Here is a 115,677-nt window from a genome sequence, read left to right as displayed (position 1 = left end):
GCATGTGTTTAGCCGTATCTAGCAGTATATGTTATTAACTGTCGTTCTTTCACATTCACCTTTATGCAAAGGCAAAGCTAGAAAGACGTTTATATAATGTTTCAAAAACCTCAAAATTGCAAATATAATGACATGAGGTAAGAGAGAATTCCAAATCTTCGGTGAGGAAGCACGATATGGACAATAATGCTTTAAGTTAGCAATTTTATGGTTTTCCAAAATGGTAACACGATATATTGCATGCCTCATTTCGTGAATTTTGATGGGTTTCGTTTAGAGAAATAAGCTCGATTATGTCTTGTACAATCAAAGCACCGAGCTAGAATCCAAAACTACAGTATCAAATATTTCCCCGAAAGCTGACGCGTGCGGTATTGAAGAACTTAGCATGCATATACTCCGGATGTGTGACATAATGTATTCACTTTGGCTTCGGCTTAGTGTGCAACGTTTGTGTATACTGACGTGTTGGACGAATCTAACCGTAATACAGTAGTTACCGACTTTGCGTTCCGCGTTATAGTCATTGTCGATTTGCAATCCCCGGTTCCCCTCACAATTGTGTAAGGTCGGTAAGACTGACTCCATCGTTTTCCCTTTCGGGAAACCAACAAGATTAGAGAAGACGGTGTACCCATCGTATTATGTTACTACGTGCAGGTATATGCACAACTATGGTTGTAGTTCCACAAATAACTTACTTAGGCCCTATAATACACTATAGTTAGATTGTAAGATTGGTCATGGCGAAGGAGCGACGAACCCGGTGAGCGTCCGCCTTAAATGACCGAAGGGGAGATCTCTGAAGTGGCACAATCTTGCTTGGCAGAACCAAGGGTGAACCCCCTTCAATTAATTAATTGACTGCTTTTTGAACGGCTAAGACATTAGCAGATGGTAACATAATACTACTATTATGTAAATCTCCTCACTTTTCCGATCAGTGTGTCTCAGAGGTGAAATTGAAAACCAAGGAAGTTGCAGCGACACTGTACCATGTCTCTGTGTTAATGGAGGTATCTGCGGCAGCATCACGACACCCATATGCCAATGTCCACCGTGCTTTAGAGGAATCTATTGCGAACATAGTAAGTTTGCATTCTGCATGAATGTACTACGTCATTCTTTAAAGAATAACACGAGAAAGAAATGTGTTCGTGGTTACCATGAATGCGTCCAAAGAGGAAACGAAAACCGGAGGAATTGGGAGTAGAAAAGGAGGTCTTACAATTACTGTCCCTAACCAAGGAGTTCGTTGGTTCTTGTTTGTTCTAATCCAATTGTTATCATTACAATAATAAAACAATAGAAGAATGTTGAAATGTCTTTTCATTTTCATCCGATATTTTTATTTTTTCGTAAACAACTCCAGACGCTCTCACTGAAGATCCGTTCGCCATTGCTGAAAGTAAGGACATCAAATGTGGCGACTTACCGAACGGAAACAGAAGGTGTAAAGGTTACCTATTCTGTCTCGGTGGTAACTATGGTTGCAGCTGCGGCTGTGGATGGCAAGGAACTAATTGTGATACCCGTAGGTTAACAATTGACTGCTTTTATTCTTTTGGGGTGGAGGGGGACTTTAAGCTGTTACAGTACTAATCAAATTCCGTTACACTTTGGACTACTTTTCTCAGTTGACTATCGTGTTTGAGATCCACCTTTCCTTAAATATAGACTTAATTTTTGTTAGTTTAACAAAACGCCTTGAATGATTCGATTATGATTCAAACCAATTTTCATCCGATAAAAGTTTTGAATGAACAAAAGCTCATGCGAACATTGATTCAATTTTTATCTTTTTATTATTTGAAAAGAAAGCTAAACATTCTGTAAAATATCAACAACAAGAGCTGTCACTTAATAAAGAATGTCATCACGTGAGCATTGACGTCCGCAGAAAAAGTCAATAGGGGGATGGGGGGAGGTCTGGAGCAAGCAAACTTCAGGTTTTCTAAAACTCGTAAATCGTTCAAGAAATCTAATCGTCAACCCACTCTAAATTTTTCTGAAAGAAATCTAATTTAATTGGTAAGCTATAATGTCACTACCAAAATTATTCGATGACCTAATCATTCTCTTCAAATAGTAATATATCCTCGCGCTTGAGTTTGCTATTAATATGAAACAAACTTATAATGCCAAACAAAACTATCCCACGCTACTACCCTCCCCCCTCCCATTTCTCCCAGCCCTTCCACCCCATTCTAAATTGCTAACATAACCAAACTATTCAATGATATCTCCCAAAGTTTCATTTTGGTCATGAATTACAGTTTAGTTTCTGTTTCTGTAATGAAATTTCTATTTTCTCTTCATTGATGTCTGTCGTTATGTATTGCAGCTTGTAAAGATGGATTCTTCGGTGCTGACTGCTTACAGAGATGCAACTGCTTAGATTCGTCATGTGACCGAGTGACAGGTCAGTGCAGGTCATCGGGCTGTCCTTCTGGTTACCATGGATTCAACTGTCAAGTACCAACCACGATGAGCTTTGGTGACGAATTTCTGATTTGAGTGAAGTTGGACAGTTGAGGAGAGGAGAGAATTAGCACTTACCGAATATTCGTTTCGCAAAAAAATAAAGTTTCACGTGGCTCCTTTTTTCATGAACTTTCTGCATACCATTTCTTCCCTTGTTAGGGAATCAAACACTGCCTTTTTCGTAAAGAACATGAGCTTCATTGTTATATAAAAGGGCTCTTTTACTGATTGTTATATATTATAAAAAAAAAACATTTTTTTAAACAAAATACATTCAAATGCTAGAACTTGTGGTACGCGGAACGCACGGTGGATTGATATTTTCGGGAGACTGTGTAAGTAAATTTGTGATCTACCAAGTCAATGTCCCATAGTCCCCTCAAGGATCGTATCCATCCGGGTAATTGTAGTATATTTTTAGGGCTCCAGTTCATGTTATCTCTCCCATGATTATGGTGAAGGGCGTTAAGATATTATTAACGATATATTTTAATATACACATATCAAAATTACTTCTTTATTTTACCTTCAAGGTGGTCTTAATAAACAAAACAATAATCTGTTTCTAATCTGAGTCGGAGGAGTACCAACGTTTTCATAAGTAACACCTACAATTCAATGAGGGTGCAATCCTCGTGGTATGTGGCATGTAAAGTTTTAGGTTACATGATCTTGGCTCTGGTGGGGGCGCAGTAGTCTGCACGGAGGGTCACGCCCCTCGCCTCCCCATTGCGTACCAAGGCCTGCGGACGGGACTATTTAAATTACCTTTCTACATAATTCAAGACAGCTAATCTAATGACATCTGAACTGAATGAACCGGAAATTTGAGAGACGAATCAAATTAGAGAGGATTCAGAATTTCAATACGCATATTTCATCCTTATTTCATCCGAAAGTCTGTTACTTACGCTTGGGTTAAAAATGATATCTAGATGAGCTGCGTTTCAGGAAACTTATTTTTGGCAAATTATCCTAAGAGACTGGACATCGTGGCTCTCTGAATCAGTCTCATGATTTATTTTCGCTTCCTGAGCCAACATTGATCGTTGAACTTATAACAAAGAAGCGGAGCCAGGCATCCCATGAGCAACCACATCCAAGTGACATTGTCAACATACATTTGATGGGATGGGCGGCTGATAACCCCTGGGTCGTCGCTGAATGATAACATTTTTACCGGTTTTGGCAATAAAAGGTGGTCGGGCAGGGCCGCTGTTGTTAACAATAGTTTTGCATTCTTTCTAATGAATATGACTGCTCTGATATGTAATTGAGAAAAAAAAAACATAACTTTGTTTTGCATGTTGATTCTATACGACCCACTACTAGTTTCAGTCTTAGTTTATACAAATGTATATGAACATAAACATATCTGCTGTACAAAGCTATAACAAGAAGCATCATTGGCACAGCTGTACTGTATGTATCGGCATCGCAATAAGAACACACTACAATGTGTAGAGAATGATACAGGTTTAATGTATATTTCAACTGCATGGCAAATAATAATATCATTGCTGTTTTCAAAATAAAAAGGAAGACACAAGGAAGTAATTTTGTTGAACCTCATCATACCAACATGTCAATGGAATAATTTACTTTCATTTATAATCATTGTAAAACGTTATATAATAGTAAAATTCTCTCTGTTTATACGCCATCCTTATTATTTCTGGAAATAGAAACTTTCAATTTCAGAGGGAAGAAAAGAAGAAGAATGCTGATATGCACAAATGAAGAGAAACGGTACCATTAAATATAACTGACATGCTAATTACACTAATGATATAATAATTTCAAAATGAAAGAATGGAAACTAATATGGCAATGAACGATGAAAGCGACAAGGAAGACCGCTGTCTGTTGTTTATTAATTATAGCTTGAAATTCCTTTATAGCCTGTATCGCTCAATATATATACATATATATATATATATATATATAAATATATATATATATATATAAATATACTCATGATATGTACCTATGGTCCATAGTTATATAAATATATATATATATATATATATATATATATGTTAATATATATGTTAATATATATATATATATATAATTGGAATAGTATTGAGTTGGAAAACGCAGAACGGTGAAGAAACTTCAAGCCTCCACCGGGATTTACCCCGGGCCTCCCGCGTTATATGTGGACACCCTAAACACTAGACTATGTCTAGAGGTTCGAAACCTTTTCTTCGGAATCTTTAATACATTCTTATATATTTGTAGTAACCAGCTTTACAATTAGAATATGTCGATAAAGAACAAAATGTATCACATAGAAGTAGAATATAAGATTTGTTTCAAATTCCTACCAAAGTGTAGTTTTTACGTTTTTTTTATGATTCTCGCAACGATGTGCCAAAATTTACTTTAGCATTAACATTGAAATAGTATTGCGATTTCATTATATTCATAATACGTGTTCATAAAACAATTAAACTAAATAAATGAAGGAAAATGTGTGCATTCCAAGTACCCCACTTTATCTTATCTATAATGTTATTAAACGCTAGTATATCACTTTCTTTCGGAGGGAACAAGGAAAACATTTTAAGTAATTGATTATTCATTGTTTTTCAAAGTTTTGCAACATAAATGTAAATGCATAAAACGTATATATCTACATTTTGTTTTACAAATAGATGGTTCTGTGTTGACTGGGTTGACCTTTGTTTTTATATTTATTATGCGTATGGAGAGTAAGCTTTGCATTTTACTGTTAACCTTATTCTGTTCAGCATTTCAAATAGCGAGCATCCAAGAGACCTTAATTATTTTTCAATGAAAGGAGGGCCATTTTACACATTATAATTCATAGCAAAAGAAGGGTTTGATTAAGAACGTAAATTGAAGCTGCTTTCTTACAAAAGTCAAAGAAGGCTGTTATTTATCACTTATATGTTACAAGTGAGATTGTATGCATCTAGTTGTGAGTGGTAAGTTCACACAAGTTGAATAAATGCAGACATATAACCTTGAGGTGTTAACTACACTTGTGTAGCCTACAATCATCACTGACCTCCGCTGTTTCAATTATATTGCTGTGTTATACCTATATGAACTAGTCTGACTGTTTAGCGGTGCAAGAAGTATCCGAAGAGCGCAATAGTTATGTGTAATCGTCTTCCCTGTGTGCCTCTAAAGAGAAGTAAATATGGTTCGAAGTAACATCTTTGCTTGTCCTTTCTTCCTGTCCGGTAGATATAAAACCGAGCAAATAACATTTATAAACCACAAATGTTGTCATGAATCTGTTATTTTACTTCGTGTACTAAAGATTGTATGTTTACAGAAGTTACCTTATCATTTCTTCTCTTTCTTGTAAAAAAAAAAAAAAACAATTACCGCCTAATATACCAACAAAAACTTTTTAAGCTATCCATGGGTGTGGCATCACACGATGACTTAAATTGTATGGGCATTGTCTCGCAATCAAGGAGACGTCAACACAACCATCAATTGGAATTACCGTAAGTAACAACTAACGCAACAGTTTTAAAAAAGTAGAAGATAACACAGGTTTCATGTCCCTTCATACACAAAACTAACAACTCAAGCAATGAATTTGAAAATCTTTGAGCTACATGTGTTTGGATGTTTTGTGTTTTTCCTCATTAGTTACAAAATGGCAGCTCCCAGATACTACTTCTAAAGTAACATATCTTACATTAGGAATAAACTTTCCTTAGATGTTCTCGAGAATTGTTCATAATGTCAGGACTCGAAGACTTATTTTTTCAGGGCCCCACTGCCTCATTGCTATATAACTATGTATTGACAAATGTATATCATTGTGATTTAATATAAGAAATAAACAAATGAACGGAATAGCATTCTCTATCATAGGAGTTAAAGAGGATGATTGAGTTTGTGTCTTCTTTAATAGTAAACATGAAGAGCAGATTGCAACCAATTCATATTCCAAGTAGCAATAACAACAACGTTATACTTTCAGACTTGCGTTTTAAACTTAGAAAATCAAAAATTAAGAAAAAAGAAAAGAAATAAACATGATACTTACATCTTCATAAAAAAGTGCATTTTCATCTAGCATCGAGAAAATTTTATCGAAAGATGGCCTTTTCGACGAGTCCTTTTCCCAAGAAGAGATCATTATACCGTATCTTTAAATTAATGTATGATAAACATGAACGGCATTTGAGGTGTTTTTTACTTACAATGATATTTAAACAACACAAACTTAAGCAGAATATCGCAACAGTCATAACAACATTCAGAACAGATTGTGACGTTGTAAAAAAGGATCACTGATAAAATCCGGAAATTTTTCAGAAGAGATTGAACATAGTTTTGGCGTCAATTCTCGTGAATGCGAGATGTTGAGCCCGACGTGAAATATATTACATACTTCTACCTTAGGGTAGGCTATTTGTTGCGTTGCTAGGTCTCAGCTAAATGAACAACATATTAAAAAAATAATTATAAAGAGCGAATTCCAGAAGTAAGCTTACCTTATGAGGTATCTCGCCGATGACTTTCAAAAGTTAACAAGTTGACATATTTACAATTAATCCTCAAACTAAACAGTTTGTACTCAAATTTCCAATCAAAGGTTCCTAATACATTTTACCGTTTTTGTTACCAAATTGGTACAGTGTCATACATTGTTGGTCAGGGTTACCACCTTTACCATATAGGCTTTGTTCACAATAAGACAAGTACTAGATACTTTAAGAAGAGTTTATTGTTTCACTTACACGGAACCAGGACATGAGATGGGACAATCAAGGTATTTACATTGCCTGATACATCGTTCTACTTCGTCTGATGTCATTTCTTTGTACGGAGTTGCACCTAGAGGGAAACAATATCCAATCATTACTAACGTTACTTTTACCGATCAATTTACAGTCTTGCATTTTGTTTTCAACACACAAGATGCATAGTTTAGTCTGATAAAATTCTGTCTTATAATAATAACGAGTATTTAGATTTGGTCTATATACCACACATTTGGTCATTTTTTGGGGGTAATTATATCGTAATATTCTGTAAGCCAATAGATGATAAATAGTTTTCAAAAGACGTGTCTCTTTATAAATTTAGAACAAACTGTCCCACATGCTGTTGATAATTGCATGTTACTAGTTGAGTTGCACGCTTTACTTTAAATCATCTTATATCAGATAATGACAAGGTGGGTATGATTTATTGACAAACATGTACGTTTGTACTTATGACATATACTACCCTACTCTCTTAAAGCTCAAAATAAATTAATTACTTACCAAAACTGTAAAGTTCCCAAAGCAGCACCGCAAATGACCAAACATCCGACGACATGCAGTACTGGTCTAAAAACAAAACTTCGGGGGCCATCCACGGCAAGGGAGGGTCATCCTTTGTGTAAAATTCAACGGTAGCAATATCAACTAATTTGTTAATGATAAACAACTATTTATCATTTTGTGTTTTTGTTTGCTTGGGTATGTTGTGATAAATTGTTTCATAATATTGTGAAGAATACAGAAATCCAGTTGTCCCTATTCTGTTATTTATTCAATATAAAACTTGACTTTAAAACAGGGAAATGACCTATTTAACTTGTATGCTATGAATTGATAACGTTGTTTAAATAACACATCTGTTTTTCCAGAAAGGCTATATGTGGCATTGATTTGATATAGGGTCGTGCGAACATGCAATGTCAGTGAAAGTATACTTACCTTTTTCAACAATGACTCGACTCTCACTTTTGCTAATTGTACAGGTAAAAAATCATACAGTTTGCTGACTCCTTGATCGGTTAATAACACTTTCCTTGCAGATATTCCTGGATGAACGTACTGTCAAATATAACACGAGAATTGAATTCAAGGTGTAAATTTAAAAAAAAAAGCTACCCAACATTATATGGACGATGCTTTCTTTAGAGTAGAACAAATGAGTGAAGAAATATATTCTCACAGACAAAGAAGGTTTAAATTACTAATCAATTTAATATGATGTTTATGAAATATGCTGCTGTGATATATGTCACCCCAATAATTATGTGGTACTTGATATTAAACTCTGCTTTATCCATGAACTTATCTTTTCATTAATTTAAAACCAAATAACCATTGGAAGAGGGCCGTGAAAATAAAACTTACGAACACAGAAAGCGTCACCTTTCTTTTAAAAAAGGAAATATTTTGCAAGATTTTAGATTCTTCGCAACGTGAGTTAAGAATCCCTCCTTACAGTAATTCAAAAGGGGAAGCGTCATCGTCCAGGGATTGTCCATGTATTAAAGAGACTGACATGCCGATGTATAATTCATCTTTATTTACTGAGAATAGTCCATTGTAACAAGTTCTTCTCCTTTTATTCGTTTGATTTTGATGACATATAACTTGCAACGACATATTAAGAAACCGCATGGTTTCTAAATGAAATTGATACATTGCAGATAGACAATGTCACGTGAACTTCACATTGTTTCATATTGGCCTTTATCACAATTATCACAATTTTCTTACCCCTCTTTTGTGAAGGTAGATGAGAGCACTTGACAGGTCTCTAGATATCATACAGAGCGTTATAGCATTGCTAGTTTGGAATCCATGTGGACCGCTTGCCAATTCGTCACTTGCAAACATACTAAGAAGGTAATTTCGCAGTGTACCACCTGTAACATATTCATGGTAAGTGTAAGATCGTACTGCGTAAAAGGAAGAATGAAAAATGTTGAAAGGTGTTATTGGAAAGTAATTATTGAAATGATGAAGATGCAAATTGTGTAAAGATACAAAATTGAAAGCAATACTGTATTAAAGGCTAACTTTATCAAATGTACGCATTCATCTTGGTGGTTTTAATTTGGAATTAAATTATACCTATTGTCAAGTAGCATTGTCGCCGAAGTGGATTATTAATGTAAAGCAATATTCCTACTCGTAAAACTGTTAAAATAAATGATACTAAGCAAATATTAACTTACTTTCATTAATAGATACGCCAAGGAGTTTCACCAGGTGTTCATGGGTAATAGACGTGTCAAGTTGACTTGCTAAATCCATAAAGTGATAGGCATCTTCCAGTAAGGCTTTGTCTGAAAAACAACGATTGATACGATGCGTCAGTACTTGAAGCTGCTTTGAGCGGAGTTACTACAAAACTGATGTAACCTTGAGTTCTCTAATTTTTTACAATATTATTGCATATTTAAAATCATCGAATGCAAAGCTCAAGATAGCTTCAATAATTGCTTCTTCTTCGAGAATAACATTTCAACAGTATAACATTAATAATCTTGTTAATCCTTTTTATAGTAGCCACAGCTCATAATGGGCGATAAACGTTATTTTTGAGAATTACTTTACGTTAGAAAGGCGCTTAACCATAGTCTGGAAATGTAGCAGTCAAAGATGTAGAAGATAGAATTACAAAGCAACTCTCTTTAATAAGCTGTTGAAATATCTAAAAGTATTGGAAGCTACCAGAGACACATCTGGCGATAACTTTACGATGTTCCGGGAATTCGTACTCGGCTAACCAATACTGCATCAAGTTTCCTTTTGACGGCAGTAATACCATTGTTTTAGCTTTGTTCCATTCAAATAACTGGTTTCTCCTTTGGACAAGTAAATTCTCCTCTGAAATACGAGATAATACAGAATGTACAAAAAAATCATTGTTTTATAGAAACTAGGATGATAAATGTATGCAGATGACAAAAAGGATGATTTTAAGCGTGTTTTCACATGGGAACAGTGATGAAAAGAAATACATTTACCGTGATTGCTGTGGTTTTCAAAGTCTTCGTGCTGTGGTTCCCTCATTTCTAAACTAGCTTCCGTGGATCGGATTCTCACTATTTCACTTCAGATAAATGAGACAAATAAAACTTATTCGACCATGTGTCTGTATGCTACCATATTTTGTAATGATACGTAAGATAATAGTTGGCTCAAAGTTTGCACCTCGTTTTCCTCTTAGAACAGTGAATAAAACAAAGAGAGAACATCTCAATATCAGTTGCTATTTTCATTTTACTTGATTCAATCATATTAATTAACCAAAAATAGGATATTTGTAATAGGACGACATTTTAATGTATTGCTGTTTTTTATATTTTGTTTTCTGATTTTGGTTTTGGTTTTTCTTGTTTGTTTTGCTGTAAAATATTCCGTCTTAATTTGTCAAATCCTTGTCTAATTCGATAATGAAAATATTTCTGCTTTGGTTTACTATAGTAGTCTAGACTCAGCATGAATTGAATAATCAACGTACCTCATGTTTACCAGCAGTTCTCTTTGCGTTCCTGAAGTAGTCGAAACAAGTAAAATAACTGTCACTGCCTATTGTATAGATGACCTCAATATAACTACTAATGTAATGTATGGCCAATCTATCAATAAGAGCGATATACATGTTCATATTTGCATACAGATTGGAACTGCCATAATTTAGCTTGTTTTCAATATCTGCATTCAATGAGTACATGAACTCGCGTTAAGTTGTTATAAGCTGGGGGGGGGGGGGGTTAATATTCTAGTTGCATTATAATGAATGAGATATCTTGATGTGATACTTTGTATAATAAAAAGTTTTTATAATATTATTATTCGTCTGTTGGGTACAATAATCGATCGTGAGAAGAAGAAGAAGAAGAATTCTACTTCAACACTTAATATGTAGTGTATCATTTCAGTGGCAGGCTTCGTTTTATTGAAAGTCAATTGGAACGGCACTCTGTCAGCATATACAGATAATATAACAATCTCACCTTTACATAATTGGCGCAGAACAAACATGATCATTCCGCAGATAAAAAGTGTGACTATGAGTCCACCGACAAGAATGCGATGATGTCGACCATCTATTGAAGACAAAAACAATTGATGACGTAAAATGAAAAATGCTTAACTAGTCCCAAATAAAATCAATTAAGGAACATTTTTGTGAATAGCTAAAAGTTGCCTTAATGTATTTTGTATTATATATAAGTGGCAACGAATACATTAATACCGTAAACATGAATGCATGTGTCAGCAAAAAAACACACTGCTTCTCAATAATAAAGATTAGTATAAAGAAAAAATACTTGTCAAAAAATGCAACGATGTTTCTCGTAGTTAAAATACATCCAGTAATAGCATTAAAAAATGTAAGTAATATTGAACAGTTGTAAGCCTCTTGAGTTACCAATAAATGGTGGAAACCGATACTTACGTACTTCAATTACCGACAAAGAGTATCCTCTCTTGTTGAAGATCTCCTCACTTATGAAGCAAGTTATGTTTGAAACATCGTCTTCTACCAAAAATCTAAAAGTACTGAAAATGTCATATGTGTCATTCCCTCGCTCACTTGCATTATGAGAAACTACTACGTTAGCACTTTCTTCGTTGATTTCTACCAAGTTCAATTTCCATACAAGGTTTACCCTTGGTCGACATCCGTAGGCTACGCACTGTAAGGTGATAGTTTGTTTCGAACTCGCATAAATTGGTGTCTCCACAATTTTACCATTCATCAAAATGACAACCGTTTGCATCTCTGGGGGTAAAACAAAGACTTCAGTACACAAGTTGTTCTACACTGACAAACTGATGAACGTTATAATGCAAATATTGCGCTAACTGGTCGGAATATCTGTAGATTATCCAACTGCAGTGGTGTGTGATAATATTTGATATGATATTGTAATCTAACTTGCATAGTAATTCACTTTGGAAATGCATTCGTTACGCTGTATTAATTATTTAAACTCGAAGTAATGTTGCAATTCTTTTCCTGGAAGTCCCAGTTATCTTCCTAAGTTGTTTAGTATAACGTAGGTTATCGTGCACCTGACCTCTGTTCGAAGGGTTATATTTATGTGTGTGTGGGTGTGTGTGTAAATAATATTAATGAATTAGCTATCCTTTATTGCATATTACGTTATCGGTTTTGGTACTAAGATGCAATGCACATCACCCCACTATAAGTACACCTACTCTTACACTTGAAATCGAACAAAAGTACTTTCTAAGAGGGCGAAAACATTTAACTGCGCACAGTAACATCAAAGTACCATCCCAATAAGTTGTTTCAAATCAATATTGAGTCACCTGAACTAATAACTTCATTCTCTCGATGGAAATATTTCATTTGAGTTCGTTTGAAAAATTACATTGCTTTCGTAAGTCAATATGTTGTTGCTCTTCGTTACGTTAAGTTAAACTTTATTTACAACCAACGTATCTAACTAACACAGTTGTTACGTTCTATCTAAAGCATTACTGATTTATGTAAATTTGCTTACTGTATATGGAAACGCAGTACGACTTTATCACGTTGCGATCCTCCATACATTCATAATATCCTTCATTTGTAAAAGTTACCCCCGTCAGTTGTAGAGTATAATTTTTCCATACTTCTAACCCTGGGATGTTTCGGTAGATTTTTTCGCCAACAAGTAAGGTTTTGTTGTCTTTTTTCCAAATGCTAACGTTTATTCTGCTAACTTCACATTCCAGGTAGATGTCTTCACCTTCCATTTGGTTGTAGTTTTCACAACTCGCATCGCACAAAGACAGATATCCTTCAATAAATAATGTAAAAGAAATACAATTAACTCTTTTGTCTTGAATACATGCAAATAGAAAATAGTAGAAGAGATTATCAACATAGTATCCAGAAGTTAGTACATACCGGTTATTACAAATAGTAACAAAAGCTGAAGAGTTGTTACATATTGCTGTTCCATTATTTCGAAAGGTGACTGCTTGATTTAATAGGTAGCGACTTAGCGCAGCTCAACACGTCTGTCTTCAGGTCGTCAGTTTAAATGATTGAGTCGTCTCCCTTATAACATAGTCCGTTCTTCCTGTATGAAAGCATTAAACAAGATATAAACCAATAGTTATTTAAATCTTAAATAATGGTATTCATAACGTTTTGTTTCTGTTTGCATGCCTACTTTGAATAGCCACAATAAATGTGAAAGTTGTAACATCAAAATTCTGAACAACTAACGGCAACGTAAAAGTTTTTTTTCTAACAGTGTTATAGGTTATAGAAAGCATGGATTAGCTTAAAGATGGTGCGTAACTGGAAATACATTCAACAAATAAGTGAAAGTGGAACCTGTAACCTATAGAAATATAAAACAAAGAGACGTTCTCAATAATTAATAACCCGTCTTGTCCTATGACCTTCTTAGCACACATGTCAAATTAGGACGATAATTGCATAAATAAAGTTTAATTTTCACTCTATGTAGAAGCAAATTATGTAAAAATGTGTTCAATTAACTATTTAACAACGATTTCAGAAAATAAAACGTATGCATTATACAAGAAAAAAAACATATAAAATGCTTAACAATTTCAATGTTATCTGATCCAGACATAAAAGACCCTTTTTGGGAGACTGGGCAAAAGCTTCTTATTTTTGCTTGCTTTAGTTTTCTTCCTTCTTATTTTTCTTGATTGTACTTCGTCACATTTGTGTTTAGCTGATTGTATGTAATATGTACTTACATTGCATAGACAGCAGTTGAGCCCACTACGTAAGGTAATCATGGGCACCCGAAAGGACTAGGTCGTCACTTTTGGCTGGAATTTTGTTGTAAAATTCGCTGTCAGTATTGTATATATTTTTGTTTGCATAAAGTTTCAATCAGTTCAACTACCCCGCCAACACGTAAGTCCACGGTGTAGCCAGCTAAAATAATAATGGATCTCTTTCAAAACACATATTTCGTTCACGTACATCAATAATGACTTATGATGAGGCACCAAGAGCCTTGACTTCATAAACAAATCATTGCTTTCATTTCATCAAAAAGAAAGAATTCCATATAAATAAGAAAGTGTATAAACAAAAAGTACGATAAAGTAAAGAAGTATTCAATGTTCAACAGAAATACATGGATAGCTTCATTAGTAAAAGAGTGTATGTTCGCTATTTGAAGAACACAGAAATGAATTATGCAATTATTTTGCAAAGTTAAATCTATTACTTTGAAGTCGTTAATACAGCAGATCTACATTTTAATTTCTTAAATTTGATTTACGATATGTTATCTGGCGTGGCTCGACGGGCATGATTTTAGTTGTTTGTTTGCATGGTAGGATGAGCCATGTGCCTAATTTACATACAAGCGGCATCTTCAAATTTTAATTGTGCATGCACTAGGTACTTGTATTTTCTGCAACGTATATTTTTAAGTTTCTGTTTAAACTTTAGAGAAAAAGTAAATTATTTAAAGAATTTGCATATATTTATGAGCTTTTTTTTCGAAAAATGAAATTATAGAACGTGGAAAGAAAGCGTCCATATTATAAATATAATGTAGTATGTTGTTTTCTGGCTTCATTGTTTACCAGCTGATACGGGGCACGTTGCGCGAATCCATACACTTTGCATGTGAAATAATCATACCCACGTCATCTTCCGTACAAGTAACAACGTGCAGCAACTTACTAAAAATGCACGTTTGTCGCTTTGTCCGATTAACTCCAAATCTGACATGTTTGTTTTTGGTGAGGTCAATTGCCAGTGTTTTTATATAACAAACATGTCTATCATTTTATATACAAATCAACCAATTTATTTTAACTATTTTCATTTCATAATAATAATTTTATTCTCGTCTTACATCAAACTATGGTCTCAAATCACTTCACAACAAACCACACAATTGATACAGCGAACAAATGAAGCAGAAAGCGAGAGAACCTTCGCTTAAAAGTATACAAATGACTAAAAAATTATCAAAACAACATGACAAGAGTGTTATAATGCACGAAGTTTTAATTTCTAAACGTTTCTGTAAAAGTTTCATCTTCAGAAATGATTTAAAAACAATTAATGATAATGATGTCCTAATGTCATTTGGGAGTGCTTTCCAGAGATCAGGTGCAAAGTAAGCAAAAGAAGCTGCCAAGCCCCAGCTGGATTTCCACAAACTGCCTGTTCCTCTGTAGGGTACGATTGGCAATCTACAAAGGCCGGGAAGAGACGTACGACTGACCAGAGTGCTGAGATAGTGAGAAGTGGTGCCATTTATAATATTGTATGTGATGACTAGTGACTTGAATTCAGTCCTTTGCAGACTGGTAACCAGTTTCGATCAATCAACATTTAGCCTGTTCAGTTGAGAACGACTAGCACTAGATCAAATAACCGTACGGTAGCTAAGGAGAGGGTAGATTAAAGTAAGATTACGAAGATCATTTCTAGGGAGCACGTTCTTCAGCCTTCCTAGTATACCAACGACTTTAGCAATCTGAGATGCAACATTACATATATAATCACTCCACCATAGAATATAATCAATATAGACACCGAGGAATTTTACATTATCAGTATAATGCAAAGATTTACCATCAATGGAAATGTTAATCTGAAAACTACCCAGGTTGGTTAGGTCATTGAAGACCATATAACTTGCTTTAATTGAGAGTTATTGTGAGAGTTTATTAACAGCAAACCAATCAAAATATAGCTTAATTTCACGACACACCAGCACCTCCAGGCGATGTGAGTTAGATTCACTGAAGAAGATATTTGTGTCGTCAGCAAACAAAACCAGTGAAACATTCTTTAAGTCATTTATATACATGATGAAGATAAGGGGTTCAAGAATGGAACCTTTAGAAACACCACATGTTACCTAACTTAGTTCAGAGTAAACGCCCTGAAAAAAGGTGAATTGCTCTCTGTTAGATAAATAGCTTCTAGTCCAGCTATGTGAGACCCCTCTGAAGCCATAATTTGATAGCTTAATAAGGAGAATTTCATGATCAATGGTGTCAAAAGCTTTGACAAGTCGAGAAAATTCCCAATGGGAGTTATTTTGAAATGAAACTTTGTTGAGTTTGTCCATGGTGTCTATAAAGGAGCAAGTTCTGTAGAGCGGCCGGGACGGAAGCTATACTGACAACTTGACAGCATTATTATGTTTGTGAATGAACGAGTAAACACTTTTTTACATATGTTTTTCTAAGATATTTAACAGCCAGGGTAGGACAGATATGGGACAATGTTTAATTAACTTATTCTTAAACCTTGTTTGTAGAGAGGAATTACCATAGCTACTTTCAATTTATCAGTCAAAACTTCCCTAAAAACGAAGTATTAATGTAAATGTAAGTGGCTCGGCGATGAAAAGAAGTACACAACGAACAATGGCTGCTCTAAAACCATCATAACCAGCACTTTTTTTTAGGATTTAGACGCTCACTTACCACTTTTATAAGCTCATTTACGCTGACTGGAGAAAGTATATGCGGAATCTACATTTGCTGATTTAAATAAACTTTTTGCTAGTAGTATTAGAATTTGGTATTTTGTCCGCAAGTGAAGGTACAAGATCAAGGGCGGCGGAAGCACTTTTAATCGGGGGGGGGGGGCACCGACAGCCAAGGGCACTTTGCAGAAATTCGATTGGTCTGATGCAGTCTTATATTTAGTACCCTTTATAACTCTTATTGTATTATCTTATTTGCGTATACACATCACTCCACAACGCCCCCACCTTCAAGGAAAATATGCATACTAGCACTGCAATATCCAATGTGCAAAGTGCAAATTGGGAAACAAAAAACAAGTTTTCTTTTGAGACAAAATGAGGTGAAATCATGCTAGTTGCTAATGTAGGAATCTTCCGAATTAGAGTTTTCTTGTTAATACCTTAACATTTTTTTCCATTCGAAATAGCTTTGAGTTTGACCCACCGAAATTCACTAAAAGTCAGGGGCGTAGCCAGGATTTGCAAAGTTGTATGCACGACTATGTCAGCGGAGCGCCACCATCGGTTGGCGCGGAGCGTACAAGAACATTTTTGGTTTTACAAACCCCTCAGATGGCCGAAAACGGCCCTTCCCGAGTGTTCTTTCTGGTTCCCTGGCCTCTTGCTAACTTTGGACACCTCAATTTTTATGTAAAAAAAGGGCTCATTTTTAACCTGAGGAAAAGTGGGGGCACGTGCCCCCTGTGCCCCCCGGTTCCGCCGTCCTTGGACAATTTTTTTTGGATCGCTTATAACTGTGTCCTCCTTGATGTAAGCACCAAGATAGTTAGTGTTACGTGGGGTGCTCCGGCTCAACTGGTTTGGGCTCCGTTATTAAATAGGTACAATGAACAACAGATAAAGAGAATCTCCAGACATAGATATGATTGTAGAATATAAGCTTTGGAGTGTATTGCTGGCGTGTATCAGGCTGAACTACACTCTCTGAAGTCTGGAATCTTAGTCTTTTTACATATTAAAATACTACAGTATTTACGTCATTACCACGTCCTGTGAGGGGGCGATAACCTCTCTGTAAAATACATACAAACATGATATACAAATATATATATATGGATAATGTAAGGTATAAAAAGGGTAGAAATTTGTTATATAAAATCTGACAATAAATTGTGTAAAAACTGCAAATGGAAAAACGAAAATGAAAGAAACAAATTCTAAAAATTTAAAATATATATATAAAATGTGAAAAATTTTAAATTTTAAAAGCGCTATGAACGCAAAATGGAAATTACGTTGTAATAAAGTGACAATATATAGTATAGAAAGTACAGTTAATGAAATGCATATATTGGTAGATGATCTGTATACCAGCAGATTCAACCATAACATTCCTATCAATACTGTCTACATAAGTAAAAATATTCTCAATTAAATACATGCTAGTGTTTGTAATTCTGGTTGGCATATTTATGGTTGGATCAAAACCACATGAAGATACTCTATTAAGAAAATATACAGATTTTGGTTTACAGAGATCAATATTAAAGTCACCCATTATGAAACAATACTTCACTTCCGACGAAACCTTACTTAGAGCATTATAAAGGTAATTATTAAGTAGCAACGAGATGCCATTGGAAGGGCGGTACACAACCGTATATCGTCTTTATATACAGAAATATCCTCTCAACGATCAAACATGAAATGATCACTAATAAATAAATAAACTCCTCCACCTCCTTTTTTACTTGGCCGATGAATCTCGACTAAATTATTAGCATCAATTTGATGAGGGGAGATATATTGTATTTGAACCAATTTTCAGTCAACCCTATAAGAGTGAAACCATGGTTGAGCGAAGAGAGATAATCAACGATGGTTTCAAAGTTTTTACTAAGGCTACGACTATTATGGTAAAAAAAATTAAAATTACCACTTTCCAGCTAGTTGAAATCACATATATTATTATAAATGAAGAAGAAGATCGTTCAAATTCAAGGTCATAACCTGTCAGTATCTTACTGAAATAGCTTACATCACTTTTTCCTAATTCAGATAGCAGTATTACATCAAACTAACGTGTAATAGAATCCAGGTAAGCAACAAAACTTTGGCAATTCTTAGAAAGGCTTCTTATATTAAGGTGAACAATTGAAATTTGTATTTGTATTTGTATATTTATTTGTTTCATCACAATTTACAGTGTGACGGGAAGTCTCCTATAAAGCCTGCAAGGCTTAACAAAGTAGGAGACTCCCCAAAAAGAAAAAAAGAAAGAAAAACTTAAGAATAGAAATAGAAATAGAAATTTGAAAATTGTTGCCTCTAACCATTTTCGCTTCTAACCATATAATTAGGTCTCAATGTTTCATTTACTGAAAACAGTGCTATATACATAATGTTCATGATCAACTTTATCATGGTATTCTTTAAAGAATTTACCATCACAAGAGTTTTCATTACGATCACCGTTGGAAATATCATTAAGTTGCCTATTTATATACGCTTCGAGTGGTCAGTACCATTAACAGTCACGCGTTCTAGAATTTTTCCGTCATGGGACCATGCAGATGTCACCTTTATGTGTTTCTTGCGTTCCTGGAGAAGAGCTTGGTTGGTCCTCTTCTAGCCTTCCTTGGAGACATATTTGTTTTCCTTTAGTCTGTAGTCACAGCTATAGCAATAGCTACGATAGCTGTAGCAATAACTAGAGCATCATAACCATAGCGGAAACCAAAGCCAGAAACAGCCAGTGTCAAAATCGAATGAGTGTTGTCAAGAGAGAGGGTGGGAAAGGTAAAAACAGCTTTGAATCAGCACATCATCTGTTAATAGCACTGGGTACGTCGCTCCGCCGCATTTTCTCTATTTGTCTTGTTCCGAGGTCTTCTGTATTTCAGTTTTAGATATTTCATTCAACGAAACCGTTGTTGGAAATGGTCTACCAAAAAGAAGTTCAAAACAATGAAAAGTCAGTATAAGAGTGGGAAAGATGAAAATTCTCTGTTACGAAATTATGCCATCCTAGTGCGTAGAACACTCTCATAAACAATAACTATATAAACACTTTTCCTGCTTATGTGCATATTAAAGGAAATAAAAAACTTCATTGTTAACGATTGACACGATACGGTATATAACTGTGCAACTTGACAAAGGTAAAGAATAAATGCAAAATATTCATACTGTTTTCTCTACTACAAATCTTTTCTATACTCATAAGCAGACATTTTGATTAATTGTTAACAGACTGACAGACATTGTTTTCATGTTCATTTGTTTTAATTTGACAGGTATCACACAAAACGTTAGTAATTCAACTAAAACATTAATAAACTTGAGAAATTATGATACATTTTTATGACCACACTGATAAGAGACTATCCGCCCCACAGCGTATACTTGTATGAAAAACTAACCATTTAAATGTTATAACATTATACATAAGTTATGAAGAGCACGGTCACCAAACACGTAATATTCATAGTCAACTTGGCCGTTATCTTTAGCGACGACATAGTAGACGGTTGGACATCAGATCTTTCCGTTATCGCCACTTCGGACCAGATGGCACTTGTTACACAGTTTTCTGCGTAAAATAAGAGCATGGGAAGAATTGTAGTCTAATGTTCTTCTTTTATAGTAAAATACCACAGTTCTTTTATGAAAACATTACAACAACAACAGATACTCGGCGATGGGTTAACCTAACCTGGATGATGTCAAAAAACAGCATTCTGTTTGTATATTAATAAAAGATTCATGACTGGAAATCATCATCAGAAACTAACCTTTTACAAATACATCTCTTTGGGACGGAAACGTCAAAGCAGGTTCTCCGACAGCTATACACGTTATGGGCACGTCAACATTACAAAAAGTACTGCCAACGGTATAATTGAACACAAGGGTAATATCATAGTTGTCGCCGTTTTTGTCTTCTTTTTGTATGATGTTTGTAAACTTTACACGATCCGGTGGTGTTGATGTACTCGGTTGCAAAGTAACATTTGGAAACACATTTGAAACCTTGCAGACGATTTTGCCTTCACGCCCACGTTTTTGACAGCTGGACACTGTATCACTGCAACCGACAATTCTGATATATGGTGGAGATGGCGGAACTACAAGAAACCATAAAAATGAATTGAGACCGAATAAACGTATGTTATACAATGTAATTCAAACACGTTGTAATTTTATTCTATGGAAGAATGTTGCAATATCATTCTGTAACGAAATTGTTCTATGTGTATGATTTGACACAAACCAATGGTGGTTTCTTTGGGTCTGTCAATCCAAATTTATTCACAGTACTTGATATAATGATGTAACACTGTAATCAAAACGGATGATTTGTTTTCATCATTTTAAGATTCAGAGCATTTAACTTGAGTTAATGCGTGTTATGATATGACCTTTCATGGAACCATGGTAGTTCGGTATCTATAAAGCAGACTGCATTGGGGCCCTCCCCAGAAGTTCAACTTTAAGACGTCAAGTGGTGCATATGAGGCATATTAAGACTTTAAATAAATGTATATATGTTGTGTTTAGACGTCCTTTGGAAGTTTTGTTTGAGGTTGAAAATGGGATGTATAATCCCAACAACACCATTGTTCCGCTTCTGTAAGGTACGTTATTTTGAAGGTATGTCTGTCTCTGAAAACATTGTATAAATCATATTGAAATCATATTAGGGATAAAGCATCTATTTATATTCTATGTTCCGCAAGTTGTAAGTTTTTACCAAGACAAAGACCACTCGGGTGCACCTGGTTACAACCTCTCCCACCCACCTCCCATGTTTAGATACGCCACTGACAATGTGCTGTAAAGACAATTAACCTATTTGTATAATAAACTATGGTTATCTAGTTTCTTTTCGAAAGTTTTTGTCCACCCATGCAAGCACCCCCCCCCCCCACCGCACCCCTGGCTAAGCCATTGCTCTCATGTATACCAAATACGTTACATAATTGTCTGAAACTAATAGTGGTGCTTTGAAGATAACTTCTCTATTCTCAATTCAGTCATAACGATGTTAGTATAGAATATTCCTACCTAAAAACATTGAAAAAACATCTCACCTATTACAAAGATAGAGTATGCAGTTGCAGCTTCTCTTCCATTGACGCTTGAGAAGCACATATAGATAGTTCCGTGGTCTCTCTGCGTTACATCTCGAACTTTAATATCGCCAGTGTGATCATCAAACATTAATTCGGCCTTTGAATAGCGTTGTCGATGATTTTCGATGTAATAGGAATGGGCAATTTCATTAAGCGTAGAGAATGACTTCCCTGCTTTCCAAAGAACAATTTCAGATATCACATTGTCCGTTTTGTGACAAGACAGACTGGCGCTCCCATACAATAACAATGTTACTTGTTCTATATGAACGCCTTGAAACTTACTTGTCATTTGAGTGTTATGAATTAAAATGAATGACTCAACATTTGCCGGTGACAGGGGAGGGCCAGAAGCCCGGCATGAATACATATCAAAGAGGTTGGATGACTCAGAAATCAGAAAATCCGTTCTTGTACTATACAACTGATTATTTTCAACTGATACAACTTGTGTGGTATTGAGCTCAATGCTTCCGTTTGAATCCCAAGTAAACCATCTTAAATCAACAGCTGGTCTTGATTTGTGGAAACTACATGTTAAGTTTACTCTGTTGTGTGAAGTCTTCAAACACTGGTGACGTTTTCTACAAAGACTAATAAATGGATGCTTTTGATCAGGCGTAGCTGTAATGAAAAAAAATGTTTGAATTTGATTGCAAGTAAATGTAGGAAGAAGGAATTGTTTGGTATAAAATGCGTTGAACATTGTATAACATTGATCGTTTTTGTGATTACTATCTTTATTTTCTTACCAGATGTAGCGCATCGAAAATATTTACGAATATGAAATTAATACAGCAGTTTGTACTCTGATTCAAACTAGTTGCTAACCGTATATCATGTTTTGAAATATACACGACAGACCTTGGGAGTGGATCCCGTTGCGATGGGAGATGTATCCTCAAAAATTTGTCTAGAAGGGATGGCCAATGTATTCACCCTCGCCCCCTTAACACCCTCACCCCCCCCCCCTCGATGTTATAGATATCAATGTGCCAGAAAGTACATTTTCTCCTCCATACGAAAAATGATGGTTAATTAAGAAAGTGTTCATTCGAAATGCATTTTAAATTTTGAAACAAGGTTACAAGATCAGGAAACAGGATGTATCCTTCAATATTTTACTGAGAGGATGGCCCATCTAATCATCAACTCCATGTTATTGTTAGACGCTAAACATTTTGATCGTTAGATAGCCAACAAAGCGTAAATACAGTAATGAACATGGGCTTGTCGTTACGAGTGTAGCTCGGTAGAGTTAATGCTTTCGTTGCTTCAGAAGCCCTATTCATAGAAACGATGACAACTTTCTGTTGATTTAAAGATGATTTAGTATCCGTATCGGTATTAACGTTTAATCTGCCAAAGTACTGCAAGATATTGATTTCAAACAATAAATTTGATCACTTATATTGCCATAAAAGACACATTAGTCTCTAATTTAAACATTGAGTGAAGATCGAGGATAAGGTTTGTGTTGAATTATGACTAATTTCTTCAGAGGTTGGATATTTTCATTTCCACATCTCAAATATGAAAATTATGTTTTATATATGTGAGAAAAAAAAGCAAAAATTCATCTTAAAGTTGCACAATTTTGCATTATATAATATATCGACTGTCGAAAATTTCTGGGTACACCATCCTCCCCTCAAACATTACCACAGCTTACCGCAGCTTACCGTAATCAATGAAAAGTAAGATTTTGTCTTTTGGGCTTCCTCATTAATACACTGAACATCACTTTGTGAATGCAAACCTGTCCAGATATTATATTCATAAGAGCTTACGTCGCACATTATCATTATCATTAGTATTACATGACTAATTTCTTTAATGTCAGATTTTTACCGTCAAAGTTTTTTTTTCTTGTTTATAAATCTCCCTGTCAACAAAAAACCGAACGAGCAAAACCGAACAAGCAAATTAGCTTCTGCAAAGTTTAGTCTTTTTTTTAATGTTTTCATCGTATTTATCACTTTGACTTTTTATTCGAATGTATTTTGATTTTTTAGTAATAGTAATATTAGTAATATTTATTATTATAAATAGAAACATGGTCCTCTTTAGTCGTACACATCTCTGTTCAAAAAAAATTCTTAATGAAAGATCCAATTGCGCATTTGCAGTATAGCTCATGTTATATAACTCTAGTTACTCATTTCAAGCCATTTACACACTAGTTCAGCTCACCTGTTGCATGTATGATGATCTGAGCCCTCCTAACAGATGCGGTACGGTCAATAACATCAACCTGGTATAGTCCTTCATCATCGACTGCGACATTGTTAATAACCAATGCCCCGTTCTCAAGAATATCAAAATGTCCTGAGTTGTAGGCGTTCCCTCCTTTCTCGCCATTGTCAATAAAAGCAGTTGACGACTGGATGTCATCCAATGAATGTGACCAAAAGATTGACAGAAAGCCTGGCGGTATATTGCAATGGATGAAACCTGCCCTGCCAATGCGAAGAAACTGCGGGCTAAGACAATCGAAATCATCCGATTCATCTGTAAAGTCAAACGATGTATGTAAAAGTTTTATTTAGGGAATAAATACGAGGGGAACCGGTCTTAAATTTGATTTGAGACCGATGATGACGTCATCAGAGGTCTCAAATCAAATTTAAGACCGGGTACCCTCGTTTTTATCTCCATTCATAAATGACCCTCACAAGTGCTAGGAAACAGCATTTTTTCGCTAATTTTTGCTGATCTGTATTTAATCCTCCTTATGCCTCCCTTGATCTTTTTTCCTGAATGACGTAATAGTCACCTCATGTAAAACAGCATTTTCTTCTGACGAACATTAAAATTGAAAAAATACGAATGAAGCAGTATCGTTTGGTCTTAAATGTTGGTAGTTTAATCAATTCAAACACTCAAAAATGGAGGGAAATGACAATTAAATAAGAACAAATGAACAAATTTCTAAAGATAACATTTTAAAACTTATTTTTGACCTACCAGGTCAAATTGCGCAATAAACAGATGCTGAGTTGTGTGTGTTCTGAAAAGTCCGTAAACGCTACAAAAGTTAGGCTAGCAACGTTGCCTGTAACTAACATTCTTTTGAGTAGAACTCGTCTATCCCTAGTCGGTAGATGAACCGTTCAAATAAACGTTAACTGGGCCTGAGCATGAGCAGTTTTTGAAGAGGTTCCGAGCCCCATTGTATGATTGTTCGACAGGTTTGGACATGCCATCTTTCACAATTCGCATCAAAAATTACAAAACCTTATTAATGTGTAGAGATTTGCTTTTATTGCTGCCATGTGTTTTTCAAAGCTCATTATTCAAATCCAGTTCGAGTGGAAGATAGCTGATCTCTCATTTGCGATTTTCATTGCGTAAAAGATCGCTTTGATTTAGGCTGTGTAATGGAATAATAGATAATTTTTGCACACTTAGTCTGCAACTGAAAGACAAGATAAATAATTGGAAAAATGTACAAACCGCGATAATTGAGTAGCGGTTGAAAGTCACAGTGAGGTACTGTATGGGTTTAGGACTCGCGCACACCTAGCTACTGTATAGTGTATGCCTATAGTACTATAGCAGCCCTAACGTAACAGGAGCCAAGCTCTCTTCGTAGGTATGTTTTTACAGTTGCTTTATTTGTGTTTTTTCAGACCCTACATTAGGCCTACTGCTGCTTATTTATGATTCTGCGACATGTCTTACTTTGTTCATCACTTATTTTTGGTGGAAACAAATTTAAATTTCATACTGCACAGAAACATAGTTTTCAATATGCGATTACGTGGCACTGTGTATCTGTGTATCTGCGTAAAAAGTATTGACGTTGTAGATCTGCACTATGGAGACGTGAACATCAGTCATAGTGGCCTGCAGTGAATTTTGCGTTTTGGCGAGTAGAGTTTAAGTCACTGTCGACAAACAGCGAGTACGTTTAGAAATAGTTCAGTGTCGAGGAATGAAAACCTTTACAACATGTTTTCTCATGGTAAATATTATCATGGATACTTTTCATACATGGTATATGGAGTTGCAATATGAGTATAACAATCCTGTTGCTTGTGAGGTCACCAGGAGGCAGGAGATAAACCCTTTTACATGATAAAAAACCATGGGAATCGTGGATTCTTCTCATACTTGGTGAGTAGATGCATCACATTGAGTGCAAGAACCCTACTGTTTTTGGTGGAGGTGTGTATAGCCACCTAAAATAGACTGGCCTGTGTGGTTACCATGCCATAGAGTAATTTTACATCGGACCATTTATATTGTATTAGCTATTTCTGGCAGAAGTCTATTGCAATGAAGTCATCGAAACTTCAATGCGTTTTGCATTCTGGTTAAGAATCGTCCCATCCTCTGTGCAACCAACCAAGGCTGAATGGTAGAATTGTTGGGGTCAACTCGGGAATGTAGGCTGTAGCATTGTTAGGCTCAGCCCATAAGCTTGTACTGCTGAGCAGAGATCTCGTTCGGGCACTCCACAGTTCTAACCCGAAAAGGAAAAACTGCACTTTCAACGTAAAAGCCACGCGCCACGGGCGTATGTACGTTGCGTGTATTCAGACTTATCCCAACAATAACTCGATCTTAATAGTGTGTAATGAGCCCAATGAGGTACGTTTTTTCATTTCATTTTCATTTCATTTATTTGTTTTTTCTCAATATACGGTACATTGTATGTCATACAAACGTTTACAGATATGAAATTGAGTATAAAGAGAAAGGAAGTGATCTAAAAACCTGAAAGGCTTATCGAGTAGAGCCACTCCGTAAAGAAGGAAAATAATTAAGTTATCAGTGTTAACGATATAAACAAACAAAGATTTCTAAAAAGTATTATGGATCAATAATCACTTATGTAAACCTCGCTTAATTGACTTTTAAAGGAACGTGGTGACTGAGAATCATTTGTATATGATCATGATGATTAAGTAGATAATTCCAGCAAGTGTTTGCCCGATAACGTATACTCTGTTTACCCAGGTTACTATGGGGAAAAAGTCTATGTATGTGACCAGCCTGTCTTGTATTATAATCATGGATTTCCCTATTAACAGTGAATAAATTTTTACATGTGGGCGGATTATACCTATTAGTAGATCGATAAGCGAATGTAGCAAGATGAACTTTCACAAGGTCCGGTAATTTCAGTAGCTTAAGTGAGGCAAATAATTTACTAGTATGATCGTTATAGTCGGCAGAAGATATATGTCGAATAGCCCTTTTTTGAAGTACAAAAAGTTTCTTAATGTTATAAGCAGCCGTGCCAGACCAAACTGTAATGCAATAAGTAAGGTGAGGATAAATTAAAGTAAAATATAAAGAACGAAGAATATGTTTTGGTAAGTAGTGCTTCAATTTGGAAAGAATCCCAACGCCACGAGAAATATTTGTTGATATTGTATTTATGTGATGACGCCATGTCAGACCAGAATCAATAGTTACCCCTAGAAAAGTGGTAGAACACACTTTTTTTAGACTACTACCATGCATCTGTATGTCAGACAGAATATTCCTATTCCTACCTTCATTGAAAACAACATATTTTGTCTTACCTACATTTAAAGAAAGTTTGTTAGCTGAAAACCAAGCATGAAATTCATCAAGCACATGACAAACTCTAGCCCTCATTTCCACAGGATCCAAGCCAGAGAAAAAAATATTAGTATCATCAGCGAATGATATGATAGTACAATTATCTGACACATGACAAATATCATTTACATATATTATAAAAAGCAAGGGCCCCAATATAGATCCTTGTGGAACCCCACAAACAACATTCATGCAATCAGAATCCGTATGAAGACAATTTGTAAATTGTTTTCTGTTTGATAAATAGCTTCTAATTCAGTCTAGTCCTGTGCCTCTTATGCCATAATGTGACAATTTCATAAACAAAATACGGTGATCAATTGTATCAAACGCTTTGGACAAGTCCAAGAATACACCGACGGAAATCCTTTTATTATCTATGGCATCATACAATACCTCCAGGGCCTCAGTCAAAGCAAGTTCGGTTGAGTGTCCTGGCCGATACCCATATTGACTTTTGAACATAATATCATGTTTACTGATAAAATTATAAATACGATTATGAACTATTCTTTCAAAGATTTTAGAGAAGCCTGTTAGTACAGAAACTGGGCGATAATTACCTATAACATCATGATCCCCTTCTTTGTAAACAGGGATAACTTTCGCAATTTTTATATGATCTGGGACAGTACCAGTTGCTAAGGATAAATTTATAATGTGAGTCAGAGGGTGAACAACGTAATGTAACACCTTTCTTAGTATTGAAGGCTTTATGCCATCGAAGCCGGCAGATTTATCTGGTTTCAAACAAGCAAGTGCAACTTTAAATACTTCACTCTCATTTGCAGGAGACATATAAAGGGTTGAAGGATTTGAATTTCTCAGGTAATGATTTGGATTAGTGTCACTATGAATATCTGACGCTAAGTTGGGCCCAACATTTATAAAGAAATCATTGAATGCGTTTGTAATCTGCTTAGGATCATTGGTTTTACCGTTGCTGACTTTCATCGTGTCGGGAATAGACGACTTACTTTTTCTATTATGTAATACATCATTGATTATTGCCCAAGTATGTTTAGAATTGCCACTGCAACTATTGAACTTATCAGAATAATACCGAGTTTTCGAAATACGAATAATGTGGGTCAATTTATTACGGTAAGTACGAAACTTGTCGGAATTGTCCATATTGGGGTTTTTCAACATCTTACGATAGAGTTTATTTTTACGTTTGATTGATTGTAAAATACCAGTCGTTATCCAAGGATGACGCTTTTTACGACGCTTTGAGTTACTGATATAAATATATGGAAAGCATTCATCATAAATATTTTGAAAAACTGTAATGAAATTGTAATAAGCTACGTTCACGTCCTCAATAAAACATATGAAATTCCAGTCGGTATTATGTATTAAATTATTAAAATACGTAGTATTCTTGACGGAATAGTTCCTAGCGTAGTAGCCAGAATCAGATTTACTCTGTTCTACTGAAGTTTGAATGAAAACGGGGAAGTGGTCACTTATATTCGTTAGTAGTATGCCAGGCGTGATATCAGTAATATTGTTGGTGAATATATTGTCAATAAGTGAGGCCACGGTTCCACTTACTCGAGTAGGCTTGGAAATTGTAGGGAAAAAATTGTTTGAAAACACAGTGTTTATGAAGTCAGAAGTTCCATTATTTAGTAAATCAATATTAAAATCCCCCATGATATAACCATGTTTGTTCTCACTAGATATTAAATTGAGTATAATATTTATATATTCATTGAATGTAGATGTCAAACCCTGTGGAGGTCTATAGACTACTCCAACGATTATATTATTCTTATTCATTGCTATTTCTATGAAAATGCTTTCTATCGCCTTCTTGAAAAAAGATATGTCAGTCGTTTTTACAAACGTATAATTATTCGATATAAAAAGACCAACACCACCACCTCTCTTGCTATCCCTGTGACTTTCTATAAAAGTATATTGATCTATTTGTAACAAAGGTGATATTTGGTCACTTAACCACGTCTCACTGAAGCCAATTATTGAGAACTATTATTGAGAATTATTAAGCTTTGTATTTTGTATCCTAAATGTGCATTTAAATGGTTATCGTTAATTTGTTTGGGAAAATAATTCTGTAGAAAGATATCCAGTCGAGACCCTTGGCTCATCTTTACCCGTCTACTTGAGTTGCGACAATCCCCGCATCGCTGCTTACTTCATAAACAGTTTTACTCATTAACATTTTTAATCATGAACAAATTTACTTACATGTTCCATTATGTGTCTTTAAAACGCTGGCATATTGAACGACATGATCACTATAAGTGACGCCCACATAATATGTTCCGAGATCATCAATGCCGGTATTGTAAATCACAAGCGTTCCATCGGCAAGAATATCGAAATGTCCGGATTTGTAGCCGTTTCCTCCTTTCTCGCCGTTTGAAAAACTCGTCATTAGGCCCTCGTCCGGTGAATACCAAAAGATAGATTGGTAATGTGTCGGTATTTTACAGTCGATGAAATTTGTTCTTCCAAGTGTTAGAGGAAGATTATCTGGGCAATGGAACTCTGAAAGATACGTTTAATATAATGTTTATAACCAATAACGAATGAGTAGGTCGACATTGGTTTTTGGACTTACAGTATGGCGTTATTTGTACTTTGCATATTACCTTAAGTAAATAATATAGATATTATATGTTGCGGCATTTTTTCACATATCATCAGACAAATTGCAACATTTTACGAATCGGTTATTTTTCCACTTACATTTTATATAACATCATGATCGTAATTAATGACTTTCCAGGCATTTGGAACTTATCTAAAGTAGTTTTTACATTTACCCTGCCTGCATATATGTACCACAATATAAATTGAAAGGACACCATTTTTCAAATAAAGAAACATGTTTATCTGCTATCATTTCAGTGCATCCAGGCCAATGCAGAAGGATATCATCGTTATACAGAAAATACAGATCAAATCTATTTTCACATCATTGTTCTTGTTTGATGATAATGTTTGAGTGCACTACAACTTTGAAGGATTGTCTAGAGTAATATTCAAATTTGATGTGAAAAAGTCGATAATGTTATTATTACTGTTTGCTAAAATATGTTTACAATATCCAAGTCAGCCTGTAAAGTTTTGTACAGGAACCATTAGAAATTGAAATCCTTTGTGTCAAGAAGTTGGACGTCGGACATTTATTTGAAAGCGACGATTGTAGTATAATGTTTGGAGGAATGGTTAGGTTCGTTTAAAAAACTTATACAAAAAGTAAACGAACCTGTTTTTAGTTCAGGCGTGGTCACAACAATGCCAACGAATATGACCCACGTCATTACTGTGGAAAATGGAGGAAGTACATTTAAATCAATGGTTTCAAGTTATGTGAGACATGTCAGAGCACTTAATAAGAGGTGAAACGATGTTAAACATGATAATATTTATTCCATGATAGGCTAAGCAATACCAACTTGAAGCTTTCATGATCTGTTGCGTTACCATTATATATATATAACTAATTTGAACGAAACGTTCATACATGATCTTAGTTTTTTATCTGACTTGATCAATTCTTGACAAAAGTATTCGCCATGTTCTTTTAAACTTATAATATGAAAAAGTAACAAATAAAACATTCTATTGATAATTTGAGAGAAACACTTACTGTGGTAACTGATCGCATATTCCATGATAAAAGTTTTATCCTAAAGTAAAAAGTAAAATGATTATGTCTTGGAATTGATATAGAACACCGATCATGAGAGTTATGCTGTTGATGTTACAGCCATGTAAGTTCCAGTTACTAATCTCCGACATATCTATACGGTTATAACCAAGCTATTAAAAAAGTAATAACCATAAGTCAAATATCTTTGAAAAAATATATCACAAACATACAAAGGTTATTCAAAGCTAAACGGTTTGAACTTTGTCGCCATTTACCAAGTGTTTTTCCCCTAAATTTGCAATGCTCTAAAGTACAAGTTCTTATTTTACTAGCTCGTTGTGTAAATTGAAATTTATAAAGAGAAACTAAACAACTATAACTGTCTGTTAGTTAATCTATGGTTAAAGGGTGTAATAAATGATGGAGTAGGAAAAAATACTTCAAAGTACTTAATGAAATATGCCTGTCGTAAATGGATTGGGACATTGATATAAGGGCTATAAAGTGGTCGTGATGGATGATCACAACAACTAAAATTCATATGTCATATATATGAACCTTAACCATAATACTCAATTATTGATTGATCAAAGCAGGCGTATATTTGCAAGGTAAACAGACTAGTCTACTTTATCATATATTAAAGTTTACCTCAGCGAACTCAAGTTTAAATATTTACACTAAAGTGTTATGTATTTCTTGATCTTTCAATTTCTGCTTGTAGATGATGGTTTATATGCTGAAAGCATCAAGAACCGATGTGTTCAACTGGGTGAGTTTGTGTAGGTGGGTATATGTGTGTGACGCTAAGGCATAATCAGGTGCGTATCCAGGGGGGCGATGGGGGCGCGCGCCTCCGGGTAAGAAAAAGAGGAGAGAAAAAAAAGGAGAAGAAAAGAGGGAAAAAGAGGGGGAAAAGAGGAGGAGGAGAGGAAGGAAGGGAAAAGAAAAAGAAGAAGGAGAGAAAAGGAGGGAGCAAAAGAAAAACGCCAAGACACCGGGAAGAGAAAGAGGGACAGTGACATCATTACATCGCTGATCCCTATTATATACACATGACCGGGTAGCTAGTGATGGATCGAGGACTTCGGAAGGGCGTGCGCCTCACCCTACCCCTTACACCGACAACTCCATTTTGACGTTTCCATTTTTCCTCTCTCACTAATGTATCTACATAAATACTATATATGGTCTTTAACATAACGCGTGTGTGCATGGATACCTTAAACAATTGTGCTATTAAACCAACTGTGGCTGGTCTCGAACTCGACCGAGTTTTTTCGCATTTCGGGAAGGGGGCGACCCCCCCCCCCCCCCGAGCATATTTTTTTGATGATATCGCTAGTAATTTCAAAATAGAAAATGCTTAGATGCAACTTACAAGGCATGGGAAGTGTCATTTCCAGCTATCTGGGAGGCATTTTCGGCCAAAATGTTCTTGTACGCTTAGCGTCAACTCGTGGTGGCGCGAAGCTTAGATAGTTTGCCTACAGGCTTCGCCCCTCCCTTGGCAAATTATTCGCTACGCACCTGTTCAAATTGTAACGCAAACAATAGATATCACATCATATCAGTGAGCATAAAAATGGCGGTTCCAGGATGAACAGCCTCAAAACTGTCGATGTGTGTAGTCATAGGAACCCAATTTGATTGGGGGGGGGGGGGGGCTGTAACGACTTGCCCGATAAATATAACCTAAATTTTTCGCGCGCTCCTCGCGCGTTCAACATGTTAATGTCAATATAATATAAGCAAGCATCGGTTATTACATCGCATGCCATTGTGTACCGTACGGTCCGTGGAAATTGCGCAGTATACCGCGGGATGCTAATGTGAACAACGAAATGTCTTATGTAGATGGAGAAAAAGCATGGAGGTCCAATTATGTCAAATTCTCTTTTACATTAGTAATGGCGAAATTAGTCGGCCAAGCTTAGGAGTTTATTTTAATTATCGAGGAGATATATTTTCATTTCCTTTAGCTACATCATTGCAATTTATTTTTCTTTCAGTAGGAGCCCCCCCCCCCCCCCCGCCTCCTACGCCTATGTGTGTAGTGTTCGGAAATATCTGCTATTTTTTTCATTTCCTTCAACCAAGTTTTATAGTAGCCGTTATAAGAGGGTTTAATATTTGTACACCAATAAATTAACTGTGTCTGAAATTTTGAAAATTTCCTTACCAACATTCATCATACTTCCCTCTTCTCGTGTAATTTTGACCGGTCTGTTAGGGGTTGAATGAGGTTTTTCTATATTGGTTGTCCATAGATGACATTTTTTGCAACATTATGGCAGGGGCGTCGGAGCCGGACCAATATTCACGGCGCAAAAAAAAAGGGCAAAAAATAAAGAACCAAAATGAAACATACTTCAGAAATGTGTTTCAGAAGATTAATCGGGCTACTCTGGCATGGCAGGAGTCTTGTTTTCAAGCTCGGGAAGTGCCATTTCCTGTAATCTGGGACGCATTTTAACAAATTTTCTTCATTACGCTACGCGTCAACCATGGTGGCGCGTAGTGTAGTTTGACCTACCAAACGTCCCCCGATAATTGTGATAGATGGCCCCACTCTGATCTGCCATACCAATTATGGGGGGATATATCCCCCCATGAAAATGGGTGGAAGGGGACGTAATGCACCATATCCCCCCCCCCCACCAAATGCCAGGGATAAGAATATTTTCATGCCTACATTTATGCATCTTCGTTAATGTACGGCTCTTTTTTAGCTTCATTTCTCGCCTACCATAAACGCAGTGCGATCTTTTCAAATAAAGCGTCTTTATAAAGCAAGAATAGTTGACTGTAGGCTTCATTGGCCCTATAACAACAAAATGTATTATTGCGCCCACGGTATTGATATAGTACATATATGCACCCTCATAGTATTCATATAGGCCCTATAGTAGGCCTACACACGTACATGTTCCCTCGAACAGCTGAGAATCTCATGTAACCAGGGTAATGCTTAATACACGTTTCACCTGGATGCCCTAGCAATCGGTACCTAGGAATGTAACTATGTGTAATTGTGTATTGCATGTGTATAGGCCTATAATAGCCTGCATGAGGCCATTTTCTTCATCGAATAATATAACAGAGCTCTCGAACATTCTAACGTTGCGCCTGAAACAAGATTGACAGGGGCAATTTTCCCAAAATAACACCAGAAATTTAAAAAAAAAAGTATTTTGGATCCTGATTATGAGATATTTCGGACATGACATCCCTATTTTAAAGTTGGGTATATGCCGCTTGGAAACCTCGGGAAGTGCCGTTTCCGGCCATCTAGAGGGTTTGTTAATCCCAAAATTTTCTTGTACGCTTCGCGCCAACTCATGGTGGCGCTACGCTTAGATAGTCAACAAGGTCATATCCCCCCCCCCCTCCCCCCACTTGGAAGTACGGATCGCCGCCCATGCATATGACACCATTTTGCATTTCAGCCCTTCTTTGAAAGCAAAAATTGTACACCTCTCCCCCTTAGACCCATCCCCCAGGACGGCGATCATTCATGCCTGGCGCCCCCCCCCCCCTATTGGAAAATCCTGGATACGCCCTGCAGTGTTATCATCGTCAGAGCCATTTATTTTGATTTGGCTGCAAGAATATTCATTCGGGCGGAACTATATAAATATTTGGCTAAAATCCTCTTACAAAAACGAAATCTAAGGAGCCGAAAATCTAGTTGATGTATGACACAATGATATCCTACGACACAAAACGTGACCGTCGCTAATAAATTTGGTTCAGATAAAGATGTCTGGCAGTATTTTGGAGAATTTATGTAAAGTTGTCATTTAAGCACAGCCAATTTTACGCTAGCACCGAATGGCCACGATGGTTGTAGCTACAAGTTGGTTGTAACTACTAAGTCTCACTACAAACAAACCGCGAGCATTTCTATTTCTTTACGTAGTAGTTTACTTTGTTGCCTACATGTGCAATATGTAAGCAAACGCCTACAGTGGGGTATATCATCAAACAATCCCAAAGTTCAGAAATGAAAAAGTATTACATATTTTTCCGATTTGCAAGGGATTACAACAACACGATGCCTCAGCGTATCCATGACGAAGACTTTTGATAAGTCCTTTTTTCTACTGCCGCCCAAACGGAACGGTTAGGTACAATTTCGAATTTGCGTAAACAATTATATCTTAAAGTTACACAGTTATGCAGACAACTAAGATTAAACTCAAATTGGCAACTTTTTCGTGTTTGAAATATTCGTTACGAAACAGGCATTGACATTTTATATGTAAACAAAGTAAAAATATATAATAAACAATATCAATTGTTTGAACATTAAGAAGTGAAAAGTCTCAACTTATCAAAATATAACAGAATATTTTGCAGTGAATTTGTGTTATCGTGTAGGGGGTTTCCAGTGTTGTAACATTTTCTTCGGGAACAGAAAAGCACGTTGCATGTTCATTACTAGTACATTGATTTGATCAAACGTTTTCCACACAACCTCGTCAATCAATGTATCTAAATAATTTTCTTTTGATTTTCTACACAGATGGGAATCGACTGTATGTAGGCTCTACTGCAATCTTTCCATTTAGGTACTGACAGCAAGAAAACAGTATTCATTAATGAAACTGATCCAATGTTTCATTTCCAGTTTTGTTCATCTTTAGTAACTTCGTTGACAATATTTCGTGCACTTCCTGGAATACATGTCTTAATACAGTGACGTCATTTTGATATGGTCACTTATTGAGTTTACTCACATTTTGTACATTCTTTTCAATTGGAAATGTAATGGGGTTTTTATTTTCACTTAGGATTCTGTGTTTATTAATTGCTATTGTTCATGGATCATGTTGTGAGAAAAAAGAAGTGGATGTGCTCACAATGCTTGATAGCTCATGAAGAAATAAGGGGTTAATCAACGGTCTAGCGTGCGTTACTCACGGGATTAATGCCTATGGATTGGGCCTAGCGCAGGGGTTCCCTAACTGGGGTGCATGAACCCCCAGGGAGTGCGTTACTGCGTGAGGCCATCCCAGGGGTTTCGTGAGACGGGTATGAAAGTCAAAACTAGAGTACATTTTGTTGAACTAAATTCTGATATATCATGTTAGTTAGTGATGTACAAAAGTCGTATCTATCGACAAACTCTTTTTGCGTTCCATACGCATATTTTGCCATAGTAGTACCGTACCGTGCATGTTATAAAAAACAGGAGCATCCGTCCATTATGTGTGATGGTTGATCGATGCTTGATACAATTCGTGATTAGAGCTAGAAGTTTCCAAATAAATATCTGTTCATCTCTTGTTTTTCTTTCATTACAATATTACACTATGAGACTTGATCTTTTACGAAGCACTCTTATCCGTATTATAGTATAATAATGATCAGATCGTGTCTCAAAAAGTTGGGGGTTCGTGGAAAACTCTGACATCCACAAGGGGTTCGTGGGGAGATAAAGTTAGGCAAACCCTGGCCTAGAGCAACTGTGTACTGGCAAAACGTTTTTAGACATACAACTGATTCATTGGTTAATGAGTTATGACCTTCTTGCCCTTGCTGTTTACTCGAGGATTTTATTGTTTAGTGTGCATATATACATAGTCATGAATAAGTTTTATCAACAACTTTATCTTTTCCATGTATTAAGTTAGCACAGCGACATTTGTACACCCATGCAATGGACTGTCCTTAAATCCAATTACATAGGAACGTCGAAGTCGTTGGTGTCCACATTTTCAGCTTAATCTACTTTACCATTCTTATCCATTAAAACATTTGCTTTACCTCTGCAAAATGGCATCAATCACCCATTACGTATATGCTGGTGTTTATTTCAACATGTTCTGCATGATGTATGTGTGTCACTGAAGCATATTGAGCTGTTCTCTTGAATGTTCTCAACGTCAGTATTGCATGAGACTCTCACGCCAGTGGCGTGCGCAAGGGGGTTGGCCATGCCTCCGATTCGTTAGTCAGTGGATTATGGTTCGGTCGATTTTTGCATTCTGCCAGGGAAGAATTGGCCCACTGCTACTGGAGCATCCCCCCCCCCCCTCTTTCAACCTCACACAAAGTATGTGTTAGCAAAACCTTGCGTTTATAGGTCTACCTCCGTAGACCAACTTTTGTGATCTTAATATGCCTCAGAATGCACCATTAGACTCCTGAATTTATTTTCAAACCATGCGTTGACTTCAAGTACCCCACGGCAGCGATCATTCTTTATAAAATATTTCATAAACATCTGTCCCTCCCATAAGGTTCAAGTCACTACCTAAGTCAGCCGGAGGAATTTTGGAGTTAGTTATTTTTTATTAGTATAATCTTACGTTTAGAGCTACTTGTACTAAATTGATGCCTCAGAGTGCTACATTTGAAGTTTAAAATTCGGCCTACATAGGGGTCGGCTGTAATGACCAAATTGCAGCCCTTTCCCTTAAAAATGCTTTGGTCGCTACAGCCTCTTTCCCCAAAAGTTCATATCCATACCTTAATTAGTCGGAGTGTGTAATGCAGGCATTATTATTATTTTTTTTGATGACGTAATTTGCAGCGCCTTCGATTTGTCATAGATCTTCAAGTGGAGTTCGTCTAAAAGAAGTTAGATTCAATTGTGCCTTCTCGGTTTATATATCTCTATGGTGGGAACGAGCGACTTAGTCCGCTCTCATCGATCTTTGCGGTAAGCGGAGAGGGCTTGTTCAAAGGATTGGGAAGCAACTCGTGGCTTGGGCGGGACCCGAAAAGAAAGGACCGAGCCGATACAGGCTAACAACCAACGGGTTTGTAAACATTGCTGGTTGTGCCGGAATTTCTCACCGACTTAGCAGTCGGTCCGCTTTCATCGAACGTTACGGCGGCAGACGGGTCGGTTTGTTCAAAGGCTTGGGAAGTAGGTCGCAGTACGCGCGGAACCCGAGATGAAAGGACCAAGCCGATACAGGCTAGCACCATGTTCCGGGGTTTGTAAACATTTCTGGTTCTGCCGGGTCTTCTCAAGAGTCTGAATTGGGAATTTTATCACGTGACGGAACGACCCAGTGACTCCGTCGTATAAAAGTAACGCTCCGAAGTAGAGGAGACGCTGAGAAGAACGAAGGAGAAGAGATGCCGCGAGTAACCGAAGGTGAGGAGTCTTGGAGAAGAATAAAAGGAGAGTGAATCTTTATGGAACGCCAAAAGGACCCGGTGACATGTACCACCACTAACTTGAAGTGTACTACTACTACTTCGAAGTGTACTACATCTAAAATGTCCCGTACTACTACTAATTCGAAGTGTTCTACTACTAATTAGAAGTGTACTACATCTAAAATGTCGCGTACTACTACTAATTCCAAGTGTACTACATCTAAAATGTCACGTACTACTACTAATTCGAAATGTACTACTAATTTGAAATGTACAATATCTAAATTGTCACGTACTACTACTGATGTCAATACCACTACCTCTAAAACGGAAGTTACTACTACTAATTTGGAGCGATGGCGCTATGCTCAATCTTTGTGCCGAAGTATGCAAACTTATCGACGACTAGACTTTGACCCAATTAAAAGCGGGAATCACACCTGCAATCCTGCATAAGATACAATCATAACAAAATTAAATGTTCAAAATTTCATTTGAAATAGATGAAATAGTGGAGGAATATGTAAAGATGGGTTTCGCAAATTGACAAATGGCTGAGTGTCAATGAAAACACTGTGAAGAGGAGACGTGACTTACAATTGAGAAAGAAAGACTTAAACTTAAGAGCCTAAATATAAGTTACCGTTTAAATTTAGATTTTGGCACAGTAATGTGTGTATGCAGAGCTTAGTATGCGTAGGACTAGGAGTATACATGTACGTGTCAGGCTTCCTGTAGGAATGTTCCCCTTCTCCTTGCCTACAATATTAATACTATAGTCACCATTGTCTGTGATCATTGGGTATCACCAAAATAAAATCCAGTGGTGGCAAAGCAACAAGATTTCGAAGCCCCAGCAGGTGGAACCATCGATCCCCAAGAATGTGCTTAATATAGCTTTAGTTTTTAACTCTTGAAATTGTTATACACCCAATTTTTAGCAAGCAGCAATTTCCCCGTCATTGAAATGTCAAAAATGCTTTTGATTCCCCAGCTGTGCCTTACTATATTCTATTTTTTTATTTGCCACAGACCTTAAAGGTATAAACTGTAAAATAGTAATTTGAATCAACAGAGTAAATATGTTCTCTTCATCACTATTTTAATGCATATGCGCAACTAGATGACATGGTATCGGAAAGATTGTGCATAGCGCCATCGCTCCAATTTAGTAGACGTACGCGACATGTTAGATGTAGTATACTTCGAATTAGTAGTAGTACGTGACATTTTAGATGCAGTACACTCCAAATTAGTAGTAGTACACTTCGAATTAGTAGTGGTACATGTCACCGTGGTCCTTTTGGCGTTCCATAGATTTTGAGGTTCAGGCGACAGCTATCATTGCACGGGACGGCGGTCTGAGCGATAACTATTGGCAAGTTTATGCCCAGTTTGTTAAGCGTTAGCGCACACACCGTGTATGCGAAGAACCGGACGGCCATTAGAATTATCGTTTACGTATGCAGTTTTTCTATTGGATTCTCGTAAGGAAGCTGTGCCCCACTCTGTATACGGAGGACCGGGCGGCCATTAGTTCCATATACATTTTTCCTATTAGATTTTTGTAAGGTTCTAGGTAAGGGTCTAGATTCTAGACACTTAAAGGTTTTATATACTTTATTCCCTATTAATTCCCCTCCTACTTTTATTAAGTTTGCTGGCTCCCGTTACTCGCACGTGCCGTCATTTTCGGAAATTTTACAGAAACTACCCTTAAACGTGAGGGAACGTTGATATTAGGGGCCCAATAGGCACCTGTCCCATCTGCCTATTGGATAACCCAGGCTTAACAAAAAAGAGAAATTTCAAGTGAACACTGAGCATCTACTTATATTTAAAAAAAAATTGTTGGTGTGAATCCTGTCTTCATATCATGTTGTGTTGCCATGCATTCAGTTTCGGCTTGTCTTTTTTTTCCCCAACAGCCGGACGAATGAGGATGTATCACTTATTATAGTGTTCGCCCGCTAGCGACTACTTACAATCAGAGTGCTCAATTTTACGATTATGACAGTGTTGGCGCAATACTTTATTCATCCAGCGGTCGGACGAGAAACAATGACGAATGTATAGATTCATATATGACAGCAAGATTAAGCATGAGTAAGCGGAGAATGTCTCATTTACTCGACTGTCGGGCTAATAAGGTTACGCGAATTCATTATTGCACCGGCCACCGGGCAAAATAGTGAGGGCACACTTCCTACTTTTGTTCGGCTCTCAGGCAGATAGTAAGAGCGCACTGTCTTATTCGTCCGGCTGGCGGGTGAATATTCGCGACCGTTCAGTGTTTATGAAAGTCAAACAAAACAAAAACACCAAAAACTGTAGTCTCCGTGGTTTCATACATAAGCTAATTGTCTTTGAGCATTTAATTCCCACATTAATTTTAAGACAATTTATTGGTGTGAACCCTGTCTTCATATCATGTGAGGTATCGCGCGCTTATTTTCAGTGTCAAAGAAAACAAGAAAGTCTTACCAACTCTGCATCAATCTTCGGCGTTAACAAATTGACGAAATATATTATGGAAATAAAAATCGATTTCATGATTTATTTCCCTCACAATACGGTACATATTTTCTTCATATTGCATTTGTTGTGTAAAGACGTTTATAGATATCCGTTGGTTTTAATATATAACATTATCTGAGTTTAACCTAATAACTATATAAGACTTCCTGTTCGATTGACACTTAGAGAGTATAAAAAGTTGAAATTGTGGACCAATTGTATGGTAATAAATAACAATTTTATCAGATTTACTAACGCATTTTAGTTCCTGCAACCAAACTTGTAGTACGAGTTCAACTGCATGAGTACACTAAGTACAACAGCATAAGTAAACTTAGTATAAGTAGAACGCCCCTTGGGATGAGTACGAAGAGAAGCTCACATTTAGTACAACAGCAAGAGTACACTGAGTACAATATCATAAGTACACTGGGTACAACAGCATGAGTACATACAACAGCATGAGTACACTAAGTACAATATCATAAGTACACTGGGTACAACAGCATGAGTACACACAACAGCATGAGTACACTGAGTACAACAGCATGAGTACACTGAGTACAACAGCATGAGTACACTGAGTACTAGTTGAATACCCCTTTGTGATGAGTACGAAGATAATTACAAGGCTCTAAGCACGGGTACGAGTATAGTTACTATTGTACTAAGTATTTGTACTAGATTTTCATAATGTCCCGAGAATTAATACAAGTACAAATCCACAGGGGGTAAGAATGATTAAGAACTTACTACAAGTACTACGAGTACAGATCCACAGCGGATATGCAATAACACAATAACAATACGAACTTAGTGCTACGAGTACAAATCCACAACGGATAACAAGTACGAACTTACTACAAGTCTGTAATACAGGATGCCAAAAATGATCTGTGGATTATGATCATAAAAATTAAAAAAGGTAAAGATGAAGGGAATTTTTAATTTAATGAAGAAACTTCAGCCAGCCAATATTGCTCGTTAATGATTAATGTCGTCAATGCTGCGTCGACCAAATGTTAGTTTACCGGAGGTTCTGCTGGATTACCACATATCATGTATGCAGGAGTCCATTTAGGCTGTACGGCTTCTACCTGCAAAGTGTAAAACAAAGTAGGATGTTTATGCTCGTCATTCAGTGAAATGTAAGTAATAAGTTTAAATAAAACCCCGAAAATAGAACATAGAAAGTATATAAGGGTGTGTTAGAAGCTAAAATATAGTGATCACAATTAACAAATTCAAAAATTTTCCGGTTTATCTTTTTCAAACATTATCGTTGACGTCACTATGACGCAGGCCTCCTAATTGAATATTTTAACTTAGGTTGTTTTGCTACATTTCTAGTATTGGTTATCTCATTACCTGATATCATTCATTAATTCCTTTTGTTTTTGAAATATTTCTTTTGCTTTCTCGTAGATTTCTATATCGAGGTGTAACATTTGTTTTACCCTTTGGTTCTGTTTCAATTGTCTGACTGCGTTAGCTTTAATTTGCTTCATTATAGAAACATCTTTTCTATTTCCATACGTTCCTTTGTTTAATAAAAAATCTTTACAAAGGTCATAAAATGGAAGACTATAAGCTCTTTGTAACATTTTTAGTGTCATCTCATATTCTGAGGTTAAGCCAATCACACCTAAATGTTTATCTAAATTTTGTAATATATTCTCCATGTAAATATCATTTTCAAAGTTTTGCAAAGGTTCACTTTCGACGTTGCAAAATCTCGATCCATTTGTATGTTGCACTAGTTCTTCCTTTCGAAAAAACTTGTTACGAGTTTCACTTCCGGTTAGAAGTGCCCAATCAGCTAACTTCATGCTTCGGCTTTTCTGAGCATGCGTGTTGTCAATCATCGTCGTATTGGCGCATTGGCGTAGGTAATAATAATGTGACGTCATTCTCTCGAACGGCTCGCGAAGTATCGTGAAAGTTGAACACTTCCGGTTCGGTTGTGCTGCATTGATGACGTCACACATACCAGACGAACAATGTCCCATTGAAATATCCACGTTGCCATGGTCTCGCGTACCCTGGCATGCGTAGTTGAAATCGACGGTTACTGGTGGTTTCAGTCCTCCACTTGAAGCTAAATTCGTCAGGCATCGTCTCATTGTGTCGCCACCAGTTTTAGCGATGTGAACAAAATTAATCGTGGTATTCAAATATGAACGACGAACGGACGGATACAGGAAATAGTTTGGAAGGCTATTGCAGCTATTGGCATTGAACATCGTGTGGCAATCACTTGACATTGGTTGACGATCCTCTGGGGCGCCATCAGTTAATCTGCCAAGTGACAATAAGTAGCAATTAGTAAACGGTCGAGGCTGAATTGATAATGTATAAATTATATCGGAGATTGCAAACGTTTAATACTATTGTATGTAGTCATATAAAGACACACGTAGGTGAGAACAGTGGGTGGAGGGGTGGGGGTGGGGTGGATGATATATTTGCATTATCTATAATGATAAGCTATTTCATTCTCTATATACTGGGTACAATGTTTCGATATTATACCACGTACGAATTGTATTTGGGGGCTACAAACGATTCGTATTAATCGGGTTAGGCACATAAAGATAACAGCCTGAGTGATGTAAACATGTGAGACGCCACCCCTCCCCCCACACCCCCCCCCCCCACTACCCAAAAAGGCGGTTTTCTATGCTGAACAAATCTGGATAACAATGTATGGTAATTGTTTATCTTTGTGGCCAACCAAGTGCGCAATTTTGTACTGAGTTATATGTTATGTTACAGGTGACACAAACGTAGTGCGATATTTGGAGACACTTTTACTAGGATCAGTGTTACAACTCTCTGGTTTAATGTTTTAATAAGCATTACACTTTTAAAAAAGAACAAACCGATCCATAACTCTGCTAAGCTGTTTTTGGTCTTATTGTCAGCTTTATTAATTATCACACTATCAAGACGATGCCAATATTTTAGCCCATTCACAGAGATCGGTTGCATTAACAATTCAGTATATCAAATATGGAATGTCCCATGTTTGTTATAACACAACCAATTCATCATGTACAATTTATCATTGAAGAGAATGGCTCTATATATACAAATATGGAGAAAATAATGCAAGACCGATACGTGCTCGAGGGGGAAATTCAAGGGTTCGTTCACCTACCTCAACGGTTCCATTTAAATTTCTGCAGTGCTATATACGTTATGGGGTACCGTTTCAAATTGCTTTCGCTTCAAAATGTTTTAAATGTTTATGATTATTATAAATATTATTATAATTATAATCATAATAATAATAATTATTATTATTATTATAAATATTATTATTATTAATATTATTATTATTATTAATATTATGATATTATTATTATTATAATAAATATTATTATTATTATAATAAATATTATTATTGACTTTTTTCATTTATTGTTATTATGATTATGATTATCGTAATCGTTATCGTTATCATTATCATAATCATTTTAGTGAGCTTGAAGCAAACTTATGTGACAGCATAGTAACGCACATCAAGTAAATGCTATTTTTTCCCTTAAAGTTTCACTTTGTTGTTTTGACCTTATAGGGTTACATCTTTATACGTATGTAAGGGGATGAGAAGTTAAACACTATATACCAATGGCTGTAGGGATTTGTAGGTTATTGCTATTGGAAAGCATAAATGAAATTTAACTCTGTGCTACTATGACCATCACACTTGTTCACTTCTGCTGCAAAGCGCGTCAACTTTTAAGACTGTTTTATCGAAAAAGGTATACGTATATAGGCATTGTAATGCAAATTTTACCAGGATGCTTAGAATATGTTTATCTTTGCATCGGTCGCAAATAAATTTGTCCTTTTAAACTATCCTTTCTCAAGATATCAATTAATAAATTGTCTGACATCTAAATAACCTTATAATTTGATTGAACTCTGCCCATGTAGACAAATACCAGCCGAAAATTAGGCCTAACAACAGCACCAAATGTGTGTGCTTTTTTTCTCTTCTTCTTCATTTCATTTTGTCTTCTCGTATTTTTTTGTGTTTTTAGTATTACTTTGCAAATGAACAATTTGTTTACGATGATTAACATGATTAACATGTTTCATCTGAAAATCATATTCAATATGTTTTGGTAAGACTTACCTATCACGGTGATACCGTTGTGGATGGATACAGATAGCCGGTAATGGCTCGTTCGATATATATACCGTCGATATTATGACGTAGACAGTAAGAGTGACAATAACCAACGTTACCACTGTCGCACGTTTCTCCATTACCAAATAGATATCAGTTTCCTTTTCTTCTCCCGAATTTCCTTTCACCAGAAAAATAAATATATATAAACGTTACTCGAACCTTTAAAATTAACGGAAAATGAGAAGTTACATGATGTAAAGCAAAAATTAATCATTCCAGGTTGGAATGGTACAATGATAATTCCTTATCTAAACCAACGATGCATCCTTTCTCTGGTAGTAAATTGCTTGGTATAACAAGGCTTGCACTTGAGCGCATAGCCTATACGGAGCGCGATTATTCCAAACTGACTAGATTGGTGGTTTCTGTTCAGGATGGGAATATTTCCGGTTTTCTTTAGGTAATCACAACAATGCATGAGCGGATGACGTCCTTAAATGAAAACAAAAGAATTCTAGACAAAAGAAAATACAATATTTGATGTTACGGGGTGCGACATTAACCCCTACTGCATCAGTATACAGGAACTCTCAACACAGGTCATCAGCTATGGAGCTCTCTGGTTAGCAGGAGGTTATGATATACGGGTGGATCCGGATCCATATTTACAGTATATCTCCTGCAGTGTGGTACAGTTTTTAAGTGATAATAGAATAGGATAAGGCTTCCGTGAAACTTCTGCTCTGGTATATAAGCTGATTGTTTGTATGATAAAAAAAAATGAATGGGAACCATATGACTGGAATTATTGCTGGCATGCCTATACATGAAAACGGGTATACGGATATACTTCAAAAACTAAAAAAAAAAATCTTGCAGACCATATGCACGTTACGTACAGTCATAGTCGTGAAAATGTCAAGGTTATACGCATGGAGAAGAGAGGTGCCAGGTTAGGGCTAACCTCAAAACCAATTGGCTTCATAATTATTCCAAGCGTTTGGTAGTTCAAGGTCAGAGGATGGCGTTCTATATCTATGTGCCATAGCTTGAGGGCCGTTGGGGCGACATGATGACACGACACAATTGAGCTTTCCCCATTTACGATCGTCAGCTGTTCTTACGATCTGGTTGAAGTCCATCCAAGTCCAGGTTTTTATGTTGTCAATCCAGGTTTTAACCGGCCTGCCTCTCTTTCGTACCCCATCTGTCCCTCCTTGCATTATAGTGTTTGCCAGGCTGCCTTTTCTGTCTAATTACATGACCAAACCACTGAAGTTTCCTTGTTTTCACCACTGAAAGGAGGGCTTCTTGTTCCCTTATGAAACTCTCCATTATTTGCAATACTTGCTTGCCTAATAGAAATACCGTCATAGGCGTCGGAGCCCAATTTGATTGGGGGGGGGGGGGGGCTGTAACGACTTGCCTGAAAAATATAACCAAAAAAAAAAAATGTTAATGTGCATATCATATAGACATGCATCGGTTTTTACATCGCATGTCAATAACATACAATCATTTTCCGTGTTATAGCCTAACCCTCCCATATTGGTTATAATTATTGGGGAAGTCGTTACAATATTAATGGTAATACTAATATAAGTTTAACCATTGAAAACACATTGCAAGTTATCTTTCTTTCAGTAGGTGACCGAAAAGTTATCAGCATGATGCCCAAATTTTCACAAAAATATTTGGTTGGGGGTTGGGGGGCTGTGGCTAATAAGTTTGTGAAGTGAATGCCAGTGGGTACAAATGTATCGAAAAAAAGTTCGGAACAAAAGTGCAGTCGCGAAAGATGGGGTGTCTGACTGTCCCCAACAGGAACTGCGCCCATGCCCAGATGGGACATTGACTATTTCCAATACGTCATCCAAAGTTATATGTGTTCTAAATTGCGTGAATATAATTGATTCGAGTTTTTGTCGAAATTTCTCGAAAACAACTTGACAGTAAGTCCATCATGAGTTACATCAAACCAAATATTGACCTTTCGGCGATTTCTGGAAATAGCCTATATTTATAGTTTAGCTGATACAAGGTTCCATTTCAACGAGTTAATACTGCGGTTAAAAAAAAACTAACGGCCAGAAGACATATATCCTCTCCCCTAGCTACCCCACCAGATAGGGTGAGCAGTCCCTTCTGAAAGGCACTGTTCCTACGCCTATGCATAATTTGACATTTAATGGATAGGCCTACATCTAATAGCAAAACAATTAAAGATATGTAAGTATGATGTTAATTGTGTCTCACTAAAATCACAACCTTATATATATATATATATATATATATATATATACATATATATATATATATACATATATATATATATATATATATATAGTTGGTTGGTTGGCGTCTATCTTGGCGCAGAGTGCTCTATGTCCAGTGGACAGAGCGGAATATATGTTGATACTAGTTGAGACTAGTATCAACACCAGTTGGACCCTACCGTCTTCCTGTTGTTGAGACTAGTGTTCCACTAGTCTCAACATATATATATATATATATATATATATATATATATATATATATATATATATATATATATATATATATATATATATATATATAAATATATAGAGTATATAGAGTGTTTAACTTACCGTTATTCTTTGAAAGGTATTCCTTGCCTTTGGTTTGGTGTGATCAGTGCGGGAGCGTGCCGGGCTGTAATCTTTCATGAACCGCATATAATTCGCAGGTATGTCCTATAGAGAAGACATGGTATTATGAAGGCTTAATCACACTTGTATTGTATGGTTAGTGTGTATGTGATATTGTGTTGTCATTAACCTACTGTTTACATCAGAAGTGTGAAGTTGGCTAATCAGTTAACCAAAATCATGCAAAATTCCTTCTGTTTAAAGCTGCGTTCCATTCCGGCGAATTTCCGAGAAAACATTGAGTCTCATCTCAAAATAAGTAAGATATCTCGGCAAACGCAAGTCGTGTTCCGGAAGTAAGATAACTAGGTTTCGTGCTTTGTTCACTCGGGCCCAGCTCCAGGATTTCAAGGGCAGTTAGTTGAAAAATTCACCTGGCGACCTTTCCAGCTTACCCCCCTCCCCCCCCCCTCCAAAAGAAAAACACCAATCCATATTTACCTCGAGAATTTATAGGAAAACTGAGCTCAAAAAAATTAACCCCCGTCCCCGAACAAAAGATGACACAATATTTCTTTTCAGTAACATATTTAATTCAAATATTACACAAAATAGCAGTCGTCTGCCTGTTACAAAAACCATGTTTTTTTTTTTTGGTGGGTAAAATATGTCAAAGGAACAGCACCACAGCTTAAATGCACTTTAAAGTAATGTTAAACATGTGGCTATCATGTATAATTATAAAAGCATATGCAGGAACCAGAAAGCCATTTGGCTTTGTGATTCCTTGCTATACAAGTTGCTCATGATTCCAAATAACTATCTGAATAATGAAGAGCAAGTGAGTTAAATTTGTCCAAGAATTAAGTGAGAACCACAAAAGTTCAGAAATTTCAGCTCTTATTTTTAGCACTCACTTTTTTGGCATCAACCATTGAGCCTATTTCATGACCTCATTTGACCTTTGATCTCTACCAACTTCAATAGGGTTCTTGCAATCACCAAGCTGGATCTACATACTATGTATGAGTTCAGGAAAGATGTACTTCTTGAGATTTTCAGACTTTGATTTTAAGTGTTGACCGGAAATGACATATGACCTCTAGCAATTTCAATAGGGTTCTTGTATTCACCAAGCTGGGTCTGCTAACCATGTATGAAGTTGAGTTTGAGTTGAATTGATATTTGAGTTATCTGTTAACAAAGTGTTCAGACTTTGACCTCTGTTGACCAAAAATGACCATTAAACTTCACAGCAAAGAATATGGTTGGTGTACTCAATAAGACGGATCCACATGCCGAGTATGAAGTTAATTCACTATCAACTTTTTGAGTTATAAGGTTTTACAAGCAAGTTTCACATACACACTCCATCACTATTGCATAGATTCGTTCTGCCTTAAGCAAGGAGTAAAAAACAGCACCCCCCCCCCCCAAATAATCATAATAAAAACGCTGACCAATAACAGGCTATCCAGCAACAGTGGCATTCGCATGAAGGGAGGATGTGAGCAGGATCCCCTTACCCACCTCCCAATCTGCTGATGAAAAATAAGACCACTGCTATTGGTGAACACATCCATGGCAACCTCATATAAAAAAGCAAGTCTTTATTAGCACATGCTTCCATTAAGAGCTAAATGCAAATCCAATATTACACTATTAATATACAGTAAAATGCACCATTTGACGTCAGTACATCTACTCATTTGTAACAGGGAGCCCCAGTTCAGTCCCAACCCCCCACCATACATTGAAGGGGGCATCTACGACTCCAGAGCTAAAACCACCCTTAAAACAGCCATTGACCTTTCCATAAAGTGTCACAGTGCCCCGACCTAAAACAGTCAAGGGAAGTTAAGAACCCCCACCCTCAATACAAGAGAGGAAAATAAAACAAATTGAAAATCTTCATGCTACTGTCAAACTTTGAAAAGTTTTCATGCCACTGTCCAGCGAAGTGTGTCATACTATTTTTTTTTTTTTTTTATCAGCCACATATTAAAGTAGTCTTTTGCAAGGTTTGTAAAACACCAACATTCAGTCAGGTACAAGCACGAGGCAACAATCTACCAAACAGGGCAACACAGCTTTAAAATGCAACAAAATGAATTCAACTGTCAATATCATGCATTATATAGATTAACTAAGGAAAACTGTGTTATGAAAAACTGTCCAATGATATGAGCGCCAGACATACAACCTACTGTTTTTCATCAAACACATCAATACATATTTCCAGCAACATATGAAGAAAGAAAAAATCTTGGATCAACAAAAAGATTGATTTACAATATAATATGAATGGATACTAAAAAAAACCAAAAATATACAAATGGTCAGTTGTGGCTCAAAAGTTAACTCTTGTTGAAATAAGTTTTTTTTTTTCCTTTTTCTTGGAGCACCATTCCTCAATTATCTGACATGTGTCTTATTTTTAACAATTGTCGACATCTGGAAATAATACGAGAAAATTCTGCAGCAAAATAGTTATGGCAATATCATTCATTAAACTTGCTATATTAACTTTTTGAGCTTAATTTTATAAATATTACTGATGAGTCACACTACATAGTATAAAATGGTATAAAAAATAAATGATTATTTCCTAAGGCAGGTATTCTTTTAGCAGATTTTATAAAATGGATGATTATTTCCTAAGGCAGGTATTCTTTTAGCAGATTTGATCATTTTCTGGTTGTTAGCTGACCCATAACATTGCACTTTATTTATTTGAATTAATTACTTAAGCTTCAATACAAAAAACTCACTATCATTATAAGCCGAAAGATCTTTGTGCAGAACAAACACCACCTCCCTCCCCCTCCCCCCCCACGGCCCCCACACAGTGGCTTTCAGCTGAGAAAGATCTTGCTCCGTTTGTGACATATCCCAACTAAGAAGCTGGAAGTGGTCATTTTGTTAATCTGTGATGTCCTAAAACACTTCAATTTCTGTTTTTTTTTCTCTCTTTTTTTTCCACATTTTCAAGGTAAGTTGAAACCAGTGCCATAACTAGGTCATCATGTAAAGAGCTTAAATATGTTAGATATCAGCATTTGCAAAACGGTAAACCCATCTCCAAATATGAAATAAACATGCTTGTGATAAACAAAGGATAGTATGAAAAGCACCTAAAACACATGTGACTTAGTGATATCATATTTAGACTTGATCGAGTCTTCAGCATTGTGTGTGAAGGAACATGAAATCTGTAAAACTTCCAAACGGATTCAGATTTTTATTCAATTGCTGTGTGAGAATTTCTTCATGACAGTCATCTCTGTCACATAGTCCAATATTAAGGACCGTCGTTGGGTGGGTGTGTCCTGGAGGATGGAGTGATGACAGGAGGAGGGGAGAGGGGGGTGGGGAGAGTTTATGACAGCTATTGCTCTATATATCACATAGATCAGTAAATTATTGTTGGGTTTAATGTTAATAATGTCATTTACGAATGATTAATACTTATTATAAAATGTGCCTGGAAACTCTGGATGATGGAAAGGTTATACCTGAATGAAATAAAAAATTGTTTGAAAAATGAACTCCCACAGGGTGCAAATATGCAAAATATCCAAGGGTGAACAAGTTTGTATAAAAGCAAGAGTATTTTGAGTAAGAAGGTTTGGTAAAATTGCTGATTAAATTCAAAGGCATTTTTTCTTTTGTGGGGCAAAATTGCAGAGAAAGATATGAACAGTTCTATGGAAGAGCATATCTTGATTTTGTAAAATATTAAAAACCTTGGTGCAAACAAGAATATGATGTATAGGGGATGAGGAATGTGTGTTTGGACTATATTTTGGAGGATCATTTGACAAATAGAATTAAAAAAAACTATGCAAAACTTTCCAAGTGCGAGCCATTCCTCCTTTCCAAACACCTCTTCCCTTCCACTTCTTGGCACAACTGCTAACTTCATTTTAAAATTGACTATCTTGTAACACCCTTTCCGAAGAGTTATTCTTCGATCAGTTATATAGAATGTTATAAATGTATATACAGTATAAAGCCTAACCTAACCAACATTCCATTCTCCAATGCAAAGATCTCAATAGCAGAATCCAATCCTATTTTTTTTCTTTTATTCTTAATTTCATTTTGTTAAAAATTTTCCTCAGAAAATATAGACCATGGAGCTGACTAGGAAATTGTAAACAACATTAACAGTCCTGAGCAAACAGACCTGGCAGAGATATCATGTGTTCCCACCTCTGGGGTTCATGTTGGATCCACCTCTACCCCGTTGACCACGGCTGGCACCACGTCCTCGTCCCCCCCTACCCCTACCCCTACCCCTACCCCTACCCCTTCCCCTACCCCTACCCCTACCACCTCCGCGATGACTCCTTTTCCCTTGTTGAGAATCTATGGGTATCCATTGGTCAAATGTTTCCTGAAAGCCAAGATGATGGGAAAGAAAACCCATCAATTGTTCAAAGAGACATCTTGCCGGACTGTTTCTTGGCAGTAACGTATCAATCCTTTCTTCATGGGGGTTCTCGCAAGGTCTCATCAGGGTATGGTATAGGTTGTGAATCAGCAAACCGTTGAAGAGTACAGTCATATCAGCTCTTGGAAACACTTGCATCAACAAAACGTTGATGTATTCGGCCATGCGGAAACAGGCGACCCACTGGGCTAGGCCGTGGCTTGCATCAAGATTAAGAAACTTTTGTCGTGGTCTTGTTGCTAAGTCATGAAAATTATGCAAAACTGACTCATAGTCAGGCAAAAGGAAAATAGCATTAAATCCTCCGGCTTCGGCCCAGTTTGCAAGAGGGCGGAGCTTGGCATTATGCTGACACCAAGCTACCCCCTGGATCCAACCAAGCACCATGGCAACAAGAAGATTCTGAGGGACCTGCGGCTGAGCATGTCGAAACCAGTAGACGGTGACCACAAGGACAAGTTGGAACTGTTCTGGAATGCCATTCAGGTTTATATCTTTAGCCTCCAAGCAAGCCAGTAGAAGTAAACGGCGCTGATGTTTCGATGTGTTCGAGATTCGTCTGAAAGATGGCACCATGCCGAAGAGAGGAATTTCACAAAGTGGTTCTACCTCGAAGCACTTCACGTGCATGTTGTCCCTGTCGTAGATATCTATCGTCAATGCTTCGCCCTTTGATTGGCTCTCCTGGGCAGCATCTACTAGCATTATGCCTGTGAGGGCCCTCAGTAAATCGTAGGAACAGTCACTAGACCGCATTTCACTGATCTTTTCAACTTGAGCACCGAGAAAGTACATCCGGTTGAGATAAATAATGAGACACATGAAAGGGACTTCTCCCTGGCGTAGGAGTCTTACGAATGATGCTGGGACGCCGTGATCTCTAACAAGCAGGTTCGTTGACAGATCAGCATCCTCTCCTTCGAAGAATTTAACGATTGGAGATTCGTTGAACACTTCGTACATATCGCACGAAGCTCTGAGAGCTAATTCAGTCGTTGCCCTCTCAGGCGGGGGAACCTGCTTAACGATCACTTCCAGGCACTCTCTGTATGTCTTGTAAAAGGTGAGATGATGTAACACTTCACAAAACTTATTGTGACCTTTATGTCGCGGGTGGGGCCTTCCGTCAGGCTTACGTTGTTTAGTGGCACCAAAGAATCCACTCAGGGATATAGATTGCAGGTAATCATTCCCACAAACAGAGGCAAAGAGAGGCATCAGACAAGACTCGACCTGAAAGTAGCTGCAAAACTTCCTCAATTTATATCTCTGACATCGGATAAAATTCTGCTTCTTCTCAGGTTGTGAACTATATCCTCTCTTTGGCTTTGGAGAGAACGAGGATGGGTGACTCCATTCGAGTCTATCAAAGGGAATGTAACCATTATAGATATCCATAATGAAGAAGTCGCTATCCTGTCCTAGGACTGGACACTGAAGCGCGTTAGCTAAGACTGCTATATCCCTATCGGCTTCAAAATCACAGAAACCAAACGGGACCTGGAAATCCCGCAGGACTTTCTTGAAGACTTCGTTAGCCATAGTTGGCATGATGAATGCATGTTTCCCATGATTGATGGACCTGACACTCCCAATCTTCTGTTGGAGTCTTTCTTTCATCGTTTCACACTTTTTGCCGTCCATGTCGTATGCGCCATCGAAAACAACGTAAGGTCGTATCCCACAGTTCTGCAAGTTTTGGCAGAAGTGGGCGCAATGGGTGTAAAATTTCTGGAATTCTCCTCCATGGTTTCCAGGGTCCATGGTACGATTGAAGTAAAGCTGTGACAAGAGCCCATATCCATCTATGACCAGCTCTGTAGAGTGAAGTTGATAGTTCTCGAAAAACTGCTGATGCTGGTTGACGAATGTTGTTAAACCCTTGACACCCATTCTGTTGCAAAATGATACCCTCAGTTCTGAAGATGGAAACATGGAGAACATAAAGCCAAATAAAAACAGGAACATTACTTTTTTGAGAGACAGCACTGATATTATGTTCTCTCTTGCAGATATTTCATGATTTTGAAAGGCTAATATATTCAATTAGTAAACCAATTAACCTGCCCAGCTACCTTATTGCCTGGAAAGCCAGTTCCTGTCAGGTACCTTGCACTAGGTTACAAGACTCTAATTTTGTCAGCCTAATTAAGGGCCTGAAATATTTACAACTTTGACAAATGTAATACCTGACATGTTAGGGTACATGTATTTTAACAATGTTTCTCCAGTCTGTACGAAGGACACAACAAAAGAACAAGAACAGATTCGATGATGTTTAAGAAACCTACAACTACAAGTAATGACATATGGCATCATGGATCAAGTATTGCAAATAGTTAGGCCTTGGCCTTCATTCTCTTTGAACTTCACATATGGAAAGATAATCCTGTTATGTGCTAGGCATGACGATTGAAACTTGCCAATTGGCCAACGGTCGTAGGGCAAGTACTATAGATCTTAAATGTTCTAATATGTAGAGTACACTACAACTTAAAGGGATGGATGGACTAGGCACAATAGAAGAGATGTTGACAGGTTGGTAGTAAGTGCAGAACTCGCTGTATTTCCTCCAACACTGCACTGCATACAGCAGTGCAGTACACCAGCTGCAAGGCACACCATACAGACATTAACATAACAATAATGGGTAAGTGCACATAACAATGATCACCAATAAGATGACAATAGCATGTAGTATAACTCTTACACTACATACCATGCCCTACAAATATACTATTACTAGGTACCTACTGTAGCTGCCTTCTATACTTTCGTGCAACTGGAGTGCCGCATTGCCAATATCAAATCTCGGAAGTTTGATATTGTATTAACCTACCTTAGTTAGGCCGAACTTACATTACAGTATGCCTTATGTTACGCTTTAACTTGAGATTTCCGAACGCGGATCGTATGAGTTGTTCTCTTCACACGATGGCAAAACCAAAAGAAAAAGAACACTTTTCACCACACAATTCATTACCTTTCAGGGTTTCACGATGGACGAGTACGAATTCAACGGTTTTCGGCTATAATTTACTACGGCTTATATTATGTGGGGAATCCCCACCAACAGCGCCTCTTCTGTTGTGATTACCCATATGTGATGACGTCACCAAATTTCGCGCCAAAGTCAAAGCCCAGCTGAAATGAGAAACCGCGCTGAAGCAATACAACTCATCAGGTACCTATTGTGCGATCTCAGTTTTCACGGTGTTTACCTACCGTAATTACGTAGAACATTGCTATTGGACGCATCGGATAGAATAAAACGTGAGTTAGAAACTCATGAAATGAGCATTAAACTGACTTAAGCTAGCTTATTTCGGTAAAGCTATAGTCGCCGAGGGTACAGTAGACAAAGCTAGGCCTATATAACAAAGTAAAATTAAGCCTGTGTCTGTATTGTTTAGCCTGTATAAGTTAGGCTAGTGTAAACTACACTACAGTCTACAGTAGCGTAGCCAAAGTGTAAATGTAATGTAGGCCTAGACCCAACTTGAAAAACTAAGCTAGGCCCCTACAGTTTACATGGCTTGAATCGTCATGGATATTTACCCAGAAGGATTTTTAATAGTGATATATTCACACCAGCCTATAGTCTGGTAGTTACTTAGCTTAAGTTGTAGGGTGCATAAGTTTCAGTTCTGAAAGGGATTTCAATGGGGTTGGTAGGGCCAAGGCTAGGTCTACTTAGTAGTACTAATAGACTAATACTAGTAGTATTACTAAATACTTTTACTTATTAGTAATACAGTTATTAAGGACTAGGCATACCTAGATTTTGTAAGAGTACATGTTGGTTATAAATCCATTAGGCCTTGCCTGGATCCATGTCTAACCTAGTAAATGTTTCTCACAAAATGGGATTCAATCTTTGTCCAGCTGCCTGTTGCAAATTTAGGAAAGGATTATGTTATTCACGTGGCAGCTGAGGTCATTAATTTATTGATATGGCTGCAGGGTGGTTAACATGACTGAGGGTAGACTAGGCCTAGGCCTAATGTTGGACCTGTAACTTGGAAGGCTTGAACTCACACAGGATGGTTCTACCAGCCCTAAAACTAAACTCAGTAGGAGTATTGTATTGTATATAAGTACCAAAACCTAACTAGTTTTCAGGAGGTGATACCTTGGAATTAGTTGTCTTGACTCTATGCAATACATAGTCAATGTATATTCAAGTCTGCTTGTCGGACTTTCCTGTGTCATCCCTACACTTTGTTTGTGTTTTCATTCTTCATGCATTTTCTACATTGGTATTCTTTCAGTCCTAACAGTGGTAATGGTTCTCCAAAACAGTGGCAGATATGTTGCTGACAGGTCTGGCAACAGTGGCTCCAAGCAATGGTGAGAGTCAAACACAAACATGTTGATTTCAAACTTTTTCTTCTTCATCCATGTGGCAATGTTTATTACATCTTCATTACAAAAGTAAAGGGGCAACATATATTACAGAAATTAGGGTTGGCATTAACATGCTTTTACAATTTTATTTTCTCGTTTTGCAATATGGCCTGTAATAAAACTAATGTTGGAAGGAAAACAAATCTTTTGGAGGATTTAACAGAAGTTTAGGAGAATTTGCTGTCACAAGAGACGTTTGTTTATGGTTTTAAACAATACCTTTAATCTTTCCTATTTTTTGCCATTTTTCAGGGAAGATACCTCAGCAGAAGCTCGCCTTCAAAGGGCAGTGTTGAGCGACGAGTTGGATTCTCGTTATGGCTTTGATAGGTACAAGGAGCCACAGGAACGTGTTGGATGGCTGATGAACATGCACCCGGTAACAACTAAAAATTAAACATCAGTTCAAGTTTATCCATCGTGTGAATGTTTTGTCACATTTGGTTACATGGAAAGTGTCTCTTCTGCAGTGGAAAGAGAAGAAAAGAATGTACTACAAAGTATATATTGTTCTGTGAACTATTTCCAAAATGAAGCATTAAAAAGTTACTGTAAGGCCGTTTTTTCTATGTTGCGGCAGCAATGACCATACCTTACATAAAGATTTCAGAGTCCGAACAGGATAATACACTGTAGTTAAATTGGGAGGGAGAGTTTGGTCACAGTTGAAGGATGACTTTATATTTCTATGTAAGGCATAGTGCAAGGAACAAAGGATGAAGTACAAATAACAGATCAAAAAAGTCCTAATGTAATTGATGAGTCTAAATACTGACTCACTTTTATGTTATACTCCAGACCAGAGAGCACACAAATCACAAACAGGCCCGCACGACCTGATTGGTCGAAATGAGCAGTAACAACTTCATAAATTAAGATACAGACACTGTAATTGGGTAGATCAGGTATGAGTGCCTTAAGCTTGATAACCTAAGTTTAGTGAGCCTAAATTTTCTGATAATTAAAAATACTTTCTCAAAAGTTCTCAACTCGACTACAAAGGTTTGGTGCATATTGTTTCTGGCAATGTACAGAACAGCTCAATATGTCCTTAAATTCTATTACCATCACATTAATCCAATGGATTTGTGCAGTGAACAAGTGGAAATGTTACTTAATGATATATTTTACAGGGTATTTTGCTCATCCCCGAAAATGTTACAATCAGTGATTTAACCAGTGATTTAAGTAGCCAATGCTTTAGGAACATTGGTTATAAAGTTATTGTTAGGCATATATATATATCAAGTTTTGATGTTAAAATTTGAGAACTGACCAATGTTGAAAATAAGCTGTTACATTGGCTGCATGGCTCCCACAAACTTATCCAACATCAGCTCCCTTAGATCCCAGAGAAAATATGCCAAGAGCCAGAACTATCAATTCTTCGAAACATCCAACCAATCAACGTCTCACTGGTTACGCTGAAATGGCTGCTAGTTCCACAGAGAACTATGGGCCACTTTTTATAGAAAGTAGCTCATGGACCTTGAAACCTTAATTCCACACCAAAACGTGGACCAATTTTGCATCAAGTCGACTATGCAGCAACAGTTGCTACGGTGCAAACTCAAGCAGATGCTGGAAGTACCCAAGTGGAACAATTTTTTTGTTTTCTTGTTTCTCGACAGGCGGACATTCTCGATGAGAATAAAAAACTGATCAGTGCTGTTGATTACTATTTTCTGCAGGAAGATGGCGGAAGATTCAAGGTAACTGTTTTGGAAAAGGCTTGGAATAGTGTCCTAAGCATTTGTTACGGTCAAGCTTCCCCTGACCCCACCCTCTCCTCCTTGCCACCCCCCCTCTCATCCACCAATCCCAAAAAATGTCCCTTGGAAGCTTAAATATATCTAATGCATCTGTTTCAGTGCTGTTGATTACAATTTTTCTGCAGTAAGATGGCAGCAGATAATTGGTATTGTATTGGAAAAGTCTGGCAAATATTGTACTCTAGAGGCATTTCTCACCAAGCTTTTACCACTCCCATCCCCCCTTCATATACCACTCCCATCCCCCCTTCATTCAAAACTCCCATGCCCCTCAATCCACATCTACCACTTGTCCCCCCCCCCCCACCAAAAATTCCAATGTATAGTCTGTTTTGAGTCTAGGCTTGTTAGTCATGATGTATGTCCAAATGAATGGCTAAAGAATATTTTACATTATATATCAATACTACAAAAATGACAAGATTTTCTACACAGAAATCAGGTCAGATTTGACTAGGTTCTGATAAATGATAATCACAGTTATATATACCAATTGCTATGCAAGATCTAGACTCAAATGTCATTCCTTGATGAGATCTGTAATAGACTTGCTTAGGAATTGAAAAAAAAACAATAAAGATAGGGTAGGTAAAATTTCATCTTTCCACAATCATACTTTTGTTTCCTGTTTATTTTGGGATGGTAACATCGACACAAATTGAGCTCAAATGATACATTTCAAAGAAGGAATCTCTCTGTTTCCCATCGCTGTGGTTAAGTTTTTTCCTTCCACTATGTGACTATTTTGACCGCTATATCAACTATCTCCAGAATGAGATGTATGCTTTCGAAAGTCTTAAGGTTTTCTAATATTGTGCATGCTGTAATTGTTTAATTTTAATTTTATAATTCCAGTTAATGAGTGAAATAATTCATGAAAATTCCTCAAATCAAAAGAAAATAATATGTTCCTTTATTTCACTATTTAAAAAAAAAAAAAAAAATAATAATAATAATAATTCATGAAAGTGTCTCAAATCAAAAGAAAATTATATGTTCCTTTATTTCACTATTCAGCCGTTTTGATCGAGATTGCATAGATTAAATTTTGGTGAAAAAAAAAAAAAATCATGAAAGTGCCTCAAATCAAAAGAAAATTATATGTTCCTTTATTTCACTATTCAGCCGTTTTGATCGAGATTGCATAGATCAAATTTTGGTGGAAAACGAGAGATAACAGTTTGATTTCTTGAACAGGGCACCTTTAGTGTCTTTCAATACAACTACATGTGTATAGCACAGTGTTTAAAGTTAGGGGACATTCAAAGTAATACATACCACCATATTTTCATGTACTTTTGCCTTTGTGCTGTTTTGCTGTCACTTACTTGATGATGGTTTACATAGCATTAAGTGTCAATGTTCCATCCATACTAATGGACTGGTTAATGTAGCAGCTTTGGACCTCTTACAGCAATCTTAGTATTGCTTTCACTGGTGAATATCACAATCAAAATTGGGTATGCATTAATTTCAACAATGTTTTAGCCACTGTCCCCAGCTGGAAATCGCAGCATCAGTTAATATATATGCTGTGTACGTGGACCCAGGTTTGCCAGTCTTTATAGAAGATGAGATGTCTTCAAAGACATTGGGGAAAACATCCCTGTAGAATTTCCTGTGAATATAAACTCTGAAAAGTTTCACTGAAGGGATTTCCACAAAAGTTTTGATTGCAAATTAGCTCCTTTGATTTGAAATATTATGCAGTTGCATACAAAGAAATCTTCAACGAAAAAATTGAATAGAATAATCATCAATGATAGTAGAGCTGCAGACAAACAAGAGGCAAGGGAATAATAGCTAATGATCCTTTTTCTTCTGATTTACATATATGTTATTGACTATGTTACATAAAATGTGTAATTTGACGGAATCACAAATAGTACAGCTCCAAAATACAGTCAACTGAAAAGTTACGAAAATTGCATGCATCAGTAAGCCTTATCTAAAGGATTGTTAGTTAAGTGTGTGCATGCCACTCAAGTTATATTAAACAATGTCATATATTTCTCTTTATCATTTCTCCACAGGTCTCTCTGCCCTTTAAACCATACTTTTACGTTGCTACGAGGAAAGACTGCGAACGGGAAGTGTCCTCATTTTTGACCCGGAAATTTGTGGGAAGTCTTGCATTGATTGAAACAGTTGCCAAGGAAGATTTGGACCTGGTAAGGAAAAAGAATATCTTGAATTCCCTACTTGATACGACGTACGGCCCCAGAAATTGTTTTTGACCATTATATGCAGCTTAAACATTGCAGTATCTCATGATTAATCATGAACAACCAAATTGCAAAATAAACATTTGTCGTTTCAAATATCTGGATGGTGGTTGCTAAGCAACATTGCATGGTTAGGTCAAAACCACGTCCTCACAGCACATACCACAACAACATGAATTTCATCAATTTTGTGATATTTCTGGCAATTGCAGAATGAATGATATCATCATAATTGCTGAAAATATGTTTCACTGATTTAAGGACAGGGAAAACATTTCTACGGAAGGTTTCAATGAAATTCTTTGTAACTACAAAGAACATTGACAGTTGAATTAAAACAGTCAAAATGTATGAAATCAACAAGGAAACTATCATAGATTTATTACATGTTTCAATGAGCATTTAAGTTACCCTGATGACATCACAGACAGCCAATCTGCTGTGGGGGAGGGGGGGGGTAGGTGTTCAACCAGTCAAACTTGGCTTAATGGGATTGAGACAGCTGTTATTCACCTCCTGGAGTACGGGAGGGGAGTAGGGGTTCAACCAGTCAAACTTGATTTCATGGGATTGAGACTGCTGTTATCCACCTCCTTGAGTAAGAGGAAGGGGGGGGTAGGGGCTCAACCAGTCAAACTTGGCTTCATGGGATTGAGACTGCTGTTATCCACCTCCTTGAGTAAGGGGGGGGGTAGGGGTTCAACCAGTCAAACTTGGCTTAATGGGATTGAGACAGCTGTTATTCACCTCCTGGAGTAAGGGAGGGGGGTAGGGGTTCAACCAGTCAAACTTGGTTTCATGGGATTGAGACTGCTGTTATCCACCTCCTTGAGTAAGAGGAGGGGGGGGGGTAGGGGTTCAACCAGTCAAACTTGGCTTCATGGGATTGAGACTGCTGTTATCCACCTCCTTGAGTAAGGGGGGGGGGGGTAGGGGTTCAACCAGTCAAACTTGGCTTAATGGGATTGAGACAGCTGTTATTCACCTCCTGGAGTAAGGGAGGGGGGTAAGGGTTCAACCAGTCAAACTTGGTTTCATGGGATTGAGACAGCTGTTGACCACCACATGGAGTGAGGGAGGGGGGGGGAGTAGGGGTTCAACCAGTCAAACTTGGTTTCATGGGATTGAGACTGCTGTTATCCACCTCCTTGAGTAAGAGGAGGGGGGGGGGTAGGGGCTCAACCAGTCAAACTTGGCTTCATGGGATTGAGACTGCTGTTATCCACCTCCTTGAGTAAGGGGGGGGGGGTAGGGGTTCAACCAGTCAAACTTGGCTTAATGGGATTGAGACAGCTGTTATTCACCTCCTGGAGTAAGGGAGGGGGGTAAGGGTTCAACCAGTCAAACTTGGTTTCATGGGATTGAGACAGCTGTTGACCACCACATGGAGTGAGGGAGGGGGGGGGAGTAGGGGTTCAACCAGTCAAACTTGATTTCATGGGATTGAGACTGCTGTTATCCACCTCCTTGAGTAAGAGGAAGGGGGGGGGGGTAGGGGCTCAACCAGTCAAACTTGGCTTCATGGGATTGAGACTGCTGTTATCCACCTCCTTGAGTAATGGGGGGGGGTAGGGGTTCAACCAGTCAAACTTGGCTTAATGGGATTGAGACAGCTGTTATTCACCTCCTGGAGTAAGGGAGGGGGGTAGGGGTTCAACCAGTCAAACTTGGTTTCATGGGATTGAGACAGCTGTTGACCACCACATGGAGTGAGGGAGGGGGGGGGGAGTAGGGGTTCAACCAGTCAAACTTGATTTCATGGGATTGAGACTGCTGTTATCCACCTCCTTGAGTAAGAGGAGGGGTGGGGTAGGTGCTCAACCAGTCAAACTTGGCTTCATGGGATTGAGACTGCTGTTATCCACCTCCTTGAGTAAAGGGGGGGGGGGAGTAGGGTTTCAACCAGTCAAACTTGGCTTCATGGGATTGCGACTGCTGTTATCCTGGTCAACCGGTCAGACAAGGTTTCAGTCAAATGTTGTTATTTTGAAATGGTAAAAAATTTAAAACGCAGATTTCAACAACGATGCTTAAAAATTGTTCCTCTTGCATCATTCGAAAACGAGAACTTCCTCTGAAACCATTCTTTCAAGTAAAGTGAAGTAGAATCTATAAGTTTTCAAGCAACTGTCTCTATTCTGTCTTCTTACTCTCTTGAATACCACAGGCTAATCATCTTGTCGGATTGAAGAGAAACTATCTAAAGCTGTCCTTCAACTCGGTCAACGACCTTATTAAAGTCAAACGACTCCTCATGTCAAAAGTGCGGAAGAACAGAGAACGTGAGAATGCCAATACAACTTACACATCTCTTCTGGCGAGGTAAATGAGACAGCTCGACGGTCAATATAGTTGACCGTGTGACACATTTCAATGACTTCCTCTATGAAGGTTTGTCGTTAGGGATATTGTCCGGGAAGAGGTCAGTGTACTCTAAGACATCATTTCATCCATGTTCTGAAACTTGTTGACCCCTTATGTGATATTGTCCGAGTGGAGGCAATGTACTCTGCCTCATCATTTAAACTAGGATTTCAAACTTGTTGACCTTATTGCAGTATTCATCTCTGTCTATATTTATCAACAAAAGAGGCATATAGTATTGGTTTCTTTTATTTGCATTATGGGAAACTCATAGCAATTCTCATTCTCATAGCAATTCTGTCTCTCAATAAGACTGTATTTTCACATGGAATTAAAACTGATGAGAACTATGAATAGAATAGCAATGAGTATTTTCCCATGCAGACAAGAATTTCAGCCTGAATTTTTTTCTTTTCAAAATTGTCAAAAATTGTTTAACTTTCGGAATTGATATTGATATAACTTGCAAAATTCATTGCTGTACACAAACGTCCTCCATATGCCAACTCACCCCTTCACTTGTATTCTTCTCCCCCAAACACCCCCCTCTCCAGCCCCCTCCATCCTCCCTTTCAAAAAAAAGTAATGCATGCACTACCTCTGTGCCAACTTCTTACCTAACTTCATGACTTTTTTAATTTAACTTGATCTGTACCTTTTTAATTTTTTTCTCAAGCCATCTGACGGGAGAGGGTTCGTCCGTGGCTACAGCTTCTAAACCAAAGTTCACAGACCAGATGGATAACATCATAGACATACGAGAATACGATGTACCGTACCACGTTAGGGTAGCAATCGATGAAAAGATACATGTAGTGAGTGACCATTTTCAACTTCATAGTATTCTGCTAAACTATTCACCAACCCTGTTGAATGATGAAATAATACAGGAGCAATAATGTGTCAATCAATCACGAAGAGAAAGTTAAGCAAAAGCGCTTACAAATTGTATTTCTGATGTAATAAAGCTACATGTAGGTTAAAATGTTATAAAAGTTTCAAGGCCTGAAATTTTTCCGATCCTGGTAGAATGGATCTTCTTCAGATACAATCTCTCAAGAAGATTTTTGCAAGGATTGAGATGACAGGCCTGTGTGACGCATTGTGTATATCTAAGACCGATGCACCTTTCTGGGCGAGTACGAAATTAACGATAAATATATCAATATGGAAAGTCTTGTATGGCAACAGTCATAGTTTTCAAAATATGATTTTGTTTCATCTCCTAGGGTCATTGGTATTCTGTACAAGGCAGAGGTTCAATGGCACCGATTATTAAACATAGAGATGATTTACTGGACAGACCGGTAAGTGAAACATGGACACTTATCAACCGTTACTGTGCAACCATTTTCAAGCATTTCATTCAGTTTATATTTGAATCTGCTAGGAATAGTTCAACTTTGTTTACCAAGGTTTTTTTTTTTTTAAATAGGTGTCTTTTGCACAAAAATAATGAAATAATAGTAAGGTTCTTTTGGGGAAAAACGTGTTTGACATTATCGTTTTTGTGGAACGGTTCGAAGAATTTGGCAATCTTGGAGTGAATCTGATAATCTTACAGTGCAAAGACATTTGCATAAAAATAATTCATACACAATGATCCTCAATAAATATGGAAGACCAGATGCCTAAATATGATCATGCATAAAATTAATGATTTATTAATAATATCTCTAGAATTCTATTTAAGTTTCACTGTGCTATGATAAAAGGTTATCCCAGACCATTCAGAAAGGGTGTGGTATATTGAGGCCTAGCCTCCTAAACATACAAATCATGGTTTTTAATATGTTAAACATCATCATCATTCACCATTATGGCTGAATTATATCAACTAATTTCTCATTTTGAGGCAAGAAGAAATAGTTTGTCTTTGTTTTTCTGGGAATTCTGTGCTAGTTAAGTGTGAAAATATGGTTGTTAATTGGATATTCCAAGTAATATTATTTTGATATGTTTTTTTTTTAATCTTTTTCATATAGTTAGTAATAGTGAAATGCAACCAGTTGATTTAGAACTGAACATTTATGTTTTCTACATAACTAATACCTTTTTATTATTGGCAGGAACCTGTTGTTATGATATACAACATCAACATCACCAAAGCTGGTGGAAAAATAGAAATTAAAAAGTAATATTTTTTGAGGATCGTGAAATTTTAATTTAATATTACTTTGTCTTACAATATATTTGCAGGACCCTGTTGTCATGGCATACGACATCGAGACCACCAAGCTGCCTCTCAAATTTCCCGATGCTGAGATTGATTCTATTATGATGATCTCTTACATGGTGGATGGACAGGTCAGTTAAGAAGAAAAAAAAACACATCTTCTGGTGGTTGAAGCTTTATAACAAAATTACTGGAAAATTTCACACGTCTTTAAGTCAAAATCCCACCATCATGACCCTTTGTATGCAAAGAAATGAATTTTTCAAATTTGATAATATTTTGTGAATGCACCTGGCAACAGCCGAGTGAATGATGCTGCCAGTGCAATCGCACTCTGAAAATGTCTCAGTTGTTCTTAATAATATTTTTAAGTATTTATCCAAAAAGGGACATAAATTTTTTAAGTGAAGCTATCATTCTGATGAAATTCGAATAGCTTTAAAGTTGGCAGTTAATACTGCTCGGTTCTATTTAATCTCATTCACCTTTAACTTTGCTCCCAGGGGTACCTCATCACCAACCGAGAGGTGGTATCTGAAGATGTGGAGGACTTTGAATACACCCCCAAGCCAGAATACGAAGGCCCATTCATCATCTTTAATGAAGAAAATGAACTGGCGCTGTTGCAGAAATTCATAGAACACATCATGGAAATCAGACCAAACATCATCAGCACTTACAACGGTGACCTTTTTGATTGGTAAGTCATATAACCTCTTTATCACAACGTTTTTTTTTAATCACTTTACCGAAGGGAATGATCGTTCTTTGCAGCGGCGATGGTGTGTGCATGTGTGTGTGTTTGCACTTGTTTCTGTATTCTGACTGAGGCCTTTGAACGAAGGAATTCTAAGTCATGAGACGTCGTTTCAAAGGAATCACCACTCTTCGGGAGAATTCTGTCGTTAAGGGGTATTCTTAAGGTTAGGGTATGTGGATTTGAACAATGGAGAAAACAGCAGGGTCCTTAGGCTGAATGTAAACACATATGGGTATATGTGAATAATACTCATTAGATTGAGTAAATGGTAACTCAAAAAGAACAGAATGGTTGAGCTCCATACTAGGTCTGAGTCGGGTACCCGGATAAAATGCACAAAATGGGTACCCGTTTTCTGAGGGGAAAACTGCATTTCAGCTACCGCAGTAGGGTTACATTCCCTTCTGAGCAAAATTTCTGTAATTCGGTGATATTGATTTCAATTCAACCTAGAATCTTGCTGAAGGCCTAGGCTACATGCAAGTACATTATGGCACTTTGAAAAAAGGTAAGATTATCAAAGATTGTCTTTTTCTTGTTTTCCTTCCTTACCAAAAGGCCTTTTGTGGAGGCGAGGTGTAGCTTTCACGGAATGGACATGTATCGAGAGATCGGCTTTCAGAAAGACGCAGCAGGAGAGTACAAGTCACGTGCTTGTATCCACATGGACGCATACAGGTAATAATAAGACAGGAAATAATGGAACCGTTGCCGGGATATTATGTTTACATTTGGTGATAATAGTTCTCATAAAGGGCATCAGTTTTTGCCCCAAACTTTAAAGCCTGCTCAAAGATTGCTGAAAAGGTTTTGAAAAGTACTTTCCTGGTGGTTGTGAACATCCAGATTATTTTCAGGCATCTAGGAGTGGTAAATGAGACAAATCGATGGTTCAAATGAAGATAAAATATTTGTGAAATAATGTCGAATATGTCACATGTGTGACCATTATTGGACTTGCTAACATATTTTAGGCCAGTACTTGATTTCCTGTAATTTCCTTAGGTCTTGTAACTGTTATGTTTGTGTACATTGAATCGATAGCTTTTCAAATCAATCAATTTGGTTAACATATTACTCTATTCGATAATTTTCTATAACAATACATTTTTCGATTGCTTGACAAATCAAGTTTCATGCAGGCAAACTTCTTTAACTATTCATGGTACCAAAGGACTTCTGTTATCAATAGACTAGTTAGGTTAATGATCGTCACTACTGGCTCCAAATTTTAGCATGGCTAATTTTTGCTAGAAATCTGCAAGAATGCTCTCTTGTAGGTGGTTCTGAATCTCGAATATTTCTCTCTCCCAGCCATTGTAGATTGTCAGAAAGGACAATTTAATGTCTCATTGTGGATAACGACTGTAGATTGGCGGCAAGATAGACATTGAAATTAAAGCATTTCTGACCATTATCCTACTGTCTGGCATATTTGTGCACAACACACCTGATGACCTTTAAAGTGCTATTTCTAAGTACATAGGTAATTTAGGCCAATGTTTGGACATGTATGTAATGGAGCACCATAATCCAACACATTCAAATCTGAAACGGTCTACCAAATCGTAAAAGAAGCCAAACTGAGCTATAACTAATTAGGGCTAAACCTGTCAGCCATCCGATAATTTTATGGAATAACTCTTTCTCTTCAGATGGGTAAAGCGTGACAGCTACCTGCCCGTCGGAAGTCAGAACTTAAAGGCTGCCACAAAAGCAAAGCTGAGATACGATCCAATCGAATTGGACCCTGAGGAGATGTGCCGCATGGCTAGCGAGCAACCTCAGGTGCTCGCAAGTTACTCGGTGTCTGACGCTGTTGCCACGTATTACTTATACATGAAATATGTCCATCCATTCATCTTTGCACTGTGTACCATCATTCCGTTGGAACCAGATGAGGTGGGTTGCAGAAATAATTTTTTTCTCTTTGTTTTAAATTGGTAATTGAAAAATTTCACTGCTAAAGCATAGTGCAAAAATATAATTCATGAGGAACATATTATGTTGCTATCAAGCCCACACTGACATTTAAAAAGATATTTCACTGGGTCAAAATTAGTTTTTACTCGCGAGTTACTCTGTGTCTGATGCTGTTCTTGCATATCACTTAACAGTGAAATATCTTTTTCAATATCAGTCTGGGATTGATAGCAACATGATACCTTCCTCATGAGTCACTTAATACACATCGATTAGTATTGCATTGTGTACCATCATTCAGTAAGAACCAGATGAGGTGGGTTGCAGAAATAATTTTCTTTCCTCCATGTTTTTATTCAATAATGTAAAGCTGTCACAAAAAGAGATATGGAAATTTATGTGGAAGCTATTTTGTTAACATGCTTTCAAGCTCACAAACAGTGATATTTTCACAGGTTCGAAATTTTGAAAATCGTGAATTGGTGGTCAATTTTTTTTTCCTGAAAATCTCTGTATTCTTGGCAATCTGACACACATCTACCAGTTTTCATGCTTAGCCCCTCATTACCACTAAGGTTTTTCTTCTGTGCAAACTTTGTGGGACCCCTTAGAACACAGACTTACGCGTGAGTTTTGTGGCAAGCTGTAGCAAGAATTCTGATCTGTGAACATGCGTGAAGTGGCCAAAGTATAGAACAGGATTATTTCCGACACAAGTTTACAAGTTTACTCGTTTGGGTTTGCTGCAGGAAGACTGCTTTCTTCAACATTGCCATACTGTATGTTTCCAAATCCACAAGTTACACTCATGCCTCAATAAAGTTATCCTTCGCAAGGCTGAACTATTTTCGTTTGAATATTATTTGTTATCGACTCAGGTCTTGAGAAAGGGTTCTGGTACCCTCTGCGAGGCATTGCTGATGGTACAAGCATTCCATGCGAATATCATCTTCCCGAACAAACAAGAGCAAGTTTTCAACAAGTTGACTGATGATGGCCACGTCCTGGACCAAGAGACCTACGTCGGTGGCCATGTTGAGGCCTTAGAGTCCGGAGTGTTCAGGAGTGACATTCCCTGCAGATTTAGAATGGTAAGATATAATATACCCATGCTGCAGTAGTGTATGACCGTTGCATACTGTAAGAAGATTACTAGGTATACTGTACATATCCCTGGCCTTAACCAGTAGATGAATGGATAAAACAGGAGCTAAATAATTGTAACCTAGCAATTTCAGAAGTTACGAAAGTACAGGCTTAAAGGGGTAAGATATGTTTTAATAATATGTCTTAAATCTACACAGTATTCTAATCAAGGAAATGGACAGTATTTACTATCATACGGTGGCTTAATAGGGACATAGGAAAGAAAAAAATTGAGATAAAAAGTCAAACTGTTGAGATCAAAGGTCAAATTTTGAGATTAAAAGTAAAAATGTTGAGGAAAAAAACGCAAAAGTTTGAGATGAAAAATCATAATTTTGATGTAAAAAGTCAAAATTTTGAGATAAAAAGTCAAAATTTTGAGATTTGGGGACATTTATTTTTGTATTCAGATGTCCCTATCAAGCCACTGTACTATCATGAGTGTATCGTGAGATTTTGTAAGATTGAAATGACATGACAAGGTATAAATGGTGATTTGTACTTCAGGGCCTTAGACTGGCATTGGCTGCTGGGTTGATCGATCGATCGATTAATTGATTGGATGATGAATTGATTGATCGTAGATTTCATGCTAGTTCTCTAATCCAGACAGTACAATGTAAAGCTAAACTCCTGGTAAATTCTTGTCAAACCCTGGACCTTCACTGAAGGTATCCCTTGGTGACAATAAAGATATCCATTCCCTTGGAAGCCTCAACAGCAATCCTAATTAATAGTATAGACATCATCAGTAAGAACTAAGGCTAAATAGGTATTAACCTAGCTTGCAAAAACTTAGGATAAACAATTGGGAATTGTTTCCAATCCATTGCCCCCGGTAAAGGTGAATGTTCCACCAAAAACTATACAACTTCATGTAATTGTCAAATGTTTCTCAACTTCCAAAGTTAGTGAAGGTCTTCCAAATTGCCCCTTAAAGAGTAAGTTTGTTGGAATTTTCCTAGAATAATGAACAATTCCTCTAGTAGGTGGCTGTAAATTGTAATCACAGGATGAATTCATGTTAAAATTTGTTTTCATCAACAGAAAGCAGAAGCTTTCGATGAACTTATTGAAGGAGTTGAAAAGGCTATGAGGTTCACCATCGAAGCCGAAGAGAAAATTCCAATGGACACGGTCACAAATTTCGATGAGGTGTGATATTTCTGTTATCATTTCTTTAAACTCATATCGTGTGTATTTACTGTATTCCAGTATAAATGTCCAGCATTTGTATTTATGAACATGATAGTAAGTTTAGAAATGATTCAATGTTACCAATTTGTCAGAGCCATGTTAAACAAAGTTGATTCACAACCAAGGCAAGAGCAGAACTATATATTACCCAAGGAAAGAGCAGAACTATATATTACCCAAGGAAAGAACAGAACTATATATTACCCAAGGAAAGAGCAGAACTATATATTACCCAAGGAAAGAGCAGAACTATATATTACCCAAGGAAAGAGCAGAACTCTATATTACCCAAGGAAAGAGCAGAACTATATATTCTCTATATTTGCTCTATTTCACATACCAGAAGCACAAGTCCCAAGGCAACCATGCTGAACACTGCTACAAATTTGAATAGGTTAAGAAAATTTCCTTCTGGTGGGTTGAGGCAAGAACCCAATAATGGTTGGACAGACATTGTTTAAACTGTTGCAGCTTTCCCCTCCCCCACCCCCCTCCCTCCACCCATATTTTGTTTCATCCCTGCATTACGGGAAATATCTCATTACTGTTTAGAAGCCTGCGGCTTGTACATGTAATTTAAACTATGTTCGTTCTGTTCTTCAGATTTGTGACAACATCAAAGCCAAACTCGCGGCATTGAGGGAAACACCTGTACGCCTTGAGAATCCTATTATTTATCATTTAGATGTCGGGGCCATGTATCCTAACATCATTCTCACCAATAGACTACAGGTTGGTGATTATTAATACCTTTGCTTACTTGTGAAATGGTAACTTTTATTTATCACTTAGCTGTCGGGGCCATGTACCCTACTATAACATCATTCTAACCAATAGGCTACAGGTCAGCTATTACCATTGCTTACTTGTGAATGTGTAACATTTATTTATCATTTTAGATGTTGGGGCCATGCACTGCTAACAGCACCAATAAAAATAAAGGGTTTTGTTTTACCATTTTTTCTGAATTTCAAAATTTAGCAAAATTTGATTAGAGGAAATAGTACTCCACAGAGGATTCATAACTAAAATTATAATTTTTTTATAACCAGTTATTTTCTTAAATTGACAGAAATAAAATTGGTATAAACATTAAACCTGGACTGTTATTCGTTTTTTCAACGGTCTCCAGCATATGGAAACGATTTCTGCCCCTACAGTCACTTATTATCTACGATATTTTTAATTTTAATAGTTTTTCATTATTTATTATTTTTTTAATATTTGCAGCCCTCAGCCATGGTGGATGAGGCTACATGTGCTGCCTGTGACTTCAACAAACCAGGAGCAAGATGTCAGAGGAGCATGTTGTGGAAATGGAGAGGAGATTACAGTAAATATCTCAATTAATTGATTAATTAATTAATTTAAATACTTCATTAATATGATAGCTGCACTAATTAAAAGGATAGTCCAGGGTAAATTAAATTTTCAGTGATAAAAGAGAAACATGGGTGAAGGTTTCTGTGGGAATTTTCCAATCAATTCTTGAATAGAATTTTCAAGATATTTATGATTGACATTTTCACAGTTTACACATTAAGTGAACTTTGAGTAAACGAAGAGATTTGTTACAAAAATATCATAAATACGGATAATAGTAAACCACTTTATATATTTGTATAGGGAACATCTGTAAGACCAGTTGCTTTGAAAACCGTCGATATTATCACATCAATTGTCTTCACTGAAGAATACAGTTGTCCAATATGACCCTTTGCAATGTGTGTGTGGATGAAGTTAAGAGGGAGCAAACACCTAGAGAATGTTACTATTTTAAACAAAAATTGGCAGCAATACTGGTGAACTGTATTCATCACATTTCATGTTTTGGAATCCTTTTATCCTCTTAGTGCCAGCTTCAAGGAACGAATATTACAGAATTCAACAGCAGCTCGAGAGCGAAAAGATTCCACCGCTGGAACCAGGCGGACCTCCCAGGATATTTCACGAACTCTCAAAGGAAGAACAGGCTAATTTGGAAAAGAAGAGGTTAGGTGGTAAGTATTAAATCAAAAACATGGAAAAATAAACTTTAATGATAAGATAAGACTGGATTCTTAAACTTAACATAAAAAAAATGTTCAACTCATTTAGTCCAAGTCTCATTTTCCATAGCTCTTTCTGTTGCACAAATATAAAATACTGACAGAAGTAATCCTTAATTTTGCATCTTTTTTCCTTCTTCTTTCTTGTCTTGACAGATTATTGCCGTAAAGCCTACAAGAAGACTAAGATTACCAAAGAAGAAGAGAGAACCACAACTATTTGTCAAAGAGAGAATTCTTTCTACGTGGATACAGTCCGTGCATTCAGAGACAGAAGATATGAATTCAAAGGCTTGTTAAAGGTAAGTATGTCAAAAGTGGCAGGCTGAGGGGGCTGCAGCAGAATGCAGCCAGGCTGTGTAGGACATACTAGACCCTGCAGTTTACACTATAGGCTGAGATAGGCTGCAGGTATCATCTCTTTTGTTCGATATGGATTCATCCTTGCTGGAGGGTATTGTGGGGCTGCTGCATCTTTTCTTCCTGAACACAGAGCCTTTACACATATTTGAAGAAACATCCAAACATATGCACGGCTTGTGCTGATAGCTAGCGATGGCATGGATCAATTGTAGACCTTATCAGAGCCACTTAAATGTCAATGGAAATGGTGTTGCATAGTTTGGAATAATTAGTAAGATCTGGAGAAGGGCCAAGGATTAAATTTGATTTACGATTGAATAAACACAACTGCTGCCTATCCTTTATCTGGTAATGTTTTGTAGTTTCTCAGTGAGCTCTAAGATTAAAATTGGAATTTAGTTGATTTATTTCTTGAATTCTCTTCAATCTGCCTTAGAGTAATTTAGTCTAAATGGAATGAAAAATGTTTCATTTTACTGGCTGGGAAAGTATGTATCAAGCAGACAGTAAAGATTATTAAATTGATACAAATGTTCAAGAATGTAAAAGGAAGTAAAGAATTTTACATCATGCCTGGTAATATAACCTTTGACCTGTGTGTGCCGCAATCTGCCGATTCCAACTGTCAACGTAGTTTTCTGTAAGACTCTAATTCCAAGGAGGATGATGAAATTCCTCCCATTTGGATTCTTGTCTACTCATAATTTTCATTTTTTTGTGGACAGGTTTGGAAGAAGAAAGTATCTGCTGCGATGGAGAAAGGAGATGCCGCAGAAATCAAGAGCGCTAAGAGCAAGGAGATCCTTTACGATTCCTTACAGCTAGCCCACAAATGTATCCTTAATTCCTTCTATGGATATGTCATGAGGAGAGGGTAAGCTCATCAACAAATTTTTACTCTTCATGTTTGATGATGTTTTGCAAAAGAGAGATAATTAGTCATTTTGATAAGTTCTGTTTCTCTACCAGAACAACATTGGTAGGTACAGTGCAGGGAATTAATATATCCAATATCGCATCAGAAAAATGCAGCTATGCAAAATGGTCTAATTGGTATACAGGTACAAAGATGTACAGCTGTTTTTCACACAGGAAACCATAGTATTTATTTTATATTCTAAAAAGGTTCAGAGCTAGCAAACCGGATATGCTTAAGGAGTGTTAACACTTAATGAGTGTTAGCTCAGTGGTTAACGCTGGTGCCTTTCAATCATAAGGTCCCGAGTTTGAGTTACTTCAAGATAAATGTATGTCGTCCAGTTACAGAGTTGTTGACAATTCATAACCATGTGTAAATGTAAGTTGGCCTGACGTTTCGATTCATAACCATGGACGTTAAATATGAATGTAAGAGACTGACTTCGGTCAGCTTGCGGCTTTGATAAGCCAATGATGGCTTCTTCACAAGTTCCTGCTTGCAGGAGGATCTAAAATACATACATACATGTGCCAAATTATGTGAACTCTCAGTTATTCAATGCTGTACATTTTGGGTTCCTCACCTGCCACTTTCTGTTAATACTGTGCTTAATGTTAGCAATTAATATGACTATCTCTCTATAAATTATGAATTTCGTTAAAGCTTGAACTTCTTTACTCTTTTCACATTTGCAGACAAGGTCCTATTCAGTTTTGTTTTGTTATGATTTTGTTACATTTTAAAACTTTTTTTTTGGCAAACTATATAGCTGGTATTAAAAGTTCATGCCTCTTCTAATATTAGACTATATTTTCATACCTTTAATAGTGCAAGGTTAATTCCAGTGGTCACTGGTGTGATGGAAGTATAGAATTAATGTAACGCTATAATCTGGAGATTATCAGTCTATCGGTTAACACCAGTAGTTGCTGGTGTGATGGAAGCATGGAATTAATGTAACGCTGTTACTTCTGGAGATTATCAGTCTATCGGGATGATATTTTGTAAACATGTATAAAACATCAATTAAAAAATGAATAAAATGTAAGTGTTCTTTTCTTTACTATGTCTATATGCTATGGAATCTTTCATGATTGATAATATTTTATATATTTTTATATTTGGAATCTGTTTTCAGAGCTCGTTGGTACTCTATGGAGATGGCAGGTATCGTGTGCTATACAGGAGCCAGCATCATAACAAAGGCAAGGGAACTGGTTGAACAAATCGGGTGAGTTTTAATTTTCAGAAGCAAATGACCAAGTGTCATCTCTTCAAAGCAATTTGTTGGAGTTTTTTTGGTATCTTTCAATATGTTTACTTTCCAAAGTTTTATTTACAAAGGTTTGTCTCAATACATAGTTGCAGTACATTGAATTATGCCGATGATTTTAACCTCCCGAATCCAATCTATTATTCCTTTGTGTTCTACAGACGTCCCCTGGAGTTGGACACAGACGGTATCTGGTGTGTCTTACCGTCCAGCTTCCCCGAGAATTACGTTGTCAAGACGACCAACCCAAAGAAGGCTAAAGTAACAGTGGCTTATCCTGGTGCAATGCTCAATATCATGGTCTATGTAAGTATTTTTGTTTGTTTTTTTATAAGGTTTGGTTCGTTATTTGTTGTAACAGGGAGGATGGAAAAGAAAAATGACCCAGCACTTTTAAATCACAATTCTGCCTTTGTAGAAGATCCTGCCATATAACTTGTTACATTTTAATATTTTCCTGCAATTGCTGTTTGTAGTAGCTAAGGAGTTTGTTAATATGTTTTTCTTTCTTTGTAAAAAATTGTAAAGTTTGTTTCAGAATAGCTTTTTTTACAAATTCCATGGAGACCTTGTTGTATTTTCTCTATTCTTGATATTTTCGTTAGGATCACTACACTAACGACCAATACCAAGAACTGACAGATCCTGCTAGACTCCAGTACACCGTCAGGAATGAAAACTCCATCTTCTTTGAGGTTGACGGACCATACCTGGCTATGATCCTCCCAGCAGCCAAGGAGGAAGGAAAGAAACTGAAAAAGAGGTAGCCATTTATTACCAAATTCCTTCTTACTTCTTTTTTATACATGACTTTGTAGAATAATGCAGTACTTATGTATCAGTCTTTAAGTACAATTACACCACCATGAGTACACTACCAGGTCAGAATGGTCAGAGTACAAGTGGAGTACCCCTTTACATCAGAGGTAGCATTCTATCTCCCCATTCCTTCTTATATCTTTTGGAGATGAGTTTGTAGAATAATGCATTATGTCTCAGAGTTTAAGTACACCATGAGTGCACTATACAATTCCGCTAGTATGAGTATGCATATAAGTAGGGTACTCCCTTGGTATGAGCACAAGTATGAGTACAAGGCTATAAGAATTTAGGTCAACTTGTACCTGTCCTTCCACTGGTATCTGTGCTAGATTTCTGAAATGCCCTGAGTGTGCTGAGTAACTATACAAGTACAAATTTTTGGCTAATTATTTAATTAAAAAGGAAAGTGTATGCTCCTAGGTCTGGAACTAATTACGCTGTTCCGAGAACTTTGGTGATCGGGCGTTTACCGTGGCAGGTTCAAGTGAGTTGAACAGCTTACCCAATGAAATTCAGCCGTGTTGTTCCTACACAAGTTTTAGGAGCAAACTTAAAACACATCTGTTCCGGGGGGTTGCATTTGTTTTAGGGTGTGGTTGTGTTTTTTGTAAAGCGCCACTTCATATAGTGTCTATAGTAGTGAGCGCTATAGAAATACCATTATTATTATTATTTTTACATATCCACAAGAAGGAATACAAGAACTGGTAACTATATATGTTAGAATTTGAGTACCAGCATGGACTCAAGTCAACTCTTCAGGAACCTCAGAGAAAGTTCAAAGAGAATTACTGTCTGACAGAAAGCTATTCAGTGTTTTCTTTTCTTTGTACGATTCTTTACGTCAGATATGCCGTCTTCAACTTTGATGGTTCCCTAGCAGAATTGAAAGGATTCGAAGTCAAGAGAAACGGAGAACTTCAACTGATCAAGATATTCCAAGCGTCCGTATTTGAAGCGTTCTTGAAAGGGTCGACATTGGATGAATGCTACGCCGCAGTAGCTAAAATAGCAGATTACTGGCTAGATGTGCTATACAGCAAGGTAAGTCTGGTCACTTTTATCTCTCAATTAAGTTTTAAGAACGATATTGACTTAACAATAGAAAAAAGTACTGAGCAAATTATCAACAAGCTGGAAAAATGAGCCAAAAAAAATAAAATCTTTTGTCAGAACAGAATTCTAACCAGTGACCTCAAGGCCCTGTGCTCTACCAACTGAGCTAACTTGTCCACAGTTGGTGGTGATTCCAGATAGCCATATCTTAGCTGGCCGGGGTGGGTGCGGTGAGTGGGTGGGTGGGTGGGTAGGAAGCATATGAATGACTGAATCTGATTACCTTTCATGAGAAGCTTTAATATCAGGCCTGAACCATTTCTTAGTTGCCCGAGGTGGGGGTGTGGTGAGTGGGTGGGTGGGTGGGTGGATAGGAAGCATATGAATGACTGAATCTGATTACCTTTTCATGAGAAGCTCTAATGTCAGGCCTGAACCATTTCGCTCACCAAATGACACATCACATTTTTCACTTTTCAGGGACAACTCAGTGGCATTTTCAAGAAGCAGCAATTATTTTCTTTTCTCTTCAATGTTCATTCATTTCAAATCCAGGCTTCAGATATGCCAGACAGTGAACTGTTTGATCTCATCGCCGAGAATCGTAGCATGTCGAGGAAACTGGCCGACTACGGGTCTCAAAAATCCACCTCCATCAGTACGGCAAAGAGACTTGCTGAGGTATTAAGCAAATTAAGTTACAACTTATGTTTAAAAAATAAATATAAAAAGAAAAAAATATAAAAAAAAGAAAAAGAAAAATAAATAAAGAAAAGAAAAGTTACAAGTTATGTTTAAATATAAAGGCAAATTATGATCTGATTTTTTCTTGGTATTCATAACATTTTATTGCATGATTCTTCATGTTGCACAATGCATGACAGGCCAAGTGGTATGCGCATGACAACACTCAAGTTCGTGAGTTATCTAGTCAGGTTCTGGTAGAATCTCCTTTATACTTCAAAGATGTAGTTTTAAAGTTCCACCAAAATTGTCACAAATTCAATGCAAATTGAATCTTTAAATTCTATCACAGACTTGTCATGATATTGTACGTTACAGTTTCTCGGTGACCAAATGGTTAAAGACAAAGGCCTGTCATGTAAGTTCATCATCTCGAAGAAACCCGAGGGAGCCCCAGTTACCGAGAGGGCCATCCCGCAGGCCATCTTTCAAGCTGAACCGGGTGTGATGAAACATTATCTGAAACGTTGGTTGAAAGATCAGAGCATGTCAACCTTCAATATCAGAGACGTATGTAATAGCTATTTGAGAAAGTTGTAGTTGATGTACTCACAACATGGCTATGAGTAAAAATAGAGTGCCCAATGGTATGAATACAAGTACAAGACTCTGTTAAAGCAAGAGAGTATAAGTACTTAATCTTGTACTTAGTATCTATAACTACAGTAGTTTTTAAAGAAATTGTATTTGGTAAATTTGTAGTGTGAGTACAACAGTATGAGTACAAGTAGATTAAGAGTACCCCTAGCTTTGTGTACAAGTAAGAGTACAAACCTCTCAGGGAGAGAATACAAGTAACTTAGTCTTGCACTATAGAATCTATACTGGATTTTTAAAGAAAATTCAAAGTATGAAATTGCACGAACATGCTACTTTAAGTTTATATATATAGAAAATAAAATGTTTTAATGGCCCTGAGGTTTCGATCCTATTAGGATCTTCTGCAGGAGACTAGTATACTTGGATCATATCAGCATCTCCTCAAAGTATGTTTGACATGTTTGTGTTCAATTTTATTGAGTGTTTTATTCATGTTTTCTGTATTTATCTATCTATTTTTTTTATTTATTTGTATTTATGAATTTTGATTTTTCTTTTAGATTTTGGACTGGGAGTACTACGTAGAAAGACTGGGGAGCTGTATCCAGAAGATTATTACCATTCCAGCAGCTCTACAGCAGGTTTAGATTAACTTCATTTTGAAGTCTCTGCATTAATTCCTCAAATTTATATCTTATTTCAAGAAAGATTCTTTTAAAGTTCCTACCATTATTTATTGTCAATAGGTTATTAATCTTAAAATATGCAAAGACATATCATATGAAACTAGTTCATGTAAAGAGACAAGCTGTTAATTCAAAAGTTTGCAGAAAACTTACTTTGCCTTAACGTAACGTTACATTCCTGAAACTATGTTTGAATTGGGTTAAGTTGTAGTTGAATAGATCTGATGGCAGAAGTGTATCAAATCACTTTATTTTTATAGTCAGGTGGAGTCAGAACCAGTAGATTTCCTTGCTCCCACCAAGTCACCAACTGGCACAACTATGTCATCTCTACGGGGAAATGTTTAGCCTGTTTAAGATACTTTATAAATATGGTGATTTGAATCATGGCCTATTACAATACTAGCTGGCAATATTCTGGCAATCTTAGAGCTTTCAACAATCACAACCACAAATACCAGTGGATTTTGTCCTTTGTCATTTGAAAAAAAAAATACTGGCATATTTCCACCAGTGGAGACATATGTTGCTTGATTTATGTTACTTCAAGAACAATGGCAGAGAGAATATGACTTTAGCAATTAGATCTGTTAGGCACTGTGGTTGACATTGTGAACATCTTGCCCTGATTGCTCTGTTGAAGTGTAACTCTACAATGTTTTGGTGCAATAGCCCCATCACGTGCAAAATCACTGTGACGACACTGTCTGCAACAATTTCTCCGCAGGTTTCTAATCCTGTTCCTCGCATCCGACATCCTGAATGGCTGCACAAGAAACTCCTGGAGAAGAATGACATCTACAAACAGAAGAGAATCAGTGAAATCTTTTCATTTGTTCCCAGGAAGAAAAAAGTGGTGAGAAATTGACATGGTTCTCCTCTTACAGCTCTGATATCTTAGACAGTTCATTGCAATTGATAAACAGAGACTGCCAGCTTTCACAGTAATTCATGAACTGGCTTTGAAGTTGATAAATATTCTTAGAAGTTTTATTACATAAAATGGAAAGTCAAACAAACAAACAAATTAAAATATTGCAAAATTACATGTTATGTATTGATCTAATTTATTAAGTACCTGGCAACGATATAATTAAAGTCAATTAAAAGTGTAAATTGGCAACTCTGCACTTCGAGAGACGATCATTCAGTAGACACAAGTTCTTTAGTAAATGTCTCTTTGCTCCTTCACTCTCTTCATTGAATCTGGCCTTGGACATTACATTGTACCATATTCAGCAAAAAATGCATAAAGTAATAATAGAAAATTATTTGGATACCATTTTTGGGTAATACTGATAAATGTTAACTACATGTCAACTATGTGTTTCTTCAATTGGAATTTGGTAAATAAATTTGCTGCCTTTTTTTCTTTTACCTAGCAGGAGGAGTTAGAGGATACACCGATGGAATCTCAGGAAGATGACACTGAAGATAATGCCATGGTTACGGACATTGAGGACTTTGGATCCAAGAAACGGCCGGGTACCATCATGCCGGTGGTGACTACCAAGAGGAAAAGAGTTCCGTCAGGGTTTAATGGGAAGCACCCATCCAAGCAAGATGAAAGAGAAATGTCACAGTCATGGCAAGAGAGACTTGGCCCACCACCAGCAATGGGAACATCTAGGGTACGGAGGTAGACTAGAAATGTGACAACAGGGGGTGTTACTAAGGAGACTGAGGCAAAACAAAATTATACAAATGTGTAGAAAATTTTACATATTTTATTGTTAATGGTTTTGTTCATGATATACGTTAATTAGTACTGTGCCACCTGATTACTTGGACACGTCCAGATTGGATTTTATCCAAAAAGGCTGGATAATAAAAAGTTTCCTAAACTATAGGGCAGTTTGTTATGTGAATGGGACAAACATAGCATAGTGTACACCATAATGCAATGTGTACACCTAATAATCCTTCCTATTAATTACTGTAAATTATTTCTGTATTTTAGAGACATATTCAGAAATGGTTGGCCTACCATAAGGAGAAGTGGAGCATGCAGGTCACTCAGAGGAAGGAGATGAGGAAGAAGAGGCGGGTGGATGATGATGGTGGTAGCATCGGTGGAGCTGTGATGAGGATGGGTCCATCTAGAGGTCTTGGCAACTTCCTTAGAAAGACTGCAAGGTCACTCTTAGATCTCCCATGGCAGATTATCCAGGTAAATCAAATTGTAAAACCCCCTTCCCTTCCCTCCCCTTCCCACCACCCCTTTTTGATGCCAAGAAAGTTAAAAATATATCATAACAAGGTCATTGTTAGATCTTGCATGGCAGATTATCAAGGTAAATTAGAATTTATCACCCCCTCCTCTCCCCTCCCCTCCCACCACCCCTTTTGATGCAATAAAGTGAAAAAATATATCATAACAAGATGACTGCCAGATCTAGCATATTTCTGTAGCTGTATACTATTATTGCAGTTTCTCTTCATTATGTTTCTCTTTCATTTGTGAAACTGATTATTTTTATCAAACATGAGGCTGGAATTTGTGATAATAGTCAAGGGCAGCCATGGCTTCATCAAGAATCCTGTGTGACTTGTGCGATTAAATGTGCTACCCTCATGTTTTCGTAACGTTTGTCGCAAATAGCTAAAGAGCGATTAAATTCATTCTTTTAGGTTGCAGAGACGAGTCATCCAGGTCTCTATAAGCTCTGGGCTCTGATTGGTCAGGATCTTCATTCTATCAAGCTACTTGTCCCGAGGGTATTTTATATCAACCAGAGGAACCAAAAAGATTCCACCGAAGGACCGAGTAAGTCAATATTGAGCAACTGATTCATGAATATTCCAATAAATTAACATGAATTAAGGTATTATGGGATACCATTGCTTGGTATGAGATTTCTGTACAGATTGTGCTTCATTCTATAGCAGAATTGTTGCTCCTCATATCCAGATTGTTGAAAAATAAAATGCAGCTAACATTCCTAACGAGATGTGTAGCATTTATAAGTAAAGAATACTGCAGTAATATAACCTACAGGTAAATTCGATTATGAGAGTACCAAAGTACTTATCATATGGTTTGTAGTTATTTATGATTAATTGTTCATTAAAACTGATGATGCAAAACAATGTTTTGTTGATTCACAGGTTCTTTGATTATGAAGATGAGCCTGATTATCAATTATCTGTTTTCTTTTTGTAGTGTGGAAGAAAGTGAACCGTACTTTACCTAGGTCCAACCCTGTCTTCAATCTTTATCAGTATTTTGTGCCAGAAGACATCTATTCAGTTCATGCTAAGTATGAATATTCTTTATCTTAATACAATGTTATCTTTTATGATTCGAAGTACTTCCTGTTTTGGCCGGTTATATTTCAGTTCATATATCTGATGTGACATGTTCCAACCGTCCTATTTTAAAGTTCACAATTGTATAGAATATGCCACAATCTGGATGTATCATCTACGATCGTTAGAGGAAAGGAAACTTATTCGGTTTTTCTTAAGGTCACCAACATTGCATCAGAAATGATGAAATTAGGCATAAAGCCTCAAGGTTTGAAACTGAAAAAGGTTATGCATTGCATTAGAGTCATGGAACAGAGTTTTACTTTACATTGGACTAAATGGTAATACTCAGTAAAAGAACAGCCAAATATTTACTTCTCAGTAAATTTCTGTGTTTGAAAAGTATTCAGAAATGAGTGAATTCTAAGCTGCTTGGTCAGAGCAACCTAAAGTTACCACCGAAAGTTACAACCTAATGTTACAACCCAAAGATACAACCTAATGTTACAACCCAAAGTTACCACCAAACGTTACAACCCAGCAGTGACAGGTTTCAACTACTTAGCTTCCTTCTACAAGGTGCCAATTTCTTGGAGATTTCCTTTTTAAATAGTGCACCTGCTTTCTTTCCATATTTTAGCGATGTCAACACTGACCTCTCTGCCCCTGAGATTGAAGGAGTCTACGAGACTCAAGTACCGTTAGACTTCAGAGCTTTGGTCAACCTTGGATGTGTCTGCCAAGTGAACAGGGATTATGCTCGATTTCTGGCTGGAAAGGTAAGTGATCTTTTTTGATAAATTATAATTTAGTCATACATTTCATAGAGACCTAAGCTTTGAAGGGCAAACAATATTTTGTTTCTTTCCATGGCTTATGTAGGATATTTCAGTTATATTTTCTCAAATTTCTATGATTATTTTCCAAGAATAAGTTAGGCAATTCTGAGATTATTCATTAATGCTTCTCTTTAACAACCATTTGATATTTTATGGGTTTTGTATGATAAATGTTGCTTCAAAGTGTCTGCTCTCTGAAATCAGAAAATTGCTAGGCCATTCAGCATGTAGAATCTTGATATACATGAATATGCATGAATATTTATGAATATGAGATTTGCATTTCAATTGCTTTAGCTATTGTACAAACAAACTTTCAAAGACCAGTTAAGGATACACCAGTCTGGGTATGTTCAAGTTCAAAGTAGTTCCATACCCTATGTCTTCTTTCAATTACTCTACTGTAAACAAGGATCTGTCTATGTTTTGTTACCATAGTAACACCAAAGTCGTGTCCATATTTTAAGCACAAAGCTTACTAAACGTGGGGGGATACACGATGGAAAATATCTATGCACCTGTAGAAACCACAGAGTTCAAGACAACCATGACAAATACAAAACTCATTTGTAAGGATTTAGCCATTTTAGAATCATTCTGTTACAGCTCAGTGGCTGATGACTATTTCATTAATATGAACCTCATGTCATTATTTTTCACCTTTTCATTGTTGTGAATTTCTCATCAGGAATTAGAAACCTTTGACCTTCCGCAGCTGGAGTTTAGGACAGTGGCTCAATTTGCCTACCTCCCAGCCGACAGTTTCCGTAGAATCTTCCTGTATCACCACGTATCGTAAGCGAAAACAATCTATTTACTTTAGGGATGCACCGGATATCCGGTCCGGCTGGACTATCCGGCCGGATAGTGACCAATTATCCGGTTTCGGTTCCGGCCGGATATTTTTCAAAATCCGGCCGGATCTTTTTCAAAATCTGGCCTGAATTATTCCTTTAAAAGCTGTTGGTATAACTTAAATCAATGTAAACTATTTCCAAAATTAATGAAAACATTCAAAGTAAGAAAAAATTAGGTTAAACATGTTTAATTTAATTTTCTCAAGGGTCTAACCCACTGTTTCTAAAGATCAACCAAAATAATACAACTACTGTTAATCCAGATAGTAGTGTTATTACAACAATTAAATTATCTTTTTATTCAGTATAAAGTATGAGATTTGAAATGTAGCTTCCTGTTTTAAAACACTTCATAGGTAGTATGCAGTATTTTTCCAGCAAACAAATTTACTTACTGTATCAAGCTTGTCAACAATTATATTGTAGTTATTTATTAAAGAATGTAGATTACACCACTTCAAGTCATATTTAATCTCATAAACGGGGTCTTAATTTCACCTTCTTTATAATATGCGTATACCTCACCTAAGATTTGCTCCTTGTTTCATACTTCTACTTCTTATTAATGATTTTCTTTTGTGTAATGAAAAAATTCGGTTCCGGCCGGTTTTTATCCGGCCGGATTTCATGTACTATCCGGCAAAATCCGGTTCCGGCCGGATTCAAAATTTTGGATCCGGTGCATCCCTAATTTACTTCTTTTACCTGTCTCCACTTCATCATGTGTCCTCCAATCTATCTTACTGTAGGGAATAATTCATTTACCTTCTTCAGGAAAAAGTTTCCACAGATGCTGGGTGAGGGTAGGGATGAGAGGTTTTTTGGGTGGGTGGGTGTGTTTTCAGCTAGGAGTCATGGGTGGGGAAAGGTGAGAAAGTCATCGCAGGGGTTTTTCTTTCTTTCTCTTTGTTTTTGTTTGTTTCTTGTTTAGAGACATATTTTTGTATAATTTATGTGTATGGGGAGTGTTTTCTCGTTAAGCCATAAAGGTTTTTAGAGCACTTCCTTTCACAACTCTTTGTATTTTTGTTACTTTATATATATTATTATCACCTAAATGTTGTGAGAAAACAAATAAATAAATGAAAAGAAATGAAACTTCTGTATCCATACACAATAAGTTAGCAGGATACTTGATGAGTACTGGATACAGGTGATGTTATCTCGCCGCCTTGTCCTTGCTGACTTCAGGTACTTCATCAAAACTTCAGTACCAACAAGATTCTAGCAGATGACAATTATACTGAAATTGAATTGTTAGCCTTCTCAATAATAATAATAATAATAGATTTGGAAGACAGAGGAATTGGGAGATGATCTTGAAGTAGGTCAGTGGGATTGCAATGCTAAACTGCTTTTAAGTTTTGTCAGCTAGGTAGATAGTGGAGTGCATATGTTGTATGGAGACAGGTGAGTATTCTTCTTCGTATACATACAAATCAGTCAAGGTTTGGGGAATATTCCTGAACATTTAGGCAGTCCTTTATCAACAGACTGCCCAGCTTTAGCCAGGATTAAAGAATTTCTGCTTGTGCTGAAAGGGAATCTATAACCTCATTTGGCACACACACCACAAACATAGATAGTTTCACAGGTTTATTTATTTAAATTGCACTGAATCAATATTAGTCCAATAGTAACTGATCTGATTGCTATCTACCTCAGTTACAAAAAAGTAACATATATCCTACAATCACATAAACTGTACAGACCATATTAAAATTCATTTAAAGCAAAAAATTGGTTCCTTTGCAAGACAAGGTGTTTTGCTCGGTTTTTAATTAAATCAATTTCATCAATGAAATATTTCTGATTGTTTCTCATCAATAATATTAAACATACTATTAAAAATATATGTAAATTGGTAACATACAAAAAAAAGAAAAAAGTTCATTACTACTGATTTGTTTTATTTCTAAATAAAATAAAACTGTTCGCAAACTGCTTATCCACTAGAGAGCCTGTGTAATAGAATGTGTAAAAGTACGTTGGTCTGACATTTCGATCCTAGCAGGATCTTCAGCGGCTAAAATTTTAGCATTATAGCCTCTGAAGAAGATCCTGCTAGGAAGGAAACGTCAGACCAACTTACTTTTACACATTGTTTTATTTCTGTCAATAAATGCATAAATTTCATCATTTTCAATTTCGATTATAGTGGTACCAAGATGATCTGTAGTCTGTTCTTCTCTACGGCATCAAACGCTTCCATCTTTGCGTTGGATTCTGTTCGTGATAACAACATGGGTAACCTGAAAAATGCCTACCAACTTGAAAGACGTTCAAAGTATGTTGTAAAGTTTTAATTTTAATTTAAGTCTTTCCTTGAATAGACAAAAATAAGTACCTCATAAATTTATGTAACTGTTATCATTATCCATCCAATTTGCAACAAGCATCAATCACTTGAAGTGATGTTTGGTTTATTAAAAACTTTGTTTATGATGAAGAATGTCACCATTTTGACAATTTGTTCAATGCACTTGGTATTTCCTGGACGTTTAAAACAAAAGCTGCAATCAGCTGCAAATCCTCTCCAGGTAGGATGAATTAATATCAAATACTGCAGACTATCTCAGCCTATTTTGTTAAACTGCACAACACAATAGATTATGTCCTATGCAGCCAGGCTGCACTCTGCCCCCCCTCATCCTCCTACTTTTGACATGGGACCTAAACTATATGGAACCTGTATCTTAAACTTATTATGTACATAGAAACAGATTATGTGAAAGTGTTGCCTAGCAGCTTTGTTAGCCTACATAAACTTTATGAGAAAGTGAGACAACAGCTTCTCGTATCAGGAATGTTCCTTTGTTATTTCTTTATATGAATAGCAGTCTGTTATCAGGGTAAATTATGAAATTGCATTTTTTTTTCAAGAATCGAAAAGGGGGCTGACCCAGCACTCTTGCCAAATGAAGAACACAGCTTTGAGATTCAGATTGAAAAAGATGACAAGAAGATTTATCGAGCCATCTCCCGGCTCTTGACTGCCTACAAGGACGAGAAGAGAGGACCAACCATCATAGCTGTTCAATCTTCATCCAGTAAATAATAAGATTTTATTATATGATTGATCTCATCCCATTGCTGTCTGCCCCATCCCATCCAATCCCATTGCTGTCTGCCCCATCCCATCCAATCCCATTGCTGTCTGCCCCATCCCATCCAATCCCATTGCTGTCTGCCCCATCCCATCCAATCCCATTGCTGTCTGCCCCATCTCATCCAATCCCACTGCTCTCTGTCCCATCTCATCCCATGCAATTTCATTGGTTTCCGTCCCACCCATCTCATCCATCCCATTGGTTTGCGTCCCACCCCATCCATACCATTGGTTTCTGTTCCCATCCCATCCATTCCCATTGCTTCTGTCCCATCTCATCCCATAGCATCTCGTCTCTCAATAGATGGAGATTGTTACAATACTATACCCTCTCTTGTTGGCCAGTTACAACATAGTGCATATAATGCAAACTCATAAGTAACAAACAGACTCAGATTGCTATGGAAGAAATTAATGTACATGAAGTTAATTATGTTATTAAAGAATCAAGTTTAAAACACTGGTTTAACTTTTGAGAACTTCAAATGTCCTTGGCTAGAAGGAATTTCCAACCACTGACTTTACATATGCAGGTCTTGTGCTCTCCCACTTGGGTATAGCAATCATCTGTTAACAAGCTCTTCGATTGAGTTGCCAGTCAGAAGCAGATAGCACCTTGCATACTGTGTAAAAAGGTATAGCAACTCAGTTTCATTTGACACAAAGAAAACAGAGGGGAAGGCTTCATCGTTAAAAAAGGTCAAAGGTGAATACAATAACCTTCTCTCATGATATAAACATTCATAACAGTTTAGTGTAATTTTCTGGTTTACTGTTTTTTTTCAAATCAGCCAATGAGGAACTGTATCAGCTCATTCCTAACCTTGGTGAATTCCCATTGGTTCGTCTCCACGTGAGGGACTCAAAGGACCTCTATAACGTCCTTGACTGGCAGAGGCAGGGAGCCCGAAGGATGATCAAGCACTATTTAAACGTGGATGTTATTCTGATGGTTAGTTTTTAGCTTTCAGTAAATGTGATAAAATGTTTTACTCTCAACTAGACTCTCAACTTGAAAAATTAAGTGCTACATTTATCGTTCTTCTGATGTTTAATAAAGAAAACACCTATGAACAATTTTTGTCTGTCTGAGTAGGTGTTTGACAATAAATCCCAATATCATTTGTATTATTTAATAATTACTTCACTATTAAACATTGAACATTGTCTGTGTAAAATATCCTCATACGTAAAAATTATTATGATTGAAAGAAAGTTTATAAATAAATGAAAGACAGAAAACTTACTTTGAAATATAATTGTGAAATTTGATAGCATTTCAGAATTATGACAGTTTTCCTCTCCTTCATCTAGAACTACTTGGAGCAGGCAAGGTACTTCCATCTGCCGGTCGGCAACATGCCAGAGGATGCAGGCATCTTTGGAGCTGATCTCTTCTTTGCGAGACATCTCCAGAAACAGAATCATGTCCTTTGGGCTTCTCCAACTGATCGTCCTGACCTTGGAGGTAGAGAAGCTGATGATAACAGGTAAACCTATGTTTGCCACGTTCTGTTTCAAAAGTTGTTGGGTTACAAATGTTCTATCACAAAAGTTTTGTGTAATCTACTGCAAAAAGCATCAAATCACAAACATGTGATAACAAGAGTGTCACATATTCTATTATTTACAGGTGTCACGTATTCTTTACTAAAAGTGTCACATATACTTGATATATGACACATGTGATTAAGTTCATGCTTATATGAAAATGTGTCTGGACAATTACTTGTTAAAAAAATAATGATTTTCTTATGTAATATTTTTTTAATTTTTTTTTATTTAGTTGCTCACAACCCTGAATTTGGTGAAACATTTAGGCATATGAAATCATAAGTCAAGTATAACCTTAGTTTTAGTAGCAGTTGCTTTAGTAATATCTTAACAGTTAAGGTTGTTCCATTGAAACAGAACAGACCTTCTTTAACAAATCATGAGTTATCTACTTTGTTTGGAGGTTACTAACCCACAGGTATTGTCATCAGTTTTCTTATTTATTTTTTTGATCTCATTCCTAGGATGGTTACAGAGTTTGAAGAATCCAATGTGGTAGAATTGAACCAGTCTGGTTTCTATCAAACTGTCTGCATCGAGTTGGACATGGCCTCGCTGGCTGTGAATACGTTACTACAGTCCCATCACATCAGCGAACTAGAGGGCGGTGCTGGAAGTATCGCATTCGATGCGATCCCTCAGTCGTCGTTGGAAGAGATGGTGACCGGACAGCCTGGTGCTGCAGCCTCATTGGCTAGTTATGACGAAACGGCGCTGTGTTCTGTTGCTTTCAGGTACAGTCCTGTAGTGTAGTTTTCTCAATCGTTTATGTTGCAGTGTGATCAAAAATTTACTTGTCAAATGTTGGATATTTTTATATGTTAGTTGTTCTTTTTGAACACTGGAATGTAACTACTATCTTTCCAATGTCATCATGAAACCTGTAAATAAGACAAATTTGTTTTCTCACAGAGTTCATTGTTCATCTAGCTGTCATAATATTCGATAAAGAATAAAGGTTAATTAAAAGAAGAGCAATTTAAACTTTGTAACTTTATTGAAAACTTCAAAAAAAAGCAAGACAGAAAGGCAAAAATCTTGTCACGTTTTACTAAACTTAGTCAGCCATTAATAGTTTCATAAAGCAAAATGCACTTAGGCCTTGCCTTCTTAGCTTAGGTTTACCACAAGGAAATTTCAAATTATTCCTTTCTTAGAAAATGCAAAATTGTACATGCTAAAGAATTTTTCAATTTGCTAGCACTTGATTGAATGATTGATTTGTCTAAGACATTTGTGTTGCAGAATGATAGCATTGAAATTTACAACAAGTCTATTTTTTTCTTTTGCAGAATCATGAAGACAATGGTCCATTATTGGTTGAAAGATGTCACAGACTACAGCAACGTACTGGCTGATTATCAAATTATCCACTTTTACAGGTGAGGCTCGTGGATAATATTAAATCAGACTTTTGCTTATGATTAATGAGATACTTTATGGAACTTGAAATGGGTTTCAACGAGAATATAATGTATATTGATTCTTTTGTATTGTACCGTTTAGTTGAGACGGTAAAATGTGTTCATTGAAATATCATGCCAATGTTAATATATTTATTGTTCTTGGTGCAGTTAAATTAGAAAAGTAGTTGTGTCCCTTCCCCTCACCCCTTTCCTCTTCCCCTCCCCCACTCGCTGCCCTCCCCCACTTGCCCCCCCCACTCCCCCTCCCCCCACTCCAAAAAACAGAACCAATAAATTAATGTTCTCACATAAATATTTTTTCCACCAGATGGCTGCGATCTCCCTCAGCCCTCCTTTATGATCCAGCTCTTAGAAGAACACTCCAAAACTTAATGAAGAAATTATTCTTGCATCTCATCGCCGAGTTCAAGAGACTTGGATCGAACATAATACAAGCTAACTTCAACCGCATCATCCTTTGCACGAAGAAGCGTCGAATCGTGGACGCCATTGCTTACGCGGACTACATCACCAGTAGCATCAAATCTAAGAATCTCTTTCACGGTATCGAGCTGACATACAAGCAATGTTGGGAGGTTTTGATGTGGCTAGACCCAGTAAGTCACTCATGGTCAATTTTCATTTCTTAACTTATTTGGATCATTATATTTGCACCAATTATTGAACATATGTTCCTTCCGGCAATTTACCTTGTGCCATAATATATCACTTCTGAGTTGTAAGTCAAATCTTCCCTAAATGATTGAGTTTTAGACAAAACAATTGATGTAAATGTTCGTTAGTTGATAGCTTACTTAACTTTCCTAACCTTCCCACTCTCTACCCTTGTCTCTCCCTCCCTCTGGTTTGTTTAAGGAGGATAAGATTTTCAAACCTGTATCTAGTTGCACCACCATATCAAAATAGAAAAATGTTTACTTTGTCTTTTCCAAGGATCTTTTATTTTTTTCATTCATTTATGTATTTGCAGCAAGTTAAAAACTTTGACAGAATTTTAATAGATTAAAGACTAGTGTATACACTACAACATTGCTACTGTTATCGTATTGTACCTATATTACATGGGAAAGGAGAAAGAAGTTACACCACCCTATCAAAATAGAAAAATGTTTTCTTTTTCTTTTTTTTTTCTTTTTCATTCATTTATGTATTTTTAGCAAGTTAAAAACTTTTACAGAATTTTTTAAAGACTAGTGTGTACATGTACAAGTGATATTTACCTGTTTACATGCATCTGTTATCTTATAGTATCTTTACTGTATGTAAAGGAGAAAACAGTAGTGGAATATGTATTAAATTGTTTTCTCCTTGGCTCTCGCAATATTTCTCAGGATATGACTATATACACATGAAGAAAATGTACACTGACAGATAAGAAAGTGAGATTAAGAAAAGAATCAGATGTAAATAATCATGCTAATGCATATCACTGACATCTTCAATCACAGGCTAATCATGGGGGTATCAAGGGTAAATTACCGAGGTCCCTGGAGTCAGAAGAGGAGGGGGAAGAAGACAGCGAGATGGACCAGAGCCAGGAGGGAACACGTTTAGATGAAGATGACAGCGAGGTAATTAACATGTCAAAAATTGAAAGAAAAGCACAGCCATTAGGCCCGCTATCCCAAAATATGGGCAGTGGCCACGCCATGTGGAGGGGGGTGGTTGCCTTGCCTCCCCCAACATTTGTCTGACCTCCCAATAAATGCACAGAATTTATTTTTCTTGAGAAAATGGGTTCTGCATGTCCTCCGCCCCCCATCACCCTGAAATAGTTCTCCCATTAATGCATTTTCTTCACACTGAAGAGGCGGTATGAGTGTACCTAGTTTCTTTTTGTATTTTGCTATGAAATCATGGTTTGTTTTGTTTTTTACTTTTCAGCCTGTAGTCGAAATGAATTGGAACATTATGCACTATCTACCAGCTGGTGCGGCTTGCCAAGACACATACAATGTGAGTCGATAATTCATAGACCTAATTTCTAATGTTAAGGGAATTGCAATTGATTATTAAGTGTTCTTTTCTCTGTGTTGCTATGGTAAAATCAGAGTCAAGACACATGCAGCGTAAGTCAACAATTCATAGACCTGGTTACTTATCTTCAGGGAATTGCTATTAATTATTAAGTTTTCTTTTCTATGAGTTCTTATGGTAACATCAGAGTCTTGTTTGCCAAGACACATAAAATGGTAGTCAACACTTCATAGACCTGGTTTCTAATTTTAAAGCAATTTATGCAGGCTAAACTGGTAGGATACTCAAGCCTAAGGCGTTAAGTTACATATCTGATCCTAAAAGGATATTTTATCTCACAGTATGTGTCTTTTCTCTGCAATAAGAGTTGCTAATGTGAAATGTGCATTCATACCACAGTAGTTTCTGTTGCAAACTTTTTCGCGGTTCAATTGACCACGTGCTTCAGTAAAGTTTATTTTGGAGCAACATTCGGGTGTAAACTTCTGTACTTTAGAACATTGAAGTTTGATTTTTTAATCGACATTGCGTAAAAAGCTATTCACATAGGCCTACTGTAATTTTCGCACAGATGATTGTTTGCAAAGAGCCCAAATTCTTGGATCAGGTTTTGATGATTTGCGCAAGTGTAGTTGAAAATGAAGTTCGAACAGGCCATGTAAATGCAGTAGTACAGTGAACTGTGTGGAATTTAGTGAGAGATATGCACACTGTAAGTACAGTGATATTGAAGGGTTTGGCTGTTGGAAGCGCTGCAAGGTCAAAGCATGGAGCTACTACGGAGTTGGCGAGTAGGGAAGTACAAGGGCGGATGAAGGAGGGGGCTGGGGGTATTTTTTTTTTAAACGGCAGGGTGGGCGAAATGAGGAGTGGGCCGGGCCGCCCCTGTCAAACACCGAAGCTAAGACACTGAGCCATCTGCCCTATAATATTGTGTATAACATTCACAAAGTATAGGCAGTGATACTACACTAGTATTAGTACAGTAGGTCATACAATAAACGTAATTGGTGTTCGATCGGGACGCAAGCTTTTTTTTACGGGACGCAAACTTTTTCGGGGGCTTGCGTCCCTGGGACGCAAACTTTTTTTTCCCTAATAACATTACTGAAAACTGAAACACTTGGCCAGTACTATGACGCACCTACAGCTTACCACGTGGTTATTGTATCGTTACGCTCTGCAGCAAAACATCATGTACCTAAGTTACCTAACTAATGTACACAATCTTTGCTACAGTCAGCATTATTAGAAAATAAAATCCAGCAAGGCCGCGGAAAGAAACACAGAATTTGATCTAGAATCCATGAAATCGCTCAACATTCACGGTTTGTTAGGAGTCCCAAACAAGTATTTTTTTTCCGAAGATAAATTACTATAGCTTTACAGGGCGACCAAAATTTCAGCAGGACAACCAAAAATTGGTGAGCTGGTCGTCCTGGGGACAACCACTTCAAATTTCTTAAATTTATACACTGCGTTAAGGGCTTGTTAACACAATAAATAAATATCATTGACCTGCAGTCTTTTTATTAATGGGCTGGACTTGGCCCTTGGATCATAAAGTAACTATGAGTGAGTCAAATTTAATTTCTGCTACTTTGATTTACGATGTTGTCAGGTTGTTTACCTTGTGAGATAATCAGTTGTAAACCAGATTAAGTTTTAGATATGAATGCAACATTGTAAAAAGGAAGATAGGAACCTCATGTTATGATGTAAGCCTCTTTTCAAAACTAAATAAATTAAAATATTGTATTCACAGATGATTATTGCTGGCTACATCTTGGCTGTCTACAAAAATGCCCAGGAAGAAAGTGAACGAATGACGCCTGGCAACACACCAATCCGTCGCCGTGGTAACAGTCAACCAACACAACCTGACTCCTCTAGCACCCCCAATACAGTCAGCTTTGCCCAAAATCTCATCGATGGGGAATTGTCCCAGAAGTTGTTTGCGTAAGTTCATTCTCCCGAAGTATACATGAAAAACAACAGACTGACATTTTAGATAGTTTGTATGTTGCTCAAAATGGTTTCAGACGTTTTTGTACCGCTAGTACCACTCTGTACTGTTCTCTCATATCATGCTTCAAAGCACTGGTACTGACAGTATGAACAGTTCTGAACCTTTATCTGATTCTAATGCTAATACCACTGTATACTGTCCTATCATATCATGCTTCGAAGCACTCGTACTGACAGTATGAACAGTTTCGAACCTTTATCAGATTCTAATGCTAATACCACTCTATACTATCCTGTCATATCATGCTTCAGAGCACTCATATACACAGTATGAACAGTTCCTTAACCTTGATCTGATGGAAACAGAATATTCATGCTGATCATTCTGTCAGTACCAGTGCTTTGAAGCAAGACATGAGCAGTGCAGTATGCAGTGTACATTGTCCCAATTGGGTGTTTTCTAACTATTACTTTTATTTGAAAAAAGAACTTTAGTGCAGTTCTCTATTAAATACTGGCAGGATATTACAGTATAGAGAATACGATTACTGTCAATTGATTTTACAGCATTACACAAAAGATTGAGCGTAAGCTATCTGGCAACAGAGGGTCTAGAGTCAACGCTGCGGAAGAGTTCCCACAACTGCCAGGATCGCATTTACCTTTGAAGAATCCAAGCCTGGAATTTGTGAAAGCAATTTGCAAGGTAAGTATAACATGGAACAAACTCCAGTTGAACAACTAATGGCAATATGCATACAGTTTTTAATGCTCTTTACTGTGGAGGTTTGTTACATGATAACTTAATGAAAATATCTCAAAATGCTGAAACTGCATTACAAGTTTTAGTAACAAAGGTTTGGCATTTTATCTCAACACTTAGACGGGAACGTTACTGTTAATCTTGACAATTTGACATTAAGTCTTGAAAATTGACTTTCAATGTCAAAATTTCAATATTTTGAATTTTGTGTTTTTAATTGAAATGTGTCCTTACTAAACTACAAAAGATTTTGCTGAGTTCACTCTTTGTTCTTTGGATATCTTATTAGTTGATCCATTGTTTTATCCTCGTTAGTATCATCTGATAGTTCTGCATGATTTAGAGAGAATAATTGATTAAGCCGGCGGTCCAAAATCTATGGGTTGTGGCTCAAAATGTGTTGCAAAGCATTTTCTTTGAGTCTCTGGAGTTTTCCAAAGGATGAAAAAATATTGCAACAGTCTTCAGAGATTCCTGAAGACAGTCATTTAGCCAAAGCTAGCTTTCTTTCATTCTGAGCATTAATTCTGACAGGTGGTGGGGCTGTTGCATTTTGTCCCAATCCTCATAGAGCTCCCAGATCATAGGCTTAACAGTCTTCAGAGATTCCTGAAGACAGTCCTTTAGCCAAAGGTAGCTTTCTTGCATTCTGAGCATTAATTCTGACAGGTGGTGGGGCTGTTTCGTTTTGTCCCAATCCTCATGGAGCTCCCAGATCATAGGCTTACAAGTCTTCAGAGATTCCTGAAGACAGTCCTTTTAGCCAAAGCTAGCTTTCTTTCATTCTGAGCATCGACTCTGATAGGTGGTGGGGCTGTTGCATTTTGGCTTAATCCTAATGGTGCTCTCAGGTCATTAGCTTAAAAATCTCTGTGGTCTGCTGTTCCACAGTTGTTCTTTACCTGTAGCAACACATGTTAAATGTCGTACAATTTCCTTTCACCAGGTTTTATCTCTCGATCCAAATGTTACCATCCAAGTCTCAAAACTGAAACGTAATCTGCTAAAACTGATCAACGTCGGTGAATTTGCGGACGAGTCCGATTGGACGGATCCGTGTTTGACGTACGTACTTCCCGAGATCATCTGCAAAGTCTGCAACCATTGTCGAGATCTGGACCTCTGCCGTGATCCCCTCTTGGACCATGAGGGAGGCACAGTGTAAGTTCTGTAGGCTGGACAGTGAATTACATGATGGCAAACCCAGCCAATACAGTAATGGTCATCTTGTTAAGATCCTAATATATACACCCTGCTTTTGTATGCTTCTTGAATTGTGCTTCTGTGTAGTGACAAGTTAACTTAAGTATCAAATAGAAAGCTAGAAGCTGTTTTGAAACTAACTTTCCCAGTATATTATTAAGTTTATACACCTCTTTTAACAATGTTGTTGACATCTATATTTCTTGGTCTGCAGTGCCCTCTGGCAGTGCGAACAATGCAACAGTAAATACGATGTTGTTACATGGTGTATAAAGTTGAATTAAGTATCATATAGAAAACCAGAAGCTGTTGAGAAATTAACTTTCTTAGTCTATTATCAAGTTTATACACCACTTCTGACATTGTTGTTGACATTTTTATTTCTTGGTCAACAGTGCCCTCTGGCAGTGCGAACAATGCAACAGCGAATACGATGTGGATCTGATAGAGGGCGCACTGATAGAAGCAGTTAATCGCGCTTCAATGGCATTTACTCTACAGGATGTAGTCTGTTCAAAATGTCACCAGGTAAGTTAACATTTATTTATCAGTTTTCTTTGTAATGCTGGATGTATTTTGACAGCAAGAAATGGAAGCCACGGACTGCTCTGATTCGCGTGTGGTAAAAAATACCTTGGTCAGATTAACCAATAAACTATAAGGCATTCATTGTTCCATAGGGAGATACACAAAGTTAAAACAAAAAATTGAACCTTAAGGAAACTAGCTGAAACTGACATGATGTGGACTTGAATTGTCTGCTAAAGGAATGGAATATCTTTTTATGGAATATCATGGCTATCATGGAATGGAATGGAATATCATGGCTAAATCTTCTGAAAGATCCGATGTGTTAGGAGAGCGTATCACTAAACTTGGAATACAACAAGCGCTTGAAAGGTGGTAATGATGAAAATTTTCTTACAATATTCAACCGAACATGACCTGACTAGACTTCCCTTCTTAACATGGAAAATTGTGAAAAGTCGGTCAGTATGCCTACAGCTTACCAGAGATAACAACCATGTATACTTCTGGAGGGCTTTGAAACCATCTGATGGGCTCAGCCATTCCCCCACCCCCCTCCTCCACTGGCAGGCAGAATATTTCAAAATTCCTAGAGTCTGATACGTAAATATATTACATGTATTTGGAGTACAACCCTAAATGCCAAAAAAAATGTCAATGTCGTTTCAAAAATTACAAAATATGGCACCATTGTGCATCTTAGCACCCTCCATTTTACAGGAATTTCTAATAGGGGAGAGGCACATTCCCTTCTTCCACTTCTTAGCCCCCTCCCATTCCCACTCAATACAGATTGAGCAAGTTTTAAGTCATGACAGCTTCAGTAGGGTTCTCACAACTGGCAGTTAGTTACCAGTCGTTCTGTATGTGGTGGTTCATCACTGCAAATGCGCACTTTTAACAAATTCACCCAACCACAGGGCAGATCATTCTGCATGCGTACCTGTCGTTAACAGACACAGTCATCCAGTGTGCTCTCATCACGCATTTAGGATGTATTGACAGTTTTTAGACCATGAATCTAGGTCACGGCACCTCAGTTGAGTCAGGTGTGTATGTAAAAAATAGGTAAATCGAATATACGCACACATGGTAGGCTGTAAGGGACGAGGCCTACCCACAGACACTGTGAGCAGGCAGTAACACATCTGTACTCTTATAAATCACAGGGTGTGTCTTCTCATTCCAGAATTACAGATGCAGTGGTGCATGCTGGGATTGTTTACAATTAACTTATGAAAATTCATGCAATGCATAGTATCCCAATGTAACAGACATGTTCAGATGGTCAGTGTGTATCCTTCTTCAAAGGATATTAAAACTATTGGTGTGGCCGTAAGCACACACCAATGACTTTAGAAAAAATTTATTTATCTCTGTTATTTTTATAATCTTTACCTTTACCTCAGGTCAAGATGCCAAACATGACACGCTATTGTGACTGTGCTGGAAACTTTGAGACCACGTTGTCACCAAAGGTCTTTGTGAACAAAATGAAGACGTTTAAGAACTTAGCACAGTGAGTCAAAATTTGTAACATTTTATGGTTAAAATGTTTGTTTCTTCAATCATTTCTTAAAAGTATAAGATTTGAGACTTTCTAGAAGACATATTTGATCCCTAACCAACAAGTATTGTAAGTCGAATGGCTTGTATGTCTGAATATTCTGCTGGCCAATGGTCCTCGTTTGATAATTGTCCACCATTAATAGGTCAAAAGCGGATCTTCCTAACATATGTTATTAATGCATCTGGCAACAGTAGAGTGAGTGAAATGATTTCATGTATAGCCAATCAGCTGATAATAGTTAGTATTCCCTTTCATTGTAATACTTACATCATTTATCCAAGGAATGAAATAATTAATTTTCTAAAATAAAAGGTGCATTTTGATGACATTCAAAGTAAAAAAGGACAACATTTAAGAGCTAAGCAGATGTATGATATTTCAGGTATGAATCATCAATGCGGTTAAACTAAGAATGTAAAGCTTTTGAGGACCATCTATTTGTAATAAAATCACAAACCACCTTCAGTAATCCATATTTTGGGAAGGGGACAAGAAATTGAAATGGGGTTTTCACTAACAACTGTCTGGAATTTATTTCTATTTAAAGATGTCTTACTTTTTGTTGTCTGCAATTTGAATATTCCCTTCAAAGTCTAAATTTAAATCTTTACATTATTTTACCCTTACAGGCATTACAAGATGGTGATGTTAGAAGACACTGTAGCTTGGGTATTAGAGATGAACTCATCCTTACTCAGATGAATAAAGAGAGGCCTGATATAACCTGCTGAATCTGCAACAACCAATTGCATATTCATGTAAACATTACAACATGGTGATGTAAGAAGACACTGTAGCTTGGGTATTAGAACTGAACTCAACCTTACTCAGATGAGTAAACAGAGGCAAGAGATAATCTACTGAATATGCAACAGCGTATTGCATTTCATATAAACATTGCAACATAACATGGTAATGTTAGAAGACACTGTAGCTTGGGTATAAGAACTTAAATCAACATTACCTCAATTGAGTAAACAGAGGCAAGAGATAATCTACTGAATATGCAACAACTAATTGCATATTCATGCAAACATTGCAACATGGTAATGTTAACAACCAACAGATGGTGATCCTAGAAGCGAGCTGTATTTTACACAGAAGAGTTAGTGGAGGCGGACATAGCCCTCATGAATATTTATATCATTTGCATGTCTGCACAATATTACTGTACCATGGTTACAAGATATGAATCAACCTTTATCAGAGGATCAAAACAACAAGATCATGCTAAAAGACAGTGAATTCAACTTTAAGTAGAATAAGTCATGCAGACAATATCCTCATGAATATGAAAATTATACCATGTCACCTATTTATCACAGTTAGGCCTAATTGTAATGGGATATCTGTTACAAAGTGCATTCTCATGAAGAAAGGTACATATTTTCTATGCACATATCCTTCACAAAGAAGTCCATTTGTAAGTAGGGATATTTCCTAATGAGCGTGTAGATAATTGGGCAAGGCAAATGATATTCTCATGAATATGCAATAGCCAATTGTATGCCCATGTTTGCACACATTACAACATGATGATGTTAGACAATACTTTATCTTGGACCAGAAATTAACTCAACCATATTCAGATGAGTTATTCTGAAGATATGCTAATTAATATACAAATACCAATTGTTATTTTTTTTTTTGATTTTGGTTTTCATTATTTTTTTTCTACCTTCTGAGAAATGAAATTGTTTCTTTAAATCTTGTAGGAATCATTATCTTAAATTTAATGGACAATAAAGAGGGCCTTGAAAGAACAACTACACAATCCATGTGTAATTCTGATGAAATGGTCAATAAAGGGAGTTAAAAGTTTGGAAACACAAAATAATCCAATTTTTTTCCCTATGAATTACAAGATCCAAAAAGAGCATAAAACTAAAATAAAATTGTCGTATTTTCAGTGGTATAGCAACTTGTAAGGAAAAGATAAATTTTGTATCTTCTATTAAATATCTCTTTGAATAAACGTGTAAAATAGAATTTATTAAGCAATGATAAAAACTTTTCTTTTTCTTTCTTCCGTGAGCTTACCTCAATTTTTTTCATTTTTAGTGTCTTAAATTAAACGTTTTTGATAAATGTTTCTGAAAACAATATTGTTTTGAATGGCTTGTTTTCATAGTTTACCAGTTATACATATACTTATTACATGTGTGTGTTGTCTAGATAAGATTTTGTATATATATACTAACAATGGGACGAAAATAAAGAAAATGTTTTAATCTGCATATTATATTTATTGCACTTGTTTTACTTTCATTCCTGTCTTTTGTCTAATATAAACCATGTAGTATGCATGACTAATGAGCAAGTAATTTGATTATTAACGAGGAATGCAAGGTTTATTCCAATCGTCATATTTATCTTAATATGTCAGAGATCTTTGTGAAGAACAACTTCCCCAAACAGCTTAGAAAAATCTTGCTTCGGTCGGGAAATATTCTAGATTAAAAGTTTTGTCTTGGAGCTGACATTTTGTAAATGTGTGAAGTCATCGTGCCACAGATCTGAAACTTGACTTTCTCTGTTTGAACAGTGTTGAAAATTACATTTGTCATTTCCAAAATCACATTTCCATTACATACAATAACTTAGATATAATAATAGACATAAACTTAAATATAAAATAACTGTAAACATAACAGCGTTCATGGATTTCATCGAAATTGAACCGGCGTAAAGAAAAGAGAATTTTGAGTTTGTGTTTTGCTAGAAGACTAGGAAAGAAGTTAATTTTTTTTAATTTTTTTTATAGATTTTAGTTCACAATTTAGTAGTTACGTACAACGTTACATATGTGTTTTCTCTTTGTGGATGGCGCAGTTTCACTTTATTGTCAATACAGCTAACTTTACAAATCTACTGGGATCTAAGAGTACGTTGTGGATTTAAAGGATTACATAGCACACACACAAATGCAATTATTCAAGGAAACTATCTCATCACATAAAAACTACTTTTATTTTCGTTTTAGGCAAGGAGTAAATTAATGAAAGTTTTGATATGTAGCCTAGATTCTGCATTCAGAAACACAGAATTCATCTCCCAATAATTCACTAATAGTATTGCTTTCTTTTTATGTTAAGATCGAAGCAATTTGTATTTATATTTCAGAGAATTGCAATACTTTTCAAACACAAGATTAGCAAAAACCAGTTATCATATGCATGTTACTGGCATTGTAATCTAGGTAGTTTTAAGGAATACAGAGCTAATATTATAAAGATATATTGTCGATCCTTATTGAAAAAGCTATGAACTTGAAAGAAGGTCTGGTGTTGGGTAAGACGGCCTTGGGAAGATATGTATGTAAATGTAGGCCTATGTTCTATTTTTCATTACGTTTTCTACTAAACTAAACGTTTTCTACTAAACTAAACTAAACTTGAAAGAAGGTCTGGTGTTGGGTAAGACGGCCTTGGGAAGATATGTATGTAAATGTATGTTCTATGTTTCATTACGTTAAGGGAACGTGCGGAAGCTAGTAGATCTCTTATAAATTGTAAATAACTTCTAAGAAGCTATACTTGCATGGTACGTTCGTTATATATACTATGTATGTAATAGAAGTAACGGGTCAGGAAAATGCCGTGTATATCGCAGTTGAACGGTAGAGACAGGTAGAGTTAATATCGTTCCCTAACTTGTGACTATCGTTTGATGGGACCTGCATTAGCTATGTAATAAACGATGACAGAAAACATCTGATAACACAATAAATAGTACATGTCCTTACTTGACATGTACCTAGAATGAAAGGGAAAAAATGCTAAACTAACATGAACCAGACAAACATGTTTACTGTTTACTCTGTTCAACTAACCATGTATCGAGAAGAGATTTTCTGGCTACAATACCACACAAATATATACTATAAACTAGCGCCTACTCAAATAAATAGTAACAATAGGAATGCAAGATAACTTTCCATGATGTAAATGAGGGTTGTCTGGCGAGTGTAAGGAATGTAAAACCTGGTCACTGTAAAGTTTCTGACTTGGGTGGACATATTAAAGAAGAACATAACAAGTCTCTGACTTCAACGTATATATATTTACAATGAATAACATAAATGTAACGAGAACGGATACACAACTTAGAGACAGAAAGTAGGAAAGTGAAGTGGAGGCACACGCCTCGTGTACTGCTTATATATCACTGGTTGGACACTTCCAATTGGTCTACTCGCATAACATGTACACGTAACAGTTTTACATAAAGTTATGTAACATCACATCACATCCCTCTTTTTCACTTAAGGACACTTATTAAAAACTTAGGGCTTAATAAACAACTTCCACCTTGTGAACGTATTCATAAATCTAATACATTTCTTGGATTCACTCTACGTCCTGAACGTGTATAATAGTATTCAGCCCCATCTCCGCTTTCAGGGTCTTGGGTACTTGGAGTAGTATCATCTGAAAGTAGAGATCTTGGTGACTCTATTGGAACCCCTTGATCATCTGATGTATGTCCACTAACATCAGGTTCTCTGAATGTGACCTTTCTCTCCCCTTCTTTAATATATCTACGATTTCTTCTAAGTACACCTCTTGATGGGGTTTCAATTTCATAAGATCTTGGTTCGGGCCTTTGATTTACCACTTTACCTGGATACCATTTGTCTTTATCCTGGTCTTGAAAATAAACATTTTGCCCTGGGCTTAAGGGATTCAACATCTTAGCATTTCTATCATGATAATACTTTTGCTTATCCTGCCTTTCTTGCAAACGATTTACAACTTCGTCTCTGTCAGGAGATTTGTTACTTATTCTTGTGAGCAAATTTGACCTGTACTTTCGACCATTTACAAGTTCAGCAGGAGATGGCAATTTTGCATCTATTGGAGTACATCTGAGTGCAAGTAAGGCTAGGTGAACATCTGATTTTGTTTGTTTTGCTTTACAAATAGCATTTTTAACATTTTGAACCTGACGTTCTATAAAACCATTTGACTGGGGATATCTTGGGCTTGAGGTAATGTGCTCAAAGAGCCATTCATCCGCAAAAGCCTTGAAAATACGGCTAGAGTACTGACTTCCATTGTCAGTTATCAGCTTTTCGGGAATGCCAAATTCTGAAAACATTTCCTTTAGCAACTCAATAATGTTGCTACTTTGTGACTGACCTTTTGAGATTTCCTTGACAATAAAAAATTTGGAGTAATAGTCGGCCACAAGTAAATACTCTATGCCATTAATGAAGAATAAATCTGACCCTAACACTTGCCATGGCCTTGTAGGAATTTCATACTGTTCCAAGGGCTCATGTGGTAACGATCTGCCATTTTGTTGACATACTATACATTGTTTAACCATGGATTCAATATCCTTGTTAATATTATTCCAATACACACACGTTTTGGCACGTAGCTGACATTTGATTATGCCTTGATGACCAACATGTATCTGGTTTAATATATCAGGTTGCAAGCTAAGAGGAATTATAAGCCTATCACCTTTCATGATGACTCCATTTTCGATCGATAATTCATCACGAAAAGCCCAATACTTTTGCAATGACCTTGGGATCTGTTTTCGTTTCTCAGGCCAACCCTGAATGATTACATCCCTAAGAGCATTTAATTCAAGATCTGAGTCTGTGCCTCTCTGGATTTCGTTTACGTTTTGATCAGAAAATTGGACAAAATTTACGACTACGTGCTCTTTCTCGATAGATTCACCTTCTAATGGATTCAGTCGAGACAGAGCATCGGCTAGCAACATATCTTTCCCAGGTTTGTAACGAATCGTCACATCGTAATTTTGTAGTCTTAGCAAAAATCTTTGTAATCTAGGTGGAGCTGCACCCAGACTTTTTAACTTGATCATTTCAAGTGGCTTATGATCTGATTCGACAGTAAAACACTTTCCATATACGTATGAGTGAAAACGTTCGCATGCATAGACTACAGCCAACATTTCTCTCTCTATATTTGCGTACCTTTGTTCAGTTTCAGTGAAAGCCTTGGATGCAAAGTAGACAGGTTTTTTGTCTTGGATTAGGGCACAGCCAACACCTTTTAATGAAGCGTCAACTTCTATAACTGACTCCTTATTTGGGTCAAAATAGGCTAATGTTACTTCTTCACTAATGAGATCTTTGATTTTTTGGAAGTTTTGATCATGTACATTCGTCCATTTGAAGGTTACATCTTTCTTCAATAATTCCCGCAAGGAGGCGGTATGATTGGACAAGTCTGGAATGAACGGTGCCATATAAGTAGTTATACCCAAGAATTGTTGGAGTTCTTTGACATTGTTTGGCTTCTCTATTGCTTTCATGGCTTTGACCTTACTTGGGTCTGGGTGTACACCTTGTGCATCATATATCTGACCAAAAAATTTAATACTGGGTTGCTTAATTTCGCATTTGTCTGGATTAAACACGAGGCCTTTCTCTCTAGCAACCTCCATTAACCTAATCAAGTTTTCGTCATGTTGTTGCTCCGTTTTGCCAAATACACAAATATCATCTGAAATTCCTATGGTGCCAGGACAGAGCTCTAGAATTTGATTCATTTTCATTTGAAAAATATCCTGGCTTAAACATAGCCCGAATGGCAATCGTTTGAAATAATAACGACCAAAAGGACTGTTGAACGTTGTGAGTCTACTGGAGTCCTCATTCAGTGACACTGCCCAGTATCCATGTTTTGCATCTAATTTTGAGAATACTGTGCTTTGGGCTAACTTATGGGTAATCTCTTCAGAGGTGGGTGTATGGTAATGAGTTCTTTTGATAGCTTTGTTTAAATCTTTTGGATCAAGACAAACTCTCCATTTACCATTTGGTTTACGACAATAAACTATGCTGGATACCCAATCTGTCGGTTCAGTGATTGGTTCAATTACACCCATAGATACCATATCATCTAGCTCTTTTTTGATATCATCCTTGATTTGGATAGGACACCTACGTGGAACATGAACAACAGGTGGAAATGACTTGTCAACTACGATATGATAATCACCTTTAAATTTGCCAATACCTTCGAACCTGTCGGGATATTTTGCTCTAACATCGTCAATATCGTGAATATCAAATGACTTCAGGCCGACACCGCAGTGAAGTGTTATCAATTTGAAATTTAGACATGACTTTAGACCAAGTATAGCAGGACCATCTACGTCTACCACATAAAATTCAGTTCTAATGATTACATTCTCGTATGCACAATCCAAACAATGGATACCATAGTGATGTATTCTACTCCCACTATAGGCTGTGATTATCACATTGCTATGTTTCAAGGAACTTGGGAAAGGTTTACCATACTTGTCAACCTTCTGAGGGTACATCAGTTTGAAAATTCGAAGTGGCAGAACATTTCCCTCTGCCCCAGTATCAACTTTTACCTTTAAGGTTGCTTTTTTGTCATTAACACATGTGTTTAGCATTGCAAAAATTTCACTGTTACTATCATTGTTAAGATTGTCAACTTTCATCGAACTGAATAGTATTTGCTCAATTTCTAGGTTGTCATTTTCATATCCTTTTGGTTTAGGTATGTCTGACAATCTGCTCTGAGATTTAAATCTAGCATTTCTTTCAGGCCTAACCATACTGGATGACCTGCCATGGGTTTCGTTTTTTTGTTTTAGTCTACACACTGATTGCCAATGATTTGGTTTCTCACAGTAGTTGCAATTAGTTCCGAAGGCAGGGCATTTACCTTTGTGGGGGTATGTTAGACCACACCGGTTGCATTTGCGATTGCTCCCTGTTCTTTGTTTTTGCAGGGAATCAACAGTCAAATCTAATTCAGTAGTTGCAGATGCAAACTCTTTCATGTGTGCCTTAGTAGCTTCGTAGGTACGGGCAATATCTAATGCCTCTTCTAGAGTAAGTTTCTCATCTTTGCTTAATAACTTTTCTTGGACACTCTCATGGGGGGTCCCCAGTATTAGTTGCTCAATTAGTCTGACTTTCGACTCTGCAAGATCAAATTTGCATTTGTCTGCCTGTATTTTGCATCGTGTTATAAATTCATCCACGTTTTCCGAGTGGTTTTGCCTTAATTTTTGTAATTTGTATCGCGCCAGGCGATAGTTTGTCTTGGGTTCAAAGTGTTTTTTGAAACGTTTGAAAATTTCTTCTGGATTTTCTTTAGTGTTCACATCCAATTCCCATGTTTGATAAATACTAATGCCTTCTTGTCCCATCCACAACAGTAGGTATGTTACTTGCTCTTTTGGTGATTTTGATGCCAGAGGGCCTGTGAATATCAATTTACAGTAACTCTGAAAATTTTGAAATGCATATGGTAAATCATGTGATCTCCAATCAAATACGGGTGGCGTGATGCCAGATAATTCGCCCATATTGTATGGTCGCAAGACGCAACAGCTTACGAATACGTAAATAATTAGTAACTCACCAACCTGATACATTTAAATTATGACATGATAATTACTGCATCAGTTTGTTTGAAAATAACAGTTAGGAGTATATACTCCGAATCGTCCAATGTTATACAGTAGGCTAGGCTTCGTAGCTTCGTCCTCATATGCAGCATACACTGTGGGGATTGGTTTCCAGGAGCTTCCAGGTGTTAGTAGTATCATCTGCTCAAATTCTACTTTTAGACATCTTGGGATATCGTCACTGTGTCAGGTGCATCTTTCACAACATCAGTATATATCTTCCACGACATCAGTACAATCTTCCACTACATCAGTATAATCTTCCACGACATCAGTATTCTTCCACGACATCAGTATTTTTCCACGACATCAGTATTCGTCTAAATCTTTGTACTTGTAGCGGTACGTCAGCCTCAAGGAATTTGAGTTGTCCGGTATGTACGTTGTGTGCTACTACTAGTATAACTACGTATTTTCAGTTCGTTGCTTGCATACTTTTCTTGCTATGTATAACAATGAGGGTATTGCATGTCGAGAGCATTTAATGAATTGAACGGAGCGAACGGAACGTAGGACTTCTTAATCCGGGCTGGTGTTAAATCCTATCGTTGCCACCATGTAAAGTTTCTGACTTGGGTGGACATATTAAAGAAGAACATAACAAGTCTCTGACTTCAACGTATATATATTTACAATGAATAACATAAATGTAACGAGAACGGATACACAACTTAGAGACAGAAAGTAGGAAAGTGAAGTGGAGGCACACGCCTCGTGTACTGCTTATATATCACTGGTTGGACACTTCCAATTGGTCTACTCGCATAACATGTACACGTAACAGTTTTACATAAAGTTATGTAACATCACATCACAGTCACTACACATTAGTCTTTGTTCACAATGTTCACTACCATTAATGATCGGAGCCGAAGGACAGACAGAAATACAGATACAAAAGTCGGTCTTACTCTAATCTCATCAGAACCGTATATGTAAAAAGACTTCTCGGCCTTTTTGCTAAGATCATGTTTTGTATTATTTTCCCCCTTCTACGGGAATTGTGATACACACTGACGATGATCACACAGTCACAGTCTCGATGCAAGGGGACTGGCGTTGAGAGTGGATCAGTCGTTCGATTGTTTGGTTTTACGTTCCCAGGTTCTTACCTGGTGACTTTTCTTATAAAGTTCCCATAATCCTGGTTCCTGTTTGAGAACTCAGTACAATAGAAACAGTCACTAAGAGCAGGCGTTATATAAAGGTAACAGCGTCACCTTATTCATGGCAAACATTGAGCTTTTTGACGGGATAGAAAACAAAACGTGGGTAGAGTACAAAAAAAAAGAGTACAAAAAAGAGTACAAAAAAAAAGAGACCAACAAGAAGTAGCATTAATAACAGACGTGGAATAAGGAGCAAACGTCATTTTCGTTAAGCGGTCAAATTAACCATTCGTTGCATAGAAGTGTTGCTTTTCTTTCTCTGCTATAATTTAATGGAACTTCTAAAATAGCTAAAATTAGCTATGGGATTAATTTGGTGGGGATGTGTTATGTATAGCACAGGGAAGTTCACAGTATCCTCTGCAAGTCATGTATGTTTTTCCATAAACTAATAACGTTCGCAATCAATTTTCATTGTAATTTAAGTCATAAAACATATAGCAATTGTAGATTATAAGCTGGGGCAAGTTAAATGTTCGTATTTTTAGTTTTAAATATGGTTGGAGAACTGACATTAATGTGGACAGTCTCTTATTTGATGCACTCTGACGTTGTTTGACGTCAATAAAATAGCTTCATATTCCCCAGAAAAGCGATTGAAAAATGTCCTTTTAATGTTATGTGGTTCACATAACATAAAAATATCTGTGGTTCAGTCATTTGGTGCATTTGTAAATGTACAACAGTTGATGGCTCATACCATAAAGAACGAAGAGGAATGTGCTTTTAACTGACAATTGACTCTTGTAATGGAGTTGCGCCCTCTATTGTTGTACTGGTTGGAGTCACCGTTAATGTTACACGAAGCATATTTTCAAGTAAGTCACACGATGTAAGTATTTAGCAGGCTGTCTGATAATTAGGAAGACCTAGAGAGGACGCACATACGTACGTAATATTTATTACTACATCTCAGTCCATACAGTGGCGCGATGGCTTGGCGCACTGTACGAGCTGATGATCGAGACTCTCTTTTGCATCCGTGGTTCGAACCCCGGTGATGACGTCTTTTGCCGATCTTTTACAGCTCGTGCGTACGCGTTGAGCTGTAAGTATTAGTTAATCCACCTAATATCTCAGTCCATACAGTGGCGCGATGGCTTGGCGCACTGTACGAGCTGATGATCGAGACTGTCTTTTGCATCCGTGGTTCGAACCCCGGTGATGACGTCTTTTGCCGATCTTTTACAGCTCGTGCCTACGCGGGGAGCTGTAAGTATTAGTTAATCCACCTAATATCTCAGTCCATACAGTGGCGCGATGGCTTGGCGCACTGTACGAGCTGATGATCGAGACTGTCTTTTGCATCCGTGGTTCGAACCCCGGTGACGTCTATTGCCGATCTTTTACAGCTCGTGCCTACACGGGGAGCTGTAAGTATTAGTTAATCCACCTAATATCTCAGTCCATACAGTGGCGCGATGGCTTGGCGCACTGTACGAGCTGATGATCGAGACTCTCTTTTGCATCCGTGGTTCGAACCCCGGTGATGACGTCTTTTGCCGATCTTTTACAGCTCGTGCCTACACTGGGAGCTGTAAGTATTAGTTAATCCACCTAATATCTCAGTCCATACAGTGGCGCGATGACTTGGCGCACTGTACGAGCTGATGATCGAGACTCTCTTTTGCATCCGTGGTTCGAACCCCGATGATGACGTCTTTTGCCGATCTTTTACAGCTCGTGCCTACACGGGGAGCTGTAAGTATTAGTTAATCCACCTAATATCTCAGTCCATACAGTGGCGCGATGGCTTGGCGCACTGTACGAGCTGATGATCGAGACTCTCTTTTGCATCCGTGGTTCGAACCCCGGTGACGTCTATCGTCGATCTTTTACAGCTCGTGCCTACACGGGGAGCTGTAAGTATTAGTTAATCCACCTAATATCTCAGTCCATACAGTGGCGCGATGGCTTGGCGCACTGTACGAGTTGATGATCGAGACTCTCTTTTGCATCCGTGGTTCGAACCCCGATGATGACGTCTATCGTCGATCTTTTACAGCTCGTGCCTACACGGGGAGCTGTAAGTATTAGTTAATCCACCTAATATCTCAGTCCATACAGTGGCGCGATGGCTTGGCGCACTGTACGAGCTGATGATCGAGACTCTCTTTTGCATCCGTGGTTCGAACCCCGGTGACGTCTATCGTCGATCTTTTACAGCTCGTGCCTACACGGGGAGCTGTAAGTATTAGTTAATCCACCTAATATCTCAGTCCATACAGTGGCGCGATGGCTTGGCGCACTGTACGAGTTGATGATCGAGACTCTCTTTTGCATCCGTGGTTCGAACCCCGATGATGACGTCTATCGTCGATCTTTTACAGCTCGTGCCTACACGGGGAGCTGTAAGTATTAGTTAATCCACCTAATATCTCAGTCCATACAGTGGCGCGATGGCTTGGCGCACTGTACGAGCTGATGATCGAGACTCTCTTTTGCATCCGTGGTTCGAACCCCGGTGATGACGTCTTTTGCCGATCTTTTACAGCTCGTGCCTACGCGGGGAGCTGTAAGTATTAGTTAATCCACCTAATATCTCAGTCCGTACAGTGGCGCGATGGCTTGGCGCACTGTACGAGCTGATGATCGAGACTCTCTTTTGCATCCGTGGTTCGAACCCCGGTGATGACGTCTTTTGCCGATCTTTTACAGCTCGTGCCTACGCGGGGAGCTGTAAGTATTAGTTAATCCACCTAATCTCTCAGTCCATACAGTGGCGCGATGGCTTGGCGCACTGTACGAGCTGATGATCGAGACTCTCTTTTGCATCCGTGGTTCGAACCCCGGTGATGACGTCTTTTGCCGATCTTTTACAGCTCGTGCCTACGCGGGGAGCTGTAAGTATTAGTTAATCCACCTAATCTCTCAGTCCATACAGTGGCGCGATGGCTTGGCGCACTGTACGAGCTGATGATCGAGACTCTCTTTTGCATCCGTGGTTCGAACCCCGGTGATGACGTCTATCGTCGATCTTTTACAGCTCGTGCCTACACGGGGAGCTGTAAGTATTAGTTAATCCACCTAATATCTCAGTCCATACAGTGGCGCGATGGCTTGGCGCACTGTACGAGCTGATGATCGAGACTCTCTTTTGCATCCGTGGTTCGAACCCCGGTGACGTCTATTGCCGATCTTTTACAGCTCGTGCCTACGCGTTGAGCTGTAAGTATTAGTTAATCCACCTAATATCTCAGTCCATACAGTGGAGCGATGGCTTGGCGCACTGTACGAGCTGATGATCGAGACTCTCTTTTGCATCCGTGGTTCGAACCCCGGTGACGTCTATTGCCGATCTTTTACAGCTCGTGCCTACGCGTTGAGCTGTAAGTATTAGTTAATCCACCTAATATCTCAGTCCATACAGTGGCGCGATGGCTTGGCGCACTGTACGAGTTGATGATCGAGACTCTCTTTTGCATCCGTGGTTCGAACCCCGGTGATGACGTCTTTTGCCGATCTTTTACAGCTCGTGCCTACACGGGGAGCTGTAAGTATTAGTTAATCCACCTAATATCTCAGTCCATACAGTGGCGCGATGGCTTGGCGCACTGTACGAGCTGATGATCGAGACTCTCTTTTGCATCCGTGGTTCGAACCCCGGTGATGTCTATTGCCGATCTTTTACAGCTCGTGCCTACGCGGGGAGCTGTAAGTATTAGTTAATCCACCTAATATCTCAGTCCATACAGTGGCGCGATGGCTTGGCGCACTGTACGAGCTGATGATCGAGACTCTCTTTTGCATCCGTGGTTCGAACCCCGGTGATGACGTCTTTTGCCGATCTTTTACAGCTCGTGCCTACACGGGGAGCTGTAAGTATTAGTTAAGCCACCTAATATCTCAGTCCATACAGTGGCGCGATGGCTTGGCGCACTGTACGAGCTGATGATCGAGACTCTCTTTTGCATCCGTGGTTCGAACCCCGGTGACGTCTATCGTCGATCTTTTACAGCTCGTGCCTACACGGGGAGCTGTAAGTATTAGTTAATCCACCTAATATCTCAGTCCATACAGTGGCGCGATGGCTTGGCGCACTGTACGAGTTGATGATCGAGACTCTCTTTTGCATCCGTGGTTCGAACCCCGGTGACGTCTATCGTCGATCTTTTACAGCTCGTGCGTACGCGTTGAGCTGTAAGTATTAGTTAATCCACCTAATATCTCAGTCCATACAGTGGCGCGATGGCTTGGCGCACTGTACGAGCTGATGATCGAGACTCTCTTTTGCATCCATGGTTCGAACCCCGGTGATGACGTCTATCGTCCATCTTTTGCAGCTCGTGCGTACGCGTTGAGCTGTAAGTATTAGTTAATCCACCTAATATCTCAGTCCATACAGTGGCGCGATGGCTTGGCGCACTGTACGAGCTGATGATCGAGACTCTCTTTTGCATCCGTGGTTCGAACCCCGGTGATGACGTCTATCGTCCATCTTTTGCAGCTCGTGCGTACGCGTTGAGCTGTAAGTATTAGTTAATCCACCTAATATCTCAGTCCATACAGTGGCGCGATGGCTTGGCGCACTGTACGAGCTGATGATCGAGACTCTCTTTTGCATCCGTGGTTCGAACCCCGGTGATGACGTCTATCGTCCATCTTTTGCAGCTCGTGCGTTCGCGTTGAGCTGTAAGTATTAGTTAATCCACCTAATATCTCAGTCCATACAGTGGCGCGATGGCTTGGCGCACTGTACGAGCTGATGATCGAGACTCTCTTTTGCATCCGTGGTTCGAACCACGGTGATGACGTCTATCGTCCATCTTTTGCAGCTCGTGCGTACGCGTTGAGCTGTAAGTATTAGTTAATCCACCTAATATCTCAGTCCATACAGTGGCGCGATGGCTTGGCGCACTGTACGAGCTGATGATCGAGACTCTCTTTTGCATCCGTGGTTCGAACCCCGGTGATGACGTCTTTTACCGATCTTTTACAGCTCGTGCCTTCGCGGGGAGCTGTAAGTATTAGTTAATCCACCTAATATCTCAGTCCATACAGTGGCGCGATGGCTTGGCGCACTGTACGAGCTGATGATCGAGACTGTCTTTTGCATCCGTGGTTCGAACCCCGGTGATGACGTCTTTTGCCGATATTTTACAGCTCGTGCCTACGCGGGGAGCTGTAAGTATTAGTTAATCCACCTAATATCTCAGTCCATACAGTGGCGCGATGGCTTGGCGCACTGTACGAGATGAAGATCGAGACTCTCTTTTGCATCCGTGGTTCGAACCCCGGTGATGACGTCTTTTGCCGATCTTTTACAGTTCGTGCCTACGCGGGGAGCTGTAAGTATTAGTTAATCCACCTAATATCTCAGTCCATACAGTGGCGCGATGGCTTGGCGCACTGTACGAGCTGATGATCGAGACTCTCTTTTGCATCCGTGGTTCGAACCCCGGTGATGACGTCTATCGTCCATCTTTTGCAGCTCGTGAGTACGCGTTGAGCTGTAAGTATTAGTTAATCCACCTAATATCTCAGTCCATACAGTGGCGCGATGGCTTGGCGCACTGTACGAGCTGATGATCGAGACTCTCTTTTGCATCCGTGGTTCGAACCCCGGTGATGACGTCTTTTGCCGATCTTTTGCAGCTCGTGCCTACACGGGGAGCTGTAAGTATTAGTTAATCCACCTAATATCTCAGTCCATACAGTGGCGCGATGACTTGGCGCACTTTACGAGCTGATGATCGAGACTCTCTTTTGCATCCGTGGTTCGAACCCCGGTGATGACGTCTTTTGCCGATCTTTTACAGCTCGTGCCTACACGGGGAGCTGAAGTATTATTTAATCCACCTAATATCTCAGTCCATACAGTGGCGCGATGGCTTGGCGCACTGTGCGAGCTGGTGATCGAGACTCTCTTTTGCATCCGTGGTTCGAACCCCGGTGATGACGTCTTTTGCCGATCTTTTACAGCTCGTGCCTACACGGGGAGCTGAAGTATTATTTAATCCACCTAATATCTCAGTCCATACAGTGGCGCGATGGCTTGGCGCACTGTGCGAGCTGGTGATCGAGACTCTCTTTTGCATCCGTGGTTCGAACCCCGGTGATGACGTCTTTTGCCGATCTTTTACAGCTCGTGCCTACGCGTTTAGCTGTAAGTATTAGTTAATCCACCTAATATCTCAGTCCATACAGTGGCGCGATGGCTTGGCGAACTGTACGAGCTGATGATCGAGACTCTCTTTTGCATCCGTGAATCGAACCCCGGTGATGACGTCTTTTGCCGATCTTTTACAGCTCGTGCCTACACGGGGAGCTGTAAGTATTAGTTAATCCACCTAATATCTCAGTCCATACAGTGGCGCGATGGCTTCGGGAACTGTACGAGCTGATGATCGAGACTCTCTTTTGCATCCGTGGTTCGAACCCCGATGATGACGTCTTTTGCCGATCTTTTACAGCTCGTGCCTACAAGGGGAGCTGTAAGTAATAGTTAATCCACCTAATATCTCAGTCCATACAGTGGCGCGATGGCTTGGCGCACTGTACGAGCTGATGATCGAGACTCTCTTTTGCATCCGTGGTTCGAACCCCGGTGATGACGTCTTTTGCCGATCTTTTACAGCTCGAGCCTACACGGGGAGCTGTAAGTATTAGTTAATCCACCTAATATCTCAGTCCATACAGTGGCGCGATGGCTTGGCGCACTGTACGAGCTGATGATCGAGACTCTCTTTTGCATCCGTGTTTCGAACCCCGGTGATGACGTCTTTTGCCGATCCTTTACAGCTCGTGCCTACACGGGGAGCTGTAAGTATTAGTTAATCCACCTAATATCTCAGTCCATACAGTGGCGCGATGGCTTGGCGCACTGTACGAGCTGATGATCGAGACTCTCTTTTGCATCCGTGGTTCGAACCCCGGTGACGTCTATCGTCGATCTTTCACAGCTCGTGCCTTCGCGGGGAGCTGTAAGTATTAGTTAATCCACCTAATATCTCAGTCCATACAGTGATGCGATGGCTTGGCGCACTGTACGAGCTGATGATCGAGACTCTCTTTTGCATCCGTGGTTCGAACCCCGGTGATGACGTCTATCGTCCATCTTTTGCAGCTCCTGCGTACGCGTTGAGCTGTAAGTATTAGTTAATCCACCTAATATCTCAGTCCATACAGTGGCGCGATGGCTTGGCGCACTGTACGAGTTGATGATCGAGACTCTCTTTTGCATCCGTGGTTCGAACCCCGGTGATGACGTCTTTTGCCGATCTTTTACAGCTCGTGCCTACACGGGGAGCTGTAAGTATTAGTTAATCCACCTAATATCTCAGTCCATACAGTGGCGCGATGGCTTGGCGCACTGTACGAGCTGATGATCGAGACTCTCTTTTGCATCCGTGGTTCGAACCCCGGTGATGTCTATTGCCGATCTTTTACAGCTCGTGCCTACGCGGGGAGCTGTAAGTATTAGTTAATCCACCTAATATCTCAGTCCATACAGTGGCGCGATGGCTTGGCGCACTGTACGAGCTGATGATCGAGACTCTCTTTTGCATCCGTGGTTCGAACCCCGGTGATGACGTCTTTTGCCGATCTTTTACAGCTCGTGCCTACACGGGGAGCTGTAAGTATTAGTTAAGCCACCTAATATCTCAGTCCATACAGTGGCGCGATGGCTTGGCGCACTGTACGAGCTGATGATCGAGACTCTCTTTTGCATCCGTGGTTCGAACCCCGGTGACGTCTATCGTCGATCTTTTACAGCTCGTGCCTACACGGGGAGCTGTAAGTATTAGTTAATCCACCTAATATCTCAGTCCATACAGTGGCGCGATGGCTTGGCGCACTGTACGAGTTGATGATCGAGACTCTCTTTTGCATCCGTGGTTCGAACCCCGGTGACGTCTATCGTCGATCTTTTACAGCTCGTGCGTACGCGTTGAGCTGTAAGTATTAGTTAATCCACCTAATATCTCAGTCCATACAGTGGCGCGATGGCTTGGCGCACTGTACGAGCTGATGATCGAGACTCTCTTTTGCATCCATGGTTCGAACCCCGGTGATGACGTCTATCGTCCATCTTTTGCAGCTCGTGCGTACGCGTTGAGCTGTAAGTATTAGTTAATCCACCTAATATCTCAGTCCATACAGTGGCGCGATGGCTTGGCGCACTGTACGAGCTGATGATCGAGACTCTCTTTTGCATCCGTGGTTCGAACCCCGGTGATGACGTCTATCGTCCATCTTTTGCAGCTCGTGCGTACGCGTTGAGCTGTAAGTATTAGTTAATCCACCTAATATCTCAGTCCATACAGTGGCGCGATGGCTTGGCGCACTGTACGAGCTGATGATCGAGACTCTCTTTTGCATCCGTGGTTCGAACCCCGGTGATGACGTCTATCGTCCATCTTTTGCAGCTCGTGCGTTCGCGTTGAGCTGTAAGTATTAGTTAATCCACCTAATATCTCAGTCCATACAGTGGCGCGATGGCTTGGCGCACTGTACGAGCTGATGATCGAGACTCTCTTTTGCATCCGTGGTTCGAACCACGGTGATGACGTCTATCGTCCATCTTTTGCAGCTCGTGCGTACGCGTTGAGCTGTAAGTATTAGTTAATCCACCTAATATCTCAGTCCATACAGTGGCGCGATGGCTTGGCGCACTGTACGAGCTGATGATCGAGACTCTCTTTTGCATCCGTGGTTCGAACCCCGGTGATGACGTCTTTTACCGATCTTTTACAGCTCGTGCCTTCGCGGGGAGCTGTAAGTATTAG

The 115,677-nt window shown here is 37.8% G+C and overlaps 6 protein-coding genes across 11 annotated transcripts; 1 reads left to right on the top strand and 5 right to left on the bottom strand.

The window, feature by feature from the left end:
* Nucleotides 1–4,565: 4,565 nt before the first annotated feature.
* LOC139977805 (uncharacterized) lies at nucleotides 4,566–13,274 on the bottom strand. 4 transcript variants are annotated; one of them, XM_071987448.1, is made up of 14 exons: nucleotides 13,144–13,274; nucleotides 12,755–13,033; nucleotides 11,680–12,006; nucleotides 11,234–11,326; nucleotides 10,738–10,768; nucleotides 10,241–10,326; nucleotides 9,945–10,100; nucleotides 9,446–9,556; nucleotides 8,985–9,166; nucleotides 8,190–8,309; nucleotides 7,752–7,863; nucleotides 7,221–7,317; nucleotides 6,524–6,626; nucleotides 4,566–5,692 (listed from the first exon to the last, which is right to left on the bottom strand). In XM_071987448.1, exons 1-14 carry the CDS (start codon nucleotides 13,196–13,198, stop codon nucleotides 5,612–5,614), a joined length of 1,833 nt encoding a protein of 610 aa, XP_071843549.1. In that variant the 5' UTR covers nucleotides 13,199–13,274; the 3' UTR covers nucleotides 4,566–5,611. The 4 variants fall into 4 exon arrangements, with proteins under 4 accessions (XP_071843549.1, XP_071843552.1, XP_071843548.1 ...); XM_071987451.1 differs by having other exon boundaries at nucleotides 4,566–5,688; XM_071987447.1 differs by having other exon boundaries at nucleotides 4,566–5,640.
* Nucleotides 13,275–17,780: 4,506 nt separating this feature from the next.
* Nucleotides 17,781–31,233, bottom strand: LOC139977516 (uncharacterized). The gene is made up of 8 exons (XM_071986867.1): nucleotides 31,031–31,233; nucleotides 30,647–30,703; nucleotides 29,620–29,922; nucleotides 24,019–24,336; nucleotides 21,784–22,449; nucleotides 20,485–20,817; nucleotides 20,113–20,282; nucleotides 17,781–19,634 (listed from the first exon to the last, which is right to left on the bottom strand). Exons 1-7 carry the CDS (start codon nucleotides 31,053–31,055, stop codon nucleotides 20,131–20,133), a joined length of 1,854 nt encoding a protein of 617 aa, XP_071842968.1. The 5' UTR covers nucleotides 31,056–31,233; the 3' UTR covers nucleotides 17,781–19,634; nucleotides 20,113–20,130.
* Nucleotides 31,234–40,640: 9,407 nt separating this feature from the next.
* Nucleotides 40,641–45,354, bottom strand: LOC139977047 (uncharacterized). Its single transcript, XM_071986014.1, has 3 exons — nucleotides 44,814–45,354; nucleotides 42,038–42,967; nucleotides 40,641–41,766 (listed from the first exon to the last, which is right to left on the bottom strand). The coding sequence occupies exons 1-3, from the start codon at nucleotides 44,945–44,947 to the stop codon at nucleotides 41,763–41,765; spliced, it is 1,068 nt and encodes a 355-aa protein (XP_071842115.1). The 5' UTR covers nucleotides 44,948–45,354; the 3' UTR covers nucleotides 40,641–41,762.
* A 6,392-nt stretch (nucleotides 45,355–51,746) lies between these two features.
* LOC139977327 (single-strand DNA endonuclease ASTE1-like) lies at nucleotides 51,747–54,755 on the bottom strand (the record flags this gene model as incomplete). Its single annotated transcript, XM_071986613.1, has 2 exons — nucleotides 54,735–54,755; nucleotides 51,747–53,794 (listed from the first exon to the last, which is right to left on the bottom strand). A coding segment is annotated over exon 2 (2,022 nt), but the record flags the coding sequence as incomplete, so codon positions are not given.
* Nucleotides 54,756–55,012: 257 nt separating this feature from the next.
* LOC139977097 (DNA polymerase epsilon catalytic subunit A-like) lies at nucleotides 55,013–99,582 on the top strand. Of its 3 annotated transcripts, none has more exons than XM_071986143.1 (48): nucleotides 55,013–55,148; nucleotides 56,147–56,225; nucleotides 56,535–56,661; nucleotides 57,914–57,994; nucleotides 60,088–60,225; nucleotides 62,447–62,601; nucleotides 63,320–63,458; nucleotides 63,873–63,950; nucleotides 64,843–64,950; nucleotides 65,323–65,519; nucleotides 66,138–66,257; nucleotides 67,235–67,481; nucleotides 68,381–68,593; nucleotides 69,696–69,803; nucleotides 70,449–70,577; nucleotides 71,076–71,178; nucleotides 71,699–71,845; nucleotides 72,050–72,195; nucleotides 72,982–73,130; nucleotides 74,314–74,406; nucleotides 74,610–74,754; nucleotides 75,054–75,211; nucleotides 76,119–76,314; nucleotides 76,882–77,007; nucleotides 77,389–77,580; nucleotides 78,171–78,251; nucleotides 79,024–79,152; nucleotides 79,682–79,927; nucleotides 80,257–80,466; nucleotides 80,928–81,063; nucleotides 81,460–81,556; nucleotides 82,186–82,324; nucleotides 83,073–83,179; nucleotides 85,400–85,528; nucleotides 86,125–86,291; nucleotides 87,142–87,302; nucleotides 87,665–87,840; nucleotides 88,369–88,638; nucleotides 89,197–89,286; nucleotides 89,639–89,927; nucleotides 90,780–90,902; nucleotides 91,216–91,287; nucleotides 93,074–93,267; nucleotides 93,844–93,982; nucleotides 94,986–95,200; nucleotides 95,638–95,770; nucleotides 97,180–97,289; nucleotides 97,970–99,582. In XM_071986143.1, exons 2-48 carry the CDS (start codon nucleotides 56,161–56,163, stop codon nucleotides 98,040–98,042), a joined length of 6,846 nt encoding a protein of 2,281 aa, XP_071842244.1. In that variant the 5' UTR covers nucleotides 55,013–55,148; nucleotides 56,147–56,160; the 3' UTR covers nucleotides 98,043–99,582. The 3 variants fall into 3 exon arrangements, with proteins under 3 accessions (XP_071842244.1, XP_071842243.1, XP_071842245.1); XM_071986142.1 differs by having other exon boundaries at nucleotides 79,679–79,927; XM_071986144.1 differs by lacking the exons at nucleotides 95,638–95,770; nucleotides 97,180–97,289; nucleotides 97,970–99,582 and adding an exon at nucleotides 95,457–95,541 and having other exon boundaries at nucleotides 79,679–79,927.
* Nucleotides 99,583–101,663: 2,081 nt separating this feature from the next.
* LOC139977326 (uncharacterized) lies at nucleotides 101,664–105,677 on the bottom strand. Its single transcript, XM_071986612.1, has 2 exons — nucleotides 102,812–105,677; nucleotides 101,664–101,989 (listed from the first exon to the last, which is right to left on the bottom strand). The coding sequence occupies exons 1-2, from the start codon at nucleotides 105,675–105,677 to the stop codon at nucleotides 101,664–101,666; spliced, it is 3,192 nt and encodes a 1,063-aa protein (XP_071842713.1).
* Nucleotides 105,678–115,677: the final 10,000 nt, after the last annotated feature.

This window comes from Apostichopus japonicus, chromosome 12, assembly GCF_037975245.1.
Source record: "Apostichopus japonicus isolate 1M-3 chromosome 12, ASM3797524v1, whole genome shotgun sequence".
NCBI classification, from domain to species: domain Eukaryota; kingdom Metazoa; phylum Echinodermata; class Holothuroidea; order Aspidochirotida; family Stichopodidae; genus Apostichopus; species Apostichopus japonicus.
This window is presented reverse-complemented; position numbering and strand designations above follow the sequence as displayed.

Bases quoted from the DNA above. Each gene is read 5' to 3' on its own strand.
- LOC139977805 (XM_071987447.1), bottom strand. From the start codon at position 13,198: ATGGAACAGCAATATGTAACAACTCTTCAGCTTTTGTTACTATTTGTA. The intron at 10,327-10,737 runs GTACGTTGATTA...ATTTATCTGAAG, and splicing joins GAACTGCTGGTAAACATGAG to TGAAATAGTGAGAATCCGAT. The intron at 10,101-10,240 runs GTAAATGTATTT...CTCGTATTTCAG, and splicing joins TGAAAACCACAGCAATCACG to AGGAGAATTTACTTGTCCAA.
- LOC139977516 (XM_071986867.1), bottom strand. From the start codon at position 31,055: ATGGAATATGCGATCAGTTACCACA. The intron at 20,818-21,783 runs GTGAGATGTTTT...GGTTTCTTGTAG, and splicing joins ATACTCTATCTTTGTAATAG to TTCCGCCATCTCCACCATAT. The intron at 20,283-20,484 runs GTTAGTTTCTGA...TATTTTACGCAG, and splicing joins AAGAGATGTATTTGTAAAAG to AAAACTGTGTAACAAGTGCC.
- LOC139977047 (XM_071986014.1), bottom strand. From the start codon at position 44,947: ATGGAGAAACGTGCGACAGTGGTAACGTTGGTTATTGTCACTCTTACT. The intron at 42,968-44,813 runs GTAAGTCTTACC...GTCACTTGGCAG, and splicing joins CAACGGTATCACCGTGATAG to ATTAACTGATGGCGCCCCAG.
- LOC139977097 (XM_071986142.1), top strand. From the start codon at position 56,161: ATGGTTCTCCAAAACAGTGGCAGATATGTTGCTGACAGGTCTGGCAAC. The intron at 71,179-71,698 runs GTAAATATCTCA...TTATCCTCTTAG, and splicing joins GAAATGGAGAGGAGATTACA to TGCCAGCTTCAAGGAACGAA. The intron at 71,846-72,049 runs GTAAGTATTAAA...TTGTCTTGACAG, and splicing joins GGAAAAGAAGAGGTTAGGTG to ATTATTGCCGTAAAGCCTAC.
- LOC139977326 (XM_071986612.1), bottom strand. From the start codon at position 105,677: ATGGGCGAATTATCTGGCATCACGCCACCCGTATTTGATTGGAGATCA. The intron at 101,990-102,811 runs GTGATAGGCTTA...TTTATTTTCAAG, and splicing joins AAATGGAGTCATCATGAAAG to ACCAGGATAAAGACAAATGG.